Source organism: Oryctolagus cuniculus, chromosome X, assembly GCF_051225735.1.
Source record: "Oryctolagus cuniculus isolate XC-2025 breed Fujian yellow rabbit chromosome X, ASM5122573v1, whole genome shotgun sequence".
Classification (NCBI taxonomy): domain Eukaryota; kingdom Metazoa; phylum Chordata; class Mammalia; order Lagomorpha; family Leporidae; genus Oryctolagus; species Oryctolagus cuniculus.
The window spans coordinates 86,267,209-86,411,387 of record NC_142888.1 but is presented as its reverse complement, the minus strand read 5'-3'; the positions used below and the strand labels follow the sequence as shown (position 1 = coordinate 86,411,387).

Below are 144,179 nucleotides of genomic sequence, written 5' to 3'. Positions count from 1 at the left end.
TTTTATTTATTTGAAAGCCAGAGTTAAAGAGAGAGGTCTTCTATCCACTGGTTCACTCCCCAAATGGCCACAATGACCAGGGTCAGGCCTGGGTTAATCCAGGAGCTTCATCCGGGTCTCCTATGTGGTTGCAGGGTCTCAAGGACTTGGGCCATCCTCCTGTGTCCTCACAGCCATATTAGCCAGGAGCTGGATGGGAGGTGAAGCAGCCAAGACACAAACCATCCCCCATATGGGATGCCCGCATCATAGGCGGAGGCCTTACCCACTATGCCACAGCGCCGGCCCCCTAGTTTAATTTATTATTGATATAGTGAATTTTCTTTCATCTATCATCTTATTTTTTGTTTGCCTTATATATATGTTTTGCCCCTCTAGTCCTTCTTTAGCACTATTTTTTGCATTGAGTGAATATTTTTTTAATTTAATTAAGTATTTTTTTTTAAGTTTTATTTTATTTATTTGAAAGGCAGAGTGACAGACAGGGAGAAACAGGGAAAGAAAGCTCCTATCTGTTGATTCAATCTGCAAATGGCTATGATGCTCATGGTTGGGCCAGGCCAAAGCCAGGAGCCAGGAATTCCATTTGAGTGGCAGGCTCCAAGCACATCCTGTGCTGCCTTCCCAGGTGCATTAGCAGGGAACAGGGTCAGAAGCAGAGCAGCCAGGACTTGAACTGATGCTCTGATAATGGGATTCTGGTGTTGCACGTGGCGGCTTAACTCACTGCGCCACAATGCTGGCCCTGTTAATGAATATTTCATTATATTTTTATGGAGCCTTTTTGTGGCTGCTCCAAGGTTTGCCACATACATCTTAATTTATCAGAATCAACTTCAGATTTTATACTAACTTAATTGCAGTAAGATGTAGAACAAATACTCCTGTGTAGCTCCATTCTCCCCGGTGCTACCACTGCTATACAAATCACATTTATTAATGCTATGAACTCAACCACACACAGTTATAATTTAACTTGCCATTTTTCATCTTTTCCTTTGTCCATGACCACTTTTCTACCATTTACTTACTTTGTGCTCCTGATAAATATATTACACATATATTACATGTTTATGCTAAAGGTTCAACAATGCATTCCTATATATTATTTTTTAAGGATTTATTTATTTGAAAGGCACAGTTACACACAGAGAGGCAGAAGCAGAGAGAAGGAGAGAGAGAGAGAGAGAGAGAGAGAGAGAGAGAGAGAGGTCTTCCAGCCACTGGTTCACTCCCCAATTGGCCACAATGGCTAGAGCTCTGCTGATCTGAAGCCAGGAGCCTGGAGCCTTCTCTGGGTCTCCCAGGTGGGTACATGGGCCTAAGGACTCAGACCATCCTCCACTGCCTTCCCAGGCCATAGCAGAGAGCTGGATCAGAAGTGGAGCAGCCGGGACTTGAACTGGTGCCCATATGGGATGCCGGCACTGCAGGCAGAGGTTTTACCCACTATGCCACAGCACCGACCCTTCCTTTAGTATTTATTATAGATCAGATCTATTAGCAGCAAATTTTCTGTTTCCTGGAAAGGTCTTTATTTCACCTTCATTTTGATGAAGAGCTTTACTCCATATAGGATTCTTGATTGAGATTTTTACTTTTTTTTTTTTTTGGCCTTCCAATACATTTCAGAAATTCTTGGCCATTATTCCACAGAATATTTTTCTTCGTTCTCTCTATCCTCTCCTTTACTCATTTGCTGTTTTCTGTAGGGCAGTTTCCAAAGGCTTGAAATGGTTGACTAGAGACTGAGGAACACAAGTGGGTACATACTCAAGATCACATAGCTAAGGATGAAGGAGCCAATACAGGAATCCGGGTCTGCCTGTTTTCATGCAGGCAGCTGTAATATTTACCATTCATCCTCTTGGACTTGGAATTTGGGCTCTGTGTTGCAACCTAAGCTTAAAGTTTCTTTTTCTGTCTCTTCTGATTTCTCTATTAAAAGTAGTAAATATAGATAAGTGTCAAAGCAGAGAAGCCTTTATAGATGTGAGGCAGGAAGACAGAATCCAAGCATGGTGAACATATTTCAGGTTTCATAGACACAAAGAACTTTCCTACCACTGTTAGCTATAGACTAGGCTGTATGGAGCTTAACTAAATGGGTCACATGGTACTAAATTTCACTGTTTTCCCCACAGCTAAGATTATTAACATATGTCATGTTGTCTTTTTTTCATAATACATGACAGCTTTCCATGTGTACTTATAATTATTCAACATCCTTTATAACAGCTCCATTAGTATTACATTGAATACACGTTAGTATGGAAATGATACTACCACATGCTATTTCATAGTCTGTTGATAACAATTTAATTTATTTTGTCTCTTTTTTTTCTGAGAAACTGGGACAATTCATATATGTGACATCTTCTGAATGGACCTAGTCTGTGGTCTGAAAGCCAAGAAGCGAGAGAAACACACTTTGATCATCCAGGCACTCAGAGACGCATCAGGAACATGACAACACTTTCCATCCCATGAGAAATTCCACCTTCAGCTAAAAATAAGACTGTGTGCAGGCATGTGTGTGAGTGTGTGCATGCACTCTGTGGAAAGAAAGGGAAGGAGCCACAAAGTGAGATACACTGTTTTCACTTGAATTTCTTTTGAAGTATAAGATTTCTTATGGTAACAATATAAAAACATGTTGAAAATGATCAAAAAGGAATTTTTCATCATTATTAATGCTATCAATCAGAGATATTTTGGATTAACATTTACATATATAGTCATACTTGTACATTCAAATATTTAATAATACAAGGAAGAGCTCATGAAAACTGAATTAAATTGCACAAAAATTGAAATCCATGCATAGCTTTTTCATAATACACACTTTCCACGAACTTACTGCTGTATCTTTATACCTATAAACCCTTTTGAAAATATTTTTCTTTTAAACTCAGAGGCCGATTTGAATATTCTTCCATATTCCTATATAGTTGCATCTTTTGTGTGTGAATCACTTTCAGTAAGTCTTGTCTATATATTTTAAATTTTAATTTTACTTTTACTATTACAAAATAATATAGAATTAACATAAATTCACCCAAGAAGAAAAGTACAAAATCAGTAAAATAGGAAAGCCAAAACTTGGTCACTGCCCTTCTCAGTGCCTTTGCAAGATATATTCAATCAAAATGTTTGCTTGTCCCTCTCTGTTGTTTTTCATTTCATAGTTTCTGTCTACAAGAATATTATTCTCAAGGCTCACATTGTAGCATAGCTGGCTAAGCTATCTCTTGGGATGCTGGCATCCCTTTTGGATGCTGGTTTGCATCCTGGCTGCTCCTCTTCCGATCCAGCTCCCTGCTAATGCACCTGGGAAAGCAGCAGAAGATGGCTCAAGTCCTTGGGCCCCTGCCACACATGTGGGAGACCTGGAAGAAGCTCCTGGCTTTGGTCTGGCTCAGCCCTAGCTGTTGTGACTATTTGAAGAATGAACCAATGGATGGAAGATATCTCTGTCTCCCTCTCTCTGTAATTCTGCCTTTAAAATAAATAAATAAAAATACAGTTATCTTCTCTCTGTTTCTCTCTCTTTCTATATATATATATATATATATATACACACACAACATATATATATATATATATCCATATGAATGGATACAGAGAAAGAAATAGAAGCAGGAATATAGACATATCAACATAAGTATAAACATATTGATCTCTAGGATATCAATAAAATATATGCTATATCACCCAACTCATTTTTAAACTTCACAGTTTCTTGATTTAAATGACTATCAAATATCAGAGTTGGTTACTAACTTAAATCTTCCAAGAACTGCAATAAAATTAACATAAAACTAGAATATGGCAACTAGTGCTTCCTCCATATTCATTTCAGAATCTGATGAGAAGCTTCAAGAAATAAAATTCCCAAGTGAGAAATTTATAATTGTCCAGTTCTTTTATCCTTCCCTTTTTCTTTCCTCTTCCCCTCCTTTCCCTTCCTGAGACAATTTATTCCAAATGTCAGTGATCCACCAGTTGAGCCTGAGCAAGATAAACACATGCATATTTGAATGTGTGTGTAGGGCGTGTAGGGTAGAGGATCAGCAGAGACCGTGATGGCCCACAGCAGGATGTTGGAGTATAAGATGATGATGAGGGAATCCATTAGATAGCCCAGCACCAACTGTTTTTTCACAATAAGAGTTCATTTCCACAAGAATTTCTTTAAAAAAACCATGTCATTTAAGAAATGTATTCCCCTATCACAATACATAAGTTTCCATTTCCTCTCCTACTTAAAAGAACAAGAGGTAAACACCTTTATACTTAAGGAAAATGTCCCAATAAGAAATTCCTTGTTTCATTCCAAAAATATTTTTTAATATTTTTATTTATTTATTTGACAGGTAGAGTTACAGACAGTGACAGAGAGAGACAGAGAGAAAGGTCTTCCTTCCGTTGGTTCATTCCCCAGATGGCTGCAATGGCTGGAGCTATGCTGATCCGAACCCAGGAGCAAGGAGCTTCCTCCTGGTCTTCCACGTGGATGCAGGGGCCGAAGCACCTGGGCCATCCTCCACTGCCTTCCCAGGTCACAGCAGAGAGCTGGACTGGAAGAGGAGCAATCGGGACTAGAACAGGTGCTCATATGGTATGCTGGCGCCGCAGGCGGAGGATTAACCAAGTGAGCCACGGTGCTGCTCCTCCAAAATTATTTTGAAACATCACTTCTTATCCTCTCCATTGCATCATCCACTTATTCATCCAGTTCCATCTCAGCTCAGGAGGCCAACTTTCTTTCAGAAATTCTTTTTTAAGCTTCTAGTCCCTATACCTTACAGGAAACAGCAATTCCAAAATCCTGTGCAGTGATAATTAATTTAAAGGGGACGTTTTGGGATAAATATCCAGAGATGCCTTCCTATTTTTCTGGAGATAAAAATCCTATTATTGCAAAGTTTCAAGTGAGTAAAAGTCACATGTGACTACACAAGATATTAATATCCCTTTTCTTCACTATACTGTTTAGTTTCTGTTATTGAGGGTTGTTTTTTTTTTGAGTTCCTTATGTTATGTGGATATTAATTCTTTCGCAGATGAATAGTTTGCAAATATTTTCTACCATTTGGCTGGTTGTCTCTTCATTCTGTTGATTCTTTCCTTTGCCATAAACAAGTTTCTTAGTTTGATCTAACACCATTTGGGTGCCAGCACTGTGGCATAGTGGATAAAGCTGCCATCTACAGTGCCAGCCTCCCATATGGGTGCCGATTCGAGTCCTGGCTGCTCCACTTCCAATCCAGCTTTCTGTAGTGGTCTGGGAAAGCAGTAGAAGATGGCCCAAGTGCTTGGGCCCCTTCACCCATGTGGGAGACCTGAAAGAAGCTCCTGGCTCCTGGCTTCAGATCAGCCCAGCTTCAGCTGTTTCTGCCATTTGGGAAGTGAATCAGAGGGTGAAAAACTCCCCCTCCCACATCTGCCTCTCTGTAACTCTGACTTTCAAATAAATAAATAAATCTTTTTTTAAAGGGATATAACTGGCCGGAGCTGCGGCTCAATGGGCTAAACCTCCACCTGCAGCGCCAGCACCCTGGGTTCTAGTCCCGGTTGAGGCACTGGATTCTGTCCCGGTTGTTCCTCTTCCAGTCCAGCTCTCTGCTGTGGCCCGGGAAGGCAGTGGATGATGGCCCAAGTGCTCGGGCCCTGCACCCTCATGGGAGACTGGGGTGGGGGGGCACCTGGCTCCTGGCTTCATAGCAGCCATTTGGAGGGTGAGCCAACGGAGGGAGGACCTTTCTCTCTGTCTCTCTCTCTCTCTCTCACTAACTCTGCCTGTCCAAAAAAAGGGGAGGGGGATATAACACCATTTATCCATTTTTGCTTTTGTTGTCTGTACTTTTGGTATCTTATAAAAAATTCATTGCCTATACTTATGTTTAATCCATTTGCATTTAATGCTATTACGCATATGTTTCCATTTGTGCCTGCCATTTGCATTATGCTTTGTTTATGTCTCATGAATATTTTCTGTTGTAACATTTTAGTCCCACAATCTGCTGTGAGCAAGATGGAGGCCCAGTAAAACCAGAGCTGTAGTTCTAGTCCAAGATCAAAGCTTTCAGAATTTGGGAAGTGGGCAATGATAAAATCCCCAGTCTGAGTCTAAAGACCTGTTGAGAGTGGTGCTGATGGTGTAAGTTTCTCTCTGAGTCCCAAGGCCCAAGAGTACGGAGTACGGATGTTCAAGGATGGGAGGAGATGGATATTCCAGCTTAACAAGACAGAACAAACTGCCCCCCTGCTACATGTTGTTCCATTGGGACCTTCGGTGGGTTGGATGATGCCCTCCCACATTAGTGAGAGAGAGCATCTTAGTCCACCAACTCATAGAATAATCTCTTCTAGAAACATCCTCATAGACACATCAGAAATGATGTTTCAGGCCGGCACCGCGGCACACTAGGCTAATCCTCCGCCTAGCGGCGCCGGCACACCAGGTTCTAGTCCCGGTTGGGGAGCCGGATTCTGTCCCGGTTGCCCCTCTTCCAGGCCAGCCCTCTGCTGTGGCCAGGGAGTGCAGTGGAGGATGGCCCAAGTGCTTGGGCCCTGCATCCCATGGGAGACCAGGAAAAGCACCTAGCTCCTGGGTCCTGCCATCGGATCAGCGCGGTGCACCGGCTGCAGCGCGCCAGCCGCAGCGGCCATTGGAGGGTGAACCAACGGCAAAGGAAGACCTTTCTCTCTGTCTCTCTCTCTCACTGTCCACTCTGCCTGTCAAAAAAAAAAAAAAAAAAGAAATGATGTTTTACTAGCCATCTGGGCATCTCTTAGCCTAGTCAGGTTGACAGATAAAATTAATCATCAAAATATTAACTGCATTCAAATGTGAAATGGAAGCATTATTTCCTCTTCCCTCTTTTCTGTGATATTATTGTTACATCATATTTGCATGCTTTAAAACCAAGAATACATTTGAATATTTTTGTTTTGTATGATTTTATGAATTTTACACACAGAGAAGCAGTGAGCTATATATGTGTGTGTGTGTGTGTATATATATATATAGTTTCATCAATCTTATTTACCATTTTTGATTCTCTTCATATATTTCTAGGGATTGATGTTACCACATGACATTATTTCCTTACTCTAATAGGGTCTCCATGTCATTGACACTTTGTGTCATGATTGTCAAATATGTCACATTTCTCTATGTTTTGTCCTCACTAAAATTTTACTTATATATATATACATTCATGTAAACATGTTTATATATGTTATATTTATATGCATTTCAAATCAATTAATTGAGGAAAGGACAATAAATATGTTACCATACTGTGTTTTATAATTACCTATGAACTACCTACCTTTCTTACTACTCTTTGTTGATTCCAGTGGGAATACTATCTTGGGTCGCATGCTTTTAGTCAGATACTCAGTAAGTATTTCTTGTAAGGCTGGCCTGCTAACAACAAATTCTCTCAATTTTTATTGTATAGGAATAGCTTTATTTTGCCTTCATTATCGCAAGATTGTTTCAGTAGACATAACATTCTTGCTTGACTTTCTTTTTTACCATTTTGAGTATGTCATGATACTTTCTTCTGAACTTTGTTGTTTCTAATACAAAATTATTAATCTTCATTTAAAATGTCTTTATTTTTATTTACTTGAAAGAGAGAGACAGAAACATACAATGATCTCCCATTTACTACTTCACTCCTCCAATGTCTATTGACTTACACACACACACACACACACACACACAGAGCGAGAGAGAGAGAGAGAGAGAGAGAGAGGGAGAGATCTTCCATCTTCTCATTCACTCCTGAAATGCCTGCAACAGCCATGGCTGGGCTAGGTCTAAGTCAGAATTTGTCTGGATTCACGTGGTTAGAAGGGACCCAAGTACTTGAACCATCACCCTATTACCTGTTACCTCCCAGGACGCATTAACAGGAAGCTGGATTGGAAGCAGAGTAGACAGGACTCAATCCCAGGCATTACAACATGCGATGTGGGCATCCCAAGTAGGGGATTAACCCACTGAGCCACAAAGTACTTCTCTATTTGATTTTTTTCACTTCAGTTATTATTCATCAGTTCCAAGATTTCTGTGGGATTTTTAAAAAATAGTTTCCATCTCTTTCTTGAAATTCTCACTTTTTTCATGCATTGCTCACCTGACCTTCATGAGCATCTTCATGATCTCTGTGTTGAATTCTCTACCAGGTGAATCACTTATCTCCATTGCATTAGGGACAGTTTCTGGAAATTTGTGTTGCTCTTTTATTTGGGCCATATTTCCATTGTTTCTTCATTCCCTTTGACTCTCTGTGCTGGTTTCTGCATTTTAGATGAAACAAAGCACTGTCCCATTGTTGACAAAAATCCTTGCATAGGAGATGCTCCTCACAAGACAATCTGGTCAGAGATTTTAGGTGTTCTGTGCTGTGCAAATGGGTGTCTTTGTTCCTAGTGACCCCCAGGAAATTAAGGTATTCCAAGTCCCACCAGTGTTCTCAGACAGACAAGACAGAAGGCAGTGTCTTGTGATGCAGCTGGAAAAGTTGAGGTGGAGATGTGTATTCTGGTTCCTTCTATCTTCAGGAAGAAGCTTGGATCCATAATTTATTCCCTATTTGCTCTGCACTAAGCCAGGGAGAGGATCTGTAGAAAATACCTGCACTCTTCATTCAGACCACATGCTTTTAAACCTTTGATTTGCTCTTTGTCACCTCTAGAGGCCTACCAATGCCAACATCCATCTGCTCTCAGTTACAGGTGGGTTAGCTTGAGGCTTGACTTTATCTCTGGAATGAACCAGCAAAGAGGAGGTGTGGGAAGTGTCCATAACCATTCATGCTCACTGAGGATTATTCACTGCCTGTTTTTGTCAGTTCTCAAATGAAAGCTAAAGGCCTAGTCTACCAACAGCGGCTAGGAAAGTCAGGATTTAGGTTTGCAGTCAAAACATCCTCCAGAGGGAAACTTGGAGCTTTGTGTTGTTCCCTGCTTGCTCTGTGCTGAGCCAACAGGAATCTGTGCTTCTATTAGAAGTACTCACACCCTTCTTTAAACTTATACTGCCTTTTTGTTCTCTGTGGTCCAGGGAGACTCACAAATGCAGAACCTTAGCAACTTTCCAAGCTAATTGATTTAGGAGTCAGTCCCTCAGTGGGGGGCTACAAAAGTTCGACACTCAATGTATGGACAACTTTTGTCAGGAAAAAGTTGCAGACCTGATTTTATTACTGGAGTAGCTAGAGTGGGGGAGAAGGCACACAAAGATTCCAAATACCCATTCAAGCTCCTGGACATGTATTATGTACCTATCCCATTGGCTGCCAGATGCAGGCTAGTTAGAAGGTCAGTCCACAGGCACCAGCTGCAGCAGTGCTTAGACAAATATTCCAGAGGAAACAACTTGCTCTACACTGAGCGTAGAGGGCACTTTTCATTTTATTCCTTTCCTACTTGTTCCTATTTGCTTCCTTTGTGATTTGCTTATCATTTGGTCCTGTCACATTGCTAGACAGTAGCACTAATCTATTTTCTGTGTTTTCTCAGAAGATGGAGAAGATAGCATATGTAGTTTTACACAGCAGATGACTAAATAGTATATGCCGTGATACATAGAAACATACACAAGATAGTTAGTGAAATTATTAATACATCTGCTTAAAACAATAAGACTGAATTTGCATATGTACATACACAGAAAACATACATAAACCCTGAGGAATTAGCAATGGTTGTCTTTGGGTGATTGGGGTTCTGGATATTTTCATTACTATTTTGTTATTTTATACTTTTTCTGCACTGATCATTCACTGTAATGAGAGTATACAATTGAGGTATTAAATATTAAAATAATAAAAAAGTAAATTGAGCTCTAATAAATGATTTGGAATGGTGTTACCTAAAATTTTTTAACTTACAGATATGTATATAAGGAATGAATCTTTGGAGAAAAATCGAGATCATAAAATAAAATCATCCCCTAATTTCTTGTTGTTGAGAGGCAGAGACACAGAGAGAGAGACAGAGAAAAAGAGAGGAAGCTCCTATCCAAATGCCCACAACAGGGGCTGGGCCAGAACCAATGCCAGGAGCTGAGAATGCTACACAGTTCTTCCACGTGGATGGAAGGAACCCAATTATTTGATCCATCAGATTTTCCTCACAATGTCTGCATTATCAGGAAGCTGTACCAGGAATTGAACCCAGGTACTTCAGTGCAGGACACATATCTCAAGTGCTAGGTTAAGCATCCACTCCCATCCCTTAATTTAAATTCACACCTCTCCTCTTTAGCTAAAGTTTGTTCTATACACTGAAGAAGGTTCATACATAAAGTGGATGTAGCTGATGATACAAGATCTAAATTCCATTTTTTCCATTTTTCTTTTTTTATTTATATAAGGTGACCAATTTCATGTATTTTATATACATAGATTTAGGGGCATAATGATACTTCCCATCCTACCTTCCCTGCCACCCATGCTCCCAACCCCCCTCCTCCTTCCTTTCTTATTGTTTCTTTTAATTTTTACAATGATCTACTTTCAGTTTATTTTATAATCATAAGCATAACCCCCAATAAGTTAGGAAATCAACAAGTATTAAGAAGAAAAAAAAACACTGTTCCTCAACAGTATAAACAAGGGCTGTAAACAATAAACAAATCTCAAAGTATCAAATTCACTCATATATTTTTTGTACTCTATTAGTTATCACAGATCAGGGAAAACATATGCTATTTGTCTTTTGGGACCTGGCTTTTTTCAGTAAGCATAAAGGTTTCCAATTGCATCCATTTCATTGCAAAAGACAACATTTCATGCCTTTTTAATGGCTGAGTAGTGTGTGTGTATATCATAATTTCTTTATCCAGTTATCAATTAATGGACATCTGGATTGATTTCCACATCATAGCTATTGTGAATTCAGCTGCTATAAACACAGGGGTACAGATAAAGCTTTCATATGCTGATTTCATTTCATTTGGGTAAATTCCCAGCAATGGTATGGCTGGGTCATATGATAGATCTGTTTTCAGATTTCTGAGGAATCCTCATACTGTGTTCCATAATGTTTGTACCAGTTTACATTCCCACCAGCAGTGGATTAGGGAACCTTCTCCTCTAAATCCTCGGCAGCATTGACTGTTTGTTGACTTCTGTATGAGAGCCATTCTAACTGGGATGAGGTGAAACCTCATTGTGGTTTTGATTTACATTTCCCTGATGGCTAGTGATCCTGAGCATTGTTTCATGTGTCTGTTGACCATTTGCATTTCACCCTTTGAAAAATATTTGTTCATGTAATTTGCCCATTTCTTGACTAAATTCTTGCCAAATAAGAATGCAAGCTACAGTTGTTTCTTTTATATATATTTACATTTTTCTACTTTTTTAGAGGAAATTGTGTAAGAGAGTTTTAATGTTTAAAATGCTTCTCAGTGAACAGTATGGGGCTTGGTCATGATCTCCTTACTGTGTTCTACAAGAAAGACCAGATTCCAGTTCTGCAGTAGCAGACAAACCTGGGTTCCAATTTTGGCTTCCCAATTTTCAGTTAAGTGGCTCATTTCCTCATACCTTTGCCAGTATGATGTTATATCATTTTAACTTTACTCTGCAACTCTGAATTGATATAAAAAGTGGAATAGCATCATTATTTTTAGTTGTCCTTCGATCATTACTTTATCTTTGTATATATTAACTACCATTTTATTACTGTGGGGGGTTAACAGAGTGTGCAAAATATATACTATCCCGTCCCCACTATAGTCTTGAACAAAGTTAGAAACACCACAAAGTGTGCCCAGTGGAGGCCATAGTATTTAGTCAGAATACTAATATACCAATAGACTATGTGTATTTTTGGATCATCTAGGGTAAAATTTGACTTCTTTCAGTCCACTTCCTGTTCTTTCTATGTCTTCACATGACTTCTTGCTATAAACTTAAGCTGTTACCAAACCCTTTTTATCAACAGAGCTCTATATTATATTTTAACATTTTGTAGTGCTGTTCTTTTCATTTTAAATATAGCATCATGTAATCTATTTCCCCAAGTTTATTTTTCCAGATGAACTACAGTGTTGTGTGGGTTTTCTCTTTTTATAATCCATGAGGAAACTTTTACTACTATTCCTTTTTGATATATGAAAAAACTATGATATAGACTATTTAGAACCATTCTTAGGTTCATACAGTAAGTGGCAGGATTGTACTTGTCTTTCTGAATGTGCACCTGAACAGAAAATTCAAATTGAAAAACATTCCATTTTGTTTTCTCCATGACAAAATATAAAGACTAGAGATTTAGTTCTTGAGATATGATTCTAACCACTCCCCACTGGATAAAGGATTCAGAATAATGATAAAAATGACTCTGCTTCAATCTGGCCCTTTGTCTATGATCTCATGAGAATTGGGGTGATTTTTATCTTGCTATAGAGGCATCCAGTGATTTAATCTGCTTGGTAATCCCTGGATAAGCTGCTTTACATCGCATTTCTGTTCTCTGACCTTATTCGTTTGAGTGTGCTATGGGGTAAATACATTTTCTTAACCTTAACTTTATATTATCCTAAAAGATCTAATTCCTAGCATGCTTTTTGAGTATGTATCAATTTAGCATTGCACTGCATATCTGTTATACATTGTCATATGGATGCTGCACAGAAAAGCCAATAAACCTCCCTGATATACGTTAGTAACCATTTAGAAAACAATTATGAAGGTTTTTGTTTTAGTCAGGATTCAAATGAGCTGTTTTCCTGATGTGGTTGGATTTACTTGGGTGTACTTGTACTGTTTGGCTATTGGCTGATCTGTACAGACCTCCTTCCAGATGTCCATACTGTTGGATGTTTATCCTTCATTAGATTAGTCTTGGCGTATTCTCCAGGTGATGCCAAAATGCAGGAATTGAAGCTGAAATGCAAAACTGCTTTTTCATGTCTCTGAGCCACCACTACTCGTATCTCATAAGCCAATGCAAGCAAATGGACAAAGTCAAGATCAGTGGCTGAGAAAATATAGTCCACATCTTGATATGAGCTTCTGCTAAGTCATGAGGCAAAGGGTATCGATATAAGATCTACTATCAGGGAGTTTACAGAAAGAAGCAGCTGTCTCATACCTGTTCAATACAGACAAGGTCCAGGTTAGGCTAAAACTAAATCTGTGGTAAAGTTGAATTCAGGGAAGAGGCAGCATAAATCAGATGTCCATACTTATTCTGTACCTGCTATTACTTTTCAGCAATGCAATTCAGTGGGGTGGTTGCACTTTGGAGCTTTACATTAGAAAATATAAACATAAATACAGCATATAACTCACTAGCCGCATATCCAAGAGAAAAGGAAATTCATATGAAGACTTGTACATGAATGTACTCAGAGCTTTCTTGTAATAACCAAAAATCTGAAATGACCAAAATGTCCATCAATTGGGTAGTGAATAAACATCACGGAATATCCATACTGTCCATCCAGTGATAAATTCAGCAATTAAAAGGAATGAAATACCAATCTGTGCAACAACATGGATGAATCTCAGAAACACTGTTCTGAGTGAAAGAAAGCAAACACAAACTAGTGTATACTGTAATAAATTAATATGTCTGAAATTTTAGAAAATATAAACTGATCTATAGTAACAGAAAGCATATTATTCATTGCTTGGATGGATGGAGGAGCAAAAGAAAATTTTTGAAACTAGTGGAAATTTTCTCTAAGTCAAAACTGGGGAATGGTTACATGAGGGGGTTTATGTTTTCCAAAACTCACGGAACTCTACATTTATTTATAGTAAATAAGTTATACTCTGAAAATTGACTGATATGTATCTCTCCCCTTCTTTCTGTTTTTCTTTCTTTCTCTCTTCTGAGAAAACACAGATATACAGCTTAGTATTTCCTACTAGCTGAAGGCGGCTTTGTGACATGAATATCCAGGTGTTCACAGAAACACTGCTGAGTCAGTCAGGAAAGCAGTCATAACAGATAGATAGGCAGCACACTCAGCCCATGGAAAATTTCACCCTCATTTGAATGCATGGCTGTGTGGGGTGACAACAGAAAGATGGCAGATGGGAGGTTCCTAGCTTTAGTCCCGGCCACAGGAAGACCAAGTAGCAACTCTCTTCAGATAATAACACTTTAGTGAAAATCCCAGAACCAAAGATGAAGCTGAAGCACCCTCTTAGACCACCAAAACTGAGAAACGCTGCAATAGAAGGCTAAGAACAATTTTATTTTCACCATGTTGCTCCTCTCACAGCACGATGCCAAGAGACATCCCTTGGGCCTGATGCCCTGCTTCCCCAGTATTCTGGGGCACTTCCCTGGAGGCCCACTTCTATTTTGTTTCTTGTAGAACACTAAGGAAATCTACAGGGCTAAACCACCTAGGGTCAGCTGGAAACAAAGGAGCACACAAATCTTGGTGGTAGCCCTGCATTTGTCCTGGCAGAGAGCCCAGACAGTAGCTCCGTCTGTCTGTAGTCGGTGGCCTCATTTGGCCAGGGAGCACAGTTGGCAGTTCTTCCCAGCTTGGGTCCCTAGCTGCTTATCTGAGCTGGAGTTAAGTTGTAGACCCTGCCTAACTAGCAAGCATAGCCTCCAACTTAACTGACCGAATAGCATGAACAGCAACCTGGCATATTGTCAGAACATTGTGGGCAAAATAGTCAAGCCAATGACACCACCTACTTGGAAAGCATAGCCTTTGGCTTCACCTGGCCACAGAGCATAAACAGCAATCCTATCCAGCTGTGAAGCCTAGTCCACAGCCCCACACTATCAGAGAGTCACACAAGCACCCCAGTCAACTGATGAGGATGAACCCATTGAACCAGGAAGCCTGACCAGCAAACTCATCCAGTCATATTAACCCTGCCTACAGCACCTCCTGGCCACAGAACCCAGTCTATATCCCTGTCTTCAGAGGAGGCAGAGCCTACAGCCATGCATGATTGCTGAGCACGACCTGTGACAAAGCCCAAGGACAGAGCTCAGCCAGCAGTCCTATTCAATTACAGAGCAAAGTCTACACAACCAAGCAGAATAACCAGTGACCCAAACTAACAGGAGAGTCCAGCACCTGAACCTACTTGATTGCAGATGCCAGTCCTCAGCCCCTCATAACTTCAAAGTCCAACTATCAGCCTTGACTGGGGCTGGACAGCAATCCCACCCAACCATGGAGCATAGGCAATAGCCCAACCCAGTAAAGCACAGCCTATGACTCCACTCAGCCTGTGTGCCTGGTAGCAGCCCCTAAAAAACCGTAGACCAAAAGCCCTGCCCTGGTTGGGGAACCTAGTCAATGAACACACCCAACTGGAGGGCAAAGACTAAAGCCATGGCTGATCACAGAGCACACCCTGAGGCCCTACCTGGATGAAATGTCCAACCAGTGGCGCCACCTAGCCCGGGAGCACAGCCTGGAGTCCCTCCCAAATACTGGTGATTATGAATCACAAACTGCATTCCTACCTGATCACACAGTTCAAAGAGCAGCAGCACCTGGCCATGGAGCACAGCCAGTGACCCTGCCTGAGCAGAGGCAATTGCAGAGGCCAGACAATGGCCCTACCTGACTGGAGAGCCAGGACAGTGGCCCCACCTGCCCTAGAAACCCAACTAGGGGCTTCACCTGACCACAAAGCCTATTTAGCAAATCCACTGGAGCACAGAACCCAGCCAGTGATCCCACCAGACCTCAGCCATTGGGCAGCAGTCCTGCCAGTTAGGGACCCCAACAGAAATCCCTCTCTATGCACAAGACTCCACCAGCTGTCCTGTCCAGAATCTCAGACTGGATTGAGTAGTGAAGGTATTTTTCTGCTGATGAAAACCTTCAAAGACTGGAAGAAGTGATTGCTTCCAAAAATGCAAGTACCAATGCAGGGATACAAGGATCATGGAGAATCAGGGAAGCATAATAGCATCAAGGGAAAGTTTAAAAGCTTCAATAAATGACCCTATAAATGGAGTTCTATGACCTGATTGACAAATAATCCAGAATAATCCTCCTAAAGAAATTTAGTGAACTAACTGAAAACACAGATAGCTTGAGAATCAATACATTCTTCTCAAGCACACATGCAACATTCTCCAGGATGGGGGACCTACATGGAGTTCTGAGATCCTGGCTTCAGCCTGGCCCAGCCCTGGCTCTCTCAGGCATTTTGGGAGTGAACCAGAGGAAGTCAGGTCTCTTTCTCTGTCTCTCCATCTATGTGTCACTTTGCCTTTTAAATAAATAAAACAAATCTTAAGAAGAAAATCTACAATGAGTTACCACTGCATATACAGTTGCACCCAAAGCAAGAACATTCTGAAATTTTGTCTTTCCTGAATGCAGATATAGAAAAGGCTGTCTTCATTTACTGAGAATATTTCAGCATTTTCATATACACATACAATGCATACACACAAAGTCAATGTTGTGACAATATACTTTCATGTAGTCAAACTTGCAAAAGATGAATAAAACAATCTCTAAAAGTCTTTACATAATTTATACCTCCAGTATTGAAAACAAAGCAAAGATGAAATATTCAGCATAGCAAGTTGTAAAGGTTAATGCTGAATATTTAAAATAGTGAGGAGGGGTGGACATTTGGAGCATGCATGGGACAATCACATCACCTATCAGAGTGGCAGAGTTTGAGTCCTGACTCTGCTTCCAATTCTAGCTTCAGGCAAACATGCACCATGGCAGGGAGTAGGTGACAGCTCAAGTACCTGGATCCTGCTACCCATGTGGGAGTTCTGGATGGGGTTCCCGGTTTCTGGCTTTGGACTGGCCCACTTTCAGCTGTTCTGGGCATTTGAGGAGTGAACCACTACATGGAACATCTGTCTATCTCTGTTTCTCTGTTTCTCTCTGTGTGTCTTCCGCCTTTCAAACAAAACTAGAATAAATATGAAAGCTATTAAAGTAAAATAGTGTGGGGAGACACTTAAGCAGAAAAAAAAACACAAAACTTTTAAAAAGAAAAGCCAACATATGAACAATGGCATTACAGGGATAGATCTGGACAATTGCAAAGAGATGGTGCAGAAGAGCTGGCAGGCTTTCACAATTGTTGGCAGTAGTTCGAAGTCTTGTATCACAATGAACAGTTGCTTTTCTTCTTTTAGGGTATGGCTTTTCTCAAATGATATGTTCCCATTCATTTTCCTCTTTTTGAACTTCTTCTATTTGATATACAGGAAAAGGAGCATTTTCTATCAAATTTCCCTATTTCCTGTATCATGCTTTTATATCATTTTGGGTACAAAGCGATCCATTCCACATGCACTCATATACTGAGCATAGATTTGGCAGAAATAATACTGGCATTTGAACAGCAAAACCATACACATCTTCTTATCCTACTCAATATATAATTATTTTTAAACCAATCAGTAACTTCACTGCTTTTTCAGGCAAATGTGGATTTTATGTTTTTTAATTTTTTTTATTTGACTTGAAAGAGAAACAGATACAAATAAATCTTTCATCCACTGGTTCACTCCCCAAATGCCAATAGCCAGGCCAAAGCAGGGAGGCCAGAACTCCCTCAAGCTCTCCCATGTGGGTGGCAGGGACCCAACTACTTGAGCAATCATCTGTTTCCTCCCGGGGTGCACATTACCAGGAAGCTGGAATCAGGGACGGAGCCAGGACCTGAATTCAGGAACTGCAAATGAGATTCTGGCTAGGTCAAGTGCCCACCTACAAATGTGGCTGTAATTCATCCAAAGGCTCTAGAATTTCACCAGCTGGAAGGAATGTTAATGCTAAAAAAGATGTATTTTTCAAATATTTATTTATTTGAAAGAGTTACACAGAGAAAGAAGGAGAGGCGGAAAGAGAGAGAGAGAGAAGGGGGGAGAGAGAGAGAGAGAGAGAGAGAGAGAGAGAGAGGTCTTCCATCTGCTGGTTCACTTCCCAATTGGTCACAAGGGTCAGAGCTGTGCTGATCCGAAGCCAGGAGCCAGGAGCTTCTTCCACGTCTCCCACATGGGAGCAGGGGCCCAAGGACTTGGGCTATCTTCTACTGCTTTCCCAGGCCACAGCAGAGAGCTGAACTGGAAGTGGAGCAGCTGGGACTCAAACTGGAGCACGTATGGGATGCTGTCACTGCAGGCGGCTTTACCAGCTATGCTACAGCACCGCCCCCCCCCCCGAAAAAAAAAGATGCATTTTTGAATCCACAAATCAACAAGAGTCACTGTGCACCTACTCCCCTTGTAGGACCTCTGTCCTTAATGAGTTGTACTATGAGAATTAACTGTAAAACTTGTTTTCAAACAGTACTTTATATTTTGTGTGTGTGGGGGGGTGGGTGCAAATTGTTGAAATCTTTACTTAGTACAGAGTTGGTCTTCTATACATAAAGTTAATTAAAAACAAATCTTAAGGAAGAATGGGATGGGAGAGAGAGTAGTAGGTGGGACAGGAGTAGGGGTGGGAGGGCAGGTATGGGGGGGAAGAATCACTATATTCCTAAAGTTGTACCTATGAAATTTGTATTCATTAAATAAAAGCCTTCTTTAAAAAATATATTATGAAAAAAAATATGCATTTTGAGACTGAAGTTTTCATCATTGCCATATCATGTGACCAACCCCTTCCTCAGAACCTGACTTTCTGCTCTTTTCCTATAGCTTTTACCTGCCATGGGAATTGATGTTTCCAGGGTTTTGGCTTTCCGGATTTCAACATAATGGATTTCAATCTTTCAGGATGGAGGTTTTGGAGAGTTTTAATCCAGGGATTTTGATCTCTTGTGATGTCAACATTTGGGATTGTGGGGATTAGGAGGTTCAGGACTGCCTTTTTAGAAAATAAGATTGACACTGTAAATAGTGGTTCCTGAATGCCCCTAGAGCTCAGTCTCTGTGGAAGTGTCGTCCGGCCAATGCAGAGCCCCAGCTTGTCAATGGAGGGCTGGTCAGGGTTGGGGCCCAGATCTTGGAGGAAAGGAAAATTGGAAAATCACCAGGCGGCGGCTGCTGTTGGACTTAACAAGGAAGCTCACTGACAAATATATCTGGAGACTAAAAGGGAAACTGCAAAATAGATCATCCTTGGTCCCTACAGAGACACCAGGACCCTACTGAGGTGACAAGTGACAGGAGAAAGAAGCAGAGAAAAGGGGCCAGTGCTGTGGTGCAGTAGTTTGATCCTCCGCCTGCAGTGCTGGGATCCCATGTGGGTGCCGGTTCTGGTCCCAGTTGCTCCTCTTCCGGTCTGGCTCTCTGCTAATGGCCAGGGACAGCAGTGGAGAATGGCCCAGGTGCTTGGGCCCCTGAACCCGCGTGGGAGGCCCAGAGGAGGCTCCTGCCTCCTGGCTTTGGATCGGTTCAGCTCCCACTGGTGCAGCCATTGGGGAAAATGGCCAAGCTTTCCCAGGCCATAGCAGAGAGCTGGGTCAGAAGTGGAGCAGCTGGGATGCCAGCACTGCAGTCGGCGGCTTCACCTGCTATGGCACAGAGCTGGCCTCTGCTCCTCCACTTTCAATCCATCTCCCTACTAATGTCTGGGAAAGCAGCAGAAGATGGCACAAGAATGGACCCCAGGATGACACATCAGAATAGAATTCTGGGCTCCTGGCTTCGGCTTGGCACAACCCTTCCTTTGCTGCCATTTGAGGACTGATCTAGCAGTTAGAAGATGTTCTTTTCTGTCTCTTCCCCTCTCTCTGTAGCTCTGCCTTTCAAATAAATAAAATAAATCTGTTTTTAAAAAATAAATGTATGCGAATGTCTGGTGGTCCATTTTCAACACAGAATGGAGAATCACTGTCAGCTGACTTGCAGATGTAGCAAAACTCACTAGTCAAACAGGATGTTAGGGAGTGGTCAGCCCACAAGAGGAAATTAAAATATAGAGAAAGAAGGAGGAAGGTAACTTTGTAACTTAAAGGATACCTCATAGTACTCAGTCAATGAGCAACCGGGAGAGGGACCCGCATGCTTAGGATATATACTGTAACTGCTCTGAGTGTGCCTGCTCATCTGACACTCAATCTTGCAAGACCAATAATGAAGTCTTGCTTTCACTGCACTTCATGCATCTGAGCTGAGGACATTTCTCACAGTAAATAAACGAAAAATGACGTTGGTAGAATCCTAACCTCTGCATAGGGAAATGTGAAATGTGCATGAGGACTCTATACCCCTCACATACGCCCCTTTCTTCAGAAAATATATTTTGTGCTAGGAAAATAATAATGTGTTTTAGATGTGTTGTATTTCTTTTGAAACATAATTAATTAAAAGAAATGACTAATATCAGCAGTATCCACTACCAAAATATCCCACTAAGGTCAGAAATTGCATATTTTTTAAACAAAAAGCAAAACCATTTAGACTTGAAGTGCTGATACAATGAAATACAATCTGCACTTTAGAGGAGCAACTTTCAACGCAGTGTGTGGGCAAAGTAAGAAGAACAGAAGATGTTTCATTGAGGTTCAAGAATAGCATAGTAAGTCCGTAAGTATTTATTTGCATGTATCATTTTTACTTACTTCAAAATTTAGGTTATAAGTATAGCTAAACTTCAGTTGGGGGAAACCTGTTTATCTCTGAGAGTTAGAGGAGGATTTAACAAGAAAGGAAGATAAGGGAGAATTCTGGAGTTGCAAGTTGTGCACCTTGAATGCTATTTGCATTACAGAGTGTATACATATCATTACCCTTAGCTGATATCTCTTAAGGATCTTTGATCTTTTTTTATTTTATGTGAATTTTACATTTTTTAAAAAACTGCAAACAAATAGTAAATGTCAGTCACTTACATACATGCTGAGGTACTTACAACAAATTTAGTGATGCATCTAATGTACTTTGAAAATAAAGTGGGGACCGGAGCTATGGCACAACAGGTTAGCGCCCTGGCCTGAAGTGCCAGCATCCCATATGGGCTCCGGTTCTAGTCCCAGCTGCTCCACTTCTGCTCCAGCCCTCTGCTATGGCCTGGGAAAGCAGCAGAAGATAGCTTATGTGCTTGGGCCCCTGCACCTGCATGGGAGACCAGGAAGAAGCACCTGGCTCCTATTGTCGGATTGGCGCAGCTCTGACTGTTGCAGCCATCTGGGGAGTGAACCAATGGAAGGAAGACATTTTTCTCTGTCTCTCCCTCTCACTATCTGTGACTCTATCTCTCAAATAAATAAATAAATGAAAAGTGATTTTGCTACTATATACGGTTATATGATGGATTATGGTGCATAGTTTAGGGATACATGTAAAAAATAGTTCTTGGGGGCTGGTGTTGTGGCTTAGAGGATAAAGCTGCTGCCTGCAATGCCACCACTTCCACTTCCCATCCAGCTCTCTGCTAATGGCCTGTGAAAAGTAGCAGAAGATCGCCCAAGTGTTTGGGCCCCTGCACCCACGCAGGAGACCTGGATGCAGCTCCTGGCTACCGGCTTCAGCCTGGCAAGGCTCAGACTGTTGCAGCCATCTGGGGAGTATACCAAAAGATGGAAGATTTCTCTCTCTTTGCATGTGTCTCTCCCTCTCTCTCTCTCTGTAACTCTGGTTTTCAAATAATAAATATTTAAAAAAGAAAACTAGTTCTTGAATTGAGGTGCATAGTCCAAAAAGGTTGCAAACTCCTCTTTACAGATTAAACAGGCAATATACAACAAGAACAATACACTATGATCAAGGGGAATTAACTCCAGGAATGGAAGAGTGGTTAATAGGCTTTCCTTTCTCCAAATATGTACCTCCTGTACTCCCTCTGAGCAAAATCTAACAGTGACCCAGGTGGCAAAGCAGAAACAGGATTAGCAGAGAGGAAAGTACCACTGTCACTGAGAATGGGCAGGAATGCAAAGCTAAGATATTTAACTCATTACGTTAATTAACCTTAAGTTCAGCTTATTTACCAACTGCTCACTAAAATACATTTTCCACAAAGAAAACAACAATCTGCACTTTAAATATGCTACCTTTCTTTTGAAACCCGTTTAAAGAATGGGGTAGGGAAAACTGTTATATTAACAAAAACTACAACCAAAATTCAACCACCAGGACCCTAAACTTTATTCAGGAGCTTGTACTTTCTGCTTATATTAATGAGGAACCACTTGCAGATTTTTATTCATGATGTAATAAATTGAAAGTTTTCCTTTAGAGCAGCAAGTTCCAAAGTGATGTTCAGATGCCTAGGAAGTGTACAAATGATTCATAGGCCTCCAAGAAAAAGAATTATTATTTTGATTATATCTCATAATTCACTTGTTTCAAAATATATTTATTCTCAAATGTCGATAGATAGATAGATAGATAGATAGACAGATAGGTAGATAAGTTACAATTGAAGATTCATCTTCTAGAGGTAATGCAAAATTATTTCTTGGAGACGGGCATAGAGTCAAAATATCAAACCTCTGCTTTACAGAATCTGACACCACTGAGCCTTCACACTGTAGCAGGATTCATGTACAGAGGCAAGACATCAAGGCCTTTTAACAGCAAGTAATCTTTTATGATTTTTCCTGGCATAGGGCTCTTATCCAAGAGCCTGAACCCAGAACAAAGAGGGAGTATTTCCTTATATGTGGTTTTAGCCTCTTTGTCTCCCTTGTATGGCTATATGCATACATTTCATTGGCTATTCTAATGTTACACAGCGGCCACAGGATTGATACAATACTGGGCATGTGAATGTAGTTACTGATGATGATTTTCCACACATATACTGGGCCCCACGCTGTTTGGCAAGGATCAACACCATTGCTCTGTACTGGCAAGCAGAACCTGAAGTGGTTACATAGAAGCAGATAGGGACTACAGTTGAAGCATTCACAGGCAAGCAGATAACAGCCACATTTCATTCTGAGGACAGATGTCTCCCTTTCTCTTCTTCTAACCTTGGGAAGGCCTTTTCCACAACTTTAATCATGTCAGTTAGAAACAAGTTTATGTGTCCAGGAATCTATCCATTTTCTCTAGGTTTTCCAGTTTGTTGGCATACAGCTCTTTGTAGTGGTTTCTGATGGTTCTTTTTATTTCTGTGGTGTCTGTTGTTACAGTTACTTTTCCATTTCTAATTTTATTGATTTGAGTCTTCTCTCTGCTTTTTTTGGTCAGTTGGGCCAATGGTGTATCAATTTTGTTTATTTTTTCAAAACCAGCTCTTCATTTTGCTGATATTTTGTATTTTTTTGTTTCAATTTTGTTGATTTCTTCTCTAATTTTAATTATTTCTTTTCTTCTACTGGTTTTGGGTTTGGTTTGCTGCTGTTTTTCTAGATTCTTGAGGTGCATAGAGAGTTCATTTATTTGGTGCCTTTCCAGTTTCTTGATGTAGGCACCAATTGCTATAAACTTTCCTTTTAACACTGCTTTTGCTGTATCCCACCAATTTTGGTAAGTTATATTGTCATTTTCATTTGTTTCCAGAAAGTTTTTGATTTCTTTTTTTATTTTTTCTATGACCTGCTGCTCATTCAGAACCATGTTGTTCATTCTCCATGCATTTGCATATGAGATTCTTGAGTTGTTGATTTCCAGCTTCATTGCATTGTAGTCTGAGAAGATGCATGCATTCCCAGGCTGTTAGCATGGAGCTGGATCAGAAGTAGAGCAGCCAGGGCTCAAACCAGTGCTCATATGGGATGCTGGCCTCACACCTATGCCACAACACTGGCCCCCTCCATTAACTTTTTGATGTACCGTTATAGAAGGGTTCACAGTTTGGTTTTGTCAGGGACACATACCTGTGTTCCAGTCCCAGCTTAGCATACTCTCATAAGATGTCCACACAGGCTGGATCAGAGAGATCTCAGAGGCTGCTCAATCCTAATTCTATTCTCACTTCCGCGTGGATTCAGAAGACAACCAATTCTTAAAGAGGGAGAAAATAGAGGCATATCTGAGGCACTTCACACGCCTTCAGTAAGTGCCTCAGGTATGAGCCATGTGAGAAAAGTATTAAAACTGTTCTTACTACCTGCAATTGTCACCCTTACTCACAAAACCACAAAGACAAGGGTCACTTGAACTCCAGATATCAGACAATGGTTTTCAGATATTGCCTGTCAGTACATGATTTTGCAGATCTCTATCTCTGGGGAACATGTAGTGCATGTCAGTCATCACAGAAATTACATTTTCGGGGCCGGTTCTGTGGTGCAGCAAGTTAATGCCCTGGCCTGAAGCACCAGCATGCCATATGGGCACCAGTTGGAGACCCAGCTGCTCCACTACCAATCCAGCTCTCTGCTATGGCCTGGCTTGGAAAGCAGTAGAAGATGGCCCAAGTCCTTGGGCTCCTGTACCCACCTGGGAGACCCGGAAGAAACTCCTGGCTCCTGGCTTCGGATTGGTGCAGCTCCAGCCATTGCGGCCAACTGTGGAGTAAACCATCAGATGGAAGACCTCTCTCTCTGCCTCTCCTTCTCTCTCTGTGTGTAACTCTGGCTTTCAAATAAGTAAATGAATCTTAAAAAAAAAAAGAAAGCTGAGGACTGAGCCCTGTCCTGACTCCATGGATCATTTCCATCCGACCACTAATGTCCATAGTCATTGGCAATTCTACAGATGACTTCTTACTCCATTGCCTTTTATTCTCCCAGGCTCAGAATTTCTTACATTATATCTTTCTGGCTTCCTCTCTGATAATTTAGAAATAATGTACATGGATATAATTATAGTAAAGTCAAATCCTTGTAACTTAGAAATGATTGTTTAGATGACAATAATGATAAGAGTAATCAAAAAATGCAGATAATTATATTTTCATGATTCTGTTGTTTGGAAATAGTTCTGTGGCTTCCACGCATTGCACAAATTTGTGGGTTTCAGCATGTGACTTTGTACATGGCTCCATCAGCTATAACCCTACATCTCCAGCTATATTGTAAAAGCTATTCTTTTTTCTTTTAGATAAAAAATTGTAGGTGTAGTGTCATTACATCTCTTACAGCTTTTATCCTAAGAAAATGCCAAGTGAAAGAAAAACACAAACTAAAATTATAATGTACAAATAATAATGTATGCAGAGCGAGTACTGATGTCACCTAATGATTTCTCCTTCTCCAAAAGGCTGCCCCTGGTTCAAATGAAGAGTGATCCAATTTCCCTAAATTTAATTTACTCACAGCATTTTCATAATGTTGCTATTACATCTGAGTCAGAGTCCATGGCATTATTTCTGTTGCCCAGGCAAGCCACTTCTCCTACTCCCTAGCCCTATTAGATGTGTCATCATGGGGAGAGAGGCCACACTCAGCCCCTGCTGAGCACGTCACTAAATGTCTGCTACTGCTTTTTTCCTGAAGATGAGCACTGATTACATGTTTCTGGCTCAGAGAGTGTTTCATCTGTCTAAGCTTCCCTAATGAGTCTCTCACCCCATTTGTTTTAGATTACCTTTCTTTCAAAATGCCACCATTCCTCTTTCTGGTTCTCTTCGTACTGGGCTTCATGATATAATCCATTGTGAGGGCCCCATGAGCTCTGATGGCAAAGTAACCATCTGTCATTTGCCCCAACAAAATGTCACTCCCCACAACCTGTATCGATCAATAATGACGTACATTTTAATCTGGATGGGAACTCATTGTGTAGACCCCACAGAGGAATATCTTTCCACTGTGAGCATTTCTGTAGTTATGGCCATATTTGCATTTGGGGCCTGCTCTGGCACCCAAAATCAGATCTCAGAATGACTGAAGTTCAATTTCACAGATACACCAATGGCAGAGATCCAGCAGGGCATCCAGTGCCTTGTACGTTCAATGAATTTTACAAAGAGAGAACTGGAATTGCAGAGGTGAAATTCTCTTCATCAGAAAGTAGTTGAAATCATTGGAAAATTTATTGGGGATATCAAGATATGTCAAAACCCTCTAAAAATCCTACTTCTTTAATGTTTTTGCATCACAGCAGGAGATCAAAAGTCATCTGGAGAAGCAAATCAAAGTCAAAGAAAAACTTGTAGGGCTTATCCACAAACTCCAACTGAGTGCCATAATGGTCTTGGTGAAAATTTTACTTTAAAGGCCAGGCTCTTAGTGTGAATTTCAATATTAATGTTGAAATCATCTGGAGGGTAAAAGAGGAAGCTCATTATCTCTCCTTACTTAACATTATCAGGTATACTTCTTACCACAGTGACTGGCACTTCAGGCCAGAGCATTAACCCGCTGTGCCACAGTGCCAGCCCCCCAGTCCTCAGCTTTCCATCCCAGGAACTCAATTGTCACTACACACAACTATCCCTCTAGATTGCTCTCCTGAGTTCCTGGCCGCTTCCACTTATCTGGCTGGCTGTTGGATATATCCTGCAGGATGGTCACAAGTGCTTCCGTCTCAATTCAGACATCTCAAAGGTCCCAAACATAAACACATCATCTCCCTTTCCCTCAGGCCTGCTCCTTCTTATTCATTTGACATTTCAGTCTAGTGTTTCATCTCAACATCACTGTCTATGGAGATGGAAACCCCCATGCCAGAAACCCGGAAGTCATCCTAGGGGCCTCCTTCATTCTCATTCCCTGCATGTAATGAGCCATGATGCCCTGTGCATCGCACCTCTGGGGCACCTCTCCATTCCTATGTGTCAGCTCTGAGAGCTCACACTGCCTCCTAGCGCTTCCATCCCAAACTCCCCTTTTCCACCCTTTCCACCACTCCACCCAACGTCCATTGCCACCAGTGTCCTCATTATGTAAGTCACCAAAACTGTTACAAGTCAGATGACCACACTTAGACCTTGGCCCTTAGAGCTAAGAATTTGAAGCTCACGCTTGTTTAAGACTCTCCGTTCCTGATAGAGATGTTCAAAGTCCCCAAAGAGAAAAAAAGTACTTACAGCACATGCCCAAGAAGCCACCTGCATCTCTCAGAAAGCAACGCCTTTCCATCTTTATAACATGCCCTCTATTGCAAAACCAGAGCACTCTTTGTTACAAATTAACTCCAGCGTTAACCCTGGGATGACATTTTCAAAGCCAATGCATAGAACCAAGGCCAAAGGAACAAAGTGAAAATGATAAGGATGAAACTTTGAATGATTGATTTGGCTGCCAAAGCCTTCATCCATAACAAAAGAGAAAGAGGAATATCAAAGCTAGTGGGGTCCAAGTTTGTGCTAGGAAAAGTATCTTTTCGGCAAGCAGAATGAAGGCCATGGGGGAAAGTTCCAACAGTATTAGAAGACAGTTCCTACTATCAGGGCTATGCGGTGCTGGGATAAGGGCACATTTTAAGGAGAGAGCGAATCTCTCTAGTGGGCTCAGTTGAAATTATTTATGCATCTGTACTGGAAATGACGTCAAACATAGCTTCCAACCATAGATTTACGATGGTTTTCACATACATGTCTGCTCAGGCAGAAAACCAGTCCTGTCTTTTGGTGACTAAAATCCCCTGCCACGGGACTCCAAAAGAGGATGCAAAAGCAGCCAAGGAGGAAGGAAGCAAAGATTCCACTATCCAAAATCAACTGTGTACTGACAGTTGTGCAAAAAGAAGTGAGAGCAAAGAGTACTGAGCTCAGTCAGGAGACTCGAGTTCAACCTCACCTCTGCCAGTTTCTAGTAGGAGTAGGAGTAGTAGGAGGAGGAGGAGGAGGAGGAGGAGGGAGAGAAGAAGGAGAAGGAGTGGTAGAAGTAGAAACCCCTACCTTTGAGTATTTACCATGTGCAGAACATTCGACCACGCATCTGATTCCAGAGACTGTTGGCTCCAGGACTTGCCTGCATTTAGGACACACATTGGGATGGGGCAGGGAAAGGAGGCCAGATGTTGCAGCTAAGCCAAGATGCAGTCTATGGTGACACTTGGAAGCCAGGAGATAGTGCAGCCTTTATACCATGAGGGCATTGAGAAAGTGGGGTTTTGACAATGCAGCGACTAGAGAGGGGGTGATTGTTCTGTGCTGTTGTTTCATTTCAACCAGACACAGACTGAGCTCCTACTCTGCAGGGAGCAGCACAGTCAAGTACTAAAGTTTCAGAGGTGAGTGGTAAATAGGAGTTATGAACCTAAAAGATCTGAGTACCTGACGCCCTCTCCCAAACCAAATGGGAAAGGGCACACCTCACACAGTGATTTACATTTCACGACATGGATAATCACAGGTGCGTGTGACCTGCAACCAGGCAATGCCAAGCTCAGGTCTTCTGGCCCTTGAAAAAAATCAAAGGAAGAAATAATTATACAACAGTAGTTAGATTTTTCAATACTTCATTTTTAATAACAACAAAGATAAAAATCAAGAATTATAGAACACGAACAACATATAAACAAAATTAACAAGCATGAAGAACACTGCCCTGGAAAAACGATGGGATACAGATCTTCTCAAGTTCATATGGAATATCTTCCAGGATAGATCATATGGTAGGCCATAAAATGTCCCAATAAATGAAAAAGAGTGTAATTATACAATGTATCTTCAATGACAAGAGTGGGATAAGGTTACAAATCCATAGAAGAAGGAAAATGGAAATTCATGAATACATGAAAACTAAACAACACAATCCTAAACAACAAAAGGGTCTAAGAAAAAAAATCACAAGGAAATTAGAGAACCTTTTCAGTTGAATGAAAATGAAAATACAACATATGCAAATGTACAGCATGCACTAAAAGCAGTATTAACAGAGAAATTAATAGCTGTTAATGTCTACATTAAAAGGGAAGAAAGATCTCAAGCTAATAACCTAAAATGAACTAGAAAAAAGTCAAACTAAACCCAAAAGTAGCCCCCAAAAAAGCAATGGAAATTAGAGCAGCAATAAATGAAATAGGACATTTAAAAATGATAGCATCTGTGAAACTGAAAGTTGGTTCTTTGAAATGATCAACAAAATTGACAAAACATTAGCTAGATAAAATAAGAGTGATGAAGTAAATAACTCTAATGAGAAAAGAAAGTAGTAACATTACAAGCACTTCATATAAATAAAATAGATGATAAGAATATATTTCAACCAACTAATTAGATAACCAGGATGAAATGAACAAACGTTTAGAAACACTCAAACTACCAAAACTGAATTGAGAGAAAGTAGAAAATATAAACAGGGCTATAACAATGAATGATATTGAATCAGTAATCAAGAAACTCCCAGTAAAGAAAATCTCAGGACCAGATAGATGGCTTTACTGATGAGTTCTACTACACACTTAAAGGAAAATTCACACAAATCCTCTCAAATCCTTCTAAAACAGACACAGAGTGAACCTTCCTAATTCATTCTATAAAGACACTATTACCATGATAACAAATCCGGGTACAAGACTCCATGTGCAAAAAGGAAAATTACAGACTCATATCACTCACAAATACATTAGCATGCCTCAAGTTTGTGAAAGATGGAAATAAAGATAAGCTACTTTTGTGTATAAAAATGTTGGAATTTGTAGTTTTTTTTCACAATACACATTTTCATGAACTTTTTGAAGACCCCTAATCTTTATGGATTTCAAAATTTTTCTGTACCAAAAAAACTCCTTATCTTTTAATTCCATTTTCCAAGAACCTGTTGGAGTCCTCTGTGCATACAAATCCTCAAGAAAATACCAGCAAACAAATCCAATAGCATGTGAAAAGGACTACACACCATGACCAAATGGCGTTTATCCCAGGAATACAAGTGTGGCTCAATATATGATAATACAATACAATAAAACTTAGTAATAGAATTAAGGGGAACAACATGATTATCTCAATTGAGGGGATAAAGCATTTGGTAAAAGCCAACGCACTGTCATAATGAAATAATCAGCAAAATAGGAATAGAAGGAAACTTCTTCAACATGATTTAAGGGTGTTTGTGAAAAATCTATGGGTAACATCTCATTTAATGATGAAACATTGAAAGTTTCACCCTTGATGTCTGGAACAAGACAAGGATATATACTTTGACCACTGCTCTTCAACACTATACTGAAAGAGAGAAATAAAGGAATTGTAAAGGAAAAAATAAAACTATATTTGACCATATGTAGAAAATACTAAAGAATATATGCACACACATAATTAGTGCCTATAAACATATTCATCAAAGTTAGAATAGGGGATCAACATACAATATCTGTTGTTTGTCTGTGTATTAACAAAGAATAATCTGAAAAGGAAATTAAGAAAACAAATCAGGGGCTGGTGTCATACAGAGGGTTAAACTTCTGCTTATGGTGCCAGCATTCCATATCAGACCATAGGTTTGAGTCCTGGCTGCTCTACTTCTGATCCAGTATCCTGCTAATGCATCTGGGAAAGTAGTGGAAGATGGCCCAAGTGCTTGGATCCCTGCCACCCATTTGGGAGACCCAAATGCAGTTCTCAACTCCTGGCTTCAGCCTGGACCAGCCCTGACCATTGCAGTCATTTGGAGAGTGGACCAGTATATGGAAAACCTCTTTTTCTGTCTGTCTCTCCCTCTTTGTCATTCTGGTTTTCAAATAAATAAAGTAAATCTTTTTTAAAAATGTAATGTGGTATAGAAGCTATCTGTAGCTATGTAGTGGGAGATTATTAAATATCTCATCATAAATCACTTCATTATTAATGTAAAAATGAATCATCAATAATAAACCATTAATGTAAAAATTAATATTTTTCTTGCATGTCAATATAACAATTTTCTACACACTTGTTATAGTCCCTGCCTCCATGATGGATCAGCTCAGGTCAGCTCTGATGGTTGCGGCCATTTGGGGAGTGAGCCAGCGGTGGAAGACCTCTCTCTCTCTCTCTCTCTCTCTTTCTCCCTCTCTCTCTCTCTTTCTGCCTCTCTGTAACTCTGCCTTTCAAATAAAATAAAGAAATCTAAAAAAAAAAAATAAGAAGAAGAGTCTGAAGCACTGATGGTCCTTGACTTATAAACGGTTCAACGTAAGATTTGGGGACTTCAGAGGCTGGAGCTGTGGTGCACTGGGTTAACGCCCTGGCCTGAAGCGCCGGCATCCCATATGGGTGCCGGTTCGAGACCTGGCTGCTCCACTTCCGATCCAGCGCTCTGCTATGGCCTGGGAAAGCAGTAGAAAATGGCTTAAGTCCTTGGATCCCTGCACCCCCGTGGGAGACCCGTGGGAGGCTCCTGGATCCTGGCTTCGGATCAGTGCAACTCCAGCCGTTGCTGCCAATTGGGGAGTGAACCATCGGATGGATGGTTCACTCTCTCTCTCTCTCTCTCTCTCTCTCTCTCTAACTCTCTCTCTCTCTCTAACTCTCTAACTCTCTGCCTCTCCTCCCTGTCTGTGTAGCTCTGACTTTCAAATAAATAAATAATTAAAAAAAAAAAGATTTGGAGACTTCACAATGGCATGAAAGCAATACACACTCAGTAGAAACAGTACTTTGATTTTTAAATGTCAATCTTTTCCCGAGCTAGCAATATACACTATTATACTGCAATGCTCTAAAGCATACTGTGTTGCCAGCATTTTTTCAATCTTGCAATTTGTGCTTTTACATCCCATCAAATCTACAAAATTCCAATCTATTTGTGTACATGAACCATTTTAACGCCTTGTTATAAAATAGGCTTTGCTTTAGAAGATTTCGCCAAGCCATAGGCTAATGTAAGTGATTTAAGCATGTTTAAGGTAAGATAGGCTATGGTATGATGTTGAGTGAGTTAGGTGTATTGAATGCATTTTAAATTTATGCTATTTTCTTTTTTTCACATTTTTTAAAATTTTATTTAAGGTATACAAATTACATGTATTTCAGATATACAGATTTAGAAACATAGTGGTGCTTCCCACCCTACCCGCCCTCCTGCCCCAGCTCCCAGACTTCCTCCTCCTTCCTCTCTTATTCCCTCACTTAATTTTTACAATGATCTAATTTCAGTTTACTTCGCACTCATAAAATTAACCCAATACTAAGTAATGAGTTCAACAAATAGTATGAAGAAAAAGGCACTGTTCCTCATTAGTAGAGACAAAGGCTGTAAACAATCATCAAAGCTCAAAATGTCAATTTATGCTATTTTCAATTTATGATAGGTTTATAGGTTTGTAATCCCATCGTAAGTTCAGGAACATTGTAATCAATTGCCACTAAGATGCTGCTGATACTTGTGAACAACCCCTGCTTCTTGTTTTTTCCTTTCTTACTCTTTTGGATTGAAATTCAGTTGGTTTTTCCAACCATATCAGGTCTGAAATTCCTGTTTCCCTTTATTTCTGTTTGAAAACCAGGTATTTATTTCTGAGGTCACCTATTTCATGTACTCTCATGCTCATCAGAGGCAACAGCAAATGCAAATACTACTATGACTGCTATTAACACCACTAAAATTCTTTTTCCCCAGGAATACCTCTCTAATAATATTTTTTTCTTATCTCTTCTTCTGGACTTATAGGTTTCCAAATTATATGTGTTGAGTCTGTTGCAGGTAACAATTGTACCTTTGCAAAATCCTGTTACAAGGGGCCGGCATTGTGGTGTGGTGGGAAAAGCCACTGCCTGTGCTACCAGCATGCCATATGGGCGCCAGTTTGAGACCCAGCTACTCCACTTCCAATCCAGTTCATTGCTAATGCATCTAGGAAAACAGTGGAAGATAGCCCAAGTGCTTGGGCCCTTGTCACCCACATGGGTGACCTGGAAGAAGAAGCTCCTGGCTTCAGCCTGGCCCAGTGCTGGCTTTTGTGGCCATCTGGGGAGTGAACCACCAGATGGAAGATCTCTCTCTCTCTCTCTCTCTCTCTCTCTCTCTCTCTCTCCCTCTCTCTCTGTAACTCTTTCAAAATAAATAAATAAATATTTTTTGAAAAATCCTGCCACAAAACCACTTAGCCAATGTCATATTTCAGGTTTTTTTGTGTCAATACTCTACTTTCAGTACCATTTTCTGTGTTAATCATGGTAGGTTTTGCTAGGCTATGGTAACAAACAGTCCTACAAGCTCAGTAGCTTCACACAGAATATGTTTCTGACTCATACAGACTACCCTATGGATTCAGACAATTCTCCAGAGTATCTGCCTCTCTAGGGTGATGAATAACCAGGTTACTTCAGACTTGAATTTCCAGTGTTTCAACATAAGGCCTCCTCAGTTGCTCCAACTATGAAAGAGAGGTGTCAACAGAGTTACATAGTTTTAATTAAATGCTTTCAACCTGGAAACCAACACATTTTTATTCACATCCCCTTGGCTAGTTAGATGACTAGGAATTATGGGTTTTCAGTGCCCCCCAAATAGAGGAGAATTACATATTGTTAAACTCTAGTAATGAATACCTCACATACAATTGTTAAGTAGTTTATCTTACACTTGGAATTACAAACTCTAATTCAGTCCCTAGCACTACCACTTGCTACCAAATGGTCTTAATCTGGAGCTTCAGCTTAAAGTGTAGGTAATAATACCTATCTAATTATTGATAATTATTTATCTTAAATTATGATTATACAATGCTTAACACAGTTCCTGGAACACAGGAACCCTTCAGTTAATTATTTTATATTATACAGGTTCAGAAAGACTTTGTGATCCACTAAGCTGTGACCATGACCAGTAAAAGCTGGTACCAAGAATCCTGGGGATGTCATGGCAACACCACTTGTAACATACACATTATGACAGTTCTCAGTCATTTACCAATCGTTAACAGAATGGGAAAACATTGACACGGATATAGTTCCTACAACAAATTAAAGCGAAGACCATGATGATGGCAATGTGTTGACAGGAAGAAAATTTCCATAACACAGGCTATTTCATTTTGCTAAAATGTCATATATTTTGTAGAACAGTGGTCATTTACTATAATCAGGAGCTACTTCAAAATTACATGCCGAAAATAGACATTTTAAGAGGAAATGCAAAGCAAGAGCAAGTAAATTACCCTGAAGAGCCTCTCAAAAGAGCTGCTTGTACCATCTTTTAATTTGGTTTCTGCAAAATGCTATTACTACACCTCCTGGTAAGTAATTTTATCCAATCTTTATCTGTCATCATTGAGGACTTTCAATAAATAAAATTTCATACTTCATATTATTTAATGATGATTTAACCCTTTAAAAAAAGTGTGTATTGTAAATAAAGATTTTTCTGTGAGAGAACTCATCAGTTAAATATATTTCTATGCTTATGACATCAAGTACTAAAATTTAATGTAATATGCTTTTTTTACTTTTGGCTCGTAAGTTTAAAACGCAAAAAATGATAATGACGGACAGTATATTCTTTCACTGATACATTATTTTAAGTGAAGAGTTTTCAAATTTGTATATTTTTTTCAATTTGTGATCAAATTTTCTTCCAGAATTATAAATTAACATGTGTTCATGTTAAGCAATTGAATGAAATGATATGGGCCGGCGTCGCGGCTCAACAGGCTAATTCTCCACCTAGCGGCGCTGGCACACCGGGTTCTAGTCCCAATCGGGGTGCCGGATTCTTTCCCAGTTGCCCCTCTTCCAGGTCAGCTCTCTGCTATGGCCCGGGAGTGCAGTGGAGGATGGCCCGAGTGCTTGGACCCTGCACCCCATGGGAGACCAGGAGAAGCACCTGGCTCCTGCCTTCAGATCAGCGCGGTGCGCCGGCCACAGTGAGCAGGCCACGGCGGCCATTGGAGGGTGAACCAACGGCAAAGGAAGACCTTTCTCTCTGTCTCTCTCTCTCACTGTCCACTCTGCCTGTCAAAAAAAAAAAAAAAGAAATAATTTGGTGACATTAGAGAAATATAAACTTTCATATACGTACACCCTTTCCTTCTTCACTTCCAAACTCCAGATAGTGTACTGTGTATTACTCCACAGTCCTCAATATTAATTTTGTGTGTATGTCTGTATATTTTATTTAACAATATATTACAAATATCCCACCTAGTCAATATATGGGTATAATTCATTATTGTGGATATATAGTTAGTTTCCGATCTTTTGCCATTATAGACAATTGGGGGGGGTATTCCTAATCACTTCTGGTGGTTGTTGGCAATTCTTAATATTCCTTGGCTTGCAGATACATCATTCCAGTCTCTGCCTCCATCTTCACATGGTCTTCTCCTCTGTATGTCTGTGTCTTCCCATGGAATTCCCTTCCCTTCCCTTCCCTTCTCTTCCCTTCCCTTCCCTTCCCTTCCCTTCTGTTCTCTCTGATCCCCCCTTAATATTGGATTAGGACCCACCTCAATCCGGAATGATCTCATATTAACTTGACTCCATGCACAAACATCTAATTTCTACATGAGGTCACGTTCACAGGTCAAAGAGGTAGCAAGGATTTCAACATACCTTTTGGGAGGACACAATTAAAAGAGTAAATAGAGTAAAATTTTGAAAGTTTATAGACCTAAAGTGTGATGATATTACTGATAACATATATTGCCTTCTTCATAATTTTCAACATCTTCGATTTTTCAATAAACATTTATAAAATCAGAAAATAAATTAATGCTGAAAATCACCTATTCTACTTTGGTACACACACATACAATGACTTATCTTTAGGTGAGAATGGAAATCTCCATGGGGCTGCTGAATGGAGTGCTGTATATGTACTTGATGTCAAGAGTTGTCTGACTGCTTAGAGTGTGTTTCTCTCCAGGTCACAGTGCTATAATCAGAGCGATGTGAGCAACGAACTTATTAAATTTTAAACCAGGCTCTTGTCTCCTACAGAGATAGAAATACTAAGCAGAGACTGGTATTGTGTGAAAACCAGGACAGGTTATTCAACAGTGAGAGAAGAAACGTGCATTCACTCACAAGTGTGGGCCACCCTACTCAAAGAACTATACAATATGAGTGGGCTAAGAGTTGCCCACAAACTAGGGAGGAAAGGGAAACCTAAAATAGTACCTGCAATAGGAAAGGTCTGTCTGTAAGCAGGGAGGTAAAGAGTCTTGAAAATGTTCTATTTATAGGCTAAGATACGCATGCTGAGAAAAAAATTAAAAAGAGCCCTGAAGAGATGGGAGAGGTGCCTTAATGTGAGGTCCATGGCAAAAAGAGACCATGCTCCCTCCTTCCGCCCCTTCTAAAAAAAAGCTTTATTTTACTTATTTGAAGGGCAGAGTTAGAGAGAGAGGGGGAGAGATAGAAAGGTCCTCCACCCACAGGGTCACTCCCACGAATACCTGCCATGGCCAGGGCTGGGCCAGGCCAAAACCAGGAACCAAGAGCTTCTTCTGAGTCTCCCACGTGGGTGCAGATGCCCATGAACTTGGACCATTCTCTGCTGCTTTCCCAGGCGCATTTGGAGGGAGCTAGATAGGAAGAATAACAGCCAGGACTCAAAACGGGCACCCATATGGGATGCCAGTGTTGCAGGTGGTGATCCAACCCACTATACCACAAAGTGGACCCCTCCTTCCACTCCTTTTTTAATCCTCTGTGCACAGGTCTCATATGTAACATGTGCATAATAGGAAGACAGACATTTTGATTGTCAGATAGTGACAGGGGTGGAAGAAGCAGTGGGTAATGACATCAGGTTCTACAAATCTAACTAGATGCCTACTTATTCAACATCATTTCCCCCTCAGTGATAGCCAACCCTTAATCTTAAGGGCATGCTGAACTATGAAGTTCCATCTTGTGTATCTACTTCAGACTGATCAGGGGCATTGTCCCTACCTATCCAAGATCCAGAAACCTCTAGCTGTCTCATCTAACGGATCTTGTCTCATTGAGCTGGAAGATTTTCATCTGTCACTGTCAATGGCTGTGACTCTCACAAGGTCATCATTACTCTGAGAAGCTGTTGAATTGCAAAACAGACAAGATTATCAATCAGGATGAGCATAGAGAAAGATAAATCACGGGTGGAATCCCCTTTAGGAAAGGAAAGGTGTATTCCATTGTTTCCTCCAAATAGTAGGCACAGATAGATTACCTCTGTGCAGATTATAAAACCATCTAGCCTGGGCATGGAAATTTGTAATATCTTTTTCAATGAATATACTTCTGTTGGAGTAGATGTGACAGATTCTACTAATTGCTGAATATGCTCCTCCTTTTTCCATCAGTACATAGTCTAAGGCTATTTGGTTGTCCATGACTCCCTTGGGCAGAACATCCACAGACTTTAGTACTTGCTATAAAAGCTGGCCGGAAGTATAGACTAGCATGCCCCCAGGAAGTAGACAGACTTTTAAACATGGCTTCATGGAGTATATCAGGATCTTCTACTATGATGATAGAAGAACTCATTAAGGAGTTTTCCTGTCAATAGCAGCTTCCTGAGAGAATCAGAAAAGATATAGGTAACATGTCTGCCATAAAAAGCAACAGCCTTGATGTGACAAAAGCAAAGACTTTACTTGTCTTTTTGCCTTTTGAAGAGGTATTTTAGGCTTTCAGTTGGTTCACAAGAATAGGGAGACTTATTCTCTGCATGCACCTGTAAATATTCAAGAGGTAGAATTCTAATCCTTGAAAAATTTACCCATCTTGGAATGACCTGTAACTTAAGTGCAGTAGGAGTACTAAGTAGCACCTGGTAAGATCCCTTCAATTTAGACTGCAGTTGGTCAAAAGGGATCCTTCCTTCTAAATCTGTAATAAAACCAAGTCTTCTGAGGAGATAGGCTGTTGATGACTGTTGGAATCTGACAGTAAGAGAATGTTACCATACTCTATCAGAGTCTTTTGTACCTGACCTAAATTAATAATGTACTTTATGTGACCTTAAGTATATAAATCAAAGAGGATGTCAGGCATGAGGGAAGGCCTCTCAGAGCATTTCAAACAGACTAAGGATTTTTAAGATTTATTTATTTATTTGAAAGGCAGAGTTAGAGAGACACACACACAGAGAGAGAGAGAGAGAGAGAGAGAGAGAGGGGTCTTTCATCCGCTAGGTCACTCCCCAGATGGCTGCAACGGCCAGAGCTGTGCTGATCCAAAGCCAGGAGCCAGGAGTTTCTTCCAGCCCCTCACACAGGTACAGGAGCCCAAGGCCTTGGGTCATCTTCTACTGCTTTCCCAGACCACAACAGAGAGCTGGATTGGAAGTGGAGTGGCTGGGTCTCGAACCAGCTCCCATATGGGATGCGGGCACTGCAGGTGAGGTGATGGCCTTACCTGCTACGCCACAGTGCCGGCCCCCAGATTAAGTTTTAAAGCAACTTTAGGTGCCATTCTCATCCTGAGGAGAGCAATAGACAATCATCTGAGCCATGTTTCTGAGGTCTCTTGGAACAGCTTAGCCAGAGTTCTTAACACTATGAATAATCTTTTCAACTCTACCTGATGACTGAAGTCTCCAAAAGGCATGAAGAAATCCCTAGAACCGTAGCTTCTTGTTGAGTTAATTTAGGCACAAATGAGGGTTCATTGTCACTCTTGAATGACCTTTAAAGGGCAAAGGGATGCCGGAGCTGCGGCTCAATTGGCTAATCCTCCACCTAGCGGCGCTGGCACACCGGGTTCTAGTCCCGGTCAGGGCACCGGATTCTGTCCCGGTTGCCCCTCTTCCAGGCCAGCTCTCTGCTATGGCCCGGGAGTGCAGTGGAGGATGGCCCAAGTGCTTGGGCCCTGCACCCCATGGGAGACCAAGAGAAGCACCTGGCTCCTGCCATCGGATCAGCGCGGTGCGCTTGCCGCGGAGGCCATTGGAGGGTGAACCAACGGGAAAGGAAGACCTTTCTCTCTGTCTCTCTCACTGTCCACTCTGCCTGTCAAAAAAAAAAAAAAAAAAAGAGCAAAGGGAGGGATTTCCTTTAATAGGGCTTTGGGCACTTCTTGTGCCTTTTCTGTTTGAGTTGGAAAGGCTTCTATCCATCTTGTAAAAGAATCAAAAAAGACTCATACATATTTGCAATTATTTGCTGAAGGCATGTTAGTAATCTATCTGCCAGTCTTTAGCTGGGCATGTCCCTACACTTTGAACAGGACTGAGCAAAGGAGGTGGCTTGATGTGACCATCAGGGTTATTTTGCAAATGTCAGGAGCAGCAATGTCTTACTTGCCTTACAACAATATCATAACAAGGCCGGCGCCGCGGCTCAATAGGCTAATCCTCTGCCTAGCGGCGCCGGCACACCGGGTTCTAGTCCCGGTTGTGGCGCCTGATTCTGTCCCGGTTGCCCCTCTTCCAGGCCAGCTCTCTGCTGTAGCCAGGGAGTGCAGTGGAGGATGGCCCAGGTGCTTGGGCCCTGCGCCCCATGGGAGACCAGGAAAAGCACCTGGCTCCTGGCTCCTGCCATCAGATGAGCGCGGTGCGCCGGCCGCAGCGCGCCGGCCGCGGCGGCCATTGGAGGGTGAAACAACGGCAAAGGAAGACCTTTCTCTCTGTCTCTCTCTCTCACTGTCCACTCTGCCTGTCAAAAAAAAAATATATCATAACAAAAGAGCCTGAGAGTTTTTTAGGCATCTTCCTGTTTGCCATTGATGTCCTGTAATTTCTAGGACTCTTTGCATTCAGTTTAGGGTTTCAACTTCAAGACCAAAGTCCTCTTGGTGGTTTCCTACATCAAAATTGTTATAGCAACCACACTTAGGCATGCAAGCCATCCTGCAGCCACTGAATCTAGCTATTTACAAAAATAGGCCACTGGTCATGGAAGTGTATCCAATTTCTGAGTACCTAGAAATACTCTCTGTTTCCCTCCTACAGAGTGAATGGCTTGTCCAAGTTAGGGATTCCTAGTGCTAGAGCTTCTGTTAATAGCTCTTGAATCCTTTGGAAGATTTCCTCCTTCTCTCATGTCCAGAAAAGTGAGTCTGTGTCAGGACCCTTTAAAGCCTCATAGAAAGGTTTCGTTATCAGCCCAAATGCTGGAATCCATATTCTACAAAAGCCTGCCATGCCCAGGCATGTGCTCAGCTGTTTATTATTAATCTGTAGTGGTGCTAATATACAATATAGCCTCCTTTCTCTTTAGGGAAGGAGTACACTTTCCTGGGGTCAGAATATATCCTAAGTAGTTTATCTCTTGTTTAGAAATCTGAACTCTGGTTGGAGAAAGTTTGTATCCCCATTTTCCTAAGAAAAAAAAGTATAATACCCGGGTGGTGTTTTCATCTGGGTATTCCATGGAGGGGCTACAAATCAGAGCATCATTTACATATTGTAGAATTGCTCCATTCTTTAATTAGAGCTCTCCGAGTTAAACTTGGTAACAATTAACTTGAGGGAAAAATAGAAAACCTCTTTCAAGCAAAGAGTTGGAAAGTCAGACATCACCAAGAACTGGTGAGAGATAAGAAAATCTTATTTGACAAAGTAAAAGCAAAGTAAATTTCTTAGAATGAGTTTTACCATCAACTCCCCTAATAATAATATTTTTTGAGATTTGGGGTCCTGCATGGGAAGTTAACACCAAATGACTCCTTTTGTCAGTTTAACAAATTAACATTCTTTCCTATGAAATCAGTAATCACTTTGGGGGCTATTACCATGAGATGCCTAGGCTGTGGAAACCTCTTGAGTCTTCAGACTCCACCAGTCATCATGCAAGGCCATGAACAGAGCCCCTTGCTCCCCTCATGGAAGAGTTCATTTCCTCTTCCAAAGACCACTTTGCTTGCACTGGGGCAAGAACCACAGGGGATCCTTCATGGAGACACACTCCTTGCACCAGTGTCCTGGTTTTCCACACTGAAATGCTCTCCTGTGGGCTTTTCAGCCAGAACAGAATGCCTCCAGGGCCGATTGTGAGGTCTCCAGGCAGTGTTTAAAGCAATCACTAGAAGTCAGCGCTTAGTTACCCTGGCCTGAAGCGCCAGCATCCCATATGGGCGCCGGTTTGAGACCTGGCTGCTCCAGTTCTGATCCAGCTCTTTGCTATGGCCTAAGAGAGCAGTATAAGATGGCCCAAGTCCTTGGGCCTCTGCACCCACGTGGGAGACCCGGAAGAAGATCCTGGCTCCTGGCTTCGAATCGGCACAGCTCTGGCCGCTGCGGCCAATTGGGGAGTGAACCAATGGATGGGAGACTTCTCTCTCTGCCTCTCCTATCTCTGTGTAACTCCGACTTTCAAATAAAATAAATAAATCTTTAAAAAAATAAAAAAATAAAGCAATCACTACCGTGTGAGCCTGCTGTCTGGACTATTTCCCATGTTGGAGTACTCTTTCTTCTTCAATCCTGTCTATATTATTAAACACCTAAAATTTAATTTTACCACCTGGACAATAGGAATTTGGGGTCTCATGAACAGGTTTTGAAACTGTACTCTTAGAAGTGAGTCCATAGAAATGAACGCAGAACTATATACTGTTGAAAATTCTCTGTAGAACCTGAAACAACAAAAGTAGACATGGATTTCCATGAGCCCAGTTATGTTTAGACATGTAAATTAAATCTCTTGTGTTAGATAGCAGCTGGTGTTGCATGGTGGAATTCCCTTTGGGGCTCCCTTAAAGGTTGATGTAGATCTGGGGTATTATCACCCAATACTGCTTGAATTTTCCTAACCACTGCACCTAAGGTAACTGGCCATTAGGGGGCACTGTCACTATCACTAAGATGCCAGTACATCAGAGCGCACAATTACATGTATGACTAGGGCATTTTCCTAGTGCCCAAATAATCTTGGGAGTTGTCACCACCACTGCTAGAAATCCAACTCCAGGGGTCACTATACCTCACAACTGGAGGCTAAGCTCCTGGACGTTAGAAATAGCCTAAAGCTAAGAGCAGCCTTCAGAGTTTTTCTTAAACCCTGAAGCTCCAGGACTCCCAAAATTCTTGAGAGCTTACACTGCTGCACCTAGGGTATTCAACCCCTGTGGGGCCTTAAATCCCATGCTCCAGTAAATGCTCAAGGATGGTGCAAAATGTTGGAACTGCAAAATCCCAGCATTCATATTTCCCAATGCTGACCCCTTGTAGTTAGGGTGGGCTTGAGGATCTGTGAACTATTAGGTTCCATTTGGCTGGCAGAAACCACATCCATACACAAGGAATCAAAACCCAGCTGCATTTTAAACCTGCTTTCCTCTCAGCTACTAGTTGTCCTAGAACAGAGAAGTTACAATGGCTACCAAGTACCAACTAAATTGTAAGTTCTGGCTAGCTGCCACTCAATCATGGCTGACATTGGCCCAGTGTTCCTAGAAAGGGAGAACCCTACTTCCCAACTTCCCATAGCAGAGAAATTCCCACCCCTCAGCAGCTGGATATAACAACTTATAACAGGAAATCACTCTTCTCCCTTCCCTTTCCAGTAAGCAAAGAGGAGGGACAGAGAGCCACGCAGTGAGCAGAAGACAACATAGAGGACAAAGCTAATATGGAGGACAAAGCCAGGTGGGACACGTGTCACCCAACAGTTATGGCTCAATGCTAAGAACCCACCAGTTAAAAAACAAACACTAGCTCCAAAAATGCATAGCCTCTAAAAGGTGCACACTTGAGCACAATGTTTCTAACACATGGCTGGTGATGAGCAATTACCAAGAATTCCCATGGTTTCTCTTTAACAATGTTTCCAGCCTGAGCATGAGGCTGGCCTCCAAAAATGGAGAAGGCAAAAAACAAAAACATAAACACCTGCATTTCAGAAACTGACCCGAGTCGCCAAGAACAGAGACAAAAATTCTTTAAACTGTCCAAGTTGTTTTCACAAAGCATGAAAATGCTGCAACAGGTTTGTTCACACACTGCTCTTTTGAGGTTACACACTCCTGGCTAGCTCGCAATGAACTTATTAATTTTTAAACCAGGTTCGTGTCTCCTGCAAACAGAGAAATACTAAGCAGAGACTGGTATTGTGTGCAAACAAGAACAGTTTATTTGATAGTGAAAGAACAAACGTACATTCACATGCAAGTGTGAGCTGCCCTGCACAGAGAACTATACAACATGAGTGGCCCTAGTTTCTTTCACAAACCGGGGAAGAAAGGGAAACTGAAAACAGTACCTGTGATAGGAAAGATCTGTCCAATAATAGAAGTGCAGGAGAATTTTTAAAATGTTCTGTTCACAGGCAGAAATTCACATGCCAAGAAAAAAAAAAAAACAAGATCTGAAGAGATAGGGAAGTGTCCTTCACGCAAGGTCCATGAGAAAAAGACACCACCCTCCCACCTTCCACTCCTTTTATAGATTCTTCATGAAGGTCTTGGTTTTAACAGGTGCATTATGGGAAGCCAGACATTTTGACTGACAGGTGAACCGGTGATGGTGCCCTATGACATCCAGATCCACAGACCCAACTAGATGACCACCTATTTATCCTACATTAAGAGGAAAAGGAGGGACCAGTGCTGTGGTGCAGTGGGTTAAAGCCCTGGCCTGAAGCGCTGGCATCCCAAATGGGCCCCTGTTTGAGACCTGGCTTCTCCACTTCCGATCCAGCTCTCTGCTGTGGCCTGGGAAAGCAGTGGAAGATGGCCCAAGTCCTTGGGCCTCTGCACCCACATGGGAGACCCGGAAGAAGCTCCTAGCTCCTGGCTCCAGATTGGCTCAGCTCTGGCCGTTGCGGCCATTTGGGGAGTGAACCAGCTGATTGAGGACCTCTCTCTCTGTCTCTACCTCTCTCTGTAACTCTGTCTTTCAAATAAATAAATAAATCTTAAAAAAAAGAAAATGAAAATGGCATATCCCATGTGTTCCCCCACAATACCCTCACACATGAACACATATACATTATTGTTTTTCGTTAAGACTGGAATTTTCCATGGCTGGACAGTGCAACCTACAAATGTGTTGTCTCTAGTTGCCTGAATACCCTATATGAATTTCCCTCATCGTCTTGTATTTATGAGTATTTTTATGCTTTCCAAGGAAAGACTCACGGATGGAGATAGACCTTGGGTCAGATTTGGGCTTCTCCATTTCCCAGCTCTGTGACTTTGGGCAGGTACCCAAGTGCTAAGTTCCTTGCCCTATCACTACAGTGATAGGTCTTTCTTTTTCTGATTTCTAAATCCAAATAGATGAAAAATTAAGTACCAGTACTATTTATATTTGAGTTTAGTTAATTGTTAATTTGTTTTTTGTTTGTTTGCTTGCTTTATTGATTGCTTTGCCTAACTGTTGATCATTTCTATTTTTGTGGAAACATCACTTCCATTAAAATTTCATTGACCAAAGCTAAGTGATGGCAACTGGGGAGTTGGGAACAGCAATGGTACCACACACCCAGGCTGAAACCCAGAAATATTATACAAAAAGCTTTATTAACTGCTCCAGAGATATTTTCAGAAGTAAAATTGCTTGGTCAATGACAAATATATTTTCAATTTGCATGATTATAAATTTCAATGTTTAAAAAATTACAGTAGTAAAATTTCAATAAAATATGCACAAATACCTATTTCCACATTCCTTTCCAGCTATGAAGTTCATCAATATTTCCTGACAATATTTCCATCGAAATATAATATATGTCCAGTAAAGTGCATACATCTTAAATATAAAGTTTATTAACATTTTTTTTTGACAGGCAGAGTAGACAGTGAGAGAGAGAGACAGAGAGAAAGGTCTTCCTTTGCCGTTGGTTCACCCTCCAATGGCCGCCATGGCCGGCGCGCTGCGGCCGGTGCACTGCGCTGAACTGATGGCAGGAGCCAGGTACTTCTCCTGGTCTCCCATGGGGTTCAGGGCCCAAGCACTTGGGCCATCCTCCACTGCACTCCCTGGCCATAGCAGAGAGCTGGCCTGGAAGAGGGGCAACCGGGACAGAATCTGGCGCCCCGACCGGGACTAGAACCCGGTGTGCTGGCGCCACAAGGCGGAGGATTAGCCTAGTGAGCTGCGGCGCCGGCCAAGTTTATTAACATTTTTTAAAAATAAACATATCTGTGAAATCAACACCAAGGTCAAAACATATAATATCACTCGCACCACATGAAATTTGTATAAATGGACTCATAATTGCATATTCTTTGTATCTTTCTGATTTTGCTCAATATTATCTTTGTGAATTATATCCAGAAAACTTATAATTATTATAGTTCACTTATTTCCATCATGGCTATAATTTCATTGTATGAATATAACAATTTATTGTTGATTGACATTTGGGTTATTTACTATTTTTTACTTTTAAAAATAATATAATTATAAATGTTTGCATACAATTAATTGGGTGCACATACATAGGTATTTCTATTTTGTTTATGTATCTGACTGGAATTTCTCTCAGATATTTAGCTCATCAGTTTTCCAAAGAAGTTTTCCAAATTTCTACTTCAACCCACAGTGTATTGGAGTCCCTATATAATATATTTTTGCTGACAATTACCTGCTTGTTTTTTTTTCATTTTAACATTCCTGATGGATGTATATAGCATTATCTGATAGTGATTTTTTTAACTTGCACTTACCTGATAATGAAATTGAACATCCTTTTTAATTTTATCTGTGGTCATTTGGATATCTTATATTTGATGTGACTATTCAAGACTTCTGTCATTTAAAAAATTGTGCTGCCTTTTCTTCATTTATTAATCATTTTATATATTCTGTAAACAAGTCATTTCAGAGATATAAATATTAAAACTATTTTCTCCTACTCTGTGGCTTACCATTTTGCTCTCTTAATGTGTCCTGATTCTTATTAAGTTGAATTTATTTCTTTATTTTTGTTTAGAGTTTGTGATTTTTGCATCTTTTTAAAGGTCATCAAGAATTCTCTTTGCCATCTTCAATAATTTTTATTTGTTTTATCTTTCACATTTAATCAATCATCCATTTGGAATTAAATGTTCTATATAGTTGAAATGGGTGCAAAGTTTCATTTGGATCCACTTGGATACCCAACTGATCAAAAAGATTTATTAAAATGACCATTATTGGGGCTGGTGGTGTGTCATAGTGGGTAAAGACACCGCCTTCAGGGCCAGCATCCCATATGGGTGCTGGTTCGAAACCTGGCTGCTCCACTTCCAATCCAGCTTTCTACTATGGCCTGGGAAAGCAGTAGAAGATGGCTCAAGTCCTTTGGACCCCTGCACCCACGTGGAAGACCTGGAGGAAGCTCCTGGCTCCTGGCTTTGGATTGATGCAGCCCTGTAATTACTTCCAGAAATTACTTACATAAATAAAAATATTTTACAAAGCTATAAAATTAACTGTATAATTACTATAACAATTACTGTAAATATAGCAAAATAGACAATGGAATAAAATAATCCAAACACTGTCACAGTACTTCTACAAACAATTAATGACAATACTGTAGAGAAAATAATGGTCATTTTTCTAGAAATATTTTATACTCTTCCAGTTTTTTTAAAGGCTTACGTATTGATTTAAAAGTCAGAGTTACACAGAGAGAGAGAGAAGGAGCGGCAGAGAGAGAGAGAGAGAGAGAGAGGTCTTCCATTCGATGGTTAACTTCCCAGATGGTTGAAGCTGGAGCTGGGCTGATCCGAAGCCAGGAGCCAGGAGCTTCTTCCAGGTCCCCCATGCAGGTGCAGAGGCCCAAGGACTTGGGCCGTCTTCTACTGCTTTTCCAGGCCATAGCAGAAAGCTGGATCAGAAAAGGAGCAGTCGGGACTCAAACCAGCGCCCATATGGGATGCCGGCGCTTCAGGCCAGGACTTTAACCACAGCGCCGGCCCCAATAGAATTACCACTTAAAAAAAAAAGATTTATTTTATTTATTTGAAAGGCAGCATTACAGAGAGGGAGGGAGGGAGGGAGGGACGGAGGGAGGGAGGGAGGTTCACTCCCCAAATGGCTGCAACAGACAGAGCTGGGCCTGACCAAAACCGGGAGCCAGGAGTTTCTTCCAGGTCTCCCAGCAAGGGCCCAAGTACTTGGACCATCTTCCCCTGCTTTCCCAGGCACATTAGCAAGGAGTTGGATCAGAAGAGGAGCAGCAGGGACTCGAACCAGAACTCCATTATGGGATGCCAGTACCCATATGTGCCAGTTTAACCTGCTGCACCACAACACTGTTCCCAGCTTATTTTTTTTAATGTATTTATTTATTTTTAAAGTCAGAGTTACAGAGGGAGAGGGAGAAGGAAAAAAAGAGAGGTCTTCCATCTGGTGGTTCACTCTCCAAATGGGCACAACAACCAGGGCTGAGCCAGGATGAAGCCAGGAGCCAGGAGCTTCAACTGGTTCTCCCATGTGAGTGGCAGGTGCCCAAGCACTTGGGCCATCTTCCGCTGCTTTCCCAGGCCATAGCAGAGAGCTGGGTTGGAAGTGGAGCAGCTGGGACTCGAACCGGCATCCATATGGGATGTTGGCTTCTCAGGCAGGAGCTTTACCTGCTATGGCACAGTGCTGGGTTCCCTACCCCCAGCTTATTTGCTAATTGTATTTTCCATAAACTTAGGAAATTCCTCCTTATGTTATTCAAATATATTCATTTATTACTACATCTCAAGCTTACTACAGTTTAAATTATAAAACATCTTTTCACTGAGCATTAACTCTTTTAGTGTTAACTTTCAAACAGGAGAGTTCTCAGATTTTCTAGGTGTACTATAATTTAAATATCATAACAAGCTTGTAAGATACATGCTCCACTTTTAAGATGAAGACATTCAGATAACTCAGTTAAGCTCAAACAACTAGCAAGTGGAAGAGTAAGAATTCAAATTCGTATTCTTAAAAGCTAATTTTCCAGTTCTACTAGTGAAAGTAGAAGCAAATTATCGACAGAGCACACCTATGTTGTTTACCAATGGCAGCGGGAAAGAAAGAGGAAGGTCCCCAGGTAAAGAGAAAGTATGAGTTAAAACTGTTTTTCATTCACCAGAAGACAAAGTATGCTTTTAGAGGACAATGGTGAATGAAGTTATTTCAAGAGCCAAGGGTATCCCCCAAGAAACTGGGCCATCCAGAAAACTATGTCATAGCACATTTTTAAATAATATGTCACACATTATAAATGACACTAGCACAGGCTAGAAATTTTTTCCTGAATGTTTAAAAGATAAAAATCACTGGACTTGTATCTTATGAATCATCCAACTCCCGATTTTTATGAAAATTACCAGATATTTTACGTCCAGTCTATTCAAGCACGTAGAAGACCGACATATATCCAGGGTCTAAGCAACTTAGTTACATCACAGGTGGCCAGATATTCAGAGGCTTGGTTGCTCTGGCAAGGCAATCCATCTTAAACATGATATAGCTAAAAGCCAATCACGTATTTTCATTTCAAAAATGATATCAGCACCTAAATTCAGAATGCTGTATCATAATCAGATTACATCAGCTAGCTTTCTATCTGCCTTACACGTGTATTTTAGGGAACAATTTGATGATAGAAGGAGAATTTTTCTCTTTATAAAACTGCCTTTGTTCAGTAGGACCCTACCAAAGGCCAGGGTTCATCTCCAAGCCATAATTTTCAAGCTAGTAGGGGAAAAGTGGCTAGATAAGGCAGAAAGTTTATTTTATTCTTATATCTAAAAGACTGACTATAGGAAAGTGAGGGCTGTTACAATGATATAATGAGGTCATAGGTATTCCATTGTGTGATTATGCCACACTTCATTTACTCATTCTCTGGTTTTCAATTAGAAGCTATTATGAACAATGCCACTATGGACATACATATATACATCTACTAATGCAACTATTCAAGTTTCTATGGACCAGTTGCTCTCATCTGGAAAAGTTTGATCATCACAGTGATTGGGAAGTACAACTGCCACTCAGATAGTGTGGGACAGGGGTGTTAAACACTCTATAATATATGATACTAGGAAAGGAAGAAGAAAAGGAAAATTGTTCCCCCCAAAAAAATATTAATATTATTCCCCCCTTTGACAAACATCACTGTTGAGTATATTATACACCTAGAAGACGAATGTATGGATCATAGGATATGGACATGTTCAACTTTACCAGCAAGTGAAACAATTTACACTCCCACTAGCAGATTATTGGTTCATAATGTTTTTAAAAGATTTATTTATTTATTTATTTTAAAGGAAGCATGATAAAGAGAGAAAATCTTCTATCCACTGGTTCACTCCCCAAATGCCTGTAACAGTCATGGCTGGGCTAGGCTGAAGCAGGGAATCAGGAACGCCATCCAGGTCTCCCACAAAACTTGGACCATCATCTGCTGCCTTCCCAGGCACATTAGCAGAAAGCTGGATTGGAAACAAAATAGCTAGTACTTGAACCAGCTTTCTGATATAGGATGCAAGTGTCCCAAGCAGCAGCTTAACCCAATCTGCCACAATATCTGACCCAGGTTCATATCCTTTTGTGCCAGTCGAGCTGGGATGTAGTTATTTTTACTTGAGCTACTTTTATTCTCTTGAAGTTCCCAGAGAAGGACCCTTGAATGACGCTGCTGAAGCTCTCTCTGCTGCAGATGAAGTAAAGCACTATTTCCGTGAGTCCCAGAGTCGATATATCACTCAAGATAAGCTGTTGAAGATGATAACGATGCTTCCAATGAAGAAGTTCAAATCCTAAGATGAAGAAGGTGAAGAACCAGATAAATAAAAGTAAGAATAAAGAAGAGGAAAAGAAACAAGAAGAGGATAAATAACCAAACAGAATCCAGCCCTGGAGAATGCAATCTACAGTGACTGGGTGTGTGCATCCTTAAGACTAATCTGTACTGGGGTCGGTGCCGTGGCGCAGTAACTTCATCATCCACCTGCGGTGCCTGCATCTCATATGGGCGCCAGTTCGAGTCCCAGCTGCTCCTCTTCCAATTCAGCTCTCTGCTATGGCCTGGGAAAGCAGTAGAAGATGGCCCAAATCCTTGGGCCCCTGCACCTGTGTGGGAGACCAGGAGGATGCACCTGGCTCCCGGCTTCAGATCGGTGTAGCTCCAGCCGTTGTGGCCATTTGGGGAGTGAACCAACAGAAGGAAGCGGCCATTTGGGGAGTTAACCAACAGAAGGAAGACCTTTTTCTCTGTCTCTCCCTCTAACTGTCTGTAACTCTACCTCTCAAATAAATAAATAAAATCTTTAAAAAAGACTAATTTTTACTAATAACAATTTCAATATGTCCATGATTTTACATCCAATATTTTTCTTCTTAGATTTATGGTACTTTAGTTTATAATGGATTTTAAGAATAATTTTCTTCTGTTTATAAATATGTTAATATCCCATTTAGTCAGATATAGGATACAGAAAATTCTAAGATATGTTCACTCCTTGCATGATAATTTGGTTCTTGCTACTGTGTAGCTATTTGGAAGCATACTACCTTTACCTTGACTTAACATTTCCAAAGGAAGAACCTCTCCATTAGAATGGCACTCCCAACCTCTCCTCTTCACCCCTTACTTGTTCCTTCCCACAGGAATAATGAAACTGATGACATTGGAGAAAGAAGTTCAGCAAGATGACATTGGAGAAAGAAGTTCAGCAAGCATACATGTGTATCATTCTGTAGTCTGTTATCTCAGCCATGTACTGATACTGCTGCCCCAAGCTGTGCTCTTGCTAGGTAAAACAAGTTAGGACTAAGCTGCGTTCAAATCATGTATATTGTTTGCCTACTAAAGCTACTGAAGGAATTGAATTACTATATTTTTTAAAGCTCCTGAACATGGGGTGGGCATGTCGCCATTTAGTCTAGTAGTTAAGATGCCCACATTCCATATCAGAGTGCCTGGCTTCAATTAATGTCTCCTCACTCCTGCTTCCTGCTAATGCAGACTCTGGGAAGCAGCAGTGATGGCTGAAGTGATGGGGCTCCTGCCACCAATGATGGAGACCTCGACAGAGTTTCAGCCTCCCGGCTTTGGTCCCCTGGACCACTGTGGGCATTTGAGCAGGGAACCAGTGGATGAGAGTTCTTTCTCTCTCTCTTTTTTTCTCTCTCTCCCTCCCCTACTCTTTCTTACTTCTTATGTGTCTCTAGTAAAATTTTTAAAAATTTTAATAACATTCCTAAAGAAGAAATCTCCATGTTCTAATGATTTCACTGAAGAATTCTAAGTAATCTTTTCCAGAAAATAAGAGGAGTAAAAACTTCTCAATTCATTTCATAAAGCCACTATTACTCCAATACCAAAATCAGAGACAGTAAAAAAACTGAAAATTACAGATCAATTTTCTCCCATTAATGTAGACACAAAACTTCTCAACAAAATAGCAAAGCAATTTCAGCATGTATAAAAATAATTATGTATCATGACCAAATGAGAGTTCTTTTAGGTGTGCAAACTTATTCAATATTCAAAAAAACATTCAATAGGGGCTGATGCTGTGGCTCAGAGGGTTAAAGCCTTGGCCTGAAGCGCTGGCATCCCATATGGGCACTGGTTCTAGTCCTGGCTGCTCCTCTTCTGATCCAGCTCTCTTCTATGGGCTAGGGAAAGCAGTAGAAGATGGCCCAAGTCTTTGGGCCACTGCACCCATGAGGGAGACCTGGAAGAAGCTCCTGGTTCCTGGCTTCAGATCAGCTCAGCTTTGACTGTTGCGGCCATCTGGGGAGTGAACTAGCGGATGAAAGATCTCTCTCTGTCTCTACCTCTCTCTGTAACTCTATCTTTCAAATAAATAAAATAAATCTTTAAAAAAATATTTAATGTAATCTACCATATTAATGAGCTAAAGAAGAAAAATCATACCAACTAATGGTGCAAACACATTAGACAAAATGAAACATCCATTCATGATCTTGGAGAAACATCATAGAAAATTAGGAAGAAACTGCTTCAACCTGATATAGAGCAGCTATAAAAATCCTAATATTAACATTGTACTTGGCCGGCGCCGCGGCTCAATAGGCTAATCCTCCACCTAGCGGCACTGGCACACCGGGTTCTAGTCCTGGTTGGGGCGCTGGATTCTGTCCAGGTTGCCTCTCTTCCAGGCCAGCTCTCTGCTGTGGCCAGGGAGTGCAGTGGAGGATGGCCCAAGTACTTGGGCCCTGCACCCCATGGGAGACCAGGAGAAGCACCTGGCTCCTGCCTTCGGATCAGCGCGGTGTGCCGGCCGCAGAGCGCCAGCCATAGCGGCCATTGGAGGGTGAACCAACGGCAAAAGGAAGACCTTTCTCTCTGTCTCTCTCTCTCACTGTCCACTCTGCCTGTCAAAAAAAAAAAAAAAAGAATATAATGATACTTCCCACCCTACACTCCCTCCCATTCATGCTCCCACCCTCCCTCCTCCATCCTTTCTTACTTTTTTTTTTAACTTATAGCCCTTGTCTATACTCCCCAGGAACAGTGGTACTTACTACTTGTGGAATTCTATATTTAGTGGAGGGTGAACCTTGTGATTGTAAAGTAAATTGAAAGTATTTCAGGGGCTGGTGCTGTCATGCTGTGGGTTAAAGCCCTGGCCTGCAGCGTCGACATCCCATATGGGCGCCGGTTCTAGTTCTGGCTGCTCCTCTTCTGATCCAGCTCTCTGCTATGGCCTGGGAAAGCAGTGGAAGATGGCCCAAGTCTTTGGACCCCTGCACCCATGTGGGAGACCCAGAGGAAACTCCTGGCTCCTTGCTTCAGATCGGTGCAGCTCCGACTGTTGCGGCCATCTGGGGAGTGGACCAGTGGAAAGAAGACCTCTTCTCTGTCTCCACCTCTCTCTATAACTCTGTCTTTCAAATAAATAAAATAAATCTTTTTTTTTTAAAAAAAAGAAAGTATTTTATTGGGGGATGGCATCATGGTGCAGTACGTGAATCCTCCGCCTGTGGCACTGGCATCCCATATGGGCACCAATTCTACTCCCGGCTGCCACTCTTCCAATCCAGCTCTCTGCTATGGCCTGGGAAACAGCAGAAGATGGCCCAAGTGCTTGGACCCCTGCACCCACGTGGGAGACCCGGAAGAAACTCCTGGCTCCTGGCCTCGGATTGGCACAGCTTCGGCCGTCTGGGGATTAAACCAACGGAGGGAAGACCTTTCTTTCTGTCTCTCTCCCTCTCACTGTCTGTAACTCTACCTCTCAAATAAATAAATAAAATCTTTAAAAAAATTTTCTTTGCAAGATATTTTTATAGTTTATATAAAAAGGGAAAGAAATTAGAATAGGCAAATAAATTGGAAAAGAGAGATAAAAAGGGAGAAATTAGTCTATCTGATTTCAAGACATATACAACTACAGTAATAAAGATAACTTGGTACTGGCTGATAGATATACACAAAGATCAGTGAAATAAAATTGAGACCATGTAAGCATCTTAACACAAAAATTCAGCACCGAATTTTTATAAAGCTGCAAAAGCAATTCAGTGGAGGAAAGTGAGCTTTCTATCAATGCTGCTGGGACAATTTAATATCCACAAGTAAGAAAAGGAAACTTGACAAAAGTGTTGTACCTTATACAAAAATTAACTCAAAATGTACCATGAACTTAATTGTAAAATAACACAAATTCCAGAATAAAACCATAGAAGATATTTTTCTTTTTTAAAAATATTTATTTATTTATTTGAAAGGCAGAGTTACAGAGAGGCAGAGGCAGAGGCAGAGAGAGAAGTCTTCCATCTGCTGGTTCACGCCCCAAATGGCTGCAATAGCGGGAGCTGAGCCGATCTGAAGCCAGGAGCCAGGAGCTTCTTCCGGGTCTCCCACGTGGGTGCAGGGGCCCAAGCACTGGACCATCTTCTACTGCTTTCCCAGGCCATAGCAGAGAGCTGGATCAGAAGCGGAGCAGCTGGGAATCGAACTGGCAGCCATATGGGATTCCAGCTCTGCAGGCAGACATGCTATGCCACAACATTGGCCCAAGATATTTTTGAGATCTAGGGTTAGACAATGAATTCTCACACTTGACACTAAAAGGAAATATAAATTTAGGTTCATCAAAATTTAAAATTACAGCCATTGGAAAGACATTATTTTTTAAAGATTTATTTATTTATTTGAAAGGCAGAGTGATGAGGGAAGAGAGACAGAAAGAAAGAGAGAGAGAGATCTTCCATGCATTTGGTTCATTTCTCAAATGCCTGCAATTTCCAGGACTGGTCCAGGCTGAAGCCCAGAGCTCAGAGCTCTATCTAGGACTCCCACATGCATGGCAGGGACCCAAGTACTTGTGCCATTATCTAATGTCTTCCTAGGTGCATTAGCAGGAAGCTGGTTCAAAAGCAGAGAAGCTGGAATTCAAACTGGCTTTTCATATAGGATGCTAGCACCGTAGGCAGCAGATCAGCTCATTGTGCCACAATGCTGGCCCCTAATAGGAGGATAAAAAGACAAGCTACTGACCAGAAGAATATACTTGAAACCCAAGTATCTAACATAAAACTAGTTTCTACAATATATAAAGAACTCTCAAAATCCAACCATAAAAAAATCAAACAATCTAATTAGAAATGGGCAAAAAGAATGAAGGGACATTTTGCTAAATGGATGGTAAATGTCTTAGTTCATTTTGTGCTGCTATAATATAGGATACCTAAGACTAGGTAATTCATAAAGAACAGAAAGTTATTGTTCACATTTCTAGAAGCTAGGAAGTCCAAGATCAAGATACCAGCATCTGGTGAGGACATTCAGCAAATAAGCACATAAAAAGATGTAGAGTAGGGCTGGCTCTGTGGCACAGTGGTTTAAAGCCATGGCCTGCAGCCCAGGCATCCCATATGGGTGCTGGTTTGAGTCCTACTTCTGATCCAGCTGCCTACTAATGCACCTGGGAAAGCAGCAGAGCGTGGTCCAAGTGCTTGGGCCCCTGCACCCACATGGGAGACCTGGAAGAAGCTCCTGGCTTCAGATTGGCTCAGCTCTGGCTATTGTAGCCATTTGGAGAGTGCACCAGTGGATGGAAGACCTCTCTCTCTGTCTGTCTCTACCTCTCTGTAACTCTGTCCTTCAAATAAATAAAATAATTCTTAAAAAAAAGAAAGCATCATTAGCCATTAGGGAAATTCAAATTAAGGTAACAATGAAATATCATTACATCTAAAAGTGGCTGAAATAAAAACAGAGACAATGCCAAATGTCCATGAGAACATGAAGAATCTGGGCCACTCATACATTGCTGGCCGAAATGTAAGCTGGTAGAGTCATTCCCATCCTTTTCCATATGCTAGTCTGTTATTCCATGGAACAGAAATATGACTTATGTGTCACACCTTATACAAAAATTAACTCTGGATATGTGTTTTGTCCCAGTGAATACTGTCAGATAAAAACTAGAAAGTAGGGAGCAGCTGCTGTGGCGTAGCAAATAAAGCTGCTGCATACAGTGCCGGCATCACATATGGGTGCCAATTCGAGACCTGGCTGCTCCACTTCTAATCCAGCTCTCTGCTGTGACCTGGGAGAGCAGTGGAAGATGGCCCAAGTCCTTGGGCCCCTGCAACTACATGGGGAGACCCAGAAGAAGCTCCTGGCTCCTGGCTTCAGATTGGCCCACCTCCAGTCCTTGTGGCCATTTGGGGAGTGAGCCAGGGGATGGAGGATCTCTCTCTCTCTCTCTCTCTCTCTCTCTCTCTCTCTCTTTCTCTCTCTCTCCCCTTTCAGTAATCTGTCTCTCTACCTCCCAAATCTATAAATAAATAAATAATGTTTAAGGGTTTTGTCCTCATGATGCTTAAGGAGGAAAGATAGACGATGAACAAATAAGTAAATATGTAACGTGGCAGGTGAAGGCAAGTGTAGAGGGGAACAAAGCACTTTATGAGAAACAACAGTATAAGGGGCAGGGATACTATTCTACATAGAGCAGTCAAGGTAAGCCTTTTCTGACTTTTGAGCAAAGAGCTGAAGGATGTGAGGAAGCAAGCCATGCACATTTCTGAAAAAAAGCTATCTTCTATCAGTAGAAATATTTTATGAGTTCAGTGCTTGTGTTCTTTTGAGAGGCTGTGTGCCAACCTTTCCTCATAAGTAATCTAACCTTATAAGAAGACACCTGTCATATTGCTGTAAATTACTTACTTCCAAACACAGTTGTATTGTCTGCTTGAACCAGCATCTCCCAAAATTCAATTCCCCCATTGTTTGGAATCCAACTCCCTGGAATGCGCCTCTGAGATGAGAATTCTTGAGCAAGTGACTTATGGTAAAAGTACTCTCAGTAGAAATACAGACAAGGAAGTAAAGAAATCAGTATTCAGCTGAGAAAAAGGCCAAGAAAATATGAAGTTTCTGCCTAACTCTATCTTCAGACCGATCCTAAGGGAAAACCTGGCACATGAATGGTGCTACAGAGTTTTCCCACACTGAGGCAAAGAAATTACACACTGTGCCTCTTCCTGAATCAATTGGCTGCGGGCAGAGAAAGACTACAGTAATGTGCAACCTCTCTAGCTTCACTTTTTAAAATATTTATTTACTGTATATGAGAGAGAGAGAGAAAGAGAGAGAGAGAGAGATTGAGATCTCCCACCCACTGGTTCACTCCTCAAATGCCTGCAAAAGCTGGAGCTAGGACCTGATACCATTAACTATCTACAGGAAAACACTGGGGAAACTGCAAGACATTGACATCAGCAAATACTTCTTGGAAATGACCCCAGAAGCAAGGCAATAAAAGCAAAAATAGACAAATGGGATTGCATCAAGCTAAGGAGCTTACGTATAGCAAAAGAAACACTCAACAAAGTGAAGAGGTAACCACTAGAAAGGGAGAAAATATTTGCAAATTATGCAACAGATAAAAGATTAATATCCAGGATCTATAAAGAGCTCAAGAAACTCAACAACAACAAAACAATCAAGTTAAGGAATGGACAAAGGACCTGAACAGGCATTTTTCAAAGGATGAAATTCAAACGGCAAACAAACACGTTAAAAAATGCCCAGGATCACTAGTCATCAGAGAAATGCAAATCAAAAGCACAACAGATTTTGCCTCACCCCAGTTAAAATGGCTATAACCAAAAATTAAAAAGGGGGGAGTTGGTACTGCAGCACAGTGGGTTAATGCCCCAGCCTGCAGAGCCAGCATCCCATATGGGCACCTGCTTGAGTAATGGCCTTTCCATTTCCAATCCAGCTCCCTGCTACTGCTCCTGGGAGATCAGTGGAGGATGGCCCAAGTCCTTGGGCCCCTGTACCCACATGGGAGACCTGGAGGAAGCTCCTGGTTCCTGACTTCTGATTGATGCAGCCCCAGCTGTTGCAGCCATTTGGGGAGTGAACCAGCAGATTGAAGACCTTTCTCTGTCTCTCCCTCTCTCTATAACTCTGCCTTTCAAAGAAATAAACAAATCAGTCCTGGGGCTGGCATTGTGGTGCAGCAGTTGAAGCTGCCACCTGAGACATTGGCATTCCACTTTTGATTCCTGGCTGCTCCATTTCTGATCCAGCTCCTGGTGATGTGCCTGGGAAAGCTGCAAAGTTGGCCCAAGTGTTTGGGCCCCTATACCCACATTGGGAGACCTGGAAAAAGCTTCTGGCTCCTGACTTCGGCCTGGCCCAGTCCTGGCTATTGCTGCCATTTGGAAAGTGAACCACTGGATGGAAGATGCCTCTCTCTCTCTCTCTCTGCATTTCAATTAAATAAAAATAAATCTTTAAAAAAAAGTCGGGGGGAAAAGCCTAATACATTCAAAATAAAATGTATATTCTAAAATCTAAATTTCTTACAAATATATAATATTGAGACTCAGAAGAAGAGCTAACACAACAAAATCTATGAAAAACAGTAGCAGGATTTCAATGGCCAGAAGGGAAGTTGGAAAAACATCAATCAACCATTTATGGTATATCTAATATGTATTCAGGAAAAGGAAAGGCATAAGGACAAATGTGAGCATTGAGATATTCTGAGGGGCAGAGGGAGTTTAGAACCACTGAAATATTGAGTCAGTGTTAAAGATTTCTGTTTATGCACTTCCAGTAGATAAATCAAGCCATATTCTACACCTGATGGAAAGGTAGTATAGTAACATACTTGATTCCAATGAAATAGAGGGTATTATAAGCTATACAGATCCATCCTTGTATGTAGAGGCCATTCAGTTAATAACATCATCAACAGCAGTCTTTAAAAGGGAAGATGTTGGAAAGGGCAGTACTGAGCTGGAAGCTGTAGTGCGCTGGTTGCCAAGCAGCCACCCTCAGACCCTCTCTTGTTACCGTGGTGATGTTTGGAGAGCTTACCTAAACACTCTTGGAGATAGCATCTGACCTCTCCACATCCTTTTAACACCAACTCCTCATGCCACTTCTTTTTCCTCCTCTCCCACAAATCCACCTACACACTCTTAATCTCGCAAATTTGATCAATTTATCAGTGTACTTCCAATGCCCAAAGCCAGACAGAGAATGGTGCTAATTTGACTACTCGGGCAAATGAATGAAATGAATGAACAGATCAATGAATGGATAGACCAAAACAAGTATCTTCAGTTTTTTTAAGGAAATGACATATTTGGGGAATAATGCAAAGAGACTCTGTGACTTAACGTCATGGAAATTTTTTTAAGGCTTGAATTGGTCAGCCACACAGGAGGCTGATGTGTTCTGAAGATGCTAGGATAGCAGAGTGGACTCCAGCCTGTCTGGGGTCTATGGATAAATTCATTTCTTTGATCAGGGCTTGAAGTTCTTAGCAAAACATGTCCAAATAGAGTTTAGCAGGAGGATGTTAGCCAGAGAGATGATAACTAAATTCTGAGTCCTGTAATCCAGCCTGACCCTTGTACCACTGCCTTAATGTAGTGAGTTCAGCTTTAGTAAGGAACTGACTCGTAGTCAGCCCAGTGAAGACAGAGGAGTTTTGTGATATGTTTAAAGTATTTTGGGCATCTCAGAACATCCTCATTTTATAAAGTACTGTCTTGGCTGCTTTTCTTACTTTTAACTCTGAAGGGCATGATAGCAAACTTTCTCCATGGGAGGGAAGAAAAATGGGCAGTAATCTAAATGATGTCCATTACTAGCTCTGAAGTTCATTTTCCTTATTTATTCTATTATCGTGTACCATAATTAATTCTAAAACAGGTGGTTAATAATGCCACATCAGGAAGCATCCATACTTCCACAGGCATGACTACTATTCATGTAAACACTTTCATTCTTGGGCAGATTCATATTATCTGAAAATTATCAGTAGAATGATACAAGAGGCTCCAAATGTGTGTGCATAATCACCGAATATCTTTATTGTTGGCATTGTATAAAACATGAATGAGATTTCTTCCCGATTTCAGTAATTAAGCACCACTGCCAATATCAATTTTTCATTAATTAAGTGGAAGGATATAGAATGTAATGATACAGTTCTATTACACGTAAATTAAACTGAGTATATAGTTCAAAAAGGGGTGCTGATAAGGTGGATTTTAATGATTTTAAAAAGGGGCCGGCGCTGTGGTGTAACCGGTAAAGCTGTCGCCTGCAGTGCTGGCATCCCATATGTGCGCTGATTTGAATCCCGGCTGCTCCACTTCCAACCCAGCTCTCTGCTATGGCCTGGGAAACCAATGGAAGATGGCCCAAGTCCTTGGGGCCCCTGAACCTGCGTGGGAAGACCCAGAAGTAGCTCCTAGCTCCTGACTTTCAAATAAATAAATAAATCTTTTTTTTTAATTTTGAAAGGTAGAGTTATAGACAGTGAGAGAAACAGAGAGGAAGGTCTTCCTTCCATTGGTTCACTCCCCAAATGGCTGCTACGGCCGGAGCTACGCCCATCTGAAGCCAGGGGCCAGGTGCTTCCTCCTGGTCTCCCGGGATTAACCAAGTGAGCCATGGCGCTGGCCCCCTAAATAAATCTTTAAAAAAAAAAAGATTTAAAACAAGTTTTTCTTGGCTAAAAGTAGAGATAGTTGATGACCTCCACAGTAAATACACATAATTTCCTTTATTCATTTAAAGATTCATTGAACAAGTACTCTATGCTAGATACTGATTTTGACACTGGAGACACATAGGGAACTTATTTTATGCTTTATAAATTTGGATTTTGGTATTTTGTGATTGTTATATATACTTGTATATTCCCTTTGGTGGAGAAGTAGTGGGGATTATCTGCTTCAATTACATTTGAAATGGTCAAATACCTTTTATGCACAACATTAGTGCAAGAACTATAGGAAATAATTAATGAAGATATCAGTTTCTGCTCTCTAAAGGCTATGATCTAGTTAAATCAGTGGCACTTCACCAGGGGTGATTTTGCCTGCCCCCAGGGCACATTTGGCAATGTCCAGAGACATTTTTGGTTGTCACAATGGGAGGGAGGGATGCTACAGACCTGTAGTGGGTAGAGGCCAGGAATTCCTGCTAACCATGTCACAGTGTACAAGACAGCCCTACAACAAATCAATTTCTGGCTCAAAATGTCCAAAGTGACCAGGTTGCAAAACTCAGAGGATATACACAGCGAAAGTTTTTGGTTTTTATTGTAAGGTAGTAGATGTTAAAAGAGTATTAAATACAAGGCAATTCTACACTGACTTGGGTAGGAGGGGGTCACAAAGGAAATGGACCTGAAAGCACAGCATCGCCTCCATGGCCCTACTGCCTCCACAACCTCTTCTCCCCTGTTACAGAAATCTGAGGTGGGGAGACTCCCTTTGTTCAAACAGGCACCAGAGACAGTGGAGGATTGAAGTAGTTTATTACGCCAGCGGGCTCAGCTGGACTCATTTCCCAAGTTTCTTACAAAATTTATAGGTTCCTCAGCATCATACCTTAGCTAGTACAGCATTGGTGGGTTGAAATTGCAGCCTACGTGTCTTAGGACCACACTTCCAATGGTCGGAGGGCCTGGTGTGATTGTAGAAGAGATACCAAGGGCAGATTTACTAGGACAGATTTATGACTGGAGTTTACAGAAGCAGAACTTAGGACTTCTTCCCTCCCTAGACAAGATAACAGTGGGCAGCTGCTTCACTCGTTAACTGGGAGCAGCCACTTTTCAAGGTCTGTGTTGGGAGGTGGGGTCTGCTTCTCTTTGTCCCTGATGGCGGCCGTATTTCCTCTACAAAACTCCACACTCCACCACGGCTTTTCACTACAGCCCACCTGCTTTGGTAGTCCCTGGGAAAGGTCAAACATACTCTGTCTTATGGATTCTCCTCTAAGTTTCCCTCTGATTTAAAGGGCCTTCCCCAGATACCCACATAGCTCCATCCCTCACTCCCTGCTGTTCTCTTCTGTGTTCAGTCTCATTGGAGACGCCTTCCCTAAACATGTCAACTCCTGCCCCCTCCACTCCCTTTCTCTTTCCTAGGATCTCTTGCTCTCCGTAGAAAGAGTGTACCGGGCCAAGACCAAACACTCAAATCACACCAAAGGCCTTCAGAAAGTTTATGGAAAATGCATATTTTGAAGAATGATACCTGAATTTCAAAAGTTATTCCACCCAAAGAAACTTTTATCTCTCATTTTCCACACACTTTCTGAAGTACCCTCCCATACACAGAATAACTTACATATCAATAATGGCAGTGTTCTTCAGCGTAAGCCGTGAGAAGTTTGAACGAACCTCAATACAGGTATCCCCAGTGGCCTACAACTCTGCCTGCTTCAATGTAGACTTCATAAACAGAGAATAAAGAATGACAAAATAGCCAGAGGGAATGAACATAAACAAACCTAGCTCAAAACCACTTTGAAAGATTTATTTATTTGAAATAAAGACTGAGAGGGAGAGAGAGAAAGAGGTGGGAAGGAGAGAGAAAGAGAAAAACAATCTTCCATCCTCTGGCTCACTTCCCTAATGGCCACAACACTCAGGTCTGGTCCAGCCTAAACCAGGAAGCAGCAACCCTTTCTGGGTCTCCCATGTGGGTGGCAGAGGCCCAAGTACATGGGTCATCTTCCCAGGCACATTAGCAGAGAGATGGATGGCAATCAGAGCAGACAGGACTTGAATCAGAACGCTGATAAGGGATGCCGGCCTCAAAACCAGTGGTTTAACCAGCTGTGCCACAACACCAGCCCCATAACCATTTTTTTAAAATACTTTTTAAAAAAGTATTCTATTTTAAAAAGTATACTATTTTAAAAAGTATTCTGGGGCCTGCGCTGTGGTGTAGTGGGTAAAGTCGCTGTCTGCAGTGCCCGCATCCCTGGTTCAAGTCCACATCCCCGGTTCAAGTCCCGGTTGCTCTGATTCTGATCCAGCTCTCTCCTATGGCCTGGGAAAGCAGTGGAAGGTGGCCCAAGTCCTTGGGCCCCTGCACCCACGTGGGAGACCCGGAGGCTCCTGGCTCCTGGCTTCAGATTGGTTCAGCTCCAGCCGTTGCGGCCATCTGGGGAGTGAACCAGCAGATGAAAGACCTCTCTCTCTCTGCCTCTCCTCTCTCTGTGTAGCTCTTTCAAATAAATAAATAAATCTTTACAAAAAAGTATTCTAAGGACATTTACTACCTTCCATGTATACTAGCATATTTAGATGTACTTAATAAATATTTTATTCTTATTTCTGACTGTTTTATCACTTTTTCACATTATATTTATTCCAGACATCGATCTTGCGTTAAGAAAGTTTCTGAAACTCTATATTCCAGCTATATGTTAAACCAGGTATTATGTTAAAAATAATGCATTTCAAATAGTCCAATCTAAAGGCAGCTCTTTGCCAAAGCAATTCTACAATTTTCTATTTTCATTTGCACGTCATTACTCATTCTCCCACACTGCACTCAGGGAACCACTACAATTATGCTAATACTCACAGCAATAGTAGCTAATGTTTATGAGAACTTTTTGTGCTAAGGCCCTTCCTGAAGTCTGTGCATACATTATCGGGTTTTGTTCGTATCACCAGAAATCAATGTTACACATTCATGTATATTAATCAACTCTAAATTATTTTCTGTTGCTGGCCCAAGGCTCAAACCCCCAACCCCGCCCCCAGCTCTACTACCTGCATCGGGCTCCTGCCCACTTTCTCTTTTCTGCCACCTGCAGGCATCCCCCTTTCCAGGGGAGCCAGGAGCGCTCCTTCCCCTCCCACTTGCTTTGCCATGGGAACCGCGAAAGCCACCGTTTCCCCACATCCCTTGCCCCGCCCCCTGCCCCCCGCCCCCCTCCCCTCCCTGAAGGCAATCTGGCTCGCACCAGATCTGACGCCGGGCTACGCGACCTGCACATGGGGCTGCCTAGCAACAGTGCCGCCCAATCAGAAGCGCGCCGGGCAGGGGACCAGGCGAGCGAGTAGGTGCGCGCGAGTAGGTGCGCGCGCACGCGTTACGTTTTTACGGCAGATAAACCGCGCCAACAGTCTCTCCTGAGCCGCGGTGGAATAGCAGTCGCCCTGAAAGCGCGCGGTTTTTGGGCTCCCGGCTTTGGGACAGGGAAAACTAGCTTCTGGGACTGAAGAGGGTACAGAGTTAGCTCACGATGTCTGACGAGTCAGAACAGCCTCAGGAAGGCCCCTCAGGTGCCGGACTAGATTGGTCGAATCTTGAGAGAAATCGGGCTGGGGTCCCGGGAGGGGTGATTCGAAGGGCTCGTGGTCAAGGGTGCATGTCCTGGATCCAGAAAGTTCTAGAACAGATAATAGATTCACCTCTCAAGTGGGTCACCCCAAAGGAGGTGGCTTTTGTCAGCGTGCTGGCCGTCCAAAGATACCTGTTAGAGGAGGAGCCAAACGACACGGTGCGCGGGGGGCCCCTGTACTGTTACGATGTGACCATCTCGGACGGGGTATATCAGGAAAAGTGCTACCTAGACCCGAGCCTGAACTCTCTTGTTTATAAAAATATTCTTAAAGTTGGCATAGAAATGAAAATTTCCAGAGTCTCGTGTCTTTACAACGAGAAAAGATTAGGCCAGGGGATCTTGTGCATCGATAACGTCCAATGTGGGCGGACTTTGGACGCGATTTCTTTAGAAACTCCCTTCAGAAATAGAGCGCATGGGGTCAAACCCGAGAGGCCCTTGAGGGGCGGGAAGAGTCATTACCTGGCGCTGTGGAATAACGAAGACCCCTACGGAGATATCTGGTTAACTGACAAGCAGCCCAAGGAACACAATTTTACAAGTAAGTAATTGGAGGGAACGACGGGGGGTGGGGGGTGGGGTAAAACGGAATTTGCGGATGTTTGGCTAAGGGAAAAAGAAACGAAGGCGCTTTTTGTGGTGTTAATTACAAGCCTGGAGTGGTAGTAGACAAATTTTCTTCCGTGAGGAAGAGAGAGATGCTATGCTAATGACATTTGCGCAGCTCCTGTATTGGTTTGACCGCAAAGTGGCCATTCAGGAGGTGTCTGACTACATCTTAAATTCCAGCTGGCGCACGTACTGATGTGGAAGTCATTATTCCTCAGGTACCCGTTATCCATTTGGATACGGTGGAATTATTGTTTCGTTCACGTTTCAGTCATGGAAAGCGCGCCTTGTGTCCGTTGAACAGTCTATAGATTTGATTTTTGAATAAAAGTTTTAAATATTTCCAGTTTTGGCATGTGTTAGCTCTTCATTCAAAAAGGATGTTCTGTGATGTATTCCTTAATAATTTGCTTTATTCAAAACACCAGTTTTATGTCTGGGTGTCACAGTTGCGTAAATATCGCTTTCTGAATGTGGGATTTTGTGGGAAGGCTGGGGATTCTCGTTTTCCTATTTCTTATTGTTTAGCATGACTGGTTCTGATCTGAGAAGTGCAATTTTTCCGTGTCAGAAGTAGGAAGTCAAACCTGAAAATGCCAGCTCCTCATCAACTGCTTTAAAATGCCTTTTCTCCTATAAGACATGGAATTAAAGGGGAATGGTAGTGCTGTGGGTATAAACACATATGCAGCAGGGAGGAAATAAAATATAAAAGAGAAAATAAAAAATGGAAGGAGAAAGATTATCATTTTCTACACTTATTGCTTCTAGTCCTTTTTTTTTTGTTATGTTGTCACGGTGTTAAGTCGTAGATGGCTTTATTAAGATGGATAACCTCAACAAACTTGAAAATGAAAGAAGGACTGGCTTAAGAAAGATGCAATTGTAGTCATATTCACTTATAAGGAGGAAAAGATGTTATAGAAATCTGTGGCCAAGGATGATTTAAAATGTAAAAGCAAAATGGTTCTTTCCCGAATAAAATACTGGATTAATTTTATCTCAAATGTGGAATAAGGCAATTGTGCATTATTACTCTAAATATTGATCTGTTTTGTTTTTAGAATTGAATATGTAAGTGAAAAATTGGTGCCCTAGGAGAAGAATTAAAAGGGAATACTGAAATAATAGTATTTTAGTTTGTTCTGATTGTGAAAGTAAGATCTATTCATTTATCAAAACCATATTTTTATTACAAAAGGCAGTGTCCATGTGCTAAATAAAAATCCAAACTGTTTATTTCAAAATATAGTGGGTTAAAAATGTGAGACCCAAGTATAGTAAAACACTGGTGGCAAAGTCTGTTGTTCAACTGTGAAATTCTTTTGAGTTTACTGTATGTTTAACATTGTTAATAAAATTTTGGCATGTAGTGAAAAACCTTTTTCACATTTACTCATGCCTTTAACTTACCTCTCGAAATTCCAGACTGTCAGTAGTTTGGTTTGTATCTTAAAAAAAAAAAAAAAAAGACATCTTTCATTTATATCTGTACATACAGTATTCCACAGCATAGATGTCTGATAATTCTATAATCATGTCCCTGTCATTAGATAGTTCATAACTTCAGGCAAAATTAATTTTTCATATTAGAAAACTGTGCTGAAATCATTAGGATATATGCATATTTTTGTTGATTTGAATTTTACTTTTGAGTGGATGGATTTTTAGAAGTGAACTTGCTAGCTTAAAAGATATTTGAATTTTTTGAATTTAATAGATATTGACAAGTCATCTTCAGAAAAGGTTATGTTAATTTACATTCACCAATATATGTCTGAGTGTGCCCATTTCCCCATATCTTACTGATTTTAAATTATATTTAAAATCTTTTTTTTTCAATCATGGAAAGCGCGCCTTGTGTCTGTTGAACAGTATATAGATTTGAACTTTGAACATAAGTTTTAAATATTTGTAGCTTGGCATGTACTAACTCTTCATTCAAAAATATGTTCTGATTATGAATTTTATTAATTCAACCTATTTTTATTAATTTAATTAATTTAAACAATTAGTTTAAAGAATTTTTATTTTACTAATTTAAATAGTTTATTTAAATAATTTGTTTGTTAATGAGTATTGAATCTTAGTGTGTTTTGTACTTCAAATTTTTTTCTCCCATTCTGTTCCTTTTCTCTTCATTTTGTTTATAGCCCACTTTTGTGCTTTTGAAACTTTTTATTAAGATACAACTTGCACACAGCAAAGTGAAAATTTTTAAAATACAATTTGATAAGTGTTTACATTTGTACACATGTGTGAGCACCCATAATCAAGATGTAGAACATTTCAAGCACTCTGGATGACTCCCTCATAGTCCTTTCCAATCAATACATTCCCTGAATGATAACTCATACTGTGACCTTAAAGGTATCTTTTTAAAATCGAGGTTAGTTCATGGCACTCTCCTGCCTGAATCTCTCCAGTGGCTTCCCCTCTTGCATTTACACAGCAGTCCAGACTCCCTAACAGGGTCTAAAGATTCTGCAGCAAAGGTTAGCAAACTTTCTGTAAAGATCAAGTCAGTAGAGTGCTTGCAAAAGACACACCATTCTTGGGTTCTTCTCCAAAGTTAACTCCCTCAAAAAAAAGTATATAGATAGATAAATCAAGCCTCAGAAAGGTTTCCTCTTATTGTAAAAACAAGTCTGTTGGTGTTCTATTGCACAGTAGGGTAATAATATTTAACAGATAGCATACTGTGCTTGTCTAATTAACTAGAAGAAAGACTTCTGAATGTGTACAGTACAAAGAAACCTTGAATATACAAAGCGAAGGATGCTACGTATCCTAATATGATCATTAAAATGTATGCATGTATCAAAATATTACGTTGTACCACATAAAAATGTACAATTACTATTTGTCAAAAGAGTTTTTAAAAAAAGAGCCAGTCAATAAATCATTCATTCTCATGGAACATAGGGTCTCCGTGGTAACTGTTCTGTTTTGCCACTGTGTAAGGAGAGTAGCCATAGGTGATATGTGAATGAAGAAGTCTGGCTTTGTTCCAATAGAAATTCATTTACAAAAATGGGGAGCTGGCAGGATTTGGTTTGTGGGCTATAGTTTGTTGACCCCTGCCCTATAGAATCCAGTTACTCACCTCTCTAACTTCATCTCTTGTTCCTCTACTCCATGATTATATTCTAGCAATACCGCCACCTTTTTGATCCCCAAAGTACCTGCCTCAGGTACTTTGCACCTGCCTTTTCTTCTTTTTAGGAAGCTCCTTCCTAGCCTCAGGTTTCAGCTTAAATATATATATATATATATATATATATATATATATATATATAGTAGAAAGTGCTATTTAAATAAGTATTCTCTTCACATTTACTCTATTTACATCACCCTGCAGATGCCCTTCATAGAATCATAACACTCTGAAATTATTTTATTTGATTGTTTTCATTTTATCCCCATCTGGTTATATAAGAGTTGTGGCTCTTTTTTTCATTGTTGTGGGACATATTCCCTAGACTCAGAAAAACTTCTATCATCTAGTAGGCATTTAGTTACGTGTTTGTTGAATAAAGGAATGACTGAAATAAATTGTTATTGATGCATTTTCTAGTGTTGAACCACTTTTGCATCCCAGTTAGTCATGTTTATTATTTAAATCTGTACATATATCTAAATGAACTTAGTATATAGGTTTTTTTCCCCGAGGAGAGAGTACTTTTTCAGCCCAAATTTAATATCAGATTCATATTAGCCTAGAAGAATGAGTTGAGCCACTTACCTGTTTTCCTGTGCTTATACAAAGTGTGCATTCATTAAAGATATGGTAGCATTTACCCTTTAAACTGCCTGAATCTGGTGTGTTGAGCCGGGATTGGGGAAGTGTTGGAATGACTCCTTTTCAATGGCTTGTAGAGAAAAATGATCAAACCAATATTGCTGCTTCTTGAGTCCATTTCTGAGAGTTGATATTTCACTAGGAAATCTCATTTCACCTCAATCTCGAAGTTGTACATGGTAATTCATATTTTTTAATCTGCCTTGTTGTGTCCTCTTTCATAGTCCTAATGTTTGTGTATTCACCTCTTCTCATGGTCAGCCTTGCCAGAGGTTTCTCCGTTTTATTGTTTTGTTTTCTTTTAAAGACTTGACTAACAAAGAAAGCTAGAGTGAGAAGATGGTTTCTACTTAATTCTGCCATCATCTTTAATTCTTGATACTTCTTTTATTCATTTTTTTCTTGTACTACTTTCTTGAGTTAAATGCGTGGTTCATTTATTTCTGACAAAAGCTTTTAAAATTCTGAAATCTCCAAAGGGTACTGCATTAGCTTTATCTCCCAGAGTTTTAAGTGTAGGGATTTTATTGTTATTCATTACACTTATTTTCTAATTTTAATTTGAAACATCCGAAAGCTTACAAAAGACTTACTTATCAGGTATGAAATTCCTTTTTAAACCAGGCTTTTAAAATTTAATTCAGATATTCCATATCCTTCTTTTTAATCAATTTGCCTGTGTCTCTGAGAAGAGTATTGGCTTCCCTCTGTAATGATGGTTTTGTTTATTATATTTCTAAAAGTTTTTGCTTTAGATGTTGCTATAATTTGTAAAATATTGTGACTAATATCTTGTTGGTGAAATTTACCTTTTATCAATATGGAATTTGCCTCTTTGTTCTTTTTTGCCTGGATTCTGTTTTCTCTGTTAGTATTTACCACTTCTACTGTCTTTTTGGTAGCAGATAATGGTCCTTAAATGTGAATGGGCATGCATATCATACAGATTGCTGAGCCCGACCACCAGTTTCTGAAATATTAGGTCTGGGATATGGCTCTAGGATTTGCATTTCTAACAAGTTCATTGTAGTCAGTGATGCTGCAGGTACAAAAATGGCACTTGAGGGGCCGATATCAAGTTCTGGCACAGCTGGTTAAGCCACCAGTTTCAGGGTCTTCCCATATCGCTAAGCACTGGTTTGAGTCTGAGGCTGTTCTGCTCCCATTCTAGCTCCCAACTAATGTGCTAGGAAAATAAGCAGAAGATGGCCAGGTGTTTGCGCCCTTGCCATTCACAAGGGGCTACGGGATATGGAATTTCAGTCTCCTGGTTTCAGCCTGGACCAGTCTAGCTGTTGTCGCCATTTTGGAGATAGACCAGTAGATGAATTTCCTTCTCTCTCTCTCTCTCTCTCTCTCTCTCTGGCACTCTTGCCTCTGCCCTCCTCCCCATTCCCCATTCGCCCTGTCTCTATAACTTTGAAATAAAAAAAAGAAATCTTTTTTTAAAATGACACTTGATTTCGATCCACTGGCCAAGGGCATGCTTGTCCATACCTTTATTTCCATTTTGCTTTAGATTTCTCTCTCTTTTTTTTAAAGATTTATTTTATTTATTTGAAAGACAGAGTTACAGACAGAGAGAGGTCTTCCATCTGCTGGTTCACTCCCCAAATGGCTGCAACAACTAGAGCTGCGCTGATCCGAGGCCAGGAGCCAGGAGCTTCTAACAGGTCTCCCACATTGGTGCAGGGCCCAAGGACTTGGGCCATCTTCTACTGCTTTCCCAGGCCATAGCAGAGAGCTGGATCAGAAGAGGAGCAGCCAGGACTGGAACCAGCACCCATATGGGATGCTGCCACTTCAGGCCAGAGCTTTAACCCACTGCACCACAGTGCTGGCCCCTACATTTCTGTCTTAAGAAGCATGTAGCTAAGAGCCTGCTTTTCGACCCAAACTAATTTTTTTTCTTTTAAGAGATGAATTTAATGCAATTAATGATGCTTGTGCCTATTTCTAATTTCCTACTTTATGTTTACCGTATTCCATATTTTATTGTTTTTTTTTGGCTTTTTTACTTTTGTAAGGCTTACAATATTTTTTTCTTTTAGTGGTTCAGAAGCTATGCATTATTCTTGCATTCTCCTGGGGGTTGCATTCAATGTTTTAATAAAATCATTTAAACTTACATGTCTGTGTCAGTCTCCAGAATTACTCAGGATTTATACTATACCCCTCCTGAACCAAGAGAAAATATTTTGTGTTTTGTACATATTTCTGTCAGAATTTTTCCCGATTACTATGTTTATAAAATGAATTGATGTAATTTCTATATTTTCCTGGACTCAGGGACAGATTATGGTTATTGAGAGTAAGAGCTATTTGAATATTTTTAGAATTTCCTGTGAACCGGCCAGTATTTTGGAAGCCAGTATTTGTGAACTTTTTTCATTTTCTTCCTGTTCCAGTTTTCTTCTGCATCTTCAGATAATACTAATAATTTATATTTCTCTAGAAGATTATCTATTTCACTGGTACTTTCAAATTTATCAATAAAAATCACACATACTGGTTTAACCATTTTCCCTCTGTATATAGTCAGTCACATTCTGAATACCACATTTATTTTTGTTTTTCATGATGAATTTGCCAAAGATTTACCTTTTCATTACTTTTTTCCAAAGAATTAGATTTATGATTGCCATTTCTTTTTATTATGGTATCATGTCTCCTATTTCATTATTTTTAGCTTTTTTCTTGATTTATTTCTGCATTTCTTTGATTTATTTTTTAATAGCATTTTTAAAAAGGACTCCCTAGAGGTTTCCCCCAGAGATTTTCAGGACTTCATGAGGTCAAAACTACTTTCATAATAGTATGAATGCTTTACTTGCCTTTTTGCACTCTCATTCTCTTGTAATTTTACAGAGACTACATGCTGTGTGATACTAAAACAGACTGAATGCTAAAGATGAGTCTTTAACTGTCTTCTATTAAGCTAAATACTAAAGAGATTTATAGAAATGTGAAAGGGGCCGGCGCCGCTGCTCACTAGGCTAATCCTCTGCCTTGAGGCGCTGGCACACCGGGTTCTAGTCCCGGTCGGGGCGCTGTCGGGGCGCCGGATTCTGTCCCAGTTGCCCCTCTTCCAGGCCAGCTCTCTGCTGTGGCCAGGGAGTGCAGTGGAGGATGGCCCAAGTGCTTGGGCCCTGCACCCTATGGGAGACCAGGATAAGTACCTGGCTCCTGCCATCGGATCAGTGCGGTGCGCCGGCCGCAGCACACCGGCTGCGGCGGCCATTGGAGGGTGAACCAACGGCAAAGGAGGACCTTCCTCTCGGTCTCTCTCTCTCTCACTGTCCACTCTGCCTGTAAAAAAAAAAAAGAAAGAAAGAAAGAAAGAAAGAAAGGTGAAAGAATGCCCTCTATTTTTGTTTTGAAAAATAGTCAAAAGTATGTTATTTGTTATTATACATATTACGTTTATTATTGTTTTTAAATGCAGTGATTTTGAAAAAATTATTTACTTTATAACATACTAACCATTGATATATAATATATACAAACAAAAGCTTTTCAAGATCCTCATTAATTTTTTTAAAGATTTATTTATTTGAAAGTCAATGTTAAACAGAGATAGGAGAGGCAGAGAGAGAGAGAGAGAGAGAGAGAGGTCTTCCGTCCAATGGTTCACTCCCCAGATGGCCGCAATGGCCAGAGCTGTGCTGATCTGAAGCCAGGAGCCAGGAGCTTCCTCCGGGTCTCCCACGTGGGTGCAGGGGCCCAAGGACCTGGACCATCTTCTACTGCTTTCCCAGGCCATAACAGAGAGCTGGATTGGAAGTGGAGCAGCCAGGATTAGAACCGGCGCCCATGTGGATGCCGGCGCTTCAGGCTAGGGTGTTAACCCGCTGTGCCACAGCACTGGCACCTAGATCCTCATTAATTTTAAAGCATGTAAAAGACTCCTTAGACCAAAAAGTTTAAGAATCACTGCTCTGTTTGTTACTGGTTTATATTTGATACCTAATTTATTTCTTTTTATTCTTGTTTGAAAATTTACACATATATTGTTCCAACTCATACAAATTTCTCCCTGTCTATAATAAATAGTCTGTGATTTCTTTTTGGAGATATATTTTTTTCTATGAAGTTTGATTTAAAAACCCAAACTAGGAAAAATGTTAAATAAGCCAGGTTCTGATAACAACTAACTCTGGACCTAATTATAATGGAAACAGTAGTTCTTAGACTTCTGGTGTTATAAAAGCTGTTTAGCTCTTGAATTTATTCCTGCCAGTAAAAGAGGCATAAGTGCCTTTGTTGATCAAGAATGTTCCACTTGTTCAGATAATTCAAAGCTGATCTGCAATTTGACTCTAGTAAAAAGTAATCACGTAATGACCTCAGATCGACTATTCGGACCTGGAGTCCTGGGCTATTACTGTGTAGATGCTCTTCAATTTAGGAGAGGGTTACATCCTGATAAACCCATTGTACATTAAAATTTTCATTAGTCAAAAATACATTAATATGCCTAACCTACTGAATATCTTAGTTTAACAATGCAGTACAGTGTATAGGTTGTTTCCCATCCTGATAGAGAGGCTGACAGGGAACTGAACTCACTGCCAGTGCAAAAGAGAGGGTCATACTACATATCACTAGCCTGGGAAAAGATCAAAATTTGAAATTTGAAGTGTACTGAAAGCATACTTTTACCCATTTTAAAGTTGAAAAATTGTGAGCAAACCATCATAATTAAGAGACTGTCTATATTAGGAGAATCTGGAAGGAAAATTACACAAAATGTCCTACCTAATAATACTGAAAACTGTGTGTGTGTTTATTATATAGGCATAATTGTGAAATGCATTTGAACTCTTGTTTAAAAGAAATTACAAGTAGGATTTCATATCACAATAAAGACAAAAGTGAAGTTGCTATAGCAAAATGACTACTGGAAGTAATGCAAGTTCAGATTTTAAAAGTTGGGAATGTAGGTTGTAAGAGAGCAAAATGTGAAGAGAACTTCAAATGGAACCTCTCTTAACCCAAGGAATATTGAAACCAGAAGTATAGGTTAATCCTTTAAGATGATTAATAGCTTTTTTTAAACAAAAAGGTTTTTTTTAGATTTATTTTATTTATTTGAAAGAGTTACAGAGAGAGAGAGGTCTTCTATCCACTGGTTCACTCCCCAGATGGCTGCAATGGCTGGAACTGCTCCGATCCAAAACCAGGAGCCAGGAGCTTCCTCTGGGTCTCCCATGTGGGTGCAGGGGCCCAAGCACTTGGGCCATCCTCCATTGCTTTCCTAGGCCATAGCAGACAGCTGAATCAGAAGAGGAGCAGCCGGGACTAGAACCTGTGCCCATATGGGATGCCGGCGTCTCAGGCCAGGGCCTTAACCCACTGCACCACAGTACCGGCCCCTGATTAATAGCTTTTAAACAGTTTTTCTGCTTGCCAACAGGCTTGAAGAATAAACATTTCCAAGTAAATTGTATGGTATATGAGAAAATAGTAAGTTGTATTTAGAAAAATAAAGTGGGATGCAGGATAAGAAAAGGGGTCAGTTTTCAATTGGGTTGTTGGGAATAACACCACTGAGAAAATGACCTTTGAGAAAAACTTGAATAGGAAAGAAAGAAAGTCACTCGGATATTTAAGGGGTGCTGTTTCAGACAGGGGGAGCAGCAAGTGCAGAGGCTCGGATATAGGATCATGTCTGACATGTTTGGGGAAGATGGAATTTACGTACATGAATCTAAGAGGACAATACAAAAATGTGTCATTCTATAAATTAAATATGTAAATGCTTAGTAGGGGAAATTATTAGATGACTTTTTTCCACAGAATGTTTTAAGGGAATTGAGTTTAGATCTTGGGAAGTAATTAAATGGTTCAACAAGGCAGAGGGCATTTTTGATGGAACAGTGTCCCAGGCACATGGTAAATCATACATATATATCTGTTATGAGTAAGGATATAGTGTGTCATTTATGTTGGAGAAGTATACAGACTGCCTTAGCAATTGCTGTGGGTATGATTTGGCTACCATTTTAACAATTAAAATAGATCTTTGAAGTTAACATGATATGTTAAAATGTTTTCCTCCTTTTTGTGTTCTAGATACTAAAATAATTTCCCTTTCTCATCTTGAAACAACCTGGACTGACAGAAATGACTTTCCTGCACTGCTTGTGAGGATCTTGCGTAAATCAAAACTGCGATACTATGGGAAACCTGATAAAAAGACAATTGAGCCATACCAGGTACTAGCAATGATAAGATATTACATGTTTATTTAAAATTCTAAATTATAACTTAAAGACATCACTCCATGTTAGGATAACTTACTTGTTTAAATAATATTTCTTAGATTCAATTTAATAATTTAAAAATGTGCATAGCTGTGTATTACAAAGTATTTATTATGTAATTTATATTACAAAAAGGGAATTCTTTCTGTATTGGTACCCTTTAGTTCCCTGATTCACCTGGCCTTCTTCACACATTTTTCTTTTATTTTTTTAAGATCTATTTATTTACTTGAAATGCAGAGGCAGAGAGAGAGAGAGAGAGAGAGAGAGAGAGAGAGAGAGAGAGAGACGTCTTCCATCTGCTGGTTCATTCCTCAGTTGGCCACAACGGCCAGAGCTGTGCCTATCCAAAGCCAGGAGCTTCTTCTGGGTCTCCCACATGGGTGCAGGGGCCCAAGGACTTGGGCTGTCTTCTGCTGCTTTCCCAGGCCATAGCAGAGAGCTGGATCAGAAGTGGAACAGCCAGGATTAGAACCGACGCCCATATGGGATGCTGGCACTGTTGGCTTTACCCAGTATGCCACAGTGCCAGCCCCCACACCTTTTTCTTTGTCTTCAATATCTTCTTCTTTCAGATAGGCCTCTTCTCTCCTTATATTCAGATATCTTTATTCATAACAGATATATATGTATGATTTACCATGTGCCTGGGACACTGTTCCATCAAAAACGCCCTCTGCCTTGTTGAACCATTTAATTACTTCCTGAGATCTTGGATCTAAACTCAATTCCCTTAAAACATTCTGTGGAAAAAACGTCATCTAATAATTTCCCCTACTAAGCATTTACATATTTAATTTATAGAATGACACATTTTTTGTATTGTCTTCTCAGACTCATGTGTGTAAATTCCACCTTCCCCAAACATGTCAGACATGATCCTTTATCTGGGCCCCTCCACTTGCTGCTCCCCTGTCTGAAATGGCACCCCTTAAATATCCAAGTGACAAGTACACTGTGCTGGGTGTTTTTACTTTCCTGCCTCTCATTGACTTCTCAACATTAATTAGTTGGGCTTTATTCTCCAACTTGTCATCCACAAGTAACCTAATTATCAAATTTATGTGACTTTTCTGTTATCTTGACTTTATGAGCCATATAGTGCTGATGAGATCTATTTTCTTGATTGGCTGTGTTGTTTCTTTTTATGTAATAGTTTATTGTATTTTTTCATGTTATCAAGAACTATTTTAGGTGTTCTATTAAGCTCTTATTATAAAGGTTATATATGTTTATTGTAGGGAATTTGGAAAATGTAGAAAGCTTATAAAAAGAATAATCCTGAGGGGCCAGTGCTATAGGGTATTGGGTAAAGTTGCCACCCATAGTGCCAGCATCCCATACGGGCACCAGTTTGAGTCCCAGCTGCTCCACTTCTGATTCAGTTCCCTGCTAATACACCTGGGAAAGCAGTGGAAGATGCCCTAAATCCTTGGGCCCCTGCACCTACATGGGAGACCTGGGGGAAGCTCCTGGTTCCTGGCTTCAGATCGGCACAGCTCCAGCCATTGTGGCTCTTTGGGGAGTAAGCCAGTGGATGAAGACCTCTCTCTCTCTTTCTTTTTTTTTCTCTCTCTCTGTCTCTGCCTCTCTGTAACTCTGCCCTTTGGATGAAATAAATAAATCTTTTTTTAAAAATAAAAAAAGAATAATCCTGATACTACTCAAGATCCTACCACGCAGAAAGAGCTCTGTTTACATGATGTGTTTTATTCCCTTTCTGTATGTGTATGAATTATTTATATATTCATTTCTTTACATATTATGGACGCATCTTCTATCATGCCATACATGTTTCATATATCACCTATATATGCATATCACATGGAATTACTTTACAAAATGGTGGCATATTGTGCATATGATTTTGTATCATTTAACATTTTCTTAAGTATTTTTATATCATTAAAGGTCTTTATAGTTTTTCATAGCTATAGATTCTGTCATGATTTTGTAAATTATTTAGTCATTCCCTTATAGTTTTTTGCTTCTTGATTGTTGAAATATGCTCCTCCGTGGATTTTTTTTTTTATCTGTTTGTTACTTTGTATTCCTGTGTCCTAAGTCTCATCATCTTGCTCCTCTTGCTTACCTCTGGTTACATTTCCTCCTGAGCTCTTCATACCACAAACTAGCCAAATTGCCCTATCTAGAATTTCACAAAGGTAACCAGTTGTTTTCAGCCTTTCATGCCTCTGCTCATATTATTCCTTCTCCCTAGAGTGATTTTCCTTCTAATGCTTATCAAACTGCAAAACCAACCTTAAGTTCAATGCTTACTGCTGCTTTAAGCCTTTCCCTGTATAAGCATATGCATAGTGAGTAGGAAGAACCAACTATACATTCTACTGCATGCCCTACCTTTCATACAGCTATCACGGTGTATATATAACCTGTATGTACCTATTTGTTAATAGATTTGTTAAGCTTATTCTACTGTACACTCTGCTACTTTAGGAAAGCAATGTGCTATAATGATTCAGTGTTCATGCCCTGTATTCAAGTGAGCTAAGTTCAAATTTCAGCTCTGTCTATAATTTTTAATCTTTATTATATTATGGAAGTTAGTTAACCTCTTTAAGCATCAGTATACTCATCCATAAAATGGAGATAGTAACTATATTTACCTTACAAGGATGATGTGAGGGTTGAACTAGTTAATGTTGGTAAAGGATTCACATATATTTCAGGCATATAGTAAGTTCTATATAGTTTTTTTTAAAAGATTTTATTTATTTATTTGAGAAGTAGAGGTACAGAGAGAGGGAGAGACAGAGAGAGAGGTCTTCCATCTGCTGGTTTACTCCCCAAATGGCTGAAATGGCCAGTGCTGAGCCAATCCAAAGCCAGAGGCCAGGAGCTTCTCCCAGGCCTCCCATGTGGGTGCAGCGGCCCAAGCACTTGAGCCATCCTCTGCTGCTTTCCCAGGCCATAGCAGAGAGCTGGATCAGAAGAGGAGCAGCCAGGACTATCCCATATGGGATGCCAGCACTTCAGACGAAGGCTTAGCTCACTACTCCACAGTGCTGGGCCCCCTAGTTTTTAGCTGTTATTATTAGAGATAGTATCTGGCTCTTCTTTTCATCCCAGTGACCAACATAATGTCTGGGACATAATAGGAATTCAGTATGTGTATAATGAGTAAAGGGGTAAATTACCCAAAATATATATTTATCAGTAAGAGAAAGGATCTGAGAATGTAACATCAGAATTTATGAAAAAAACTTAAAAGCTAGAGAACACTTTGAAGGCTACCTTTAGGCAGAACCACTGTTGTCTGTCACTGTATTTTAAAACTGAGAAAAACACCATAAAATATTTTCTTCTTAACAGATTTCTCTATTTTGACCATAACCAGTCTGAGCAATAATGTATACTGGCATTAATATGTTTCTTCTGCTAGAATAGGTTCTCAAGTAGTATCTTAGAAATAATTGTCACATTATGGAAACCAAAGCTTCAGATGCCACTGCAAGTAAACTGATATAATCAATGCCTTGATGGTGTTGTGCTCACTTAGTTATATGTCTCCCTAAAGTTTTATAATATTAATATCAAGGCCCTCTAGTAGTAAAATAATCAGGAATGGTATCAAGATCGTCACTTAAAAACTTTAAAATATGATTTGCCTCAGTCAATTGACAAAAGTATTACCTGATTACTCAGTGTGAGGCAATATACTAAGCATTATAGGAGAACTAACTATAAATGAGATCTGACCTGTGCTCAGTTTATAGTCACCCAGAAAGTTAGTAGTACATCTTAAGAAGGCATTTCCTTTAGATCGCCGATCTTGCAGAATTGACAACTGAATCATCAGTAATGAGGACTTAAATTTTAATGTTATTTTCTATCAATGTAACTTCACAAATAATATACTATATATAATCTGTGTATATAAAAATAACAAATATGTATGTTCTCTTACACTGTTTTTCCAGACTGTTTTGGAAGTTGCTGACCGTTCAGGCACAGTGTTAGTGATTTTGTGGAATGCCCTATGTCCTGAGTGGTATAAAAGTTTGCGAGTTGGCTTAGTTCTTCTGCTTCAAGATTATTCTGTTAAAAAGAGTTATCAATTCAGGATGCATCCTCTCCCTGTGGATCCACAGATCAAATCAATTTCTACAATGGGTTAAGTATTCAACGAGTTTGTTGTCTGATAGCTATTTTGTTTATATACATTTACAAATGATCATAAAATTACTGAAGTTGTTATAGGCTGACAAACCTTTTAATTCTTTCATCCATAAGATTTTCAAGCAATTACGTAATTTAACAAATCCACATATTTATTAAGGAAAAGCATCTCAAATATTTGTTGATAAAAAGAGTGAGCTCTACTTGGGATGTATTCATTTTTGTTTTAGTTTGTCATACAATATTAAGTTAATGACCTGAATATATTTTGCTGTTAGTACTAGGTGCCATCTCAAAATGACTTTTGATAAGCTTTTGTGTTTTTTTTTTTTTTAGATTTATTTATTTACTTGAGAAGCATAGTTACAGGGAGAATGAGAGACAGAGGTCTTCCATCTGCTGGTCCACTTCTGAAATGGCCACAATGCCAGCCCCGATAAGCTTTTATTTTGAAATAACTTCAGACTTCCATAAAAGTTGAAATTATAGGATAAAGCACTCCTATATACCCCTTGCCCATATTTAACAATTATTTACATTTACATTTACCTTTGCTTTATCATTCTTTCTCTCCCTCTCCACACAAACACACACACACACACACTCACACTCACACACTCACACACACACACTGGGTCTTCCAAAAAGTTCCTAGAAATGTATATTTTGTAAAAACTATACATGGATTTCAAAAATTTTTTCACCAAAATAAACTTGCATTTTAATTCCATTTTTCCATGAACTCTTTGAAGTACTCTGAAGTATATATCACATACACACATACATACATATTTCTATATAATACATACACACACATATATATATATTTCTGTCTGAACTATTTGAAAGTTATAGCCATTATACATACCCTTTAACCTCTAAATGTTTCAGTAATATTTCAGTGTATATTTACTAAGAACCAAGATCACATAATCATAGTACAGTTACCAAAATAAAGAAATTTAAAACTGATGCAACACTATTGTGTAACATTTAGTCAATATGCAAATATCGCCAATTGCTTCTAACTTGAAAGGGCTTTTCCTAATTAATGTTGAAATTTTTTTAAAGTTTTATTTATTTATTTGAAAGCCAGGGTTACAGAGAGGCAGAGGCAGAGAGGGGGAGAGGGGGAGAGGGGGAGAGGGGGAGAGGGGGAGGGAGGGAGAGAGAGAGAGAGAGAGAGAGAGAGGAGAGAAAGATCTTCCATCCACTGGTTCACTTCCCAAATGGCTGCAATAGCGGGAGCTGGGCTGATCTGAAGCCAGGAGCCAGGAGCTTCTTCCTGGTTTCCCACGCAGGTGCAGGTGCCCAAGGACTGGAGCCATCTTCTGCTTTCCCAGGCCATAGCAGAGAGCTGGACTGGAAGTGCAGCAGCCAGGAATCAAACCAGCACCCATATGGGATGCCGGTGCTGCAGGTGGTGGCTTTACCCACTACGCCACAGCACTGGCCTCTGAAATCTGCTTTGACATTGTAACACCTGATATTTCAGAATTGTTCAGGTCAATATATTATATGATTCCTTTTTTTATTAATGTGATTTTTGTATTAATTTTTCAGAATTATAGATTGCATCACAAGTTTAAGTACTATTTTTAGTTTATAATACTTTTATTCTGAATCTGTATTTATATGCTTTCTAATTCCCCAGCTAATCCATTAAGCTTAATTACTTAGAGAATAATTACACAAATGTGGAGGTGTTTGTTGTTTTCTTAAATATCTATCTTATGGGGAAAAAATCTCATGATTTCTTATTAAAATCATAAGCAGAGGTAGGCATTTGGCTAAGAAGTTAAGATGGCACTTGGGATGCTTTCATCCCATTTCAGAGTGCTTGAGTTCGAATCCTGGCTCCACTTCTGATTCCAGGTTCTTGCTAATTCACAATCTGGTAGGCAGCAGATAATAGCTCAAGTAGTTGGGTTCCTGCCACCCACATGGGAGACTCAGACTGAGTTTCAGGCTCTCAGCTTTAGCGTAGCCCAGCCTTAGCTATTGCAGGCATTTGGGGAAAGAACTAGGCAACTTGCTTCCTCCTCTCTCAAATAAATAAAGATAAATATTTTTATTTAAAAATGAGATATTGTCAGAATTAGCCATAGGATCAACATATGAAAGTCAGTTGATTTTTGTATACCCCAATAATAATGAATTAGACATTATAATTTAAAGATTTGTTTTTTATTTATTTAAAAGGCAGAATGAAAGAGAGGGGAAAGAGGAGAAAGAGGAAGGGAGAGAAAGATCATCTGCATATTGGTTCACTCCCCAAGTGGCCACAGCAGCCAAAGCTAGGCCAGGCCTACATCAGGGGCCAGGAACCCCTTATGGGTCTCCCAGGTGGGTAGCAGCAGCTTAGGTACTTTGGTCATCTTCTGTTGCCTTCCCTGGCACATTAGGCAAGAAATCTCTTTGGGAAGCAGGCTAGCCAGGACTGGAACTGTTGCTCTGATATGAGATGCTGTCATTACAAGTGGCAGATTAACTCACTGTGCCACCATGCCAGCTCCAGAAGTTATCATTTAGGAAGCATCATTTGCATTCTTTGATAATAACTATCAGGTATCTAGAAGTCTAACAGAAAATAGGTAAGAACCATTTGGAAATGATTATAACACATTATTGAAAAACATTGAGAAAGACCTAAATAAACTGGAGGAATATCCAGTATTCACAGGCAGGAGGTTAGTCTCAATTTCATAAATATGTCAAGTCTTCCCAAATTAATCTAAAGATTAAGTGCCAGGGCCGGCACTATGGTGCAGTGGGTTAATGCCCTGGCCTGCAGCGCCAACATTCCTTATAGATGCTGGTTTGAGTCCTGGCTGCTCTATTTCCAATCCAGCTCTTTGCTAATGCACCAGAGATAGCAGCAGTGGATGGCCAAAGTACTTGGGCCCCTGAACCCATGTGAGACACCCAGAAGAGGCTCCTGGCTTCAGATTGGCCTAGTTCCAGCCATTGTGGCCATTTGAGGAGTGAGCCAGTGGATGGAAGACCTCTCTCTCTCTCTGTCTCTACCTCTCTTTGAAACTCTTTCAAATAAATAAAATAAATATTTTTTAAAAATAAAGATTAAGTGCTATGCCACCAGATTTTCTTCTAGAAGTGACAAACTGATTCAGAAATTCATTTGAAATTTAGTGAAACAATTACAGAAAACTTCCCCAATTTGGAGAAAGAAAGATGATATTATGGGCCAATCTCATATCACCTAAAAATCAACCTTACATGTATCAAATTTTTAAATTTGAAAGATAAACTTTTGGAAGAACTTACAATACATTTATCACTTAAAATTACTTGGGATTATCCTGCAATTGTGAACATTTACATATCATACAATCCAGGATATCTAGTCGTAGGTATAATACCTTAGAAAAACCCTTGCCTCTTTGTGCAGAACGATTCAAAAATGTTCATAACAGCATGTTTATAATAGCAAAAACCTGGAATTAATCTAGATGTTCACCAACACAATAATGGACAAGTAAATTGTAGAATATTAAACACATTGGAACATTGTTCAGTTGTGGAAATGAAAATAAAAATACCACATAGAGTTACATGGATGAATTTTAGTAATATAATGCTGAGTGGAGAAAGTAACCCTTGAGTATTGTTAAGATATGATTCTAGGGGCCGGTTCTCTGGCTTAATGGGTAAAGCCACCACCTGCAGTGCCGGCATCCCATATGGGCACTGGTTCAAGTCCCCGTTGCTCCACTTCCAGTCCAGCTCTCTGCTATGGCCTGGAAAAGCAGTAGAAGATAGCCGATGTGCTTGGGCCCCTGCACCTGCATGGGAGAACAGGAAGAAGCTGCTAGCTCCTGGCTTTGGATCAGCACAGCTCCGGCTGTTGCAGCCATCTGGGGAGTGAACCAGCGGATGGAAGACCTCTCTCTCTCTCTGCCTCTCCTTCTCTCTCTGTGTAACTCTGACTTTCAAGTAAATAAATAAATCTTTAAAAAAAAATTTGTCATGGGACTCCAAATCCCTTTTAAGCTGGGTAGTAAAAATAGCATTTTAAGTGTTAACGTGAGCATGTGGATAGGATTAAGTGTTAAAGTGATCATATAAATAGGATTATGTGTTTGGTAATAATAATAGATAGAATTAAAAAGGAGTGAATGCTCCAACATGAGAAGCAATCCATACAGCAGATTCATAGAATAACAATCGCTTTAAGTAGCTCTCTGGCCTCAGAATCAGCCCGTAAGGCATTCTGGCCTGGCTGAAAGGCCCATGAGAGCATTTCAGGCATGGAAAACCAAGATACTGGGGCTGGCGCCATGGCTCACTTGGTTAATCCTCCGCCTGCAGCACGGGCATCCCATATGGGCTCTGGGTTCTAGTCCCGGTTGCTCCTCTTCCAGTCCATCTCTCTCCTGTGGCCCGGGAAGGCAGTGGAAGATGGCTCAAGTGCTTGGGCCCCTGCACCCACATGGGAGACCAGGAGGAAGCACCTGTCTCCTGGCTTTGGATCGGCGTAGCTCCAGCTGTAGCGACCATTTGGGGGGTAAACCAACGGAAGGAAGACCTTTCTCTCTGTCTCTCTCACTGTCAAACTCTATCTGTCAAATAAAAAAAAAAAAAAGGAAAACCAAGATACTGTGGCAAAAAAGTGTCCTACACAGAGGACTTTTGTGGGGTGAGGTCCCAGTGGAAAGAAGTAGTTATCAAAGATGAATGTCCTTTTCTCTGAAAGGAGGAGAGAACTTTCACTTTGCTTATAGCCTTGTCTAAATACTGAAGGAGTTTGTGGGTTCAAAAGGCTTCCATAGCCTAGGGAGCTCATGTCCAGAGACTCGGGTGATCACTGACCACATACATAAGTGAATTAATTGTTAAATTAACAACAGGAGTCACTATGCACTAACTTCCCATGCAAGACTTTTGTCCTAAAAGAGTTGGACTATAAGAGTTAATAGTAAAACTTGTTCTCAAAGATTTACTTTGTTTTAGTGTATTAAGTGGAGGGTATTATTAAGGCTCATAAGTTGTAGTTATGTCTAAGTGCTCGCAAAAGATGTATCATTCTTGGGTTCTTCTTTAAAGTTAATTAAGTTTATCAAAAAAAAGAATGCTTAAAAAATGAAATGAAATCAACTTCGAGATGCAGTGACTTTGAACAACCCATGTTTTGACTGTTGAGGAATAGTTTTTTTTTTCATACAATTTTTAAAACTCTTTACTTAGTATAGAGTTAATTATATGTGTATGATTGAAAATAGATCTTAGTGAAAAATAAGAATGGGAATAGGAGAGGGAAAAGGAAGAGGGGTGGGAGTGTGGGTGGGAGGGCAGGTACAGTGGAAGAATCACTATGTTCCTAAAGTTTGATTTATGAAGTGCATGAAGTTTGTCTTCCTTAAATAAAAGTTTTCTTTGGGAAAAAATTCAAAAAGGATTAAAAAAGAAGTATGGAATGGTGATAGCGAAAGGATGTGGATATTTATGGAAGAAGACTATAGTCCCCATTAAGTATTTTAGTTTTTATTGGTGTATTGGATTTTGTGGGATTTTTAAGTATACTCATTATTATATCCAATAAAGAGACTTAAACTTAGTAAATAATTTAAAAAAAACTTGTTCTCAAAGAAAAAAATGATTCTATTGGCATATAGTTCAGAAACAAACACTGCCACTGGTATCATGTTTTAAGTGTAAAGACAAACAAGTGATAAAGCCTGTTTTTTTTTTTTTGGCAAAAAAATTACAAAATTCAAGATATGGTTAAACTTTGATGTTTGATGATGGAATGTTTTGATAGAGATAAAAAGGTCATTGATAATGGTCTAGTTCTTGGGTTTAGTGGTGGATTTAAAAGTGTACAGTCTTATTATTTTACTGTGTAATTTATGCAGATATATATTCTTTAGTATATATTAGATACTATATTCAAAGAATATGTTTGTTTTCCAGAAATTGGCCTGAATCTTCGAGATCCTCCAACTAATATAATTATCATTCCAGAAAATCAGGTTAAACCAGAATGGAAATTGCCAAAATTAAATTATCGATTTATCACAAGGTAAAACAGTTTCTTGTAAAATGCTTTAAATATCAATTTTCAATGTTGCTAAAAATAATGTATTATATTTGCTAAAAATCTCCCCAAAATTATGCTGTAGCAGTTATGTAATATACAGTTTCACAGTCACTGTTGAAGGATGCCTTTTCATTGATTAAAGATGTAATATCTATTTTATTACTTTTCTTTTTTAGATCAGAACTGGATGATATGCCAAAAGATAGTATCTGTGATGTTATTGGCCTTTTAGTTTTTGTAGGAAGGGTCCAGCGATCAAAAAAGAAAGGTAAAATTTTTAAGTTTGAAATTCATAAAAAGTATTTCACTAAGTAATTCTATCTTCATATGTATATGTAATCAGCTATTTTCATTTATTTTAATATTCTATCCAAATATAGAAAACCGTGAAGATTTTTGGTCTTATCGTTGGATTCACATTGCTGATGGATCTTCAGAGCAACCATTTATTGTGGAACTGTTTTCTACATCTCAGCCAGAAATCTTTGAAAATATTCATCCAAGTACTTAATTCATAATATTTTTATCCTTTTGGTTTTAGAAGCAGGAGCATTAACTTTTTAAAAATATAGTTGAAAATTATGATTTATAGAAGTGGCATGTTATTGAGTTAGCAAATTCTGGCAGTCTGAGAATGTTTAATATTTGCTATATTAATATGACATTTGGTATTATAGATATTAACCACCTTTGATTGTCTAAAGAATTAACTTGGGATTCAGACTAGTTTTTGAGAAAACAGATATTCTTATCAATTCTCATTGTTAGAATTCACACATTAAAGAAACTTAAGATTCAGTAAAATTTAAGACATTCCTAACATGATACTTATGAGTAGAGGATTGGCAGCATATGTGATTAAATAATGACAGTGGTAAGTATGATTCCACTTGAGTATGAAATTAATATTAGGTTTGGTGGTCTTATACCAGCTGGTCACTATTTTGTTATTTTGACAAAGGTGTTTCCCCCTTGCATTCATTCACATATAGAAATATTTTTCCATTAGTTTTATTTATCTGAAAATACTTTAGGAATGCCTTATTATGTATTTCATATAACATACAGGCTACTCTTCAGATATAAGAAAAAAGTACATTTATTACTTTTCAACAATTTGAATGAATGTTTGCTTACTTGAATTCAGAACATCAAGCTATTTAAGTGCTATTTCACTATTGTCTAAGTGATTACATGAATAGATAATGATTGTTATCTGTGTTAAATGCTTGCCAACATTGAGGAAATTCTCAGTATTTATTACATCTATTTTTTTTTTACCAAAAGTAAGACAGAAATTATAGAGCACCAAAAACCTCGAGGCTATATACAGAGCTGTTCTCTTCCTTCAGTGTCTATGCAAAACAGTATTACACACATCTGCCTCATTAGATCTTGCTCTTTGCTTGTGAGGCTAAGTTTTTAAATATGTCTAAATAAAACAACCTCATGCCAAGTTTTGGAGAATGGGACAGAAAGAACATTATGGCCATAACCAAGGCATGAGCCTCCAAAGTGAGTGGGCTGTAACCACATCACCTACTCTTAGGGCCTAAGAGATGAACAGCAATGACATATAGTGATAATTCCATTACCTTCTTTTTGGTGCATTTTATGGCCAAGTCCTTTTGTTTGTAGCCACTTTAAATAGCAGTTGTTCACAGAAACTTTGCAAAGCATGCATATTCTATTTCTTGTGATAGCACAAAATATGTTTTTCCCAGAAAGGTACATTCTGAGAACCTTGTTGAAAATTATTCTAGTACAATAGTTGACAACACTCGCAATTTGTTTTTATCTTTTGATCAAGAGTGAAAGAAAAAATAGCCTTTAAATGAATGGTGAGTATTAAGGGGGCTCCATGGGATCATGACCATGGATCTTCTGGAATAATACCAAAATCCTTTGATATATGGTATATATATATATATATATATATATACACACACACACACATACAAATATATATTTCCCAAAGTATAGAACAATTAAATAAAAGTATAAATTTATTTTGGTACAAAAACATTTGAAATTCATGCATTTTTTATAATATACATTTCAATGGAATTTTTGAAGACCCTTCAAACATAAACATGCTCACATACACAAACACAAAAGAAGTTGAATAAGAGAAGATAATATTATGAGTTTAAATATGCCAGATGCTTATAGATATCATCTCATTTTGTGCTGTCTGCTATCTTCTAAAAATTTTAAAGAGTTCATTTTTTAATAAATTATCAGGTAAGAAAGTAAATATCCAGAGAGTTTAAGTTATGTCCTGGGGAAGACAAACAGAAAGTGTTAGATATGACTCATATTTTTAGTAGCCATGAAGTTAGCATTAGATGTCTCTTCTTTTTAAAAAATTGTTATTGTTTTAAGAACATAATGTGACATCTACTGTCTTAACGGATTTTAGAGGTTTTGTTTCTGTTTAAAGAGATCTTCCATCCACTAGTTCACTCTCTAAATGGCCACAACAGCCAGATCTGGGCCAGGGTGAAGCCAAGAACCAGGAACATGGGTGACAGCGGCCCAAGTACTTGCACCATCTTCTACTGCCTTCCCAGGCCAAGTAGCAGGGAGCTGGATTAGAAGCAGTGTAGCCATGGGGCCAGTGCTGTGGCACAGCGGGTTAATACCCTGGTCTGAAGCGCCGGCATCCCATATGGGCGCCGGTTCTAGTCCCAGATGCTCCTCTTCCACTCCAGCTCTCTGCTATGGCTTGGGAATGCAGTGGAAGATGGCCCAAGTCCTTGCGCCCCTGCACCCGCGTGGGAGACCCAGAAGAAGCTCCTGACTCTCTGGCTTTGGGTTGGTGCAGCTCCAGCCGTTGCGGCCGTCTGGGGAGTGAACCATCAGACGGAAGACCTCTCTGCCTCTCCTTCTCTCTGAGTAACTCTGACTTTCAAGTAAATAAATAAATATTTAAAAAAAAAAAGAAGCAGTGTAGCCTGAACTAACCAGCCCTCAGATATGAAACGCATGCATTGCAAGTGGCTGTTTAACCTGCTGTGCCATATTGCTGGCCCCTACAGATTTCTTTAATATTCCTTTATCAATATCTCTAGCCGTTAATATTCATTTGCTTTCAGTGTTTGAAATAAAAGAAAAGCTATATAAATAAAGGTACTTCTTAGCACTTAGATGAATTTATTTTCGTTGCTACAGAATAAAGAACTAATAAATGTGAGATGTAGTAAATGAGTTTCAAGTTATGCTCTAGAGATTTTTATTTTCAGATTAGAATTTACTTTTACATAATTACAAGAATTTATATTTATTTCTAGTTTTTAAGACCATAACTTTCGGCTGGCGCCATGGCTTACTAGGCTAATCCTCCGCCTGCGGTGCTGGCATCCCATATGGGCACCGGTTCTAGTCCCAGTTGCTCCTCTCCCAGTCCAGCTCTCTGCTGTGGCCCGGGAAGGCAGTGGAGGATGGTCCAAGTGCTTGGGCCCTGCACCCGCATGGGAGACCGGGAGAAGCACCCAGCTCCTGGCTTTGGATTGGCACAGCACTGGCAGTGGCGGCCATTGAGGGAGTGAACCAACGGAAGGAAGACCTTTCTCTGTCTCTCTCTTTCTCACTGTCTAACTCTGCCTGTCAAAAAAATAATAATTAAAAAAAGACCATAACTTTTGGCCAGTGCCGCGGCTCACTAAGCTAATCCTCCACCTGCGGCGCTGGCATCCCAGGTTCTAGTCCCAGTTGGGGCGCCAGTTCTGTCTCGGTTGCCCCTCTCCCAGTCCAGCTCTTTGCTGTGGCCCGGGAAGGCAGTGGAGGATGGCCCAAGTGCTTGGGCCCTGCACCCGAATGGGAGACCAGGAAGAAGCACCTGGCACCTGGCTCCTGGCTTTGGATCGGCATAGCACTGGCTGTAGTGGCCATTTACGGAGTGAACCAACGGAAGGAAGCCTTTCTCTCTCTCTCTCTCTCTCTCTCTCTCTCACTGTCTAACTCTGCCTGTCAAAAAATAAAAAAAAAATACCATACCTTTTGACGTGCAATGCACTGGAATTTAAAAAAAATAGTTGGATTAATGAAACTTTTATAACTAAACAACCAGATAGTTAAAAATAATAGACAACTTTTAAAAGTAGTTGAAGTTAAAAACATTTACAATCTCATTTTCATGGTTTCCTTTTTTAGAAACCATGAAGTTCATTAGTGAAGGAAAAAGAAAATAGGTATGGGGCTGGCGCTGTGGCATAGCAGGTATAACCGCCGCCTGCAGTTCCAGCATCCCATATGGGCGCTGGTTCATGTCTTGGCTGCTTCACTTCTGATCCAGCTCTCTGCTATGGCCTGGGAAAGCAGTATAAGAGGGCCCAAGTCCATGGGCCTATACACCCTTGTGGGAAGACCCGGAGGAGGCTCCTGGCTCCTGGCTCCTGGCTCCTGGCTTCGGATTGGTGCAGCTCTGACCGTTTGCGGCCAATTGGGGAGTGAACCAGCGGATGGAAGACCTCTCTCTGCCTCTGCCTCTCCTTCTCTCTCTGTGTGACTCTGACTTTCAAATAAATAAATAAATCTTTAAAAAAAGAAAATAGGCGCTATAAGCCCTGTAATTGAAGCATAAAATCTGATTAAAATAAAGACATGAGATATTGAAAACACTTGCATAAGCAAATACAAGTTAATATTGTATAGTCCTGTCTGGTGGAAGAAGTTTTGGAGTTTAGGGTTAGATTGAGTTAATTAGTGAAAGTATCATAGAGCGTTTTTCTCTGTAGGAAGCTACTGTTCACCTTGTTGGGTGCCCAATTAGAATGACACTTAGACTCTTGATTTGTGCAGCAAGCAAATTGATTTAGTTAGATGCAGCCATTGTATTTTCTAAAGAAAAGGCCTCTGGTTAAAAAAAAAAAAGTAGGCTAGTAAATATTAGGTTCTTTTTACTTCAGCTCTGATCAGAGGACTGGCAGCACCAGTACCATCTGGAATTGTATTAGAAAACAAATTCTTTGTGCTGGCGTTGTGGGCAGCATAAAGCCACTGTTTGCACCACCAGCATCCTATATCCTGTGAGTCCCAGTTGCTTCACTTCCAATCTAGCTCTCTGCTTATGTGCCTGGGAAAGCAGAAAAAGATGGTCTAAGTGCTTGGGCCCCTGCCACTCACATAGAAGAACTAGATGGAGTTCTGGGTTCAGGCTTTGGCCTAGCCAAGCCCCAGCCAATGCAGCCATTTGGGGAATGAACCAGCAGATGGAAGACCTCTCTCTCTCTCCATATCTTTCTCTCTATCTCACTTCGCCTTTCAAATAAATAAAGAAACCTTTAAAAAAGAAATGCAGATTCTCAAGTCCTACCCCAGACCTACTGAAGCCGAATTTTAATAATAGTCCCTTGTAATTCCAATGTTCATTAAAGTTTATGAAGCATGTGTAGATCCTCATCTTGATGTGTCTGCTTTGAAATGCAAAAGTAAATTCATAAATGTTGTCATTTTCTACAGTGACACATTTTATGTGCACCCAATTGAAAGTTGTCAGAAATGATGCTCAAGTACCTAAGCTGCTTTACCTCACCACTACAAATGAAAGTCGAGTGTTTATTACTGGTGAGTAATTTCATTCTGTATATTGTATTGACTGTGTATATATGTTTTTCTCTTCACTAGAAACCTTTCACACATATTAACTTTTATGTTAAAATAGTCAACTACAAGATAGGTTTTTTTTTGCCCCTTTTTATTTATAAATTAAGGAAAGTTTTATTACTTGTCTACAAACACAGTAGACCCTGATATACATGGGTTCTGCATCCATGGGTACAACCAATCATAGATCAAAAGTATTTGAGGAAAAAATTTCATCTGTGCTGAACATATACAGGCCATTTTTTCTTGTCATCATTCCCTATCAGTATAAGCATGTTTCAACAATAAATATTTGACCATTGAACTATATTGCTTCTGATTATTTATGATTGAAGCAATGATTTTGTAACTCCTTGGAAAATTGCATTTTTGTCCTTCAGTTAACTTTTGTTTGATGTAGAATATACAGAATCATAGATTGATTGAAGAATATTTACCCTGTTCCACAATATAGATTTAGTTAGCAATATTTCTTATTTTATTTATTTTCATTTTATGAGAGAGAAAGAAAGTCAGTCAGTCTTCTATCTGTTGGTTCACTCTCCAAATGCCCACAAAAGCCGGGGTTGGGCCAAGCTGAAACCAGGAGCCAGGTACTCAATCTACATGGAGAAGCAGAGACTTGAACCCAGGCCCTCCAATATGGTATGCACATCCAGTCAGCATTTTACTCACTGTAAAAAATGCCCACCCCTCATATTTTAAAATAGTGCCAAATAAAGCAAGAAGTTGTGCTAGTTTTTGGTCCTAAGAACTCACATTTTATTTACACAACAATAAGTATTTCATTACTTATCTACAAGTACAATCAACCCTCCTCCAAGTCCATGGTTCCACATCCCTGGATTCAGCCAACCACAAATCAAAAAGATTGGTTAAAAAAAAAAAAAAAACTGTGTCTGCACTGAATGTTTCCAGACATTTTTTTCCTTATTTTATCCATAAAAAATACAGTGTAACATGTCTCTGCATAGCATTTATACTGTATTTGGTATTATAAGTAATGTAGAGTTGACTTAAAATACATGGGAGGAGATTCATAGGTCATATGTAAATACTATGCCATTTTATATAAGGGACTTGAGTGTCTGCAAATTTGGGTATCAGCAGGGAGTCTTGGAACCAGTGCCCCATGGATCCTGAGGAATGATTAATATTTTTCTATATTTCCTCAAATAACAGAATCAAAATAATAAAGACAAAAATTTTCGAATGTGGGTGAGGAAATAGTTTGGAATGAGATGTTTCCCAGAATGCTACCATGGTGTCACTTAAGAAATTTGTCAACACAAGAGTACTAGGGGGGCCGGCCCTGTGGCTCACTTGGTTAATCCTCCGCCTGCGGTGCTGGCATCCCATATGGGCGCCGGTTCTAGTCCCGGCTGCTCCTCTTCCAGTCCAGCTCTCTGCTGTGGTCCGGGAGTGCAGTGGAGGATGGCCCAAGTGCTTGGGCCCTGCACCCGCATGGGAGACCAGGAAGAAGCACTTGGCTCCTGGCTTCGGATCGGCGCAGCGCACCAGCCGTGGCAGCCATTTGAGGGGTGAACCAATGGAAGGAAGACCTTTCTCTCTGTATCTCTCTCTCACTGTCTATAACTCTGCCTGTCAAATAAAAAAAATATAAAAATAAAAAATAAAAATAAAAGTTCTACTTAAAAAAAAGAGTACTAGGAAAGTGTTACATATTTGAATATCTTTGTCAATACTTTATAAACACTAATAATGTTAGGTATAAGTATGGCACTTTTAAGGATGTTTTAAGAACATGAATTTAAATTCTGAGCAGTATTCATAGGCAGTTTAGTTCATACCTGATTAATATGAACTTTAATATTTCCAGTTAATGTGTGATTTAAAAATGTTTTTCAGAAGATGTCAATCATTTGGATAGTTAGAAAAATGTAGATTATTAGTTTCTGTTTTTCCTGTGGTTTTTAGTATCCTATAAGCAGCTACAGTTCAGCCCACTTAAACTCTGATCAGTCTTCTTTCTTTCTTGAGATTTGTTTACTGTCTTTGGGTAATAATTTGCTATAAAGTGAATAAATGAACTTGACCTGTTATTGGTGATATGAGAAATTGTTTTAATATTATAATATTATACAGAAAGGTTTGCACAGTTTACTATAGTGATCTTTTCCTCCTCTTTTATGCTTTACCCTTCTTGCAAGGAGATCTAAACGACCAGCCCTATACCAATGATACCAAGGTACAAAACTTTATTCAGTGGATTGCCACAAAGACTGAATCTGGAGAAGTGAAGAATACTGTTATTGGTGGATATTACCCCTATCCACCAGTGCCAGAGACATTTTCCAAGTATAGTAGTTCTGTTAAAGGTACTGTGTAATTGCCAGTCCTTCATATGTTTATGTACTATTACTATGTTACACATTACTTCATCTAGTCATCTTTATTTTCTTTTATAGGAGTATATTATGGTATAGTATAGTAACATTCACTGATAAGATTTTTGCCTCCTAATGGTTTATGTTTTTATTTTATTAGATTGAATGAAAAGAGAGAACACATTAATGTCACTGAGATAACATCTGACCTTGGTAGATCTCAACTCCTATGACATAACATAAAAAGTCTGAAGATACCTAAAAGGAACACTGAACAATTTGATGCCTTGATTCTGGATACTAATAACTGTTTTATGCTACTCTTGATATATATTGTGTATATGATTAAGTGCTACCTTTAAATAAAGAATGACACTGTAGTAAGTGAGATACTGAATTTGGAATTGAAGTACTGACAAGAAAGCTAACATTACTTTGGTTTTTAGTGGCATTAATATGTGACAGTTGAAAAGTTTTAACATAAGCATGTTCTTTTGTAAAAGCTATAAGATAACTGCACGGTTTAGGGAAAAAAAGTGAAACTTTGAAATGCTAACCTGTCATCTCATAAATAGTGTCATCCTCTTATACATCACAATACCAGCAATATGTGGTATTGCTTGAAATAACTAAAATGTGTTTTTGTATGTGGAGGATGTGCAATAGTTTAGAGTTTGAAATATGATATATAAATTACATTCAGTATGCCAAGTATATGTTGAAAATAAAGACTCTAGACTAAAAACCTGCATCACAATTTAACTTATAAATGTATTTTGCTAATTTTTAAAAATTTCACAGGAGATGCCAGATATCAAAACAAAATCTCATGTATTTAAGTTCATGGAGCACCTTTATAATTTCATGGTGTGAAATTACATTGCAAATCTAATTCTTATTTTTGTCATTTCAGTTCTTTAAAACTTAAAATTTCCTTGGAATTACTCTTTTTTAGTTCATTCTCTCTTGACACCTGTAAGTGAAGTGAAGAAGGAGATTGAAGTCTTGCAGTATAGGGAGCAAAAACGTATTGCAATTCAGGGGATTATTACTGTTGTAAAATATATCCCCCATAGCAGTGCAGCAGAAAGTGCCTCTGCATCAGAAACATATCAGGTATGGTACCAGAGAATTGATAGTGTATCTCTGAAAGCACTTTGATCATAGTAATAATTGGTAACTGGAATATTTTATTCAGAACTCACATGTATTAACTCATAATGATGTAAACCTGTGAGAAAAACTTCATTTCAGTTTTTTGTTTCCTTTTTCCATGATTTATTTTGGGACAAACTGGACTAATGGCCACAGCCTCTGACCTCTACCAAGGCTTTCAAAACCTAGCATCTTGTTTACTTTGTGTATAATTTGAGCCTGTCATGAATATCTTAAACTTCCAAGGGGTATACATGATTGTATTGTTTCCCTACCTTTTGCCTAGGCCCGAACTATAAGAAAGCTTTCACAGTAAGTTTTTCCTCTGTATCTGACATAGTAGTCTTACCCAGGCTCTATATAAGAGATAGAAGTAAGTCTTGAGGCTAAATGGTTTAGTAGAGAGGCCAGTTCTGAAATATAGGTAGAATTAAGACAAATGAGTTTTATTTTTCCCCGGAATTTATCTTTTTTAAAACTATGTTCAGAATTACTATTCATATGGAAATAAGCATTGAATACAACATTTTAGATAAGCTAGTAAAGAAAGACTTTTGCTTATCTTCCCTTTTGAAATATTTAATAGCGGATACTTTACATTTAATCATCTTTATGAAAGCACTGTTACGATTGCAAAGTTTTGCCACAGCTCTCAACATTATGAAAAATGTGTAAACTAAAATTACAGTCTTTTAAAATAGAAATATTTTTGTGGATTAATTTAAAAGGTTTTCTCTAAATTACTGGTTTTAGAATGCTGACCAAACCTCAACATCCAAAGCATCTAGAGAAGAAAGTGAAAGTCAGGGAAGAATCAGTACATGGCATCAATATGACAGGCCTATGAGTTCCCAGTGTTTTCAACCTGCATCTCTAAGTCCAAGCAATAAAAGAAGAATTCTTCAAGGCCCATATTCTAAACCGTAAGTCATTTGTCAGTTGCAAAGCATAATTTTTTCTTTTAGTTTATTTCTATCCTATAAAATAAGTAATTATGATAAAAGTTGTATTAATTTGTTAAGGAATGTTTTAACAAAGAACCACAACTGAATGTCTTAAAAACAGAAATTCACCATAAAACAGTTCTGGAGCCTAGACTGTAAGATCAAGGTGTTTGTAAAGCAGTTCTGGAGGCTAGACTGAAGATCAAGGTGTTGACAGGGTTGGATCCTTCTGAGGATTATGAAGAAGTACCTGTTCCTTGCTTTTCCCTTGGCTTCTGCTGGCTTGCTGGCAATCTTTATCATTCCTTGACTTGTAGAAGCATCATCTCAATCTCTGCCTTCATCTTCCCATGGAGTTATCCTTGTGTGCTTGTCTGTGTCCAAATTATCCCCTTTTTGGATAGGGACAACAGCCATATGGGATTAGGGTCCTACCCTACTCTAGTGTACATTCATCTTTTTTTTAAGATTTATTTATTTGCTTGAAAGACAGAGTTATACACAGAGATAAGGAGAGGCAGAGAGAGAGAGAGAGAGAGAGAAAGAGAGAGAGAGGGAGAGAAAGAGAGAGAGAGAGAGGTCTTCCATCCCCTGGCTCACTCTCCAATTGGCCGCAACGGCCGGAGCCAGGAGCCAGGAGCTTCTTCTGGGTCTCCCATGCGTGTACAGGGGCCCAAGGACTTGGGCCATCTTCTACTGCTTTCCCAGGCCATAGCAGAGAGCAATCCAACCCTCAAAATAGCAAATTACATCTGCAATGACCCTGTTTCCAAACAAGTTCACATTCTGAGGTATTGAAGGTATGCACATTATCAAGTGAATTTTGGTGAAAGGGAACACAGTTCAACCCATAGTATTCTGTTTCTCTGACCAAAAGTTCATGTCATTTTAACATACAAATATATTCACCATATCACAGCCTCCTCAAAACACTTAACCCATGCCAGCATCAATTCTAGTATGAAATTTCATCTAAATATTTAAATCACATATGGATGAAACTTAGGATGATTTCATCCTGGAGCAAAATTAGTCTCCATCAGTAAACCTGTAAAATCAGACAAGTTATCTGCCAAAATATAATAGACATAAGGTTAGTTATTCCCGTTCTGAAAGGGAGAAATTTGAAAGAACAAAGAGGTCATGGGTCACAAGCAGCTCCAAAACCTAGCAGGGAAAATTCTGTTAAATTTTAAAGCGTTGAAATTGTGCTCTCTGGCTTAATGCTGTGTTCACCAGGCCTACCAAGGTAGCAACCCTACTTTACCCTGAGTCCTGGCCCCACCTTTGGAAATGTAAAGGTGAGCCTGCCCTCTGGAACTAAAGAGGTGGCCCCACCCTTGGGATCATTCATCTCTTTTATTGAAGAATAATACCTGTTTGTGGCCAGATATAATTGTCAGCTCATTTCCTGCATTCTATATTCCTGTAGAATCAGAGAAGTCTGACAGCCTTCCTCATTTTATGGTATCTCAGTCTGCCTCATTCCAAATAGGCAACTCTTCTGTTTTGAGGGTTGATTAGATCCATAAATCACAAGCCTAATCTCTTGAGCAAATGGTTGTCTGGCAACACCTTTGGTGCTCTCTACAATAAGCTTTCTTGTCTGCAATATGAATAGGCTGAGAATTTTCCATGTCTTCACATTCTAACTTTATCTTTCTTAATAATTCCCACTCGATCTCTCTCTTCTCATAGTCTACCATAAGCAGCAATGAGAAATCAGGCCATGCCTTCAACACTTCATTTAGAAATCTCTTCAGCTAAACATCCAGGTTTATCACTTAGAAGTTCAACTTCCAAATCTAAAATAACACAATTCATATAAGGCCTCTGCCACTTTATAATAAGGATCACCTTTCCAATAAGAGTCTTCATTTCCATCTGAAACATGACCAGAAGTACCTTTTACGTTCATATTTCTAGATAACTTCTGTTCTTGACAGTATATTTTGTTATCTAACAGAATAGAAGCTTCCTCCACATTTCTCCTCTTTTCCTTCTGAACCCTCACCAAATTATCCTTTAAAAATTATTTATTTATTTGAAAGGCAGTCTTAGTGAGAGGGAGAAAGACAGAGAAAGAGATATTCCATCTGCTGATTCACTCTCAGATAGACAGAATAGCCAGGGCTGGACCAGGCTGAAGCCAAGAGCCGGGAGCTTCATCCGAGTCTCTCACATGAGAGGCAGGGCCATCTTCCAAGTACTTGGGCCATCTTCCACTGCTTTCTCAGCTGCATTAGCAGGAAGCTGTATAGGAAGTGGAGCAGCCAGGACTCCAATGTGCCCTTATATGGGATGCTGGTGTCATAGGAGGTTGCTTAACCTGCTGTGCCACAACACTGGTCCCCAGATTCTTTAAGGATCATATTTCTTTCTTTTTTTTTTTTTTTTGATAGGCAGAGTGGACAGTGAGAGAGAGAGAGAGAGAAAGGTCTTCCTTTGCCGTTGGTTCACCCTCCAATGGCAGCGCTGCAGCCGGCGCACCGCGCTGATCCGATGGCAGGAGCCAGGTACTTATCCTGGTCTCCCATGGGGTGCAGGGCCCAAGGACTTGGGCCATCCTCCACTGCACTCCCTGGCCACAGCAGAGAGCTGGCCTGGAAGAGGGGCAACTGGGACAAAATCCGGCGGCCCGACCGGGACTAGAACCCAGTGTGCCGGCGCCACAAGGCGGAGGATTAGCCTAGTGAGCCGCAGCGCCGGCTAAGGTTCATGTTTCTATCAACAGTCTTTTCAAGGCAATCTAGGCCTTTCCTGCTATGCACTTCAAAGCTCTTTCAGATCCGCTCAGTATGCAGTTCCAAAGGTAATTCTGCAGTTTTAGGATTTGGTTATAGCAGCATCCTATTTCCCAACACCAAAATATGTATTAGTTTTCTAGGGTTGCTGTAATAAAGTATGGAAACTGGGTGGCTTAAACAACAGAAAGTTGGGCAAGAATTTAGCACAGTAGTTGCATGCCCACATCCCATATTAGAGTGCCTGGGTTCAAGTCCCAGTTCCATTTCCAATTCCAGATTCCTGCTAATATATACACCTGGATTCAGCAAGTGACAGCCCAAGTACTTGTGTCATTTCCACCCACATGGGAGACACAGAAGGAGTTCCAAGCTCCTGGCTTCAGCTTGCACCAGCCCGAGTTCTCACAGGCATTTGGAGAATGAGTCAACAGATGGAAGATCTCCCTTCCTCCGCTTAAATTATAATTGTGGGGACCAGAAGCCAGACACCAAAGTGTCAGCTGGGTTGGTTCCTACTGAGGGCTGCAAGGAAGAATCCATTTTATGTCTCTCCCTCTCCCCTAACATCTGGTGGTTTTCTGGAAACCTTGTTCCTTGGCTTTCAGAAGCATCACATCAATCTCTGCCTCTGTTTTCACATAGAGTTCTCCCTGTATACATATCTGTATCCAAATTTCAACATTTTATCTCAGTATATCAGTCATATGGACTTAGGAATCCACCATACTGCAGGATAACCTCATCTTAACTCATTATGAGGGGTTTTCAAAAAGGCCATGGATGGTCAGGCATTTTGTGCAGCAGTTAAATCACCACTTGGGATGCTCATATCCCATATCAGAGAACAAAGTTCAAGTCCCAACTCCTCTGCTCCCAATCCATCTTCCTGTTAATGCATACCCTGGGAGGCAGCAGATGTGGCTCAAGTACTTTGGTCCCTATCACCCACATGGGAGACCCACATTGAGTTCTGGGCTCCTAGCTTCAGCCTGGCCCAGCCCTGGCTGTTGTGAATGTTTGAGTAGTGAACCAGCAGATGGAAAATCTGTGTACATGTGCCCTTCAAATAAAATGAAGGGGCCAGCATTGTGGCGCAGTGGGTTAAGCTACCACTTATGACACTGGCATCACATATCAGAGTGCTGGTTTGAGTCCTGGTTGTTCTACTTCCAATCCAGCTTACTGCTAATGTACTTGGGAAGGCAGCAGAAGATGACTCAAGTGCTTGGACCCCTGCCACTCACATGGGAGACCTGGATGGAGTTCCAAGTTCTTGATTTTGTCCTGGCCCAGCCCTAGCTGTTGTGGCTATTTGGGAAGCAAACCAGCAGATGGAAGATGTCTCTCTGTCTCTCCCTCTCTCTATGACTCTGCTTTTCAAATAAATACATATTTATTTATAAAAATGAAAACTTTTAAAAAATATTTAGTTAGTTATTTGAAAGGCAGAGTTACAGAGAGGCAGAGGCAGAGAGAGGTGTTCCAGCCCCTGGTTCACTCCCCAAATGGCCACAATGGCTGGAGCTGGGCCAATCTGAAGCCAGGAGCTTCTTCTGGGTCTCCCACGTGGCTGCAGGAGCCCAAGCACTTGGGCCATCTTCTACTACTTTCCTAGGCCATAGCAGAGAGCTGGATCAGAAGTGGGGCAGCCAAGTCTCTAACCGGTGCCCATATGGGATGCTGGCAGTACAGGCAGTGACTTTACCTGCTATGCCACAGTGCCAGCCCCAGTGAAAACTTGTTTTTTAAAGATTTATTTATTTATTTGAAAGAGTTACAGAGAGAGAGAGAGAGTCTTTTTTTTAAGACTTTATTTATTTGAGAGGTAGAGTTACAGACAGTGAGAGGAAGAGACAGAGAGAGAGGTCTTCCTTCCGTTGGTTTACTCCCCAACTGGCCACAACGGCCGGAGCTGCGCCTATCCGAAGCCAGGAGCCAGGAGCTTCTTCCCTGTCTCCCACGCGGGTACAGGGGCCCAAGCACTTGGGCCGTCTTCTACTGCTTTCCCAGGCCACGGCAGAGAGCTGGATTGGAAGAGGAGCAGCCTGGACTAGAACCGGCACCCGTATGAGATGCTGGTGCCACAGGCAGAGGATTAACCTACTGCACCATGGCACCGGCTCCAATGAAAACTTAAAAAAAAAAATCAGTTTATTTTTAAAACTTCATGGGAAAAAAAATTCATGGCAAATACATATTAGAAAACTATTCATGGGAGCCGGCACCATGGCTCACTTGGTTAATCCTCTGCCTGCAGTGCCAGCATCCCATATGGGCACTGGGTTCTGGTCCCGGTTGCTCCTCTTCTAGTCTAGCTCTCTGCTGTGGCCCGCGGAAGGCAGTGGAGGATGGCCTAAGTGCTCGGGCCCTTGCACCCACATGGGAGACCAGGAAGAAGCACCTGGCTCCTATCTTCGGATCGGCGTAGCACTGGCCATGGCAGCCATTTGGGGAGTGAATCAATGGAAGGAGGGCCTTTCTCTCCTTCTCTCTCTCACTGTCTGTAAACTCTACCTGTCAAATAAAAAAAAAAAAAACTATGCATGGTTTTCAAAATTTTTCCCCAAAATAAACTTACCTTTTAGTTTCAGCTTCCATTATCCTTTTAAAGTATCCTCATGCAGCTGCAAAAACTCTACATTCAAGTATGGTTAAGAATTAAACATAAGATTTTGGGTGAACAAAATCTAACACATAAAAGAAACTCTCTTATCTCTCATTCTCAGCATGAACTAAATGGAAATGAGTTTAAAATGGGAAATCATTTTAGAAATTAAAGCTTTTACTTTAAAAAATTAATTTATTTATTTGAAAGTCACAAAGAAAGAGAAAGAGAGACAGAGAGACAGAGATCCACTGGTTCACTCTCCAGATGGCCACAATGGCCAGGGCTTGGCCAGGACGAGGTCAGGAGTGAGGGGCTTCTTCCAGGTCTCACATGTGAGTGGCATGAGTTCCAGAACTTGGGCCATCTTCTGCTGCTTTTCCAAAGCTGTTAGCAGAAAGCTGGATGGGAGTTGGCGCAGCCAGCTGGGACAGGAACCTACACCCACATGGAATGCCAGCATCGCAGGTGGTGGCTTTTTTTTCTTTTTTAATGATTGATAGGTTCTTTCTTTCTTTCTTTCTTTCTTTCTTTCTTTCTTTCTTTCTTTTTAAGATTTATTTATTATTTGTTTGAAAGTCAGAGTTACAGAGAAAGGAGGATAGATTGATCCTCCATCCACTGGTTCATTCCTCAAATGGCTACAATGGCCAGGGCTGGGCCATACTGAAGCCAGGAGCCAAAAGGTTTTTCTGTGTCTGCCACGTGGATGCAGGAGTCCAAGCACTTGGACCATCTTCCACTGCTTCCCCAGGTGCATTAGCAGGGAGCTGAATCAGAAGTGGAGCATCCAAGCCCGTATAGGATGCTGGCACTGCAAACGGTGGCTTAAATTGCTATGCCACAGTGCCAGCCCCTTATTAAACTTATTCAGTGAAGTACTAAGCCTTTTTACTGTAATGTAAATTTAAAATATGTTATCTCAAAAACTAAAAAAAAAATAGAAAGGGAAAAGGAAGGAGGGAGGGAGGGAGAGAGCAGGAAGGAGGGAGGAAGGCAATATCATTGTTTTTAGAATTGTGTCTACAAATTACATTGAATATTTTAAAAACTAATTAAAATTTTGAAATGTAAAAAAAAAAACACTTTTTTAGGGGCCTGTGTTGCAACATGGCAGGTAAAGCCGCCTGGGACACCAGCACCCTGCCTGTTCATGTCCAGGCTGTTCTACTTCCCTTCACCTCCCTGCTAATGGCCTGGGAAAGCAGTGGAGGATGGCCCAAGTGTTTGAGTCCCTGCACCCATGTGGGAGACCTGGAGGAAGCTCCTGACTCCTGGATTCAGCTTGGCCTAACCCCAGCTGTCGTGGCCATCTGGGGAGTGAACCAGTGGATGAATGGTTTCTCTCTCTCTCTCTAAACTCTACCTTTAAAATAAATAAATAAGTGAATCTTAAAAAGTAAATCTTCAAATAAATAAATCTTTAAAAGTAAAAATGGGGGGCCGGCACCATGGCTCAATTGGTTAATCCTCCGCCTGCAGCGCTGGCATCCTGTATGGGAGCCGGGTTCTAGTCCCGCTTGCTCCTCTTCCAGTCCAGCTCTCTGCTGTGGCCCAGGAAGGCAGTGGAAGATGGCCCAAGTGCTTGGGCCCTGCACCCGCATGGGAGACCAGGAAGAAGCACCTGGCTCCTGGCTTCAGATTGGTGCAGCGCCGGCCATGGCGGCCATTTGGGGGGTGAACCAATGGAAGGAAGACCTTTCCCTCTCTCTCTCTCTCTCTGTCTAACTCTACCTGTCAAATAAACAAATAAAATCCAAAAAAAAGTAAAAATGTACTTATTTGAAAAATTTGCAGTATTAGGAGGGGGGTTTCTATGCAAAACACATAATCTGAGAGAAGTGATCAATTATTTCTTTCCAATTTTTTGCAGTTTATTTCTTTTTTCTTACATTATACTAGTTAGGATCTCCTCTATAATGTTAAATAGAATTGGTAGTAGAGCATATCTGTTTCATTTATGATATCAGAAGGAAAGTTCTCAATATTTCACCACTGAAGAACTTGGTGAATAATTTTTATTAGATTAAGCAAATTTCTTTTAATCATAATTTATTAAATTTTTATCATACATGTGGGTTGAATTTTGCCCAATGTTTGTAATGAGTCTATTGATCTAATTTTTGCCTTTTGTTCTTCTCATGTACTTAATTAAATTGGATGTTAAATTATCCATGTATTCTTTTTGTTACAGAGTCATTTTATTTATTTGAAAGGCAGAGTTACAGAGAGAGAGGGAGAGATAGATCTTCCATTTGCTGGTTCACTCCCAAATGGCTGCAACTGTCAGGGCTGGGCCAGGCTGAAGCCAGGAACCAGAAGCTTCATCCAGGTCTCCCACATGGGTACAGGGGCCCAAGGACTTGGGCCATCTTCTGTTGCTTTTCCAGGTGCATTAGCAGGGAGCTGGATCAGAGGTGGAGTAGCCAGGACTCAAACTGGCACCCATATGTATCCATGTATTCTTACAACTAATTTTACTTGCTTATGATATATCACCCTTGTTATATATCAGTCAGTGGTTTTAATTTTTTTTAGGATTTATTTATTTATTTAATCAAAATTTAGAGTAACAGAGAGAGGGAGGGAGGAAAAGAGAGAGAGATTGATTTATTTTCCATCTACTGACTGACTCCCCAAATGCCTGCATAAGCCAAGGCTGAACCAGGCCAACCTAAAGTCAGGAGCCAGGAACTCCATCCAGGTCTCCGACATGGGTGGCAGAGACCCAGGCACTTGGGCTATCATCCACTGCTTTACCAGGCACCTTAGCAGGAAGCTGGATCAGAAACAGAGCAGCCTAGATTCAAACAGGCACTCTAATATGGAATAACAGAGTTACAAATAGTAGCTTAACCTTCTGTGCCACTACACTGACCCCAGTGTGTTTTATTTAATAATGTTTTGTTTAGCATTTTGACATTCATGGTTGTAACGGTGTTTGATCTGTAAACATAACTCTCTTGTAATGTCCTAGACAGGGTTTATAGAGTTTTTGCTGGCCTCATTAAGATGATTCAGAAGGTGTTCTCCTTTTTGTTCTCTGAAAGAAATGTATAAGATTGATATTATTTCTTCCTTAAGAATTTAGATGAAATATCCAGTGATCATGTGGGTCTGAAGTTTTCTTTCAGAGAAGGTTTTAAATTGGGGTTTCACTTTCTCTAATCAATGGCAACATATTCATATATTCAATTTCTTTCCTGGCAATTTTGTTTCTCAAAGAATTTGATCTTTCACATCTAAATTGTAATATTTATTAGTATAAAATTATTCTGTAGCATAGCAGGTTAAACTGCTGCTTGGGGTCCCTTCGTGCCTGAGTCCTATATAGGAGAGCGGGGTTTGAGTCGTAGCTACTCTTGTGATCCAGCTTCTTGCCAATGCACATCTTAGGAGGCAGCAGGTGATGGCTTAGGGACTTAGGCTCCTGCCACTCACGTAGGAGACCCAGATGGAGTTCCTGGCTGCTGGCTTTGGCCTGGCCTAACTCTTGGTATTGAGTAGTTGAGGAATAAGCCAGTAAGATGGAAGAGCTCTGGCTCTCTCACTCTGGCTTTCATATCATTAGGTAAACATCCTTAAATGCCCATTCAGACTATCTCAGATGTCTTAATCTTTAAAAATTATTGACTGTATCTTCTTGTCTTTCCTATTTCTGTAGAATCTATAATGATATTCCATTTTTCATTCTTGATGCACATAGTTTGTGGTTTTTTTTGAACTTTTATTTAATGAATATAAATTTCCAAAGTACAGCTTATGGATTACAATGGCTTCCCCCCCATAACGTCCCTCCCACCCACAACCCTCCCCTTTCCCACTCCCTCTCCCCTTCCATTCACATCAAGATTCATTTTCGTTTCTCTTTATATACAGAAGATCATTTTAGCATACATTAAGTAAAGATTTCAACAGTTTGCTCCCACACAGAAACATAAAGTGAAAAATACTGTTTGAGTACTAGTTATAGCATTAAATCTCAATGTACAGCACACTAAGGACAGAGATCCTACCTGAGGAGTAAGTGCACAGTGACTCCTGTTGTTGACTTAACAAATTGACACTCTTGTTTATGGCATCAGTAATCACCCTAGGCTCTTGTCATGAGCTGCCAAGGCTATGGAAGCCCCCTGAGTTCACCGACTCTGATCATATTTAGACAAGGCCATGGTCAAAGTGGAAGTTCTCTCCTCCCTTCAGAGAAAGGTACCTCCTTCTTTGATGTCCCGTTCTTTCCACTGGGATCTCACTCGTGGAGATCTTTCATTTAGGTTTTTTTTTTCCCCCAAGAGTGTCTTGGCTTTCCATGCCTGAAATATTCTCATGGGCTTTTCAGCTGGATCCGCATTCCTTAAGGGCTGATTCTGAGGCCAGAGTGCTGTTTAGGACATCTGCCATTCTATGGGTCTGCTGTGTATCTCACTTCCCATGTTGGATCGTTCTCTCCCTTTTTTATTCTATCAGCTAGTATTTGCAGACACTATTCTTGTTTATGTGATCCCTTTGGTTTTGTCTGTTTCTTTCTGGATCTTTCTTCCTGTTCTTTCTCCAGCTACTTTGGGTTTTTCTTTTCTAATATATGCATATAATGCTGTACATTTCTAAGTCTTCCTTTAACTGCATTCTCCATTCTCATTCAGTTGAAAACATCTTTTTAGTATTCAATGTGATCCTTCTTTAATTCATGAGTTATTGTAAATTATAAGGGTACTTCAAAAAGTTCACATAACATGCATATTATAAGAAAAACTATGCATGAATTTGAATATTTTTGCACCAAAACAAACATTTTAATATAGTTCTAAATTCCATTAACTTTTCAAAGTATTGTTTCTGATGAAAAAATCATTTTATAATCATACTTTTTTAAAAGTATGTATATATACTGCTTAAGTATCTCAAAATATATGTAATTTCATTATTGTGGAGTTTCGTAGATTTATTTTAGAGTTTATTTTCTGTTTCTTATTTCTAGAAATAACACATTTTCATTAATTGAAAAATAAAATTATGACTATAAAATGTTTATTTTTCTGAATTTTAACTTAAATGATATTTTTGTCCTTCATGAGTGTTACTTTTTTTCAGTTCACTGTAATTGGTTAATGGAATTAAGAATAATATTATAAGATATAGATCTATTAGATAAAATAAATTAAGTAATATTATGTGGCATTGTATAGTGTGACCTTTAGGTTTCATTTTATGTCTTTTATTTTGGAAATACGATAAAGCATTCATCACAACAATATCCTAAAAGCTCATAATACAGAAATCTTATCTTGTAAAAGAATGATTCTCCTTAGTATCCAAATAAGATGCATTCACTTTCCTTCGTTCATTTCAGTTCAAGAAATAGTTATTGAGCTACTACTATATGGAAATACAAAAACAAATAAACTAAATTCTACACTTTTGTAAAGAAAAACTTAGAAACCTATAATTTCAATACAGTGTGGTGAGTTGTATGACAGAAGTTTATTCACAGTACTACAAAAGAATATACAAGGAGAAGTTGGTCTTTGGTAGAGATCAGAGTAGACTTTTTATAGGATGTAATCCCAGAGCTAAATATTGAGGAAAACAGCACAGGGTTTTTCTTGAGAGAAAAAGAAAGCATGAAGCTTTGCAGCAGCATGGGAATTATTTTTGAAAAGTGTAAAAATGACTTTGGCTCGTATTTATACTCCTATAGAACTGTGGTCTTCCTACTTTTTACTTGTTGATTAGTATTAGTGGTGAATTAAACCTGTGAATATTAGAGTGGATTAAATTATGACTTTGCAAAAACTGATGAAGAGAGAGGGGAGGGAGGGATGTGAATGGGGGAATCAGGGGAGTGAGGGAAGGGTGGTTGTCTTCGTAGAACTATACCTATGGAATGCATAAAATCTGTTCTCTTTATATTAATAAAAATTTTTTTAAAAAGATAACTAAAATGAGGCTGAAAGAATAGGTAAGATTTTTTTCCCCAGAATTCTTGAAAGAAAAAAAAATGTGAAAACTTGGCCATTGCACTAGTTTATAAATCCCAATTATAGAAAATGAAAACACTTCCAGCTTTAGTTGATAGTAAAGTTAAATTCTTCCTACTATGGGATACTCCTTTAAAGAAAATTTAAATGTTAGTGTTTGAATTATAATATGTATAGAAATTTTTCCTAATTTTGAGTATATTTTTAATGTTACTTTAAGAAACTTAACATGTATTTTATAAATTTATACAATTAAATTCTAAGGCAGGCATGTGCACAGTGGGTAAGATACCACTCTGGAGACCTTCATTGCCTATCAGAGTGCATGGGTGTGAGTCCCTGCTCCACTTCCATGATTTCAGTTTCTTGTGAATGCTGAAAGGCAGTAGATGACGACTCAAGTGGTTGGGGCTCTGCCACCCACATTGGATTGAGTTTCTGGATCCCAACTTTGGCCTGGTCCAGCACCAGCTATTGCAGGCATTTGGGGAGTGAACTAATGGATGGCAGATATCTGTATGTGTGTATGTGTGTATGTATGTGTGTGTATGTGTGTGTGTATGTGTGTGTATGTGTGTCAGTCTGTCTTCCTTTCAAATAAATAAATAAAGGAATAAATAAAGGAATAAATTCTGAATAGGACCAATTAGGTTTTTCCTTCATTCAAGTTCTTTTATAACTGTTGGTTATTGTTTTATCCTTTGTAGATTTGCTGTACCTCAGGCAGAAGCATCTACGCAGACTTATGGAACTAGAATAGGCATGCTCAGCATCTTCCAACGTATGTTGTTACTGTGTATTATTATTTATAAAAACTTTATTGAACATGTTTATATGCAGATCTCCTTTGATTCTGCTTATTTGTCTCATACCTGCTAATAGTGTAATATAAGTGCTTTAGGTAGATATATAGCTTGGATTTTTGTTTCTGGTTTTCATTTGTATTAGCTCAGGTCATTTTTAGTACCTATTTACTTAGGTACAGATCAATTTGGTATCATCCCAGAAGTTAAAGAAACTAAAAATATACTTACTAGTTTGTTTCTTTGGTAGTAATTCATCCCTTCAAATGTACTGTTTTTAGTTAACAGCAGTTAGTTTTTGTAATCTTTACTAATTGATAATAAAGATACATAAAAGTAAGTTATATTTCCTTTCTTTGATATTCAGTTGACTGATTTGAACTTTGTGTTCATTTCTGAAGTGATTTCATAATGCAATTTAGTTCTGTTAGGGTGTTCTTAGTATTATTTGGTTTAAATCAGATCTCCTAAAGGATCATCTCTCTGGAATAGGCTTTTTTTAAAAAACACTTTATCACTCTCTTGCTTTTAGTGCTGTTCTTGCTTTGTTTTCATTGTCCATCTAAAGAGAAGTGATACTGTCATTTTATTTCATACTGTCATCTTATTTCATACTGTCTTGTTAAATTTGATGTCTCAATGAATATTTCCAAAGTATTTTGGTATGATTTTTGTTGATTGTTACATGATATGAAACTGGGACATTTTGAATGGTTATGTTTTAAAAATTTAAATCTTGCTTTAAATATTGTCCATCTGTGCTAATTTTACCTATTGTGTTTATGTAGGCTAGTAATAATAAATTTTTATTTCTCGTATCATATTCTAGATAGACTTCTCTGAATAAGGTTGAATACATTGTCTAAAAATTACAATGAACACTTTAGATCATTTCAGAAAAAATATAATCTTGGGACTCATGAATAAAAATTGATATTCCTCTACTAGGTATAATTTGAAACTAAATAAGAAATGTTTTTTGGAAAATTGATCTTACCTGGAACATAAATTCTAAAAATGAAGGAAAAAGATCATGACTGTTTTTGGGTTTTATGATTCTCTGCTGAAGACCCAAGAAAGAATTAAATTTCAATTCATCGCCTTGGTTATAAAACTTCATAAATGTTTTATATTAACATCTGCTTTGATTATCCTTTCTGTTTTACCTATAGAAAGTAATAGGGTGCATCCTACACTTATATAATGATAGTGCCAGCCACTTACTGAACATTTATACGCCAGGTACTATGCTGAGCTTATTCTGTACATTTTATTTATCTCATAGGGAGTGATTATTTAAAGTTAATCTCACCTTTTCTCTCTTGTTTCATACTGTTTGGGAGGAAAAATTTGTGTAACTGTCAGGTTATCTTTCATTTGCTAACTGAAATGAAAGAGTAGAATTGATTGACTCTTAGGCAAGAAAAAGAAGTAAAACACAAGTAGCCTGCTAGGCCTGCCAACAGGCATTTATTGCAGAAGTTAAGACTCCAGCAATGACTGCATCCCATATCAGAGTGCCTGGGTTCAAGTCCCAGCTCCACTCCTGATTACAGCATTCCTCTTGGAGGCAGCAGGTAATGACTAAAGTAGTTGAGCCCCTGCCACCTAGTGGAGGGCCTGAATTGAGTTCCTGGCTCCCAGCTTCTCTCTGCATCCTCCCCTCCCCCAGGCATTGCAGGCATTTAGGGAGTCAAGCAGCAGATGGGAGTGCTCTATATGTATGTGTTTCCATGCATGTGTATATATATGTCTCTGCCTTTCAAGTAAATAAATGAAATATTAATAGTCATAAAGTATAAGGAATTCAAAAACTCAACATCAAAAAATCACCCTGTCCAGTTAAGAAATGGGCAAAGGATCTGAATAGATATTTCTCAAAATAAGAAATATAAATGGCCAACAAATATGTGAAAAAATGCCCCATACCAGCAACTGTTAGGGAAGTGCAAATCAAAACTAAAATGAGATATGCAGTTCTCTAAGAAAGCACAACAAACAGAATGTGTAGACATCTAAGAACAAAGCTTCAAAAGGCATCCTGGCTGCTGGCTTCGGATTGGCTCAGCTCCGGCCATTGAAGCCATCTGGGGAGTGAACCAGCAGATGTAAGACCCCCCCCCGTCTTTCAAATAAATAAAATAATATTTTTAAAAAAGGCATCAAACAAAACTGATAAAACCAAAAAACAAAGCAGGCAAATCCAGAATTAGTGTAAGACTATGATACCCTTTCAAATATTGATAGCAAAAACTAGAATGAAAATCAGTAAGGATATGGAAGATGCTAACAACACTGTCAACCAACTTGATCTAATTGATACTTATAGAACACTCTACCTAACAACTGCAAAATGCATTTTCTTTTTAAGTACCTACAGAACATTTAACAAAATAGTCCATATTGTGGCCAAGAAAAAGACTCAATCACTTAAAAGAATTTAGGAAAAATAATTAAACCCAATTGAAATAGATGCAGGAAATTGCGTATGTCATTAATTCCAAGATTTTTATTTTTGGGATGAGTGTTGTGATGCAGCTGGTTGAGTCACCTCTTGGGATGCCCATATACCTTAGCAGAATGCCAGTTCACGGCTTGGTTGCTCTGCTTACTATCCAGATGCTCCCTGCTAATGTGCCTGGGAAAGCAGCAGAAAGTGGCCCAAGTACTTGGGCCCCTGCCACCCATGTGGGAGTCCCAGATGGAGTTCCAGGTCCTGGCTTTGGCCTGGCCTAGTCCTGGCCATTGCAGCCCTTTGGGGAGTGAACTAGCAGCTGGAAGATCTCTCTCTCTCTTTCTCTCTCACTCACTCTCTGTTTCTCTCTCACTTTCTGCGTTTCAAATAAATACAGAGATCTTTAAAAATAAATACATAAAGTTAACTACATTTTTTTTGACAGGCAGAGTTAGACCGTGAGAGAGAGAGACAGAGAGAAAGCTCTTCCTTCTGTTGGTTCACCCCCCAAATGGCCGCTACGGCCGGTGCGCTGTGCAGATCCGAAGCCAGGAGCCAGATGCTTCCTCCTGGTTTCCCATGCGGTTGCAGGGCCCAAGCACTTGGGTCATCCTCCACTGCCCTCCCGGGCCACAGCAGAGAGCTGGACTGGAAGAGGAGCAACTGGGACTAGTACCCGGTGCCCCAACCGGAACTAGAACCCGGGGTGCCGGCGCCGCATGCAGAGGATTAGCCAAGTGAGCCGTGGCGCCGGCCAAAGTTAACTAAATTTTAAGAAATTATTTTCATTTTTGTACATTTTAACACCTCTAAAATTGAGATGCATATTTGAAAATTATTAATACACCATGATTTAATTGGTGCTATATTTTTATTAGTGGCACGTAAAATAATGATATGTTTTATAACTAATAGTGTTTGGGGTTCAACAAATTATAGAATAAAATTTGGAGCACAGATTAGTGAAATACATAAAAGAAATAAGGAATGGCAAACCTAAAGTGTTCTTTGAAAAGACTTGATACAAATGAGAAACCTCTAGCAATACTATCAGAATAAGAGAAAACAAACAACAAAGATGTATAAATGAAAGGGTAGGAAACTAATGATAAAATAATCATTTTAAAATCACAAAAGATCAAGTATATATAATAGCATTTATATATATTTCTAAAAACAATGCCAAGCTATTTATTGTGCATATATACATATATAGGAATCTACTCTAGATTGGAAAAATATATAGCAGATAATGATATTAGTTCTGTTTGAGAAAGGAAGAAAGATTAGAATGGGACTAGGAAGAGTAAAAAGAGATTTAAACCTCATCTTTAATGTTCTGTTTACTTTATTGAAAAGTATAGGAAACAACCTGATGTGAGCAAACCAAATGCAAGTAATTTATTAGACAGTGGGAGAAATTTAAACAAAATATTTGATAATATTTAAACATTAGTGGTAGATGTCCAGCCCAGTGGTTAAGAAGCCTGGGTTCGGGGCCAGTGCTTTGGCGTAGCGGGTAAAGTCGCCAACTGCAATGCTGACATCCCATCCCATATGGGCACCAGTTCGAGTCCTGACTTTCGATCCAGCTCTCTGCTATGGCCTAGGAAAGCAGTGGAAGATGGCACAAGTCCTTGGGCCCCTGCACCCATGTGGGAGACCTAGAAGAAGCTCCTGGCTCCTGGCTTTGGACCTGCGCAGCTCTGGCCATTGCAGCCATCTGGGGAGTGAACCAGCAGATGGAAGACCTCTCTCTCTCTCTCTGCCTCTGTCTCTTTTTAACTCTGCCTTCAAATAAATAAACCTTCAAAAAAAAGAAAGAAACCTGGGTATGGGTCCCAGCTCTACTTCCAAATCCAGCTTCCCACAATGGGGACCTAGGGAGTTAGTAGGTGATGGCTCAAGTGGTTGGGTCCATGCCACCCACAAGGGAGACCTAGATTGATCGCCCAGCTGTTAATTTGTAGGCATTGAGGAGTGAACCAGCAGATTGATTGGAGTGATCTCTCTCCCCCCCAATATAAATAAAATTTATTGATACTAATTTTAGGTATAATTATATCGTGCTTATTTTCATTTTTAAAAGATTTCCCTTTTTTATTTATTTGAAAGGCAGAGTGACAGAGAGGGAGAGTCAGAGAAAAATAAATAAGGGAAAGGAGATCTTCCATCCTCTGGTTCACTCCCCAAATAGCTACAGCAACCAGGTCTGGGATATGCTGAAATCAGGAGAGCCAGAATTCCATCCCGATCGCCTGCTTTGATGGCAGTGGCCCAGGTACATGGGCCATCTTCCATTGTCTTCCTGGAACATTAGCAGGGAACTGGATAGGAAGCAGGGCAACTGGGGCCCAGAATGGTAATCTGATATGGGATGCCATCATTTCAAGTGACAGCTTAACAAGCTGCACCACAATGCCAGCCTTGATGTTTCTTTTAAAAATCTTTATCTTTTAAAGATACATTCTGAAGTGTTTATAGATGACACAGTATCTCCAGGATTTGTTTTTAAATGCAACAGTGGAAGTTGAGAGTAGTGTAGTGAATACATAAAAAAAAAAAAACAGTGGCCATGTAGCAATAAATGTTAAAGCTGAGGAGTAGATATGTTAGGGTGCATTGTACTTTTCTGTCTACTTTTGTATGTTTGAAATTTTCTACAATAAAAAAATCTTAAAACATGAAAAATTTGAAGATGACAAAATATAAATCTAAAAATGTGTGATTCTAATTGGTGAGTATACTGCTATTCTCTGTTTGACAATTTTTCCGTTTTTTTAAACTTAAGTTATTTATTTAAGCCATCTGCTGCCACAAGCTAAGAGATAGAAGATCAGCAAAATAATATATAAGTAAGGAAGGTTAGCTTAAGGTCCCATATACTTTTCTGGTCCACATGCAGAGTGATGTTCAAAACCAGTGCTGTGGTACCCAGTGCCTGTGTAGCTTCAGGTTCTCTATTCGTCTTAATAGCCAGTTGGAAATGGACTCACATAAGGATTATGGAATAGAATATGGTTGTCATTTCCCCAAGGAAAGGGTTTGGACCTGAAGTGGAGGTGGTGGAAGGTGATAAGCTCAGGTCTCTTGTGCTGTCTATGGTGTGACTTCAGGAAGACATTTGACATGTTCAAGCCCACCCCAAGGAGAGCATGACAAAGTAGGTGAGGGCCTTACACATGCAAAGTGAGCCCTGGTCACTATGGGTGCCACTCGACATAGGCCACCCCACCTGTGGGTAAGGCCGGCCTAGCAGCTGAGAAACCAAAGACCCAGCTGCTGCCACCACCATTTCCTACCTGGACCTCTATTTTTTCTTATGCAAACACTGTAGTATACAGTTGATACCTAAATTAATTCTTAAAAGATGAGTAGGGTTTTGCTAAGTTAGCCATGTATATATAAGCAAAGAGCAGTTTTAGTATAGTTAACAAATCCTAGAAAATTCACAGAAAGCTCAAAGAACTACAGGTTGTTTTGGTGTGTTGCAGTATAAATGAAGTGTGATTCAGGAGGTAATCTGATGACTGAAGAAACATTAAAGGAGTAGATCAATGAAAGTCCTAGTGCCATATGAAAAATCTTAAACTTTTTTCTGTGGTCCTTGGGACATTTGGACAACTTACTTTATTTGTCTCTTACAATAGATTTTTGACTTAAAGTCTATTTTGTCTGATAGGAGAAGTCTTCAAAAAGTTTATGGAAATTTTGTATTATTATTTTGTGTTTATAAAGGTTTATTTACTTTATTTGAAAAGCAAAGTCACAGAGAGAGAGAGAGAGATCTTCCATCTACTGGTTCACTCCCCAAGTGGTGGCAAAGGCTGGATCTGGGCCAGACCAAAGCCAGGTACCAGGAGCTACATCCAGGTCTCCCATTTGAGTGCAGGAGCCCAAGTACTTGGGCAATCCTCCACTGCTTTCCCAGGCACATTAGCAGGGAGCTGTATTGGAAGTGGAGCAGCCAGACTCTAACTGGCACTCATATGGGATGCTGGCATTGCAGGCAGCAGCTTAACCCTCTATACCACAATGCCATCCCCTGGAAATTTTGTATTTTTAAAAAACTATGGGGCAAGCATTGTGGCACAGTGGGTTAAGTTACCACTTGGGGTGCCCTCATGCCCTATCAGAGTGCCAGTTTGAGTCCCAGCTACTCTGCCTGTAATCCAGCTTCCTGATAATACACCTGAGAAGCAGAAAATAATGGTCCAAGTACTTGGGTCCCTCCCACTCACATGAGAGACCCGGACGGAGTTCCTGGCTCCTGGTTTTGGCCTGACCAGACATTTGGTAAAAAGATTCTCTCTCTCTCTCTCTCTCTCTCTCTCTCTCTCTCCCTGTGTGTGTGTGTGTGTGTGTGTGTCATTCTGCCTTTCAAATCAACAAAGAAAGAAATCTTTTAAAAAAGTGTGCCTGGCTTTGAAAATTGTACCAAAGTAATCTTACTTTTCACAAACTTCTTGAGGTATACGCATATATATGTATCATGGTTTTGTTTCCAAGTTGCCAATCTCTGCCTTTCAATTAGAGTTTTAATCAACCATTTATATATACTACAGTTGCTGATAATGAAAGTTATATTTCTGACATTTTGCTACTTATTTCCTGTATGTCTTACACCTTTTTGTCCCTTATTTCTTTCATTACTGACTTTTTTTGTATTATAGTTTTTTATATTTAAGATTTTTTTCAGTGAACTCTCTTGATTCTCTTCTCTTTTCCTTTTGTTTTTATGTTTTTGGATACAATTATTCCTCAGTGTCAGTGGGAGATTGGTGCTAGGACCACCAATGCAGATGCTCGGGTTCTTATGTAAAATTGTGCTAGTATTTGCATATAACCTACAAATATGCTCCTGTATAACTTAAATCATCTCTAGACCACTTGTAGTACCTAATACAATGGACATGCTATATAAATAGTTGTTCTGTATTGGTTAGGGAATTATGAGAAAAAAAAGTCTGTTCATGTTCAATATAGATAACTTAATTTTTCCAAAATTTCCAATCTGTGGTTGGTTAAATGTACAGATGAGGGACCCACAGATAGAGAGGCTCAAATTTATTTCATTTGTGATTACCATGGGGATTCAGTTTAACATCCTGAATTTATAACAATGTAGTTTGTATTAATGGAAACTTTACTTCAATAACATACAAAAACTGTGCTCCTACACAGGTCTTCCTAACCCCATCATCTATATTCTTGTTGTCATCACAGTTTATATCTGTATACCTTTCTGTAGTATTACAAAGATTTATAATTATATTTATTCATTGTACATGTTTGTTCTCATATAGAAAAATAGTTAAAAACTAAAAATACAATAATGTTGGCTTTTGTATTTGCCCATGTAGTTACCTTTATCAAATATATTTATTTGTTTATATTTGTACACCTTCAAGTTACTGACTAGTGTCCTTCATTTCAACCTGAAGCATTCCTAATATTTCTTATAGGATAGATCTAATGGTAACAAACTCCCTTGGTTTCAGTTTATCTTCAAATGTTTTGATTTCTTACTGATTTTTGAATGATAATTTCGTTGTTTATAGAATTTCTGTTTGACAAGCTTTTTCCACAATCATTCTATTTTGGCTCCTTGGTTTTTAATGAGAACTGTATTGTTAGATTCATTGAGACTGCCTTGAACTTGACAAGTTGCTTCTATCTTGTTGCATTCGTGGTTCTTTGTCTTGGTCATTTCTTGGTTTGATTGTAATCTGTCTTATGAATCTCTTTGAGTGTATCCTACTTGGAGTTCACTAAGATGGTTAGATATGTAGATTTGTATCTTTCATCAGCTTTAGAAAGTTTGGGATCATTGTTTCTTAAAATATTTTTCTTCCTCTTTCTCTTCTCTATAGATGTGAATATTGATTTGCTAGATGTTATCCCAACAGTCACCTAGACTCCTTTTACTTCTTCCGTTTTTTTTTTTTTCTGTTCCTGAGACTGGATAGTTTCAGTTGACCTTCAAGTATGCTGATTATCCTCCTGTCTACTTAAAACTACCATTGACCCATCCTAGTGAATTTTTCATTTCAGTTATTGAACTTTTCATTTCTGGATTTTCTATTTGCTTGCATTTTATACTTTTTCCCATTATTGATATTCTAATTTTATTCACACATTTTTCTGGGTTTATTTTAGCTTTGTTTACTTTCTCTTTCATATGAACATAAGACATTTGTTTTAAAGTATTTTAATTAAAAGTGAAATGTCTGGGCTTCTTGGGTGACATTCTGTTGGTTCACTTTGTTCTTTTGAGTGAACTATATTTTCCTATTTCTTTATACACCTTTCATTTCTTGTTGAAACTGGACATTTGATAATATAATAATGGTGAAAATCATATTCTCCTCCTTCTCAATGTTTGCTGGGGATTTTTTTTTTATTTTTTGCCAGGCATAGTTAGACAGTGAGAGAGAGAGACAGAGAGAGGTCTTCCTTCCATTGGTTCACTCCCCTAATGGCTGCTACAGCTGGTGCTGCACTGATCTGAAGCCAGGAGCTGGGTACTTCCTCCTGGTCTCCCATGCGGGTGCAGGGACCCAAGCACTTGGAGCATCCTCTGCTGCCCTCCCAGGCCACAGCAGAGAGCTGGACTGGAAGAGGAGCAACTGGGACTAGTACCCAGCGCCCCAAACAGAACTAGAACCCGGGGTGCCAGCGCCGCAGGAGGAGGATTAGCCAAGTGAGCCACGATGCTGGCCCTGTTGGGATTTTTTTTTTTAAAGCTGAGGTAAACCATCTGTCTTGTGACTTCCTAATTATTTTTCAGAAACTATTTCTTGTATGCAGCCACTAAAGTCTCTGTTCCTTTGCATACATTCAGCTACTGTTTTAACAGATATTTCTTTGAACAGTAGGAGCCAAAAAATACCACCTCTTCCCATCTTGCAAACTGGCTCTGTGCTGGGGCCCTCCCCCTCCTTCAACCCTTAGCTTGACTTGCACTTTGCCTAGGGAATAGCCTGAGTTGAAAGTTTAAGGTCTTAACTCTTTTGTGAAGATGCAACTTGCATTGGGCTTACACTTGGGTTTTTAATTCCCCAGAGTACATGTATTCTTTTGAGTGTATGAATTTCTCAGCAAAACTTTTAACCTGGCTTTTCTTCTCTGGCCTTGGAAAGTTTATTTTATGTCTCAACCATAATCTTCTGCCACATGTGTCTGCAAGTTGTTTATTCACTATACAGTGTTTGTGAGTTGTACTCAACTACTTTTTCAGCCTGGGTAAATTCCAAGTTAAATGAAACACAGAACAAAGTCTTGTATAGGTTCTTCAGGTAGACCCCAAACAGGTTAGACCAGAACTGCATAATAATTTGTGAATAAAGTCCTCTTTGCTCACTCCAGAACTAGGACCAACATCCGTAAGTGGAAACCCAGGCTGCCCTCTTCAAGATTGCTGCCACATCAGGGAGGAGGGCTGGAGTAAGGGCAACTGAAAAATGCCATAAAGCTTTCCTACTATTTTTAAGTTGCATTTTTTTCTTAGTCCAGCATTTACTTGGTTGCTATAAGCATTTGAGTGTTTTCTTGATTCCTTATAAAACCAGTTCTTAAAGTTTCTGCTTATTTTCAATGTTTGTGATAGGGGACAGAAACTTTGAGATGCCTGCTCTGTCATTTTGCTAGACTTATGAGGTATTATTGTTTAAGGTGTTATTGGCTACTGATGATAAATACTTAGAATCTGTTAATTCATATGAGGTTGCAAAATAACCATATTCTATCATTCCTTCTTTCTTTATTAGCTAAGAAAACTCTATAAAGAGATACTTCTCAAATATTATTTGATTACCTAAATAAATAGCTCATTAGGTAAAGCAAGATAAATGTTGGATCTTTCTCTTTATCAATTTTAAAAATAATTAAATGCATTTCTAGCATCCTCTAAAGGTGACGAGTTAGTTCTTGTTTGTTTTGTGGTATTTTTGATAATATGAACTTACAAATTAAATATAATTGATGTGTCTTATCAATAGCCATTACCATCCTCATTGCTGCTCATAATTTTCTATCTTTGTTAGTTGAAAATTCTTCATATACTTTCATGAGTGTTTTTGATATGGCTATAATAGTGTATAAGAGGCTTGCAGGGTTTTGGTGGTGGCAGTAGTGGTGTTTGGGTTTTGTTATTCTTATTATTCTTTTTTTTAAGGAATTTTTATTTATTTGAGAGGTAGAGTTACAGACAGTGAGAGGGAGAGACAGAGAGAAAGGTCTTCCTTCCATTGGTTCACTCCCCAAATGGTAGCAACGGTCGGAGCTGTGCCGATCCAAAGCCAGGAGCCAGGTGCTCTTCCTGGTCTCCCATGTGGGTGCAGAGGCCCAAGCACTTGGGCCATATTCTATTGCTTTCCCAGGCCACGGCAGAGCTGGATCGGAAGAGGAGCAGCCGGGACTCAAACTGGTGCCCATTCTCCCAAAAGCAATTTACAGGTTCAATGCAATACCATTCAAAATACCAAAGTCATTCTTCACAGACCTAGCAAAAATGATGCTGAAATTCATATGGAGAAACAGGAGACTGCAAATAGCTAAAGCAATTTTGTACAACAAAAACAAAGCTGGAGGCATCACAATTCCAGACTTCAAGACATACTACAGGGCAGTTATAATCAAAACAGCCTGGTATTGGTACAAAAACAGATGGATAGACCAATGGAACAGAACAGAAACACCAGAAATCAATCCAAACATCTATAACCAACTCATATTCAACAAAGGAGCTAAAACCTTCCCCTGGAACAAGGACAGCCTCTTTGCCGTTCCCTTGCCCACAAAGGAACGACGTTGCTCACAGCTTATCGGTCTTCAGTAGACTTTTATTGAGAAAATAACAGTGACAGAGAAAGCATGAAAGGAGGAAGAGAGGAGAGAGAAAAAAGCCCCCTCCTTCCTGGGCACACAGCTTATATACGAAATTCAACCAATCGCAAGCGGGCTCTAGTCCATGCACAGAACACTCCAATCCGCTGCTTGTTCACGCGGTGTGCACGCGTCCTCGGGCCAATCAGATGAAGTGTCACGCAGCAGGCAGGCTCACTGCACAGTCCTTGGCACCATCTTGTTGTTTACGAGACAGGCTCAACTTCTCTGGAAAGTCCCGACCGCTGGAAAGCATTGCCCTAACTGAAACTAGCAACATCCTCCTTGCAATAAAGACACAATGACAGCTATCAGACCAAACCCTGACATGGGGACCCCATGGCTGGCCAGCCCATGGGGCCCCACACCTCTTCAACAAATGGTGCTGGGAAAACTGGGTGTCCACATGTCGAAGTATGAAACAAGAACCCTATCTTACACCATATGCAAAAATCCACTCAACATGGATCAAAGATCTAGATATACGCCACAACACCATGAAATTAATTGAGAGCATAGGGGAAGCCCTTCAAGACATTGGAACAGGCAAAGAATTCCTGGAAAAGACCCCCATGGGTAGTCAAAGCTAAAAGAAACAAATGGGATTACCTCAAATTGAGAAGTTTCTTTACAGCAAAAAAACCAGTCAGGAAAGTGAAGAGGCAACCAACAGAATGGGAGACATTATTTGCGAACTACACAACTGATAAAGGATTATTATTATTATTATTATAGAATCTATAAAATGATCAGGAAACTCCACAGCAGCAAAACAAACAACCCAATAAAAAGATGGGCCAAGGACCTTAACAGACATTTTTCAAAAGAGGAAATCCAAATGGCCAACAGACACATGAAAAAATGCTCAGGATCTCTAGCCATCAGGAAAATGCAAATCAAAACCACAATGAGGTTTCACCTCACCCCAGTTAGAAATGCTTACATCAGAAATCAACTAACAACAGATGCTGGCGAGGATGTGGGGAAAAAGGGACACTAATCCACTGTTGATGGGAATGCAAACTGGTAAAGCCACTATGGAAGACAGTTTGGAGAGTCCTCAGAAACCTGAATATAGCCCTACCACATGACCCAGCCATCCCACTTCTTGGAATTTACCCAAAGGGAATTAAACTGGAAAAAAAAAGCTATCTGCACCTCAATGTTTATTGCAGCTCAATTCACAAAGCTAAGACATGGAATCAACCTAAATGCCCATCAACAGATGACTGGATAAAAGAAATTATGAGATATGTACTCTATAGAATACAGCAGTAAAAAATGAAATCTGGTCATTTGCAACAAAATGGAGGAATCTGGAACACATCATGCTGAGTGAAATAAGCCAGTCCAAAAGGGACAAATATCATATGTTCTCCCTGATCGATGACAACTAACTGAGCACCTAAAAGGAAACCCGTTGAAGTGAAATAGACACTATGAGAAACAATGACCAGATCAGCCCTTGTCTTAACTGTTGAGGAAAAACTTACTATTTTATTCCTTTTAGTATTTTTTTGTTCTGCTTAATACCATTGGTTGAACTCTGTAATTAATACACAATTATTCTTAGGCATTTTAAATTAACTGAAAAGTGATCTTTGTTAAATATAAGAGTGGGAATAAGAGAGGGAGGAGATATATAGTTCAGCACATGCTCACTCGGACTTACCACCAATGGTAGAGCTAGAAATGTGCCAGGGTATTCCAATTCAATCCCATCAAGGAGGCATGTACCAATGCCATCTCACTTGTTAAAGTGATCAGTTTAAGTACATAATTTATCAAAAAGGTAAGTTAAGTGTCAAAGAGATTTCACAAATAATACCAGTGTCTGCAAATAATGAAGGATAGAATTTTTTTTTTTTTGACAGGAAGAGTGGACAGTGAGAGAGACAGAGAGAAAGGTCTTCCTTTGCTGTTGGTTCACCCTCCAATGACTGCCGCGGCCGGCGCGCTGCAGCTGGCGCACCGCGCTGATCCGATGGCAGGAGTCAGGTACTTCTCCTGGTCTCCCATGGGGTGCAGGGCCCAAGCACTTGGGCCATCCTCCACTGCACTCCCTGGCCACAGCAGAGAGCTGGCCTGGAAGAGGGGCAACCGGGACAGAATCCGGCACCCCGACCGGGACTAGAACTCGGTGTGCCAGTGCCGCAAGGCAGAGGATTAGCCTAGTGAGCCGCGGTGCCGGCCGAAGGATAGAATTAAAAGGGAGAGAATGATGCTGCGGGGGAAGTAGGATACACAGCAGACTCAGAATGGCAAATGCCTTAAACAGCACTCTGGCCTCAGAATCAACCCTTAAGGCATTGGGATCTGGCTAAAAGGTCTATGAGAGTCTCACAGGCATGGAAAGCCAAGACATTGTGGCAAAAACGACCTGAATGAAAGATCTTGGTGAATGAGATCCCAGCAGAATGAACGGGCCATCAATGAAGGAGGCACCTTTCTCTGAAGGGAGGAAGGACTCTCCACTGTGATATGGCCTTGACAAAATAAGATCAGAGTTGGTGAATGCAGGAGGCTTCCATAGCCTTGACAGCTCATGGCAAGAGCCTCGGGTGATTACTGATGTCACAAACAAGAGTGTCAATTGTTAAATCAACAACGGGAGTCACTGTGCACCTGCTCCCCATGTACGATCTCTGTCCTTAATGTGTTTTACTATGAGAGTTAACGGTAAAACTACTAGTCGAACAGTACTCTATATCTTGTGCAGTTGTGTGGGTGCAGTCTGTTGAAATCTTTACTTAGTATATACTAAGTTGATCATCTGTATATAAAGATAATTGAAAATGAATCTTGATGAAGGGTGGCATGGGAAAGGAAGTGGGAGATGGCATGGTTGCGGGTGGAGGGAGGTTATGGGAGGAAAAGCCACAACAATGCAAAAGTTGTACTTTGTAAATTCAAATTTATTAAATAAAAAAAAGAATTAAGAAATCAGCCTGTCTGCAGTGGGATCTCTGCCCTTCCACTTACAAAATATGGAACTTCTTCAAGTTCCTTGGGACTATATTTGCTTCAGTTTAGTAATAAAAAAAAAGTGTAAGTAGTAAAAAAAAAAAAAAGAGTATCATACATATAATAACTTGTTTGCTTTAACTAAGCACATACTAAAATAATCTCAGAATATTCATTTTAAGATTTATTTGTTTAGCAATTCTTTTTGTTCTTAAGGTATACCCTACTAGGTATACATAGTCAAATTGTTATAGAGTCAGTTGTAATATTTCTTGTGTGATTCTACTATCAACTGAATAAACATTTAGATTTATTTATTTTATTGTGATGCTTAGGGACTGGTTTCTTTAAATGATGCATTTACTTTTATTTTATAATTTTATAGATTATTTTTGTGGTTCTATAATAAAATATACAAAAAATGTGTTTTTATTTTTTAAAGACTTATTTACTTATTTGAAAGTCAGAGTTACACAGAGAGAAGGAGAGGCAGAGAGAGAAAGGTAGAGAGAGAGAGGTTTTCCATCCGCTGGTTCACTCACCAATTGGCCACAATGGCCAGAGCTGGACCAATCTGAAGCCAGGAGCCAGGAGTTTCTTCTGGGTCTCCCACATGGGTGCAGGGGTCCAAGGACCTGGGCTGTCTTCTACTGCTTTCCCAGACCATAGCAGAGAGAGCTGGATCAGAAATGGGGCAGCCGGGACTCAAATCAGTGCCCATATGGGATGCCGGCACTGCAAGCAGCGGCTTTATCCACTATGCCACAGCGCTGGTCCCAAAAGGATATATTTTTAAGACATTTGGCTTCTGTTCCTATCCCTGTATCCTATTTGTCCACTCCCACAATAATTTTAATTCATTTTGTAGTACAACCTTCTATTTATGTTTATTATATAAGCAAATATGTGTGTGTGTGTGTGTGTGTCAGAGATGGGTAGAGAAGACCATGGCCCCCTTTCTCAGATAAATATGCTACAACTACCTTTCAAGATTAATTTGCCAATGGCTGGACCGGCGCTGTGGCGCAGTGGGTTAACACCCTGGCCTGAAGCACCAGCAACCCAAATGGGCGCCGGTTCAAGACCCGGCTGCTCCACTTCCTATCCAGTTCTCTGCTATGGCCTGGGAAAGCAGTAGAAGATGGCCCAAGTTCTTGGGCCCCTGCACCCACCTGGGAGACCCGGAGGAAGCTCCTGGCTCCTGGCTTCAGATCAGCGCAGCTCCAGCCGTTGCGGCCAACTGAGGAGTGAACCATCAGATGGAAGACCTCTCTCTCTCTCTGCCTCTCCTCTCTCTGTGTAACTCTTTCAAATCAATAAATAAATCTTAAAAAAAATTTTCACAATGACTAATTCATTGAAAATGAGTTATATACCCTGTGACCCAGTGATTACAACTACATTTTGACCACACAAGGAAACATGTTCTAAGATATTTTTAGAGCATTGTTTATAATAGGTAAAATTAAAAGATAAATGTTAATTAATAGATTATATACCCTTATGCATACAATAGAGCATATTCATATTTTGCAATTTTAGTCAATGAATTATATCTGTCAATTTGATTACTAGTGCATTCTCATATATGTTTCATGATAGAATTGGTATTTTTTATACTATAAACTCAAAAGTCATTTATTTTGTGAATATATAGTTAATATGCATGGGTGTGTGTATGGCCTGTTTGTGCTACTTTTTTGAAGACTACAAAGTTTAACATATAATCCTTTATATGCAGTAACTTAGGTAAGTAGATAAGGCATATGTTTGAAATGTAAACAATAAACAAGAACAGTGCAGACAAGATCACAAGACATTACAGATAGCATCTGACTTACACAGTCTTTTATTTTCATATACTAACTGTCAAGCACAGACCTTACCACTGACTGGAATACCATGTTCATTTCTACCATTGTAGATTTGCATCACATTGGGACATTGGAGGGAAGAGGGAAGAAAGAAAGCAAAACAAATAGCTCTTCTCCCATGCCCCTACACATTGCACCTCTTATCCACATAAGAAAATGCTCACCATGCCTATATATATATATATATATAAAATTGTACTGTGCCCCATTTTTTTTACTTCACAACTTAAGTGTAGTCTTTTCCTTAAAATTTTCCTCATTAAAACATAAAACCAATCTCACCAGAAATAAGTGTAAAATGGGTAACTGAAATAAAAGAGGGATAATTATAAGACAAAAAGTACAGTTTTTCTAGGTAATTAACCTTTATTTTAGCTATGCATTAAGCTTAAAACATAACATAATGATAATTTTAGTAGTATTCACTCTAAAAATAAATCCTAGTTCATGATTTTCCATCTTAGTTTTAGAAAAATCTGAGCTCTAGATACATTTGGTCTCTTTCCCAATTATTGTCTTTGAAATGTTGCTATTCACAACCAATAACTACCAATCGCTCCTGCATTTATTTAAGACCTATTTGTACTAATTACTTATGACTGTATAACTGGGATAGGTAATTACAATCCCCAGCTTACTAAAATGAAAAATAAATCATGATATTTTAGAGTAATTTTTCACATAAACACTTATACCTTGGCAGTGCTTAAAATTAAAACTCACATAGAAAATAATGACTTACTCCTGATAGGGTCAATCATAGGATTTTGTTTTCTGTAAAGTAGATACAAATACTTAATTTTTAAAAATTGGAATAATCTGCAAGCTTTTCATGCTATATTCTATAACACTACATCAGGAATGCTTAATATGGCTTTGGTCATTGCAGCAGCTCCTTACTGCTGTTATATAATTTTATTAGCTTGATTTATTTTTAGAAGATAAAAAAGATTAAGTCATTTCCAAATTCTTAGTTTAGTCCCATTATCTTTTCATTTTAGTTTTGATTTACTCCTTTCCTTTTTGTGTGTGATTAACTTTTTTATCCTTTTTGTTATAAAGTATTATTACAGGTATTTAAATGTATTCATCAAATGAATTTTGAGTTAAAGAATTCTTTTGTAATATTGCAATATTTTCAATTCCTGGTAAGAAGACTGTGCAGCTGTATCTTCGCTTACAACTCAATCTAATATTCTACCATGCAATATATTCTCAGTAAGTCTCCAGCTAGGTTTCAGAAGCCAAACTACTAGTTTGGGGTATGGAGTAAAGTCTCAAAAGAAGAAATGCTGTATTAACCATACTGAAACTTGCAAATGAAGCCATCTTCTGCCTCAGCAAGGTTTTTTTATGCTAGGATAGAAGTCAACACAGCCTGCAAGGTAGAAACTCAACAACTGTGGTAAACTGAAAGAGCTGCTGTCAGCTTGCCTTAGCTAGCAGAATTGACAACATGAGGCGAGTCTTGTTCCAAAAGCATGTCTTTTCTAAATTTACCATACATCATAGTTCCCAGGATGCATTATTGAATTAAAATTTTATTTGTACTGAATTTCTTAGCATAGTGTCTGGCACATAATAGGTGCTCAAAAATTATTTGTTGAATGAATGAATGTCATAATATGTAAGTGCTAAATTATATTTTCCTTTAGAAACTAAATGTGTTTGATCAATTGTAAATATGAGTACATGATAAATTGGCTTTGTGATAGAAAACAATCAAGAACTGAGGGCATCATTCATCTCAATTTAGCCCTCTCTGTGTTTTCCGTGTTATTTATATCTATACAGAGTGTCATATATAATAATAAAAAACGGTCCTTTTGAAGGAGAGATGTATCCAAGAAAAGAACTGTATGTGTTTAGGCTTCTTTTAGCAGGGATTAACAGAATCATATTTTAAGCTCGAATTTTACCAATAGTGAGTATCTCTAGATACTACTATTCTCATGAATTTGATTTAACTTAAATTTGTCATAGAACATAAATGGAATATATATTTATTTAAGAGCATATAGAAAATATAGGAAAAATGTGAAGGTAATTAACAAATCTGCATAATTAGAACAGCAGAGAAAACATTGTCACTTTTTTTTTTCTAGAGGAAAGGTTTATTTTCGGGTGAGGGAAGCCTGATGGGTAGGGGGGACAGGCATAAGAGAGAGAGATCAAGAGAGAACAAGGCGACATTGTCACTTTTAATATTTTAGAGTGCATTTTTATTTTGAAAGTGAATATAGTTATCTTTGGGGTATTCACTTTACATTTTATAGGTGGTTGTTTGATTTTTAAAATCACCTAACTATTCCTTATTATTCTGTGCTTTTTAAAAAATAGTGAATACCATTATTGGGTCAATTGTATCTGTTTTATTGTGTCTTTAACAGGTCAGGAAAGTTTTGGAGGGAAGACTGGAAAAATCTTAAGTGATAGATGGGAGAGCCAGATGTGGAGAGACAAAAAGTATCATTTAATAGATCACCTGCATTACAGCCGTGTTTATCCTGAAAGTATTCCACGGAAATTTCTTTTTGAGCATAGGAATTTTCTTGCTCAGCAGTATAATTCTCAGCCTGCAAAATACATACCACCAGAAGAAAGACCCCCCAAACTTGAAGATTTTAAGAGCGCCCGAAGCCTTGGACATTTTGAAGTAACCATTCTAGGTAAGTCAATTATTCTTCTCTTTGAATAATATTAATTTAACGTACTTTAAACATATATACTAATTTTGCTTTAAAAAAAAGTAAGCTCAATTGGAGCTGCTGTTTGACTGAAACTAGAGGAATAGAGCACTAATTTTGGAATAAATGGAGCTCAAATTATGGGCTTTTAAGCATTAACAAGTGCTTAGAAAGAATCTAGAGAAAGAAAAATAGAAACTAAGGGAACTTTCCTCACATCTGACCATCTGTCTACTAGACTTTTAAGACTGGTTCTGTTCTCCCTCAGCTACCACATTTTTACTCATATCCTCTACTTATTTCTCAGTGCATTGAAGGGTAAAGTATAATAAAAAAAGGGTGCTAATCAGGTGAATGACAGAAGGTCTGTTTACTCTTGAACAAAATAAAATCCTCAAGTAATTCAGGTTGAACTGAAAAAGGTTATTGAAAAGACTTCCCTTGTCTGATAATGGAAAATAAGCTAATTTTTACAGGTTGTTCAAAACTGAAAGGTAACTGTAGGGCATAGAAAAATATAAATGAATCAAAAAATTAAAGCTTACATTTATTTTTGTTTCTAATAAGTGAAAGATGTAGATGAAATAATTTTAAAATAAAATCTTAGGGTTGCACATTTGGCACAGCAGTTAAGATGCCACTGGAACAACTGCATCCCATATTGGAGTGCCTGGGTTTGAGTTCAGGCTGTGTTTCCAATTCCAGCTTCCTGCTAATGTGCATCCTGGGAGACAGCAGATGATGGCTCAAGTGGTTGTGTCCTCCCATCCATATGGAAGACCTGGATTGAGTTACAGGCTCCTCTCTTAAGCCTGGCTCAGCCTTGGCTATTGTGGCCATTTGGGGACTGAACCAATAGATGAAAGATCTCTCTCTCTCTCTCTCATTCTCTCTCTCTCTCCCCCCACCCCTTTCTCTGTGTGTGTGTCTCACAGCCTGTCAAATAAAATGAAAATAAATCAATTTTAAAAATTCCCTACCTCCTCACACAAAAATATGCATATACATGTGAATATATATATATATATAATCTGTGAAAAGTATCTATTTCCACTATGTTAGACAATCATGAACCAAAGTTTCAAAAGCTTTTCCTTCTAGTAAATTACTTTGTCTCTTCAAGTAGCTTATCAGCCTTAGTTTTTTATGTCTAGTAAACAAAGTTTATAGCATTATTTTACATATATCACAAAATGTAATCATGAAAATGATGGCTTCCTTAGACACAAAAATTTATTATTTTTCTTTCTTTTTACCTGGTACTGATCCACTGAAACAGACTGGCGAAGACATCTCAGCAGTCTTATATGTAATTGTAAACTTTTATAGCTTTGGCTATGAGTCAGCTAAAAGCAGAAATCAGATGTGAAGAAGGCAGATTTACCACTCTGTTCACTAGCTCTGAGAAGTTTACGCTGTTTTTATATACATTTTAGATCCTGTTTTCAAGGATGTTTTTCAGGATTAAATGACAGTCAAAAACAAGCTGTTTATGAATAAAACAACATTTTTTAAAAAGATTTATTTATTTATTTGAAAGGCAGAGTTACAGAGAGGCAGAGGCAGACAGAGAGAGGTCTTCCATCTGCTGATTCACTCCCCAGTTGGCCGCAAAATCTGGAGTTGTACTGATTTGGAGCAAGGAGCCAGGAGCTTCTTCCAGGTCTCCCACATGGGTGCAGGGGCCCAAGGACTTGGGCCATCTTCTACTGCTTTCCCAGGCCATAGCAGAGAGCTGGATCGGAAGTGGAGCAGCCGGATCTCAAACCGGCACCCATATGAGATGCGCACACTTTAGGCCTAGGTTTTACCAGCTACACCACAGCACCAGCCCTGAATAAAACAACATTTTAGAGGAAGCAGGAAAAGTAGATGTTACTAGGTGCTTGCAAATAACCAGATTACTACCATTTGGCAATAATTTTCTCTAAGCGTTCTGGCAGGAAGGGAGAAAGGGTGCTTTTTTTGTGGGATTTTGTTGATGCTGTTTTTCTGATGGGATATTCAATTTTAGAACTAAAAACATTGTGTATCATTTAGTCTTGCTCACTGGCTAGATAAAAGCCGGGGCAAGATTACAAATCAGTTCTCCTGAGACTCTAACCATATATTTTGTTGCAGAGAAAACATTCATATTCAGGAATCCTGTTGGCTTTTTTTTCCCTTTGAACAAAATTCTAGTCTGAAGTTACTATATGAGACTATTATAGAAATAACACAGAATAACAAAAGAGGTGATACCTTAAACTACAGTTTTCTTTTTTAGAGGTATGAACATACTCTTCAGATGATTGATTCCTGCTGCATCAACCCTGTAATGTACATAATCAATATAATCATTAGTTATGTCTTAGTAATGTGTTTCTATAAAGGATTATATTTTCACTGTAACTATCATATAATCCAAATACTCTAAGGGTTTAACTTAATATAGGGATAAAATATAGAGAATGAATGTAAATGGTGCTTGTTCAAGTGATTCTCATGCAACCTTGGCGGGATGGGGTAGCCTACAAAAATCTCCTTAGAGAGGCTACCCACACTCCTTGAACTTTAGGTACACATCAGTAGCCCATTAAGTCTCCTGCCCCTCATAAGGGATTCTTATTGCTACAGAGAGAGAGAGCCACTGGCAAGAATGCATCCTGTCAATTAAGCATGTAGTAGTAGAATAAAAGTGGAGAACTATTACTTTCTAAGTAGCATTCAAAGGTTAGATATTCTCTAATACTGAAAATGAGAACTGATTATCAAATGTTAAAGTGATAAATTTGACATCTTTTAGGAAAAATGAATCCAAGTAGTATTATAAGACCTAATAGTCTTATATTTTTTTTTGCATTTTCTTTGTTTATTTGATAAGTCATAATGCCAAAAGAAAAAGGAGGTTAGTACAAAATGAATGAGTCCTTGGTCAACAATCCAAGCAGGTCACTGGGGAAAATGCCTCCTTTTCCTAAATGTTCACAAACTTCTTTGGAAATCTGTCTTAAGAGGCGAGAGGAAGGTGATATTTTATGTTAATCTCAATACAAATCCAATTTTGAAAGGCAGAAATTGAATGGGAAGGACATTTCAGGATGAATAACAGCATCAAGGTAGAATGAAGGAGCCTAGTTTGGAATTAACTAAGTTATTGCTTCTATATAAATTTTTAAAATTTATTTTTATGTATTTGAGAGTCAGGGAAACTTTTTTAAGCATGAACATGAACAGTGAACTCAGAAGAGAGGATTTAATCTCTTCCTAAGACATTGTTTGTTAAAAGATAGAATCTGAAAACTGAATGATGACTTTAAACATATACTGTGCAAGGTGGAAAGCTCATTTACTGTAAAAGGCCAAATTGCAAATGTTTAAGGCTTTACAGGCCATTTAATTTCTGTAGCAATTACTCAGCTTGCTGTTTGGGTATGAAAGCAGCCACAGACAGTATGTTAATGAATGTGCTGCATGGCTATGTTTGAATAAAAGTTTGTGCACACTGGAATTTGAGTTTCATTATTTTTGCATATTATAAAATATTGTCCTTTTGACTTTTAGCTGTTTAAAAATGTAAAAGTCATTCTTACTTAATGGTATATACAAAAAACAAACAGGCTAGATTTGACTACCAGGTCATAGTTTTCTGACCTCTATTCTCGACCCCTGTTCTTGGGTAAGACTGTCTAAACCAATCCAGGCTAGTAAATCTGTATAAAGTTTAAAGTTCTCCTAGCCCAAAGATTGTCTCACTTTGATACTATGTTCTAGTAGATTATTATCCCTTTGCAATATCTTGTTGCTCTCTAGAGGGCATAATAATTTTGAAGTGCCTTATTCTTGGAGCCACGAAGATTATTTGAACCATAACCTTATTACTTGGTCATTAGCTCTGACTGGTATGGGTGAGTCATTACTGAAAACATTGGAATAGAGTTATTAGCCTTCCCACAGTTCTAATGACTCTCAACAACCAGTTGGGTACCATCACAATATCAGAAATCTATCCCAAAAGTACTGGTTCTTATCTTAATATCCTTGTTACTCCATCTTGCTCACCTCAGATCAATCGATGTGAACCACTAAAACATCAGCCTGTTGCCTACAAAGAGAATATATTGAGATGAAGTAGCAAACCAAGTTTTCAGTACCTGTAAAAACTAGCCCAGCTACAAAACTTAAAATCTCTTGGTCAGTCTCTCCCAATTTTGAGGATTATTTCTTACCTTAAATATAAGAAGATACTTTTCAAAAGCTTGATTGGACTTAATAGATTTTATCAGTATATATCACTGGCTCTCCTAACATTGATTTAATTACCCATGAAATCTTTTTAGTCAATCAGAGTTTAAGAATTCTCTCTTCAATTTGCATTTGATTTACACAATTAGAAACATAATCCAGCCAGCCTTTCATAATTCTCTGAAGGTCATCCATTGATCTTTTGGAGATCAAGAGCTATAAACCCCAATACAAGCATTAATTGTTGAGGGAGACAACAGTGAGGGGAGCCTAGTGCTACTCAGCTAATTGTTCAAGTGGACTTTCATCAAGGAAAGGGGCATTCCTTGAGAGTATGTGCAAATAATTTATCCTGACCCCACAAACGAATACCAAGAAAGGTAGAAATTCTGTTGGTCCCGTTTGCTTTAATAGGAGAAAAAGTCAAGATAAATTCAACCTTATTGTTTTACTTTATAGTTACCTTGAAATCGAAATTAATGCTATCAAAATATTATACTGTTATTTAAATATATTTTACAGCAAAAGCACCATTTGGTAAATTTTGTCAAAAATCTTTTGACAAAACATCTAGCAAAGATAGTTTAAATAACTCATTTACATCATAGCCATTGTTGTTGATATTTGTACAGGATTTTTGTGTTCATTGTTTGGCAGTGGGAATACAGTTGAATTTATATTTGAACATTAATGCACAAATATGATAAATTATGGGTAAATACAAAAATCTACATTTATTTAATCAATTTAGCAAATATTCACTGGGAATCTAATATACCTACCATTGTTCTACATGCTAGTTACATTAATGAACAAAGCAGATATAAGCACCACCCTAAAAGATCTTATAGAGAGATGGTGATAGTTAGGGGAAGAAAAGGGGTTGCAGAATGCTGCAGCTGGAAGCAGTTAAATTTTCAATACAGTCCTCAGTAGTCTCCCTAAAAAGGTAACATTTCACCGGAAACCAGATGGAGGTGCAAGGAGCATGCCATCTGGTAATCTGGGGGAAAAAAGATACAAGAACAGCTCGTACAGAAGCCCTGAGACCTGTTGCACTCTGAACACTAGTCTTAATCAAACAACTTAGAGCAAATTTTACTTGAAAATGTTGAAGCTAACCTCAATATTTTATAAGTTAGAAACAAGTCAAAATATTACCAATGGCATACTGTTAAAAATGTTAAGGTTTTTTAAAATGTTACTTTCTCTTTTATATTTGCAAACTAGAATATATCTGTGGTCAATGAGTACTTTAATGCAGCGTTTTCCTTTAAAAATGTTATTAAAAACGTGAAAAAATGTTCAATATCACTAGCCATCAGGGAAATGTGAATCAAGACCACATTGAGGTATCATCTTACCCCAGTTTGAACAGCTTTTACCAAAAAGACAAAAAATAACAAACACTAGTGACTTTGTGGAGAAAGGAACCCTAACACAGTGTTGGTAGGAATGCAATTTAGTATAGCCACTAGGGATAACAGTATTTGGATGTTCCTCAAAAAACTAACAAATAGAACCACATGACCCAATATAATATTGCATCAGCATATGAAAAAGATACCTGCATTTCTGTATTCATTGCTGCATTATTCACGCTAGCCAAAATAGGGAATCAACTTAGGTTTCATCAATGGATGAATGAATAAAAAAGAAAGCTATCTAGATTACACAATGGAGTATTATTCAGCCAACAAAAAGAATGAAATGGGGATATTTGCAACAAAATGGATGGAGTTGGAGATCATTATGTTAAGTGAAATAAGCCATTCTCACAAAGACAAATATCACATTTTTTCTCATATGTGGAAATTTATACATACACACATATAGTTGATATGAATCTAAAATAGTAATTACTAGATGCTAGTGATAGGGACTCCAGAGACCCCTGGAAAGGAAAGAAAAACAGCAAAGAAACACAAGATGTAACTCTTCAGGAGCCCTGAGGGAGGGGAAGACTGGAGAAGGGGCAAACCTATGCAAGGTAATCTGCAGCTGTTGAGTCTCCAAACAGACCTGATTGTGAACTCTGAACATTTTTCTGCAAAATAGGCTACTCCAATATAAGTTCTCTGATTTGTTCACATAACATGCCTCATTACCACGCACATCGACCAATTAGGGAGAGCTTCCTGCTTTAGAAATGCGTAAAAGTCCAAGCCAGGCATCTTTGAGAGGCAGTCCTCCAGGGCAGCTAGCCCTTCAGGGCAGGCCGTTCCCACTGCCAGAGAGTTTTGCTCATTCTTCATGGTCAAGTGATGGAGAACCCAGCACAGAAGAGAAGCAGCAACCCAGAAGGCAGTCTAAGACCTCGATGGAGCCAACAGAGAAGAACCTGACAGAAAGGGAAGGCTGTGACCAGCACAGAGACAGCTGCAGTGCAGAGAGCTGTAATATGAAGAGCTGTAGCGTGAGAGCTGTACGGCTCCTGAAGAATTCGCCAAAAGAATCCGCCACATCTCTCCAACACAAGGCACAGACCTGAGTGACTAGAGCCATAGACTCCTGCCACTGCCCCTGTAACACCAACTGCAAAACTCCCACACCATGTTTGGGGGCTCACCTGTCATTGCTGGAGGTCTGACATAGTAGCTAGAATAACGACCAAGTATTAGTAACACTTGCCTGCGGATTGGTCGTTATTCTAGCCTCCAGATTGGTTAAATCTGTACTCACTTTTCAGAAAAGGGCCAGGGAAAGAACTACTCTGTGGATAAAAGAGCCAACACTGGCAAGGTTCTTCGGCAACTCTTCCCTTGGAGTCCTCATCCTGACTGCTCTAGCAGGTTTCTCACTTTCAATAAATCTTGCTTTGCCCACTGTCCCTGTCCACATTGAAATTCTTTGACATAAAACAGGAACCTAGATAACCTTCATCGTCCCACAACACTAGGAGGGGCGTGAGATGGGGAGATATGATTTTGTGTACTAAAGCGCACTCAGGTAAAGGCAATGGTTTCTGATGTTCCACAAAACAGTAGTATAGCTATGGTCCGAGGTAACGAAAGTGGAAGAGCTAATTGCCTGACATGATTGCTTTATACTTTGTACATCTGTTGAAATATTATACTATACCCCATAAAATGTACAAGTATTTCATGTTAATCCAAAATTTAAGAAAAAAATTAGGGGCCGACACTGTAGTGCAGTGGGTTAGCCACGGCCTTTAGCACCAGCATCGCATATGGGTGCCAGTTCAAGTCCTGGCTGTTCCACTTCTGATCCAGCTCCCTGCTGATGCGCCTGGAAAATCAGTAGAAGATGGCTAAGACCTTGGGCCCCTGCATCCATGTGGGAGACCCAGATGAAGCTCCTGACTCCTGGCTCTGGCCATTGTGGCCATCTGGGGAGTGAATCAGCACATGAAAGTAATCTCTCTCTCTCTCTCTCTCTTTCTCTCTTTCTCTTTCTCTCTCTCTCTCCCCCCTCCCTCTCTCCCTCTGTGTGTGTGTCTCACCCTCTCTAGCTGTACTTTGCCTTTCAAATCAATAAATAAATCTTTAAATAAAGTAATCTTTATTAATCTACCATACAACTAAGGGTCAGGTAAAATTTTCTAAGATTTACTAAAATTTGGTATTCAAATTATATCATTATCTAGGATTTAAAGGGTTCTGATTCAGGAGTATAGGAAGTATAGCCACTTAACTCAGCATTGCTGCAAAACTTCTGTGAATGTGAACATGCTAGTAGCTTATTTCCTTGATTTTTAAAAAGATTTATTTATGGGGATGGTGCTGTGGCATTAGCAGGTAAAGCCTTTGATTGCAGTGTTGGCATCCCATAAGGGCAGTTCAAGACTCGGCTGCTCCACTTCCAGTCCAGCTCCCTGCTAAAGTGCCTGGGAAAGCAGTGGAAATGGCACAAGTACTTGGGCCCTTGCACCCATGTGGGAGACCTGGCTCCTGGCTTCAGATCGGCCCAGCTCTGGCCATTGCAACTATTTGGGGAGTGAACAAGCAGATACAAGATTTCTCTCTATCTCTGCCTCTGCCTCTCTGTAACTCTTATTTATTTTAAAGCTATGGGGTTTAGTGTCATTTGCCCATAAAAAGCAAAGAATATATTTCTAGATCAGTTTGCAGCTTACCAAGAAGGACTTTGTTTACCAATCAATGGCCCATACTGAGTACTTAAGAATAGCTGTAAAAGATTAGTGGGAGAAAATATTTAGGTCATAGAAGCCAAGTGACTAAATATCTGGGAAGAGTGAAAGGAAGGAGTAAAGGATAACTCCAGAATTTCTAGTTGGGGTGACTAGGTGAAATTCATAGTTTTAAGGCTGTTCTCTGTGTGTCTGTTTGCCTTTGCCCCAGCCAACCTGATCTCCTTACTCCAGACTATACCTTTGGTTTGTGCTATCCCTTGCCTTACCTGCAATGCCTTCTTCTCTGTTTATATAAAAGCCACTCATCCTTTAGTACCCAGCTCAAATCCTTGTCTTTCTCTAGGAAATCTTTTGTCCACTCTAACATTGTTCCAAATAAAGAAATGACAGCCAAAGGTTCATGATTGACTTTGGTTGTTCCCCCCTTAGCCCTTGGTCTACTACAACCTTTTGAGTGTGTGAAGCCTGTCTTATATATTTGAGAACAGATGAGACCTAGTTGCTACCATACCTGACCTTGCTTGAGTCAGATATACTTAAGTCAGAGTAGCAATAACGGAACCAGTAGCCAATTCTGCACCTGTCATGAATGACCCAGGAAACACTGTTAGGTGTCTCCATTTCATGACCAGGTTGGATAGTAAGATTTTGATATTTGCATTATTATAGAAAACATTTTAAATGCTATTTCTAGCAGTGGTGGCAGATTCCACTGAATCTATCAACTAGCCTATATTTCTAAGTTGCTGGCAAAGCTAAGAGTTTAGTCCCCAGTTTTGAAACACGAGTTTTTCCAGATCTGAAACTATTTAGTGTATGTTAGGATCAAAACAACAAAATTGGCCCTGTGAGCACCATATATTAACCCACTGAACTTTGAATGACGTGATTTTTCTCCAACAGGTTTAAACCATGACATTGCAATTGATGTCGCATTCCTACCCATGTATTCTCCAGAAGATGTCCGAACCTCTCAAATAGACACGTTGTTAACTTGCATGAATTACAGCTGTGTATATCCACAGGAGGTAACTGACAGTGACCAATCGCCAGATCCAAAAGCCCTTGCAGGTGAGATCATCTCGGAGTTCTTTTCATTCAGAAAAAAATTTATAATAAGCAATCATCACCTTCAGATGTTACTATGTAAACTCTTCTAGTTTTAAATTTAGTGTCAGTCAATTAAAGGATTACTTGGCGAATGTACCCGAGGACTTCTTGAGAATATGTCTTTTAAATAAATTAAACAGCTTGTTTCTGTTCCAGGCAGTCATTGAAAATAGTCTCTTAAAACACAATTCTAAAAGTCATTATTTCATCAGAACTACGTAGATGCACATGGAACAGTGCAGATTCTACTATTTTTTCCTTCTATCTCAGGCGAAACAATTTATCTTTTCCCCCTTAAGATGGCCTGGAATTATAATACCTCCAGAATATAATACAGTACAGTTGTTTTCTCTTGAAAATGTTTAGTTATTCAAGTGATATTCAGTAAATTCCTTGAGTACTGCTAGGAGTGTATGCAATCCTGATAGTGAGATGCTTCAGACAACTGATTATGTAGGCTGCTGCTTAATATAACCAAACTTTAAATTATATCTGTATACCTTTAAAACTGTCGATCCAATTTAATTAGCCTATTCACTTTATATTGCCATTTCTATTACCTAAACATGTGGTAAAGTTTCTAGTAATTTTCATTGAGCCAATCAGGATGTTACATTTAAAAGAGCTTTTAAGAAAAAAAAAGTTATTATCTTGGGATTGTGTGGTGAGTTGTTCTAAGCTGATGAAGCTCTTGAGTGTATTTTTTTTAATGAATCTTATGAGCTTTGCCTGATGATGAAGTAACTTTTGGCAGCAATGGTTGCTGCAAATTAGATGTTTGAGTATCTAATTGTATAATATATGAGGTTTTTAAAAATTTTTCCTACAGTCCATTTTAGAGATGACATATTAGTTGACATAGAAAGTATTACTTGCTACATTGTCGCTCCTTAGACTTGAAGTAATTGCGAATTTTTAAAGTAGTGCCCTTATGTGTGTTTTAAGTATTTCTGTACTCATATTCTTGATTCATATAATATTCACTTTTGTCGCATCTTCTGCCATGTGTATGTTCTATAAATACAAGTTCAAACTTCTCAGCTATCTGCTTGTTGCTTGTACCAATCAGTATTCTTCTCATAGTCACTAACATGGTCACATGAAAATACTTGATACCCTACTACCAAAGCAGGTAACATTAAGGAAATGAAATAGAAGAATAACTAGAGAAGAAAAATTAAGTGTTAATCAAAAGTAAAGTGATTCATTTTCAGAGGCATATCATGTTTTTCATGACAGGGCAATAACAACAATAATAATAGTATCCATTTAATTCTGTGCCTGAGCATTTGATGAAAGTTACAAATCATCCCAAGAGGAACCTTGAGAGATGAAAATTATCTCATATTTATAGATAACTAAACTGGAAATGGGAGAAATTCACTAGCATTGAGTAACAGAGCTGGAATTTGAACTCAGATGTGTCTGATTCCAAATTTTTCCATTCCTTTCCTGAGTCCAAACTGAAAGATAAACTTAGTAGTAGAGTAATATAATGCAGTGGCTCATGATATAACACTGGTGTACTCTTTCAAACATTTTTTATAATTTAAACACTCACATGGTACAGAAAAGTACTGGATAAAGGTCTCCTTATCTGAGCAGATCCATCCTCTTCCACCAACCCGCTCACCCACTCTCTCGAGATAACCAGTATTATTTGCATTCTTTAAGAAGAAATTATTTTTGCATTTAGCAGTATATATTCTGCCTCTCTTTTTCTCTCTTTATGAAACACACACAAATGGATCCCAGAAATAGGCATAAATATAAATATGCAGTTCCATAATCAGTTTTTCCCTTTGACAGTGTGTCTTGGATATCTTTCAATTTATATATAGAGAGCTCCAGCAGTTTCTCTAACTACAAAGTATTCCACTGTGTGATTGTACCAAAAGTTACTTAATCAGTCCCCTACTGATGGACATTTAACATTGTTTCCAAATGTTTTGACTGTTAACAGTATTGCAATGAGTACCATATATGTATATATGCCACTTTACTCACACTGTTGTAAGCACAAGGTATTGTTGATCTTATCAATTTGGCCATTTATATAAGTTTTCTTTATATGGACTTTCTATCCTAGCTTTATTTTCTTCCTTTTTCTTATCAATTTGTAAGTTATTTTTGCATATCAAAGAACTTAACCCTTTATTGTGTGTTACAAGTATTTTTATCCTGTTTGACATTTATTCAATGAAAGGTTTAGTATTTTAAACAGTTTTATTAACTCATATATATCAGTCTTAGTTTGTGGTTGCTGGTTTTATGCCATACTGGGAAAGACATCATCCAGTTCAAGACTTTTTTTTATTTGCTAGTTTTTTCTGATACTTTTATTTATTCATGATTTATATATTTTTATTGTGATAAAGTATACATAGCATAAAATTTACTTTTCAAACCATTTTAAATTTTCTATTCAGCAGTTTTACAGACATTCACCATATTGCAACCATCACCACTATTTCTGGACCATTTTCATCATCCCAAACAGAAACTGTATCTCTTAAATGGTAATCCCCTATAACTGCTATGCTACTTCCTGTCTCTATGAATTTGCCTATTTTTATATTTTATGCAATAGAATTATACAATATCTGCCATTTTGTGTCTGCCTTACTTCACTTAGCATACCATTTTCAAGGTTCACTCTTGTTATAATACATATATCAGAATTTCATTCCTTTTATGGCTGAATAATATTCCATTATATGTATATAACACATTTTGTTTATCTACTCATCTGTTAATGGGCATTTAGTTTGTTACTATATTTTGGGCTATTGTGAATAATTTTTCTATGAACATTGGAGTATAGGTGTCTGTCGGAGTCTGCTTTCAGTTCTTTTGTATATACCTAGGAGTGGAATTGCTGCATCATATGTCATTCTTCATTTAACTTTTTAAAAAATGCATTTATTCATTTTATTTAATTGAGAGAGACATACACACATGCATGCACACAGAAAGAGAGAGAGAGAGAGACAGACAGAGAGATAGAGAGAGCTCCAGTCCACTGGTTCACTGCCCAAATGACTACAACATCCAAGGCTGGGCCAAGCCAAAACCAGGAGCCAGGAACTCATAGCATGAGTGGCAGGGACCTAAGTACTTGAGCCACTACCTGCTGCCTCCCAGAGTGTACAATAGCAAGAAGCTGGATTTGGGAGCAGGGCTGGAACTCAAATCCATACATCCTGATATGCGATGTGGGCATCCCAAGAAGCATCTTAACCACTAGGCTAAATGTCCATCCATGTGTTTAACTTTTTTCAGGAACTACCAAACTGTTTTCCATGGTAGCTGTACTATTTTACTTTCATACCAGCAATTCATGAGGATTCTGGTTTCTCCACATCCTCACCATTAAATTTTCTAGTGTTTTTTTTAAGATTTATTTATTTATTTGAAAGGCAGCATTACAGAGAGGCAGAAGCAGAGAAAGAAAGAGAGGTCTTTCATCCACTGGTTCACTCCCCAAATGGCCACAATGGCTGCAGCTGGGCCAGTCCGAAGCCAGGAGCCAGGAGCTTCTTCCGGGTCTCCCACATGGGTGCAGGGGCCCAAGAACTTGGGCCATCCTCTACTGCTTTCCCAGGCCATAGCAGAGAGCTGGATCAGAAATGGAGCAATCTACGCCCATCTAGAATGCTGGCACTACAGGCAGCATCTTTACCTCCTATGCCACAGAACAGGCCCCTGTTTTTTTTTGTTTGTTTTTTAAAGAGCCATCCTAACAAGTGTGAAGTGGTGGTTCATTGTGATTTTGATTTACATATCCATAATTACAAATGATGCTGAGCATCTTTTCTTGTGCTTATTGGACATTTGCATATCTTTGGAAAATTATCTGGTCTTTTGCCTATTTTTTTAAGTGACTTGGGACGTGCTGATATGGCTTCAATTGAATTCATTTGTAATTTATTTTTGTGTAGTGAGTGAGATAGGGATCCAGTTTTATATTTTCTCCAGGTAGCCACTTACTTCAAATCATTTATTGTTGCGGTTGATTTCTTCTGGGAGCAGGAGCATGGTGGGGGCAAGAGGCGCAAAGTCACCACACAGACCCCAGGCAAGCAGCTTGCAGACTCGTTTATTTCAGTTGCTACAGCAGCTTATATAGCCAAGGCAGCCAATCCAGTCAAGGGGCGGTCTATGCCCTAACCAATCACACCCTGTTGCCAGGCAGTTTCTAAAGCCATCCAATCACAGCCTGTTGCCAGGTAGTTTCTGTTGCCAGCAGCCATCTTGGCATGGCCTTCTCATTCCACCACAATTTATTGAATAATACATACTGATACAATGCCCTACTTCATCATTTTAATTCAGAAGTACAAGGACATACATGCCTTCTACCTCCTTGAAAGTATTTGGTTAAATAATTAAGAAAACGGTTTTATTATTTTCTAGGTAATCAGGACTTCACATATTATTTTCAGAGCAGGGAATACCACACTGTATTACAATCTAGGTTAGACTAGGCTGGAGACACAAAGGAACTCTAAAGTCACAGAGACTTAATAAAAATTTCTTGCTCAAGTCTACAGCAGTAAGTCATCAACTCTCTTCCCAGCAATGATTCTAGAATCCACCTCCTTCCGTCTTGTTGCTGCCCTGGCAGAAACAAATGGCTGCTAGAGTTGTCAAGGCAGAGGAAGAAAGAGATGAAGGACACAGTGGCTTTAGTTACACTAGACCATAAGTAACAGGTCACTTCCCCTTGCATTCTCAATTGTCAGAAGTCAGCTACTAGATCCTAACCTGGCCATAAGGGAGACCAGGGCACTTTGTCTTTCCCTGTAACCATGAAGGGGAAATGGAGTGAGAACAGATAGCAATATCTTTGTCTTATCCATTTGTGATGTTTCTTTTTTTAATTTCTTTTTATTTTTGAAATAATGTATTTTTAATTTACATTATAGTCAAAGGCTTAATGCTCCACTAAATAAAAGATTCAACAAAATAAAAAGACCTTACTTTAACAGGAATATAGGCAAGGGCTTTAAATAATAATCAAATTAAAAATGTCCATTTTGCTCATCTACAGTAAGTTTTAAAATAGTCACAGTTCATTAAAACTATAGTACTGTATCATTCTTAACAATTTGACTGACAAAGATTTAAAAAAAGTTTGACAAAACCATATTTCAGCAAAGCTGATATAGGCATGTCTTAAAATGTACAATATTTATTATACTAACAATTTAAAATGAAATGTACAGAAGCTGTTTATAGGTAAAATCTGTAGTCTTTTTAAAAATATTTATTTAAGAGTCAGAGAAAGACAGAGCTTCCATCATCTGTTTCACTCCCTACATGTCTGCAGTGACCAGAGCTGGGCTAAGCCAAAGCCTAGAGCTAGGAATACAACCTGGGTCTCCCACAAAGGTTTCAGGGACCCAATTACTTGAGCAGTAACATGATGCATGTTAGAGTCTGCATTAAAAGGATGCTAGAATTGGGATCCAATCTGAGACTAACCCAGGCACTCCGATGTGGGACATGGGCATCCTAACTGGTATCTTAACTATCGGGCCAAATGCCTACCCCATTTTCTTGTCTTTAAAGAATTTATTGTGTAGGGCCAACATTGTGGCAAAGCAGGTAAAGCTGCTGCCTGTGATGCATGCATCCTATATGGGCATGAGTTTGTGTCCCAGCTACTCCAATTCCAGTCCAGTTCCCTGCTAATGGCCTGGAAAAAGCAGCAGAAGAGTCCGCATCTCCCTCTGTGTAACTCTGATTTTCAAATAAATAAATAATCCTTTTAAAAAAAGAATTTCTGTAATGAAAATAATGTAATTTCATTACATTAAAATAATTAATTTAATTAGTAAGTAATTAAAATAATGTAATAATGTAATTTATAATAGGTTTGATTTAAGTAAAAAATTATTACTGCCAATATTTGAGTTCTTGCTCTAAGCCATCTGCCATTCTAAGTGCCTTACATGCATTTAATTCACAAAACACCCTATGATGTAGGAAATAGATAAGCATACTAAAACATAAAGAAGTACCCAAGTATTACACAACTGGAATAATCATCTAAAGAGAAGAGTTATTTATATTTTATGTTAAGGGTCGTATATAAGTCCTTATCTGTAAAGGTCAATATATGGTAGCAATTATTAAGGTTTGAGTTGCTGCTTGTAGCATCAGATCTGAAGATCCTGAAATCTTCCCAATACATCTGGATTAAAATCCATCCCATTCAAAAAAGAAAAAAAATAGTACCAGCAAGTTTTTGTAATATCCATTGTCCTTTATTGAACTTGCAGAATTTTAAATTATTCATTGGGTTTTTGATTTATCTAGCAAAGGTGTAATTACAGTGAATCTCATGAAGTCTAAGCTTGCATAGGTCCCTTCCAAGGCCCATTTGGTATCTTATATGTTTTGTATTTTATTCCTAAAAAAGGCCCTGTTCAGGCCCCACAAAATCCAAACACATGCTTGGACTATAGAACAATTTTGTAGAAAAGTAATTCTAGCATAAAAGATTAAAATCATATGCCATGAAGTCATACTATCTGGATTAAAATCAAATGTGACTTTACTTAACAAATCTGAGTGTTAGTTTCTTCATATTTAAAATAAAGTTTGTATTGTATGTAGCCATTGAAGTCTGTGTATGATCTGTTAGCTGAGTAGTAGCTAGCTAATCTTCTGAAAGAGTTTCCTTAAATGCTTAGATCCAAGAAAAGGAAAAAAGAAAAGAAAAAAACATGCTTCTAGTTTTTCAGATTGACCCTATGTGTTGTGGTACTCCTTCAACACTTAGCCAGGCTTTTTTTCTTATAACTCTGCCTTAGCTCTCCCTTCTTACTTGTTCAAAACCTGAAGATCAAATAGAGGTAAATTATTAGGATAGCTGCTCAGGCCTTTTCTGAGCATTTGTCCAAATCTGTATATAAGCTCTTTTTGAGTTCCCAGTGTACACAGAAGCTTTGAAATGCCCTTATTTACCCACATCTATTTTCCCAATTGCTTCTTCCCTGGGTGTTTTCGTCTGGTTATTGCTTGCCCCAACTTTATATCCCACCACCTGCACTGGTCAATGCTTTTACCTTTATGTGCTTTCAATGAACGCCACTCTATCTGTGGGAATGTTCCAAACTGGGTGAAACAAAAGCAATCCCTTGCTTCTGTCCTTGAGGGAGCTGACAAATGGGTCAAAACACACAACCAAATTTTGAGAATAAAGTCTGCATTGCTCCCTTTGGTAGGAGTGCAAGCTGCCATCATCATGAATGAGGAGTGGTAGGCAGGCTGTTTAAAGGATCATAGCACACTCTGACCGCTGTGCTGCAGTTTCTTTATTCACTTATCTTGTCCTTGTTGTTCTTAGTCTTTCTTTAAATTACAGAGTTCTAAAAATTTAGATTCTGAGAGTTTTTGCGAACTTATACAATGCTTTTTAGAGAGACAGATCCCTACCCTGCTATTTTCGGTAATGTCACTCACCTTGATAAAGCTGCTTAAGAGTTTGTGTAGCTAAGTTAATAAAGCCACTTCAAAGGGAGCTACAAAAGCTTATGGAATTCATATAATCTTTTAATTCCATTGGCCCATGAACTTTCTGAAGCTCCCTCATATATGTGATTAAAATATATAGGGTAAGTAATTCTTGTTTTGCTGTATGGACTACAGATTTTGAAAAGTTGATACTTGAGTTTCAAAATCAGAAAGTTGGTCTTTGCACTTCTTTGAAATCTAACAATCAAATGTTATTTGGAACTTTATAAATAATCTTGAGAATATAAATATATATATAAATATTTACTTTGCAACATTAAAAACTGCACTGAAACAATATATGTCTTTAGAGTACCAGTCCGTGTCTTAACATTATGGGTAGCATCTTTTTGAGGTGTTCATGTCTATCTGCAGAAGTTAGTATATTATAACTTTGATAAACGGTTAAGATGAATTGGAGGAAAGAGGGAGAAGATGAGGGACAATGTTAACATTGCAAGTAAAAAATCATCACCTTATGTGATTCTAAAGCCAAGTAAATATTTAACTATTTTACAATACTTACCATCTGCTTTTTACTTTTAGGTGATATTATAAAAGCAGTAACTGAACTGGATAGAGTACATATCGTCGGTATCTTGGATATCTGTAATTTGGGTAACAATAAAGTAGAAATCTATTTGCAGAAAATTTATATTCCAGAGAATATGCCTTAAGAATTGACAAATGAAATTATTACAGATATAAAGAAAATACTGCTTTAAAGATATTCTATCATTTTGTTGGTGATTTCAGTGACTGTTTTTAGCAAGAATAGAACATGAGATCTAAATTTAAGTGGTTTTATGTTTGTTTTGTGTTTGGATTTATCACACAACGTTTTAGAGTCGTTATTGAAAAAGGTCGTCAGAACAAGTTACATACATCAAGAAAATTTACCTTACTTCTGTATTACCATTACCTTGAACTTGTAATAATTTGTTTAATGTTCTGTTTGTGAAGAACACTTTTGTTCTAAAGCCTCATTATGTAAGTCATCCTGACTTACAAGAGTAAATTTCCATGGAGATTTAATATCATTCCAGTTTTATTCACTCCTAATGGGAAATTTTGAATTGTCAATTTGAAGACTAAATTTTCCTTAAGTGGCCAATCTGCATTTCTCACAACCAAAGTAGCTCCTGTAATTTTCAAAAGCTTACATGGGTTGTTTTGTGTTAATTTGGTCAGCTATAAAATAAATGTGGAGAATCACATTGCCTTAAGGTTATTTCACTGCATATTGCGACTTCATATACTTTGGGTTTCTAAATATTTTGATCATTATGTAAAATCAGAGGCTGCTGTATGTCTCTATTCTTGCTGTATTCATTTCTGGTTTCAGTATATGTAATGTAAGTTTTAAATAAGTGAAATTTTATCACATATTAACATTTTAAGTGCTCGTATTGCAGATAGGAAACAGTAACTAAGGGGATAGATTTTGTACTGGTAATCTATTGTACTTCATTTGAAATGTAAATGGCCACTCCACATTTGCAAGACCCTGTGGTTGACATCTATGCGGTTTCTTAGATGAGCCAAATTGGCCATTAAATGAGATTAAAGACTATTTTGTGTCAAGATAAATCTGATTATAGCTAAGCTATTAACTTGTGGGATTTCCCTGTAGTTCTGTTGTTCTGTGACTTCATATGCTATACATTTAAAATGTGCTCAACAGCCTGCAAACCTAAAGGCATACTTCAATTTCTTCTTAAATGTGTTTGTTTTATTCTTTGTAACTGCGCTTAAACATTAATTGAAATAGTGGATTGTTCTCATTACAATTTTGAGTGTTATTAAAGAAGTTAAAATGCAATAATGTTTTGGTCTCCAGTCTTATTTTTAATATATTTGATGTATTGTGTGTTTCCTCCATATTTGGGGGCTATATACGTACTTGCTAAATGAGCCAAGATGATTCTTCCATATGGGTTTGAAGACTGTTGTTTATGAAACGGAATCTGGGTTTGGTGTTAAGCTATTATAACTTTTAAAAGGCAATTTAATTTTACTGCTGCATAAATGTTAGAAGAGGAAAAGTCTTAAATAGCTGTTGACTAAAAACCTTCTGACAAAGATTTCAGAACTACATGAATCTAATTTCTGTTCTCACATTACATGAGAATAAGAACTACTTTAAAATTTCAGGA

General features: G+C 39.3%; 1 protein-coding gene, 1 long non-coding RNA gene and 1 pseudogene across 3 annotated transcripts; 1 reads left to right on the top strand and 2 right to left on the bottom strand.

Annotated features, from left to right (window-relative positions):
* The first annotated feature begins 62,803 nt into the window (after positions 1-62,803).
* Positions 62,804-143,845, top strand: RADX (RPA1 related single stranded DNA binding protein, X-linked). Of its 2 annotated transcripts, none has more exons than XM_002720172.5 (14): positions 62,804-63,664; positions 73,610-73,752; positions 77,742-77,934; positions 83,872-83,980; positions 84,175-84,266; positions 84,379-84,501; positions 89,462-89,566; positions 91,780-91,944; positions 92,909-93,069; positions 93,862-94,031; positions 106,090-106,163; positions 124,755-125,033; positions 134,293-134,460; positions 142,570-143,845. In XM_002720172.5, the coding sequence occupies exons 1-14, from the start codon at positions 63,022-63,024 to the stop codon at positions 142,698-142,700; spliced, it is 2,556 nt and encodes an 851-aa protein (XP_002720218.2). In that variant the 5' UTR covers positions 62,804-63,021; the 3' UTR covers positions 142,701-143,845. The 2 variants fall into 2 exon arrangements, with proteins under 2 accessions (XP_002720218.2, XP_089180826.1); XM_089324700.1 differs by having other exon boundaries at positions 91,777-91,944.
* On the bottom strand, positions 111,601-112,047 carry LOC100343754 (cytochrome c oxidase subunit 6A1, mitochondrial pseudogene; annotated as a pseudogene).
* Positions 126,206-132,249, bottom strand: LOC149119693 (uncharacterized). Its single transcript, XR_016227783.1, has 4 exons — positions 131,845-132,249; positions 129,093-129,135; positions 127,293-127,363; positions 126,206-126,884 (listed from the first exon to the last, which is right to left on the bottom strand). It is a non-coding gene; the product is annotated as an uncharacterized LOC149119693 (long non-coding RNA).
* Positions 143,846-144,179: the final 334 nt, after the last annotated feature.

Bases quoted from the DNA above. Each gene is read 5' to 3' on its own strand.
- RADX (XM_089324700.1), top strand. From the start codon at position 63,022: ATGTCTGACGAGTCAGAACAGCCTCAGGAAGGCCCCTCAGGTGCCGGA. The intron at 84,502-89,461 runs GTACTTAATTCA...CATTTTCTACAG, and splicing joins CTTTGAAAATATTCATCCAA to TGACACATTTTATGTGCACC. The intron at 125,034-134,292 runs GTAAGTCAATTA...TTTCTCCAACAG, and splicing joins TTTTGAAGTAACCATTCTAG to GTTTAAACCATGACATTGCA.